Source organism: Streptopelia decaocto, assembly GCF_964273445.1.
Source record: "Streptopelia decaocto genome assembly, chromosome: 18".
Classification (NCBI taxonomy): domain Eukaryota; kingdom Metazoa; phylum Chordata; class Aves; order Columbiformes; family Columbidae; genus Streptopelia; species Streptopelia decaocto.
In genome coordinates this window covers 10,874,186-11,001,574 of record NC_138673.1, presented here as the reverse complement: position 1 = coordinate 11,001,574, position 127,389 = coordinate 10,874,186, and the positions used below count along the sequence as shown (strand labels likewise).

Genomic DNA, 127,389 nt, shown 5'->3' with positions numbered 1-127,389 from the left:
TGTGTTAGCCGCCTGGAATGTGACCGTCCTGTATCTTCATTGCCCTCCTGAACACCTTTATGTGTGTTCTCAGCAACAGACGCAGTTCTGCTGGGACCGTAATTGCACTTTGATGTGTTATTCTGCCCCGTTCTCCTTTGCCGTTTTTCCCTCTCTCCTCACTTTTAACCCTGAATATTACATTATTCTAGGGGTTTGTTTTTCTTAGAAGTCCTCCAGTTTGTTTCAGTTGATGAATCAAGGACTCAAGCTTCGTTTTAAGCACTAATTGAGAACGTGCTTTATCCTTAAAAGGAAAAACGCACCGGGGCTGAGGGTGTTTACGTGACTTACGGTTCCGCTCCGTTGTGCAGCTACCGCACAGGTTTCGACCCTGTTCTTGGGAGAGAAAGCAACAGCTATTGCACAGCCCAGTGTGATTTTAAATTAACCAGGTGACGTTCAGTGTCTGTTGTAGTTTGTCTGTTGATGGCAACAAGCGCCGCCCCGTTCCCTGGCTGGGGATTCGCGTGTCCCGTCCGCCGTCCCGCGCTGCGCTCGCTGCCTCCAGCACACAAACAGCCTTTGGACAAACACAGTGCTGTGCTTTCCAAACATTACTGATGTACCAAAACTGGGCTGTTTTGGTCTTGAGCTCAAACGCCCGATCCGCGCTGGTTCTGCTGGTGAAGCTGGGGTGCCGATGGGCTTTGCTGTGCGGTGGGAGCTGCAGCTCTTGGGGTCGGGGTCCCCCCAGCAGGCTGTGCCGCTGTGCAGTGGGAACTGCAGCTCTTGGGGTCGGGGTCCCCCAGCAGGCTGTGCCGCTGTGCAGTGGGAACTGCAGCTCTTGGGGTCGGGGTCCCCCCAGCAGGCTGTGCCGCTCTGCGGTGGGAACTGCAGCTCTTGGGGTCGGGGTCCCCCCAGCAGACGGTGCCGCTGTGCGGTGGGAACTGCAGCTCTTGGGGTCGGGGTCCCCCCAGCAGACGGTGCCGCTGTGCGGTGGGAACTGCAGCTCTTGGGGTCGGGGTCCCCCCAGCAGACGGTGCCGCTGTGCGGTGGGAACTGCAGCTCTTGGGGTCGGGGTCCCCCCAACAGACGGTGCCGCTGTGCCGGGACGCGTTCGTACCAGCGTTGTGCCGCGGTGGCCGCTCCTGCCTGGTGCTCGGGCGGGAGGACTGAGATACGCCATCATTGGGTTCTGTATTTATGAAACGTCATGAGAAGAAGGTTGAGCTGAATATGTACAGTACATTGAAGTGTAATAAAGCCAACTTGAATGGGTGTGTTATTGCAAAGCAGACCGTTTAAATGCATAACATTTTCACATTGCCTGACCGTGCAGTCCTGCGAGAAATACAAGAGTCCTGGTCAAGTGTGACTGGCAGGCAGCGCGTCTGAGCTCCGGGCGCGCAGCGCGGAGCCCGTGGTGGCGCACGGGCCCATGGGCGCAGCGCGGCTCCGCTCCGCACTGCACAGGACGTGCCCTCGGCTCTGCTGTTCGGTACAGTGATGATTTTCTTTAGCAAGTGGCTGGAAGTGTGAGTTTAGTCTACTTATTTTTGATGTCCAGTGAAGCTTTAGACAGCAATTTAATAATTATTATTGCAATTGTACAGCTGCTCTCTGGAGGAGCTTAAACCATGTCAAAAAGGGAGCCAACATAATGAGTCTGATGGAATTTCAGAGAGAGCGATTAAATTTGGGATAACGAGTTCTGCTGAATTTTTAATGTTATTGTAACAATTCACACTACTGCAGCCTGTTCATCTCGGGACTCAAACCGAAATGTGCCATTGGGAATTGGGCCGTGCAGACATTTCCTTCTCCGAGTCTATTCCTCTTAACGAAAGAAGAAAAAATAAGACAAAAGGAACCTGCAAGTTCTGTTGCTCTCGCTCCCCTGTCCCCTCTCCCCTCCAGGGTTCTCGGGTCTCCAGGCCGTGCTGCTGCTGGGCGTCCCTCCCAGACTCCGTGTGTGCCCCTGCAGACCCGGCCCGGGGAGGGTCCTGGTGTCTCCGTTCCGCTCCCTTCCCGTGGCTGCAGAGAAGGTCCCGGCAGCCTCCGAACAAGCCCTTCATGTAATGATAATGATCCGTGCTGCCCGCGCACGGGCTGGAGCCGCTGTTCTGGTTTTCCCGAGTCAGCCAGCAGCGCACAGACGGGCTCCGGCGCTGTGGCGCCTGTCCGAGCGCCGAGGCGGGAGCGGCGCCGCGGGCCCGGCGGGAGCCCCGGCGGGAGCCCCGGCAGCTCCTGCCGCTGGGAACGTGCTGGCTCGTTGCTGGAGCAGAGCGCAGAGCCCACGAGTGCTGAGAAACGGCACCTTTCAGTGGGGAAGCGTCACTGCTGGACGGTTCCTGTTCCTCCCGCCTCTCTCTCGACAGGAACAGCGTCTCTGTTTCGTATAGAGAACGGGAATTCTCTTATCTTGCGTGTTGAACAATGTGATATAATTAATAGAAGTAATGACAATTTATTCACTGAATACCAATTAGTGTTCAGCTTTCTAAGGGAACAGAGATGGGGAATGGAAAGCAGATAGGATGATACCACATAAAGAAATTACTTACTTGATGTAAAAGACATTAAACAAGTGTTTCATCCACGAGAGGATGAAAAACGAAGCAAGCTTTATGGAAACCGTAACTATTTTCATCTGTCTGTGGCTCATTCTTTAATGGAGACACGAGGGACCGTAGTTGAACACAGACACCCCGGTGCTCACGTCACCACTGCACGCGCGAGGTGACTGTCCTGGGGATGCGGTCCTGCAGGGGCTTCTTCACTCGAAAAGATGCGCTGGTGACAGAGAGGAGAGTCACAGCCCAACCCAGGCCTATGGCAGTGCAACAGGAGGGGCAGCCCCAACGCGCCGTGTTACTCTGGCTTAGTCAGCCCACCCTGCTGCTCCTGCCTGCACAGAACAGCAGTCGCTGGGCCCATCTGTGAAATGCAGCAGTTGAGTTGCATTGGCGGAGAACAAACAATATATCTAATGGTTGCTTAATCCGCTGTGTATTTTTTAATGGTGTGCTGAAATGCCAGGGTGAAATCCGAACTGCCTCATTTATTAGCTCAGTATTCAGAAGAATGAGGATGCAATTAGGATTTGGAAAAATGAGGTTAAATCCCCATTTCCTGATCCAGAGCTGCTGAGGCTCCTCCTGTCCCACGGTGTCCCCGCAGCAGAGGGCAGGCTGGGCGGCCGCGCTGCCGTTGTGCAGGTGATGCGGGACGCACCTGGAGCGCCGGGGGAGCTGGCGTCAGCCGACGTGACTCAGAGCGGCAGCGCCGCGTCCCGTTTGCTGAGGCCGGGCAGCGCGTGTCCTTGCTGCGCCTCGTCCGGCCACGTCCCGTTTCAGCTCATCTCTCACCAGCCGCGTGACAACCGGATGGTCTTCACTGCCGTGCTGCCCCCACTCCGCTGGTTCTTCTGCAGCCCTTTCTCACTCTCGCTTTTCCCTCGGAACTGTTCCTATTAGTCCTCTGATGCTCTGGCACGTGAGAAGGACTCGGCGCGGTTAGAGAGGTGCCAAACTGCCGAGGCTCCTGCTCAGCCCAAGCGCGCGCTCGGCCCGCGCCGCGCCGGTCAAACCCGCTTCTTTCTGGGCGCTCTGAGCAGAGAGCTGCGTGAACGCGCTCCGAGTGCTTGAGCCGGCTTGGAAATGCGTATTCCTGGGATAAGCAGAAATGTACAGAGGAGAAGTTCTTAAGCTGGTCCTGCTAGCGGTACGTTGGTTATTTCCCAAGCGCTGGGCTGAACCGAAGCCAACTCTCCGAACCCAGACACACCTGTATTCCTGCCCCCTGCGGAACCGGGACGTGACTCCAGTGTGGAGTCGGGGGCATTGGTTTGCAGCGAAGTACCGCGCTCCGTTAATACATCCGTGGCATTTCCTTCGAAATAGCGGTGAATTGGCACAGTGTTGTCTTGCTGATGAAACTCAGCAGCTAATTGCTCCCCAGAGAAAAGCCCTTCCCACCAAGGCAAAGCCTTTGCCCCTGAGAGCACTCCTAGAAAAGTATTTTTTCCTGAAAAATATTATTTTAGAAATATACTTACTTTCCACGGTGTCCCCCTGGTAAATGGAGCACGATGTTGTTCAAATGCTCTTTGAAAAGCATTCTTGAGATAAGGTCATTAGTATATAAAAATGGTTTCTTAGCAGAGGCAGCTTCTGTTGGAAAACCTTCATTCGTGGTAGATTGGGAGTAATTAAGTGCAATGTAATTTAATGACTCAAAACAACAAACAAGCTTTGGCGTAGCTATTTATGAACACGCAGCTCTCCTGGGGAAAGCTCCTGATTTAGCAGGATCGCAGAACGAAGCAGCGAGCAGGGGCCGCAGTGCCGGAGCTGCGGCAGCGAGCAGGGGCCACGGTGCTGGAGCTGCAGCAGCGAGCAGGGGCCATGGTGCCGGAGCTGCAGCAGCGAGCAGGGGCCACGGTGCCGGAGCTGCAGCAGCGAGCAGGGGCCACGGTGCCGGAGCTGCGGCAGCGAGCAGGGGCCGCGGTGCCGGAGCTGCGGCAGCGAGCAGGGGCCGCGGTGCCGGAGCTGCAGCAGCGAGCAGCGGAGCCGGTGCCGGAGCTGCGGCAGCGAGCAGTGGAGCCGGTGCCCCGTGTGCAAACCGTGGTGTGCAAACCCCGGAGTGCAAACCGTGGCGTGCAAACCGTGGTGTGTGCAAACCGTGGTGTGCAAACCATGGTGTGTGCAAACCGTGGTGTGTGCAAACCGTGGTGTGCAAACCATGGTGTGTGCAAACCGTGGTGTGTGCAAACCGTGGTGTGCAAACCATGGTGTGTGCAAACCGTGGTGTGTGCAAACCATGGTGTGTGCAAACCGTGGCGTGCAAACCGTGGTGTGTGCAAACCGTGGTGTGTGCAAACCGTGGTGTGCAAACCATGGTGTGTGCAAACCGTGGTGTGCAAACCATGGCGTGCAAACCCCAGAGTGCAAACCATGGTGTGTGCAAACCGTGGTGTGCAAACCGTGGTGTGTGCAAACCGTGGTGTGTGCAAACCGTGGTGTGCAAACCATGGTGTGTGCAAACCGTGGTGTGCAAACCATGGCGTGCAAACCCCAGAGTGCAAACCATGGTGTGTGCAAACCGTGGTGTGCAAACCGTGGTGTGCAAACCCCGGAGTGCAAACCCTGGTGCTGTGTGTGGGGCTGGTTGGGGTTCGCGTGTCCCACCCTGGGGGCTCATCCTGAGCCCGCGGTTCCCCTTGGTCTCTCCTGCTCTGTGCGATCCTGGGGACAGTCACCTGCTGGCCCCTCTGGTCTCGCTTATGGCTGCTGGTCTTGGTCGTTAATCTGAGTTCCTGGTGCCACTAAAATTAATACCTGTCCTGTCTGCGCTGCTCCTAATCCCGCGTGTGCCGCTCGGTGCGAGCGGTGGGGCTCCTGCCCCACAGCAGAAAACCAAGTGCCGATGAGAAGCAGCCTTGACAAGGGCTGCCGGAGAACGTGGGGCTCCAGCGCTGCGTTCCTCAGCGAGGACGGGCGGTCAGTCCTCTGGTGCTTTCCAGCACCTCTTAGAGACCCGTGAAGATCAGAAGTTAATTTTCACGCCTCTTCTATAGCTGCTTTATAGTTAATTTCTCTGAACCAGTTTGTTTTTCTGCTGCCAAACACTTCAAGGTGTGTATGTAAATGATCAACATCTGAAGCCTTCTTTCTTCAGAGAATACAGGGCAATCATCAGATAAAAGTCATTACATATTCAGAGCTATTCTGCTCCACTGATAATAAAGCATTCTTAAGGGAAAATGACCTTTTTACAATAGGCTTATTAATGTCAGGACTTCAGAATTGTCTTTTCTCATTACAAGTCTTACCAAAAACATTACAAAGAATGAAGTTTATGATCTTAGAGATGGTCAAAGCACAACTGTTAAAGACATTTTCGCAGAATGTTATTTATGTAACCCATTTTTTGTGTTTTATGTGGCAAGTATTGCGAGTCAACAGAACTCTGCGTTCATGGCTCCTTTCTGTGTCTGACCTTATCCTGGGAACCCCAGGGAGGTTTCCAGCCCATGTCCCTGCCCGTGTCCCTGCCCCATGTCCCAGCCCCGTGTCCCTGCCCCGTGTCCCAGCCCCGTGTCCCAGCCCCGTGTCCCAGCCCCGTGTCCCAGCCCCGTGTCCCTGCCCGTGTCCCTGCCCCGTGTCCCTGCCCCGTGTCCCAGCCCCGTGTCCCAGCCCCGTGTCCCTGCCCGTGTCCCTGCCCCGTGCTGCCCCATGTCCCTGCCCCGTGTCCCTGCCCGTGTCCCTGCCCCGTGTCCCAGCCCCGTGTCCCAGCCCCGTGTCCCTGCCCCGTGTCCCTGCCCTGTGTCCCTGCCCCATGTCCCAGCCCCGTGTCCCTGCCCGTGTCCCTGCCCCGTGTCCCAGCCCCGTGTCCCTGCCCCGTGTCCCTGCCCCGTGTCCCAGCCCCGTGTCCCAGCCCCGTGTCCCTGCCCCGTGTCCCAGCCCCGTGTCCCTGCCCGTGTCCCTGCCCTGTGTCCCTGCCCTGTGTCCCTGCCCGTGTCCCTGCCCGTGTCCCTGCCCCGTGTCCCAGCCCCGTGTCCCTGCCCCGTGTCCCTGCCCCGTGTCCCAGCCCCGTGTCCCAGCCCCGTGTCCCTGCCCGTGTCCCTGCCCCGTGCTGCCCCGTGTCCCAGCCAGGGCCCGTGGTACCGCTGCTGCGGTCAGTGTTCAGGAAGGGTGTTGACATTGAGTACACACCCCGCTACAGGCGTCTGAGCTTTGAAATCGTGTGCAGCTCCATCAGAGCTCCATCGCCTGACGCGCGCTGGGAGCTTCTGGCCCCAGGACTGGTCTCAGCGGAGCCCAGGAAGCTCCAGGAAAGGTCGAGCATGTGACAAGCTGATACAAAATGAGTTTGGTTGGTGGAGTTTTATTTATTTATGTATTATTTTTTAGTTAAATGAACTAATTTGTGAAACCATTATTAAAGTGGAGAAGACGATCTGAAACATTTTAACTGAAATGTGTGACAGGCTTTAGCAAAGGAAAAAAAAAGGTGGAAAAAGATAAAACTGTGACTTAATTTCCTAAGTTTGTCTTTGAAAACATTGATAAGATTGAAGGTGAGCACGTTTATCCAGTGAGTTACAGTGATATGTACCAGTGACGACTTGTCGTCAAATGCTCCTGTGCACGAGGGGAACGTGAAGACGCTGTGTTGTGTTGGGGTTTGGGCTCCGAGCTGCGGGCGGCTCTGCCGCGGCGCCGGGCACAACCTCGCTCTGCGGTTCCGTCCATCCTGCCTGGCGCGAGCGGTGCCGCAGTTCAGCCCCATGTGCCCGCACTTGGGCATCTTTCCAAAATCAATATTTTAAAGAAACTGAAATTATTCCTCCTACTGGAATCATGATTCATGCAATGATAGCATCAATATTAATACAATAATCTAACTTTAATTTTGGTTGCTAAGTAACCTATCATCCCCCACAGAGCAAACTGAACTCAAACCAGAACAACCGAAAATGGAGAAAACTTACTGTGAAAAAGCAAATATTGATGGGGGGAGCATGAGCCGAGCAGCAGTTTGTGCAGAACCACCGCAGCTTCCCCGCGGTCCGCGCTGTCCGCGCTGCAGCCGCGGTGCCGAGCGCCGGAGGAACGCGGCAGCTCAGAGTCAGCAAGAAGTTGTTCGAGAGAAGATCGGGGGGTTGAGCTGGTTTGGTTTCTTTCCTGCACACTCTTGGAAGACCAATTCAGTGTTTTTCTTCTGGTGAGCTGCTTTATGAGAGAAATCCCAGAGAGCCCCATTTCTGCTGTTTGAAGGTCATCTAATGGATTTCAGTATGGCCAGTTTAGAAAGATATGTCTTGATGTGGAGAGAGCTGGGAATAACAGAAGGGAGGAAAATTGCTTATTTCAATAGCTCTTGAAACAAAAAAGTAAATGCATTTAAAAGAGTGAAGCCCGTGCAAAGTATTTCCATTATACTGTTTTTTCATGAAGCATTATCTTGAGAAGCCCGAGGAAGTCTGTTTATGGAGGAAATGAGTCTGTTTTGGTAGATGCTGCAGGGGGAGGTTGGGACAGGCTGCTGGAGCCAGCCGGTGCACAGGGATGTCGGGACGGGCTGCTGGAGCCAGCCGGTGCACAGGGATGTCGGGACGGGCTGCTGGAGCCAGCCGGTGCACAGGGATGTCGGGACGGGCTGCTGGAGCCAGCCGGTGCACAGGGATGTCGGGACGGGCTGCTGGAGCCAGCCGGTGCACAGGGATGTCGGGACGGGCTGCTGGAGCCAGCCGGTGCACAGGGATGTCGGGACGGGCTGCTGGAGCCAGCCGGTGCACAGGGATGTCGGGACGGGCTGCTGGAGCCAGCCGGTGCACAGGGATGTCGGGACGGGCTGCTGCAGCCAGCCAGTGCACAGGGAAAGGAGAACAGAGAAGAGAGGTCATTTGTGATGATTTTTCCTCGTGGTTGCCAGCAAAACAGCGGAAGGGACGGGTCCTCGGGGTTTCCCAGCTGGCAGGAACATCCTCGCAGGCCGGGGAAAAAGTAAAAGGAATCACTAGAGACCTGCATCTCTGTGGATCACACCGGCCTGTTGGCTCCTGCCTGGGAGTTCCAATGTGGAGAGTTGCATCGTGATGCGAAGTAGGAAAAAACCTGAGATCCCCAATTCTAGGAACATACCCAAATTGCCCTTACATTTTGTTTTTCAGGGCTCCCCGGTGCTTCTCCGCCTTTCCTGTCTCTGCTCTGCGGTTCTCCCCTCCTCCCCAACGCCGGTTCTGCGCGCCGGCCCCGCGCGGTCGTGGTGCGGAGCACGGCGCTGCCGCAGAGACGCCCGGCAGGGCCGGCACGGTGGTTGATCCTTTGCAGACATCAGCTGCCTCGTTTTCCGCTGACCTTGTTTCCTCCTTGTCTCTGTAATGAGCCCACCCAGCGCACTGGCTGCAAACAGGACCCGCTCTCCTGCCCCGCGCTGCTGCGTCACCCGTGTCTGCAGCCTGGCGGGTCCTGCAGCCGGCGGGTCCTGCCGCCCGGCGGGTCCTGCAGCCGGCGGGTCCTGCAGCCCGCGGGTCTGCGGCCGCGGCCCCGCTCCCGCAGAACCCCCGCGTTGAGCCGCCCCTGCCCTGTGCAGGCGCAGCTCTGCACCCAGAGCTGCCGAAGGGCAGGAGCTGTCCCTGTGCCATTTATTTGCACAACTGCAAACAAATTCTACGTGTTCTTTCCCTTCCCGCAGGTCTCAGTCGTCCTGCCGAGGTGATTTCTGGAGGCTGGCTTCTGCTTCTTTCCTTCCTCCAAACCATCTATTTCTCATGGTTCCGAATTTCTGCAGCTATTTATTTCTCCCTTGAAGGAATGTAGAAATCAGACCTAAATAATCTGCTTGATTTTTATCTGAGACAGCTGTGTTGGAACAGAACCCATCGTTCAGATCTGTTACCTTTTACACAACAGAGATAAATTAATTACAGGGCTTTCCCCTGACATCCAGACTGTTGCCTGCAAATGTTCACATAAAAGATGAATTGCAATGAGATTCTCATTACAGCTTGATGAATTAGCCTTTTCACTTCAGGTACAGCACAGTCTGCTTCATGGTCAACAGGTTTGTTTGGGCCCAGCCATTTTTACTTCTCTCTTTGAATTCAAATCAAACATCTGCTGTCAAGCTACTTCTCTTGGTTAATCCATTATTTTTCACTGCCCACTAGAATTTTTCACTTTTGCAGGGAACTGACGCCACTGGTTTGTCAGGAAAACTGTTACTCAGCAGCAGCACCTTCTCATTTTCTGTAGCGCCGCGTTGCGAACCTGCGGCTGCCTGGAGCGGCGCCGGCACAGGAGGGGACAGGGCTGGAAGAGCTGTTGTCTGCAAAGAAACAGTCAACATAACGGTCCTCGCCAGGTGCTGTTTCACAAAGAGAGAACATTGTGTTCCTTGCTCGCAGCTCCTGGCAGTTTATCATGTTCATTTGCCTGTATCTTTGAGTGTCAACATCTTGATCAATTTTATTGCACCTGCCTGTGGTCAGAACATTACTAATGGTAGCTCTGACTGGTGTTTAGGGACAGGAATAAGTCATTTGTGATGACCGTAAGTGAAAACATCAAAATATCGGTAGGAAAATAGTAGCCATAGTGTCAAGCTGTCATTATTTATGTGGCAATATTAACTTTTACATCTTTTCTATGTGTCCTAATGCTTCCCAGGCCAAACTTACTTTGCTGGGTTCCCCTGGTTTTAAGAGGTCTGTGTGCCCTTGTGGTGCCGATGGTCACCGGTGGTGCTGCGTCAGGCGGCAGCGCCTGTTGGACCGTGCGGTTCCCTCCCGGGGTAGCGGCCGGCAGAGCCGCCCCCACACCCCCACACATTTTTGGGGACATAAGGCTTTCCAGAGTTCGCCAGCCCCCTTGTCTGTCTGCTCGGCCTCTCCTTTTCGCTGAGGACAGGGCACACATCTGAAAAACGTGTTCTTCTGTGTAACCCGTGTGTGCAGAAGTGTGTGCAGATGTGTGTGCAGATGTGTGTGCAGATGTGTGTGCAGATGTGTGTGCAGAAGTGTCCGAGGCTCGTACAGCCAATGATGTGTGCTGTAGTCGCCTGTGCCGGAGGCCTGGTGGCTCTTCCCTGCTGGCACTCGAGGGGCCTCGTCCCTCCTGGCTGCGGGCGCTGCTGCGGGTGCCGTTGTGCAGGGAGGAACAGCCGGACAGACAGCCGGCCGCCGGGACGGCTCACCCTGCTCCTGCTGGCCGGGCCGGCTGTCCGGCCGTTCCCTCCCGCCGCTCCGGCGCTTCTCTGCGGTTTGTCCCCAGGCTCCCGCGCGGTGGCTCCGTGTCCTGGCACGGTGCCGCTGCTCCAGACGGCTCTGGTCCCCGGCAGGGACGGCTCTCGCGGAGCTGCCAGAACAGAAAAACCCCTTGGGAGTTCTGACTGCTCCGCCTGCCAGCCCTGCAAGGAAAACTCCAATCGTAAAATAGAACCGAGCAAACCATCACTCAGCCATATGGCCACAGAGCAGCGCGACCCCCCGCTGGGCCGCGCTCCCCGCTGTCTGGTGCCGGTTATCAGCGCAGCTTAGAGCAAAGCTGAGGCCTCCATGCCCAGAGCACAACACGCTCCTTTGACCTTGTGAAGTATTTTCATTGCCACTTTGGCTGGCCGTCTCCTTCGCAGGTTGCTGAGCTATAAGCAGATGCAACAGAAATGGTGGAGACGGCTGATTTCAAGATACACAGCGTTTTTCCACAGAACGTGGGAAACCTGAAGGTTTTGAAATCACAGAATCACAGGATGGTCCTGCAAGAAACACCTTATCCTGCGTGAAAGCCTTTCCTGCATGGAGAGGGAGGACGTCGGAGCAGCGGAGCCGCTGCCCGCGCGGGCTGTGTCCCCGGCCCGGATGCCCCAGGAATGCCCCGGGGTGCCCTGGGATGCCCAGGATGCCCCAAGAATGCCCCGGGATGCCCCGGGATGCCCCGGGATGCCCAGAGGCTTCTCCTTTGGGGCCTTCACTGCAACATTTTCTGAAACCTATTACATGGTTAATATCTGCAAAGCTTGTGATTTCATTGTTTGATATAATTTTATTCAGTAAAGCTGCCGCGTTGCATAAAGGTCTTGGTATTTAATATTTAATAGCATAAATCCCACGTGAGCACTAGGCAGAGGATGAAAATTACATTTTAAATTAATGTGCACTCCAAGCCAGCTCTTGTTTCTTTCTGCATTTTAAGGCCAACAGCCATTTCCAGCGTAGTCGCAGCTTCCAGAGGTGATGTCCGTATCCTCCTCTCCAGAGCGCCTGGTTATCGGAAGACAGGCGCAGTACCTCCTCACATGCCGGAGCAGAGGGCCCGTGGAAGCCCGTTTCTGGTGGCGCTGGCCGCATGGAGACGCTGGTCCCGTGGCCGGGTCTCCTCCCAGCGCTGCAGCTCATCCCAGAGCTGCCTCGAGACTCGGGACACAAGGAGCGGATCAGTGGACGCGGGCGCGACTGCGGCCCCCGGGGGGGAAGGAGCTTTCCCCCGCGCCAGCTCTGCCTCCCACCTCGCTGAGCAGACCCGTCTCATCGTGGGGTGAAGCAAACACATTCCAGCAGGCTTGGAGCTTTGTCACTGAGGGCCGGGGAGCTCCTGGGGCTGCGGCTTTTGAGCAGCGTGGTCCAGCTCTTCCGCAAATCTCCAGGTGTTATAAGCATTACAATGCATACAGCGTTGGTGGAGATACTCGGCTTGCTGTGTTTTGGGAGATGGGTCAGACATCAGCATTGAATGATGCCATTTTTTCTGAAAACATTGGTCAATGTTTCTCTCTCCCGTGCAGGTGCAGACAGTAACTCCAGCTGGGTGCCTGCGAGCCGTGGCGCGGAGCGCGGATGCCGGGATGCACGGAGCGCGTCGCTCCCTCGTGCCGCAGCGTGCGACGGGGACGTGGCCGCGTCCTCGGCGGAGCCTCCCGCGTGGCGCCCCGTCCCTCCCCAGCGCGCACGGCCAGGGACGCAGCGGCAGGTTAGAAACCGCGTCTGGCGTTGGGGAGCAGGCGACAGGTCCTGGGCACCCACAGAGTGCTGCAGCGGCGCCTCTCCGGGCTGGGTTGTCAGGGAACCATCAGCGTCCATCAGACCGAGCCGGATCTCTGAAGGATTTCAGCATGCAGCACGTACCTGCTATTTCACATTCTGTTACAGATTGGGCTATTTATATCGCCGCTTTCACAGGAGCTGAATTCGGCAGTGACTCCTTATGTCTGGCCCCAGACATTTACTCAGCAAAGCACACTTAGAAATGAAACAAATGCTATTTTACAGCCCAGTCTGGCGAACACTCAGCAGCCAGTTTGGTACTCATCGCTAGGATTATCCTAAGTGCCTTCAAGATCACTTCTGAGTGAGCTTTGTTCATATATTGTGAATAACTGTGCGTCCAGGCCAGGCGCAGCCCCTCGGTCTCGCTGCAGAGAGGAGACGCAGGAGCAACCGCGCTGTCTCTGAGCTGCTTTGAAAGCCTCAAGTGCTCCACAAGGAAGGTCACACAAAGCATTTCTGTACATTAATCCTTTGAATGGCATTTAGAATTAACCAGCTGCCTTACAGACTTTTATTACAACAGCAGAGTCGGTGCTGGAAGTTTTGCTCCCACGTGGTTTGTAGCTCTAGCGCTGTGGAGACGTTTAGGAGCTCAGGAGCTGCGGCAGAGAATTACGGTGATGTTCTCTGAGGCCTCTCTGCTGTGATTGTGCCGCCTCCCGTGGCGGGAGCGACCCGCTGCCGTTCTGCTCCCGGCGCCGCCGTGCGCCGCCGCCCGTGCCGCGGCCCAGCACCCGTGAGCCCATCCGAGACCAAATCTGCACCCGAATATTTTGTTCTTGAGACGTAGCAGCCAAAAACATATAAGTTGTCACACAGTTTATAGGCCCCCACCAAAGCTGGCAACAGGCATTGTCCCTTAGGTGTAGTTTCCTGTTACCTCAGTGAAGTGGATATATAAATATATGTATACATATAACATTTCAAATTATGTAATTCCACCATCTGCTGCTTTACGTAAACAGCCTCACATTCCACCTCTGCTTTCCATAGTGGTGTCCCGGCACAAATCCTGACTCAGGTGCAGCGCGGGGCAGCTGGGAGGGACGCGCTCTGTGTTCTGCGGCCGCCCCCCCTCGAGGAGCGAGACCTGCCCACCCGCGAGGCTCCAACGCCGGGTGTTGTAACGGTGCCGTTTGTTTGCACTTACCGTCCTGTTCTCACACATGCAAACAGGCAGATTGCGTTGACTTTGATAAGCAACGTTACTGCGGGGCCATGTAGAAAGAGAAGGTTGGCAGGAAAGGAGCAAATCTCCCTTAAACAAAAATGTCTGCAATAATTAGCAGATATGGTAGGAAAGAGCTGATAAGCAAAAGGTGAGAAGTGAAAGGTGAGGTCAGGGCGATTCGTTAAATGGTAAATGAAGAGCAACCCAGCATTTCTGGGAGCATTCAGCAGCTGGGAGGGCGTTCTGGGCGCACGGCATGTGCTCAAGCAGTGAGTAAAAGCTGGAAAGTCTTGGATTTTGAAGGGAATCTTTGGTTTATTTCTTGGAAACAAGCCATGAGGAAGGCAAGGCAGCGTGTACGTTTTCTTTGCCTGCATTCGTATTTCTGCTGCTTAGGGAGCCTAAACCAGTGAAAGTCTGCTTTTCGAAATGGGAGACCCCACAGCCCACTCTGCTTTTCGGTTACAGGAGCCAATAGAGCGATTTAAGGGACCCGCGGTGCTTCGGGATCTGAGCGGGAGCTGCGGGAGGTGAGTCCCGGCCCGGCCCGGCCCATCCTGCCCCAGCAGAGCTGGGCTGAGCTCCGGGCCAGGCTGAGCCCAGCTGGGCCCAGTCACCCCCACACCTGTCACTGGGCAGTTGGCTCTAACGACTCGCTCCAGGAGGTGGATAAAGAGCAGGGGGTGACTCCCTCCGTCCTCATGTCCTGGGTTCCTGTGGCTGTCTGAACCCCTGCAGAGATTCGGGTAACTGTGACCAGAATCCGGCACTGTGCTGGGGGGTCTGTGGCTGCACCGTTTAAAGCTCTTCTGGAGACTCCGCAAAGGCGCAGCCAGGGCTGTCTCCAGAGCTTTCTTGCTCCGAGCTCTAGGAGAAGACTTGCTTAAATTATTATGTTGTCACCCCAATTTATTTTCCTTTACGGACTGAAACATACTTGATTCCTTGGGCTGGGATGTTTTGTGATTGTTATTGTTGGGGTTTTTCAGGGGAAGGGCTTGGAAAGGCTCCATGGAGACAGGACTGGCTTCTGCACCTTCAGCTCTGGGTGGTTTTGGTTCTGATGAGGAGCAGGGGACCGGTACCTGTTATGAGAAGTGAAAAGCGACCTGATGTGTCTGGAGCACTGGGGTTTTCTCACATCAGGGTGATGGTGATTGGTTTTTTGTCTGTTTTTCAGATCTGCAGAGAGGAGTTTCTCGATGCCACGGCAGCCGGCAGGTAAGCGGGGCAGCTGGCTCGTGGGGGTGTGACGGGGCTCCCTGCCTCCTGCCCGCTGAAGGTCAGGCTGTAGTGGCTTTGCTGAAGACACGCTGTCGGGGTGATGGAGACAGTGAGATTGTTAAAGGAGGACACTTTCTACTTGTGCGGTTGCTTTGGTCTCAAGGAGGCTGTATGAGCTCACGCGGGCCACCCCTCTGCAGGGCGGCGGAGGCAGCGCGTGAACCGTGGGGTGGGCGGCAGAGCCCGCGGCGCGTGTGGGGGAGGCGGGAGCGCGGCGCGGTGAGCGGTCCCCGCGCGCTGGCTCCGGAGGGCCCTTCCGAGCTCCGGGTGTGCAGCGCAGCACCGTGGCGCCTTCCCCTCGTTGGTCACGAAGCGGTGAAGTTGCTCTGTTTGGCTGCTTCTTCCTGTGCTCTGTTACGGGGGCTCGTATCCCCTGCCGAGGGAGGAGACGCCTGCAGCGCGGGGCTGCAGTGTGAGTCCTGAACGCGAGTGTCTGTTCCTCGTGAAACCAGATTGCAGGTGCAGTTTATATAACATCACTCGTTTCAAAAAGAACCGGAGGGGTCACAACCTTCCTTTCCCGTGCTCTCCACTTTCACCCTTGGGAGCGCAGCGGCGTTCGAGCCGGCGCGGCCGCTGCCCGCGGGCGGGGGGTGGTTCCTCCTCCTCCCAGTGGCTCTGCAATTAAAATCAATCTCTACAGCGTAACATAACCCTCTCTAACTAGGCTGAGTTAATCAAGCTGAATTTATTAAGAAGATCTTTGCAACCAAATGAGCTCATTACCAGAAGGAAGAAACTTAGTTTAATATCTGATTTTTAGAAGCTTGAATAATTTTAGCCACTGACTTTATTGTCAGGCCAAAGAACTATTTCAATTATTACCTCTGATAACTTTGGAGGACATCTGTAAAGTTCCTTTCCGTGACTCCGACTTCAAATGCTGCTGCAGAGATGAAAGGAACAAGCTTAACCCAGTGAATAACTGATAACCCAGAAATATCATTGCCTTGCCTCGGAACATCAGACGAGAGCTCGTCCCTGAATATAATCGCAGTGTATGCTGTCTCCGGCCTTCATTGGAGGCGAAGCTCTTTTATGATATTCTGTCATTTATGACAGTTCCTCCAGAGAGTTCATTAGGAGGAACATTAATGTGGCTGAATCGAGGAAACTGCTTTTCCTGACATAATGCCAACATACATTACGACGCGGTGCCGCCGAGGTGGGGGAGCTGTATGGTTGTTTAATGCGTGTGTGTGTGTTGCAAATTGCATCACTTTTTAACTCTCTCTGTGAAGCGGTATCTTTCCGAGCTGCCGCCACTATAAATATATGTAATGGGGTGCTCGAGCAGCTGTTTTGTTCAGCAGTTATCTGTGATGATTATGTATTCATAGGTTAGAGTTTCCAGCACTGGAGAGCTGCGATTAATCTCCACTGTGCTTCAAACCATCAGAGTGAGCACTTGGGTTTTCCCCCTACTTTATTGCTCCTTCTTTGAGCTCCTTATACATACAAATCTGTATTAGGAATTGAGGTAAAGCAGCAATGGCAGAGCAATAGCTGATGGCTTCCCCATCGTCCATTGTTCCCGCCGCTGTGCTGCGCAGGATCAGCTGCCGGGGTGCAGGGGCAGGACCAGGCTCAGGCCCGTCCTGCCGGGTGGGAGGATCGGTCCCGACGGGCAGCGGCGCCCGCGCGGACTCGTCTGTGTGCGCTCCGGAGGAAACCGGCAAATCCCCCCCAGAATCCACAACAGCAGCAGGAGGTGTGAGAACCGCCCCCCCGCTGCTGCCAGAGGTTCACACCTCGCTGCCAGTGGATCCTGGTGGGGGGACCCCGCTGCTGGCGGCCGCGGCGTCGCCGGGGCCGCCCCGTCCCGTCCCGCCTGCTGGCGCGGGGACCAGCGCCGGCAGCTCCGGCTCCAGCGCCCTGTGCGGCGCTCACCAGCACAGCGAAGCGTTCGTTTGCCCTCGAGTGTAACGGTGTCAGGAAGAGGCAGCCAGGTTGTGACTCTGTTCTTAGGAAGGTTGCTGTAGCTCTGTGGAGAGGTTTCCAAGTGATTTCCAACAGCTGGTTATTTCCTTGGGCAGCCTGGATCAGCATCCCGTGTAGCTGATGATGTGCTGGAGAGGGTGGATTGACTGATGGTGATTTCAGGATGTGACTGGGAATTCACTTAACTTTTAAAAGTGTTTAAGCAAACAGCTTAAACAGAGTTGGTGTTGTGGGGACGTGGCAGCCATGAAGTTTGGTTCCAGTTTGGAACAAAACAACAAAAAACCCCCATATTTACTGGGCTCTTAATGTGTTTACATGATTTTGCTTTGCTGCAGTAAAGTTATTCTGTTCAACTAAATCAGTGCTTTGTTCTGTATTTTACATGAATAGTGGTATCTGTACAGCATGTGGTACTGTTTTGTACCATCTCGTGTTTTCTGGTGATTTGGATGATAAGGCAGGAAAGAGGGAGAAAGAGGAGAAAGAAGAGGGTAAAGAACCATTATCAGTGACGGGGTGCGATGCCCCCTCCTTGGCTGTGCGTGTCAGCAGGACCCCCCGCGTCCCCGCAGCGCTCCGGCAAGCGCAGGATCCGCTGAGCGCGCAGCCGTGCGTAGTTCAGTGATGCGGGAGCCCCCGCGTCCCCGCAGCGCTCCGGCAAGCGAAGCTCTTGCCAGTAAAGCGCAGGATCCACTGAACGCGCAGCCACGCATAGTTCAGTGACGCGGGAGCCCCCGTGTCCCCGCAGCACTCCGGCAAGCGCAGGATCCGCTGAGCGCGCAGCCGTGCGTAGTTCAGTGATGCGGGAGCCCCCGCGTCCCCGCAGCGCTCCGGCAAGCGAAGCTCTTGCCCATAAAGCGCAGGATCCGCTGCGCGCGCAGCCACACGTAGTTCAGTGACGCGGGAGCCCTGCACGTGTCTCATCACGAACTTGCGCTCAGTAACCGCGAACACAGCTCCTGCGTGGGTGGGCGTTTCTGTGCCTTTCTGTTCTTTGGTTTGTAAGATTTGGACATCAGGCCCTACCAGGAACTAAAAACTGACCGTCAGGAAGCTTGTTAGCGAGGCTGATGCTTCACAGGCCTGTCCGTTCGTACACACTCGCATTTAAAGTGAAGAAGTGTTTGTGAATGCTTGAGTGGCTTGGCCTTGAAGGGTGATATGAATAAATAATGGCAAACTAGGCTTCCCTCTGACTCGCACGGCTCAGCCGAACCTGGTGCCAGAGCAAACAGCTCCGAGGGCGGGGGGGAGCGGACGGCGCTGTCCGTGCTGGGACAGGGAAATCAACGGGTGTCTCTGGGCTCGGTGTTGGAGAGGAAACACACGTACCCTTCTAACCTACCTGTGTCTGTCCCAGCAGGCGGATGTTTCCTGCAGGGAGGAGGACAAAAAATGATTAAAACTCTGCTAATATTTACTTGGACTAAGAGAATGTTGTGCAACAGCACCCAAATTAAATCAAGATTGTAATTAGTAGGTGGTTCATTCTGTTCTAACAATGCAGAATAATTAATCCTTCTTTTTCATGCCACAAACAGTAATTAAAGAGAAATACTACATAGCTGCACCTGTTTTTCATTATGTGGTTGCCACAGTGAATAAACCAAATCTTTTATTGATGAGAACAGCCACAAGTTTGAAAACTGCGTGAAGAGCGTGAAAACCCGTCCGAGGTTCCCAGAGACACGCGGGAATCTGCAGTTACTCAAACTGGCACGTACTGGTTACCAGCAGCTCCGGCTCTGGTTGTGAGCCCTGATTTCCCTTTGGCCCTGAGCTTTTCTCCATATCCTCGGCTTGGTGGGTTATTTCCCCCGTGCAGTAAATCTCTGGTGACAGGGATCCCTGCCCCATCCGAGCAGTGGTTTCAGATCCCTCTGCCTGAACACCTGGATCACTAGGCTTTGTTTTACTGTGGTTTATAAACAAGTCATGGAGCTGATTTAACACTGAGCGTTTACACTCGCTCCCATATTCAAGTCCCAGAGTGTATTTGTATGTCTGGCTGGTGCGTCGATAGTTTGCCAAGTTCCCCGCTCGCAGGGACACACGCTGCCCCTCGTTGGCCATTACCTGTTGCTGTTCTCCTTTCTTGCAAGTGTAAATAGATATTGATAGTGATTAATATGTATGTCCCATAAATAACACATCGCTTTGATTGCGTAGGCTCCGTTGAGACCCGTGCGGAACTGCGCGCGAGTACCGGAGGCGGCGGCAGCGCCGGCTCCTCGGCTCGCGCTCCTGGGCGGGGCGGGAGCCAACGCCGCGGGGGGCGACCCGGCTGCTCCGCGGGAAGCAGCAGCGACGGAGCTCCTGGAGCATCGGGCAGAACGAGTGCTTATCCAGCGAGGAACACTGCAAGGAGGTTTCTTTGTAGGGTCTAAGAATGGATAACTTGCAAAATGAAGATTAGAATTAGAAAATTCATTGTAGTTTGTTATAGTAGTTCTTCCTTGATTTCATGATATTGCCCTTGGCAGCTCGTCAGCCCGTGCTGAGCTCCAGCCATTCCTCCTCCCTCACGAGTTTTTAAAGCCTAGAAAGGTATAAATCCATACAAAAATCTCATAACTAACGGTAAAAGATGTGGAGAAAATGTGACCTGTTAATAGGGGATATAGTCAAACATTTATGTACGTATTTATACTGCACTGTGCCATTAGCTTTTCCAGTTAATCTGCTTTCTCTGCTAATGACTCTGAGCAAAATATGTTCCCAGAGTAGTTTACAATAAAAATTAGTGCTGTATCTTGGCCTATAACTCTTCCTCCACACATGGCTCAGAAGGAGTAGGTGCACAGATCCATTTCTGAGGCTTTTTTCCCCAACCACTGATCATTTGTTCTCTGATGGAAAATAAACCCATTAAAACTCAACAGAAGTTGCGGGTTTCTGGGCCAGCCTGCTTGGCTCGCTGGTCATTTCGCAAGGCAACTTTCATCTGCAAATGGAGAGATCGTAAGAATCTTACGGTGTCACGTAGAGCATCTGCAGTTGCCCTTAGGGCGGTTTGTTCACCTGTCAGCCTTTATAAGCGTGTGAACATGCATTTCTTTAACTGCGGGAAATCGGTCTAATTCGAACCCTTTTCGGTGGGCTGGCGAAGGGGAGCCCAGGTTAAACACAGGAGCGCGTTATTGCATTGACGTGTCTCGCAGGTGTTGCGCTTGGTGTGTTTTGAATATCGAACACCAAAGGTCCCCGCCCGCTGAGGCCGGTTCGTGCGGGCGCCCGGTGAGCGGGCTCTGCCCGACCAGCTCCGGGCTCCTGCGCTTGAGCAGCCGATGCTGCTTCGCTTGGCGTGTGAAGAGGAGCTGCAGCGCGGGACGTTTGGCTCTGTGCTGTGCTCAGATCCCTTATGAAGCAAATGTAGCAGCCCTTGTGCTTTGCGAGCAGCTGCCTCCGGCAGCAGCGCGGAGGATTAAACCCGCCGCGGGCCGTAAAACCCTTTCGTTTTCAGATTCTACGCAGTCAGCTGCAATTACTGCTTGAGTGGGGGTGAATATTTTTAGAAATGTGTGCGTCACAAAGCAGCCGGGGGTGCCGTGTGGTGGGTGCCCGGCTGGGGTTTGCCGGGCAGGGGCGTTTGTCGCCAGGGGGTCACGGCCGCTCCAGAGGAGATCTGGGGACCCAGAACAAGAACTGAGGACGTTTCGTCCCCTCCCTGTCAGCTGAAGGGACCGGGCTGTAAATGCCACAGCGCAGCGGGGGGGTTGCTGGGTCTGCCTGGAGCTGGAGCGTCTGGGGAGGGGGACAAGCGGAGAAGGGTAAAGACAGGCAGTGTGTGGACCCTCAGGTTGTGTTCTGATTTGGAACACCCGATCTTGAAATCTCAAAATATTCTCAGAAATATTGCCCTTCCCTCAGCTGTATCCGTGTCCCCTGCATACCGCAGACTCAGCACCAGTCGTGCCATTGCGACTGAGCCTGGATTTTCCCTACAAACCCCCAGTGCAGACAAAGTGGCTTCCAGTTAGGCATGTCTGTCCTGCCAGGGTCAGCCCACCGGTGTTCACGGCAAGAACACAACCTAACAACAAATGCTCGGCTGGAGAAGTGGCCAAAAGTGAATGCCAGAGTCTATCGAGCTGCAAAAGATGCCCGTCCATGCGGTGCTGGAGGCATCGGCTCAGGAGCCAGCGGAACACGTAACTTAGCAACACAGAGCAAATGGGAGGGTTTGCAGTGGAACGGCAGAGCGCGAGCCCCGGGTCAGCGGGGCCGTGCGGGCAAACGCCGGTCGTGCCGCGCGGCGGCTCCTGCGCCGGCTCCTGCGCTCGCCGCTGCTTTCCGGGGCTCCTGCGATCCATGCGCTTTTCCGTGGGCCTGATAAAAAGCGATCATGTCCATCTCCTGCCGGAGGGACCCTGTGGAGAGCAAAGCCCTCCGTGTTGTGTCCGCCTTTCTCAAAGGGACAGCGGCGTGGGGAGCCTGCAGCGTCGTGCCGCGTGTCTGCATGAAGTCTTGTAACAGATGTGCTGAGGCTTGGAAAAACTTATTTTAGATAAGCCAAATAATCTTTTCAATTATCTTTTGCTGAAAATATTGTATTTTTGTGGGCATTCAAGAGTGTTATGGCATAAAATACTATCCTAATTATCATTATCTTCTCTATTATGTTTGCTGAAATATTTTTTGGAGTTGTCAAATATGTGTCTATTTTGTTATTGGGAAGGAGTCAGCTGTGTATTTTGTTTCTGGATCGTGTAATTTGATCTGCACATTTGATCGCCAGATGCTGGATCCGAACGGGCCGCAGAGCAGCCCGCGCTGGTTTGCGAGGATCCGTGTGTTCACGGGAGCGGCTTCCTGGGGCCGCTCCTGCCCGCCCGCGCCTCCCGGTGCCTGCGGGGCCGGGCGCGTGTCCCCGCTCTGCGGGGCCGGGTGCGTGTCCCCCGCTCCGCGGGGCCGGGTGCGTGTCCCCCGCTCCGCGGGGCCGGGCGGGCGCGTGTCCCCCGCTCCGCGGGGCCGGGCGGGCGCGTGTCCCCCGCTCCGCGGGGCCGGGCGGGCGCGTGTCCCCCGCTCCGCGGGGCCGGGCGGGCGCGTGTCCCCCGCTCCGCGGGGCCGGGCGGGCGCGTGTCCCCCGCTCTGCGGGGCCGGGCGCGTGTCCCCCGCTCTGCGGGGCCGGGCGGGTGTGTGTCCCCCGCTCTGCAGGGCCGGGCGGGTGTCCCCCGCTCTGCAGGGCCGGGTGTGTGTCCCCCGCTCTGTGGGGCCGTGTCGTCGTCCCGCGCTCGAGCCGCTGCTCGGCTCCTGGCAGCACCCACTCAATGTGCTGAAATGCAACGTTTGGCCACAAGGTCGGTGATGAGGTAGGAGGCTGATGGAAGATCCCTCCAGCTGCTCATGTTGCAGAACACTGTTCGTTTGAAATGAAGAGCAGTTTTACTGCAACAGGGAGCCAGCAGAGGGGATGCTTTACAATTCATCCCAGTTCCATATAGAAAACAGGGTTTGGATCTGGCTGCTGAGTTATCACGAGAGGTGCCGCGAGCGCCGGTGTTCGTCGTCGGGGTGGGGCGAAGCGCTGTGCTTCCAGCACCCGTACATCTATTTACTGAAATTATCGCTAAGCCTAATGTCACCCGTCTGCTCCATCGCGTGTTATTGAGTGCCCCAGCTCAGTAATCTCATTAGGATTTGTCTCGTTTCCACCTCCGGCAGCAGCCATGTACACAGCTTCTGGAGAGGTTGTTCACGCAATATTGCGTGACCTTGATGAAAGGCTAATTTGATAAGAATTCAATTTAAAATTCCATTTGTACTGACAAACCAGGATTTTATTGATGTCACAAATTTTCAGCAGTGGCAGTGACACCAGGAGTGAGGCTGCGTTGTTTGTAGGCCTGAAGGTGAGGAAGGCAGAGGATTTATAGGAGCTGCTTTAGCAAAGGGTCAACATACCTTGCAGCAGTTTAGTCTAAATGCTTCTGTAAACGGGTCTTAAGCCTTCTTCCCTTTATTATATTATTTTTCTTTCTAGTTTACTTAAAGAGCTCTTTGCATGGCAAGGACGAAACAGTGGCTGATAAGTAGGCTGGTTTCCCAGCACATTTCGAAGTGCATTTTCTACTTGGCCTTTCCTCCTTCGGTCTCCAGGAGGCTGAGATGGGCAACTGGACGAACCACCGCCGGGACGTGCTCCGAGCGCCCGGCAGGGGGCGGGGGCCGGCGGGGCGGGGCCGGCGGGGCGGGGGCCGGCGGGGCGGGGCCGGCGGGGCGGGGCCGGGCGGGGCGGGGCCGGCGGGGCGGGGCCGGCGGGGCGGGGCGGGGCCGGCGGGGCGGGGCCGGCGGGGCGGGGCCGGCGGGGCGGGGCCGGCGGGGCGGGGCGGGGCCGGCGGGGCGGGGCCGGCGGGGCGGGGCCGGCGGGGCGGGGCCGGCGGGGCGGGGCCGGCGGGGCGGGGCGGGGCCGGCGGGGCGGGGCGGGGCCGGCGGGGCGGGGCCGGCGGGGGCTGCGCCCGCAGCGTCGTCCGGGCCGGGCAGCGGGCACCGGGCAGCCCGGGGCAGCGGGAGGAGGGCGGCGGAGCCTCCGTGCTCACTTACAGCTTTGGTTTAACTCGGATCCCCCTCCCGGCCCCTGAGCTGCTCACAGCGCCGCGTCCCGCACCCCGGGAACCACAGCTCTGAACCGCGCCCGGTATTACAGTTACTCCGAGTTGGTACCTTGGGAAAATCTGATGTGCTCCGAAAGTAATGATATCCTCTGCAAAAAACCTGCAAAATAAAAAGCCAGCCTTATCTGCCTTAATTTCCTTTTGCTTTGATAGGTCTTGCAATAAATTACTTATTTAATGGATAGCATGAAACATCACACAGTGATATTTCAAACATTCAAAAGCCTTGATCATTTAATACTATTTCCCCTTCTTTATTACGCCATAGGCAGAATTTTAATTATAATATTTATGCAAATGATGTTTGTATAATCATATTTGAAAGACTGTGTGGATCAAATTTTCCAGCCAATTTATCTAAATACAAGCCTTAAACTTTCCCTTTATCACTGTCACAAACACTCCTCCTCTTAATTTGTCATTTCAGGCACTTCCTATTACAGCATCTTATGAGTCTCAGTATCATTTGTGGCCTCCAACAAAAACAAGGCCTCTGGAGCCGTGGTAGGAAAACCCAGGCCCATGATTGTGTATGGGATGCAGAAAACCCGAGCGCTGTATTTAGGATGATTTATTTTTGAGCTGCTTTTTCTCTGTTTCCCGCCGCTGTGCAGATCTGGGCTCTGCCCGCTGGGTTCGCCCAGAAGGTGCGATCTGGGCGCCCGAGGGCGCGGGGCGTCCTGGGGCGGCGCTCGGGCGGCTCCTCCCTCGGTCGCCTCTGTGGGGCGGTGGGGACACCGGAGCAGTTCGTTAGAGTCTCAGTTATTTGTTGCATCTCCCCAGTTCCTCGTGTCCCTTCTTGAGGTGGGTCTGAGTGACCCCGGCTTGGAGCCCACGGGGTTTTCTCAGCTGAGGGTCCCCGAGCTCGGCTCGAGCGAGTGCCCCGCTCGGAGTCCGAGCGTTTCAGTGTCCAACAGAAGTGCTGGCTTTGGTCTGAAATCCTTTATACTGCATATTTCTTACCAAATATTAGCAGAAGTTGACGTGTGTTGCAGCGATCTCAGAGGGACCTGCTGGTGTGAAGGGAAGATGTGGAATATTTGCAACTTCTTGAGGATTGGCAGAGTTCTAAATGTGCTGTGACAATATGAGAGCAAAACCCCAGAGTGGAGAGAGATGAAATATTCTCAGCTTTCATCTTCTCTCAGAGCGGCTGGTGCGGGAGCAGAGTGTTGTCCCGCCGGCCTGCCCGTGCGGGATGGAGGACGGAGAGGACGGAGAACTCGCGACGTGACGGACAGACCTCGGCCCCTGGGGCAGGACCTGCTGGCGGTTCGGCGTGGGGGTGCGCGGGTGGCTCCTTGTCTCGTCGTCTTGTGAGAGCGGCCCTGTGGCAGGACAGGCGCTGTGTCCTCCCCGGACAAGCCTGCTGTCCCGCGGTGGAGGTGACGCTGTCCGCGGTGGAGGTGACGCTGTCCCGCCGTGCAGGTGACACTGTCCCGCCGTGCAGGTGACACTGTCCCGCCGTGCAGGTGACGCTGTCCCGCCGTGCAGGTGACACTGTCCCGCCGTGCAGGTGACGCTGTCCCGCGGTGCAGGTGACGCTGTCCCGCCGTGCAGGTGACGCTGTCCCGCGGTGGAGGTGACGCTGTCCATGGTGCAGGTGACGCTGTCCCGCGGTGGAGGTGACGCTGTCCCGCGGTGCAGGTGACGCTGTCCCGCGGTGGAGGTGACGCTGTCCATGGTGCAGGTGACGCTGTCCCGCGGTGGAGGTGACGCTGTCCCGCGGTGCAGGTGACGCTGTCCAGCGGTGGAGGTGACGCTGTCCATGGTGCAGGTGACGCTGTCCCGCGGTGGAGGTGACGCTGTCCCGCGGTGCAGGTGACGCTGTCCCGCGGTGGAGGTGACGCTGTCCCGCGGTGGAGGTGACGCTGTCCGCGGTGCAGGTGACGCTGTCCCGCGGTGGAGGTGACGCTGTCCCGCGGTGCAGGTGACGCTGTCCGCGGTGCAGGTGACGCTGTCCCGGGTGGAGGTGACGCTGTCCCGGGTGGAGGTGACGCTGTCCGCGGTGCAGGTGACGCTGTTCGCGGTGCAGGTGACGCTGTCCCAGGTGGAGGTCCCGGCGCCCCCTGTTGGTGTGGGCAGAGCCCCGCGCGCTGGCGGCGGGGGCCCCGTCCGTGGTTTCCAGGCTGCAGTACGACCGTGCGCCAGGGGCTCGGGACGGCTCCTGCACCCGCAGTGACGAGCTTGGTGGCTTTCCCCTTCTAAATCTGCTTAGAGTGCCACACGTAAATCCTCCATGCCATATTAGTGTGTGACGATGTTCATTAGCAAATGACTTCGGGGTTGTCTGAACGAGAAAAGCAATTAGGCAGATTTGTGGAAGACAAAACATATTGATTAATGTAACGATGATGCAGAATCATTTCGGACTCAGAAAGTAAAAATCAAAAGGGAAAAAGAAAAAGCAGGTGGCTTCCAATTAAGGTGTAAATCAACAATTAGGACCTTTCTCTGACTACCTTCTGAAACTCTCAGCGTTAATCATTGCTGCTCTGTACATAATGCTCTAAAGAAAGGAAGCAACCAATATTTTCACATAATTAAAGGAAATTATATATCCAATACCTTTTAATGTGATTAACAACTATAGCAGCAAACTGTTGAAGAGCAGCAGTTAAGAGCAATACTGGAATGCCATTTAGACTGAGTTAAGTAACCAAAGTTACACCTGCCCAGCCGAATTCGAAAGGTCTGCCTGGTGGGTGGGATAAAACTGTTCACTCAGGTAACGAAGCAAGAGGTACCTGGAAAAGATCACAACTGTGCCTGTGAAACAAGGCTGTGTTCGTATTTATTTGGCTTTCCCTGTGATGAATAGCGAGTTTGCACTGAATCTCAGGACATCAAAAAGATGCCAGTATATAAACCAGGCATATTATTCTGCAATAAAAAATAGATACACTCCTAAATGCATTATGCAAAAGAGTAAAATTAACTAGGACTGAGCTTTTTACTTGGTCACAGCTCAGCGGTCTGCACGGACTTTTGAAAGGGGGTGGGATGGAGAAGATTCAAACCGGCGTGGGAGTGGTGCAGCACGGGGCTGCTCTGCGGAGGGGCCGCTGCCCGGGGTGCCCAGCGCGGCCCTGCAGACACGGCCGGGCGGTGCGGACAGAGGGCTGGCGGCTGGACGGACGGACGGACGTCTCAGTGACCAGGAGCAGGGACCCACCAGCAGAACCCGGGCGCTGCAGCGCGAGCGGTGGCCGTGCGGCTGGCAGAGCCCTGCGCTGCGGGCCGCAGGACAGCCCGATGGGCTCATCCCGTGCCCGGAGCATCGTGTCTGCGTCCTGCTCAGTCACCCACCAGCGATGTGACACATGGGCTGGCTGGGACCTGCCACAGGGCACCCGGGGCCGCAGACACTGGCACTGCAGGGACACCGGCACTGCAGGGACAGCGGGGCCGCAGGGACAGCGGGGCCGCAGGGACAGCGGGGCCGCAGACGCCGGCACTGCAGGGACAGCGGGGCCGCAGGGACAGCGGGGCCGCAGGGACAGCGGGGCCGCAGACGCCGGCACTGCAGGGACAGCGGGGCCGCAGGGACAGCGGGGCCGCAGGGACAGCGGGGCCGCAGACGCCGGCACTGCAGGGACACCGGCACTGCAGGGACAGCGGGGCCGCAGGGACAGCGGGGCCGCAGACGCCGGCACTGCAGGAACAGCGGGGCCGCAGGGACAGCGGAGCCGCAGACACCGGCACTGCAGGGACAGCGGGGCCGCAGGGACAGCGGGGCCGCAGACGCCAGCACTGCAGGAACAGCGGGGCCGCAGGGACAGCGGGGCCGCAGACGCCGGCACTGCAGGGACAGCGGGGCCGCAGACGCCGGCGCTGCCGCGGCCAGGCTGCGTGCTGGGCGCCAGCGCCGCACGGCTGCTCCTCCGGCTGACCCCGTGCTAAATCTGATCACTCCTATTACTCTTGGCAGACAGGGAAGAAAGCGTCTCACCAGCTCAAAGTGCACTTCTTGAGGCTACATTTGTATTTTCTTCTCAACTGTCTGCCTGAAATGACACATTACTTAGAGGAAACAGAGCACTAATATGCATAAGAATTTCTGTTAATGTAAGGTACAAGACAGCACATGTAAAGAGATATGCTTTCATTACACAGCGGGTATATTAAATGAAACAGTTATGTCCTGGCACTGGCTCAGTTTTCTGGAGGGATAATTTGTTGTATGAATGTAGGGACCTGTTAAATTAACTGAGACCCAGTAGATGAAGTATAAATTAAGAACTCTTCTCTGCCCTCCTGGTCTTTGTCTGCAGAAGATACCGACGGTCTGGACGAGGAGGGTGCTCCTTTAAACTCGTGCTTCAGAGTCAGGCGAGAGCGCAAAGGTCCCGGGGGGTGATCGGGTGGTTCGTGCCTCTGGGGCCCAGTTTTTCTAATGTGTTTTAAAGCACCGTGTCAGCTTAACAGATGTTTTGATATGTCCCACTTAATTACCTGAGCAAACCCTCCGCTAAAACATGGCCTAAAAACATGGAAGTCAGTCCCTGGATGGCGATCCACCTGGATAGTGGAATCTTCCCGGTCCTCTTATTTCAAGCAGATAAACGACTGAGTAATAGATCAATAATGAACATCTTATTAGCCTAATCCTGAATGGAAGAATACACAAATCAGCCATTTGTTCAGTGGGTATCGTTTAGGCTTGCCATCCATCTTAGTCAGAGGACGTGCCTGCTTCAATTTGTCAACGCCCAGACGAGAACTCCCGGAGAGGGAGGAGGGGGAACAGTCTGTAACTGGCGCTTTCCTGCTTTCGATGAGCGATGCTGTTGTCTAATTGCAAACGCAGCTAAGTGAAGCAGTTTGTGCAGCTGTGGGCTGTCCTGCTTGACCGTGGAGAAGCGGTGTGGTGAGCAGGAGCATCCCGCTGAAAAGGGATCAGGCACAAACGTGAGCTGCAGGAGGGCGCCCGGGGAGGGGGGGGGCCCTGCGAGCGGGGGGGTCTGGGCGGCAGCGCTGGACCCTGCGCCGTCCTCCTCGTCCTGCCCGGGCCTGGGCTCTGGAGGGGACGCACGGGGACCAGACTCGCCTGGCTTTGCGGTGTCCTTGAAGGCGCCTGAAGCTGGGCGGGAGGCTCGTGCTCTCTTTAAAACTGACTGATTGAGACATAATCTGGATGCAAAACTTGTCATCGGTATTCATAGCCTTTGTCTCAGATGGCTTTTATTGAGCCAGATTCGAAATGATCGGAAACAGTAGTGGCAGATTTCTAGCAAAGGCTGAGCGGGTTAGGCTGTGGTTTGCAGAGATCTCTGAAGACGACGAGTCTCTACGTACAGGTCTTTTGGGTTTCTTATTGCTGGGTCTTTATTGAGCTGTGCACTGTAAAGGAACCGTAGTACAGGAAAGACGGGAAAATCACCTTCAGTCGCTGTTAGTGGCTCAGAGTAAATCAGCATGCCGTTGTTCTCCAGAATTAATATTTCATCAGACATGATTTAAATACTGCTGATTGAATTAACCCCAGAACTATTGCCCTTACAGACCGCGCCGTCCGTGAATACGAGAGGCATCACTTACCGCAGTAAATGTGACTCTGCTGCTCTCAATGGCGAGAGCCGGTAATCAGTGGTTCCGTAAAATACAATACTTATGATAAATTATTGATTGAAAATACAGCCCTGAGCACCAGCGCCCGGCCCGCAGAGCCCCGGGCAGAGCTTTGTCGTGCTGGTTTGTACCACTAGGGGGGATTTTCCTGCCTGAAACAGCAGCAAACCCGGACTGAACAGTTGTGTGAGGGCAGCCCGAGGTGGGGCGAGAAGGGACGGGGAGCGGAAGGAGAGGGAAGGAGAGCTGATGGGGAAGAGAGGTGCTGGGCGCTGGGAAGGGGAGGTGACGGGTGCTGGGAACGGGAGGTGACGGGCGCTGGGAAGGGGAGGTGACGGGTGCTGGGCGCTGGGAAGGAAAGGTGCTGGGCGCTGGGAAGGAAAGGTGCTGGGTGCTGGGAAGGAAAGGTGCTGGGAAGGAAAGGTGCTGGGTGCTGGGAAGGAAAGGTGCTGGGAAGGAAAGGTGCTGGGTGCTGGGAAGGAAAGGTGCTGGGAAGGAAAGGTGCTGGGTGCTGGGAAGGAAAGGTGCTGGGGCTCCCAGCCCCGCACAGCCCGGCAGCAGCACCAGCGCTTCCCTTGATTCTCGTGTGGGGTTTTATCCAGATATAACTCAAATCATAATATAGCTCCTTAATGTCACTAACTCTGTGATTTAGGCTTTTGATCAGTAGAATATAGTGATCCAGAACACTTTTAATGAACTATATATTTATCCAGGGAGTCATACCACTTTCATCCTCAACACAGCTAATAACCATAGCTCAAAAGAGGCCGCTGGCTCTGCATCTCATTTTCAATTTGTGCCTTTTCAAAGGAGATAATAATGAAAAGTGCAGTGGTTGGGGAAGCGGGTTTGCTCTGCCGCGGTTTGTACAAGAGGCAGCAGGACCGCCCGGCCCGAGGGAAACCCCGTGCACGCCCACGCGTGTCCGTGCGGCGAAACGAGGAGCCTGCGGGTGATGCTGTTTGATACCCAAGTTCTTCATCTGCAATAGCTGTCAGTGCAAAAAGTAACAGGGAACCAAGAACAATTGATTTCCAAGAACAAATACTGCACAGAAGCTGCTCAAGCAGGAGATTCATCCTTCCCCCTTCTTTCAGGACCACAGCCTTGCTCAGCTTTCCAGTTTCTTTTTCTTTTCTCCTTCCTCTCTGGAAGATTCTGTCAGTGCAAGTCAGAACTTGTACCGGGCCAGACAGATCCATTTTAACTGCGGTATCAGAGCTACAAAGAGGAATGGGATTGCACAGGGACATTAGTGGTGCAGATGGGCAGATGCAAGTGACAGTGGCGCAGATGTGCAGGTGACAGTGGCGCAGATGTGCAGGTGACAGTGGCGCAGATGTGCAAGTGACAGTGGTGCAGATGTGCAGGTGACGGTGGCGCAGATGTGCAGGTGACGGTGGCGCAGATGTGCAGGTGACAGTGGCGCAGATGTGCAGGTGACAGTGGCGCAGATGTGCAGGTGACGGTGGCGCAGATGTGCAGGTGACGGTGGTGCAGATGGTGGCGCAGATGTGCAGGTGACAGTGGCGCAGATGTGCAGGTGCCAGTGGCGCAGATGTGCAGGTGCCAGTGGCGCAGATGTGCAGGTGACAGTGGCGCAGATGTGCAGGTGCCGGTGGCGCAGGTGGTAGCGCAGATGTGCAGGTGACAGTGGCGCAGATGATGGTGCAGATGTGCAGGTGACAGTGGCGCAGATGTGCAGGTGACAGTGACGCAGATGGTGGTGCAGATGTGCAGGTGACAGTGGCGCAGATGTGCAGGTGACAGTGGTGCAGATGGTGGTGCAGATGTGCAGGTGTCGGTGGCGCAGCTGTGCAGGTGACAGTGGCGCAGCTGTGCAGGTGCCGGTGGCGCGGCTGTGCAGGTGACAGTGGCGCAGATGTGCAGGTGCCGGTGGTGCAGCTGTGCAGGTGCCGGTGGTGCAGCTGTGCAGGTGACAGTGGCACAGCTGTGCAGGTGCCGGTGGTGCAGCTGTGCAGGTGCCGGTGGCGCGGAGCAGATGCACCGTGACCTGCGCAGTTCCTGCTCTCGGAGCGGGGCTCAGACGGAGCTGGGGGAGCCAGCTGCTGCGCCTTCTCTCCAGTTCAGGTGACAGGCGGTTTCAGTTCTCTGTATATGAAGCTCATGTGAACAGTTTACTGGATTCATAAATCCCTTGTGACAGGGCGTTTACAACAGCGTGTGTCACATCCCCGCAGGGTGGTGAACGGGAGCTCTGAGGAGACGCGTTTCCTCGAGCCGGCCGGTCGGTATTTGGGCCATTTTAAAAGTGGTTCTTTGCCAGTAAGAGCTGCAAAGAAACGACCATCAATCTGAAGTGTTCAGGGCCCGGGATCAGGCTGGTTTAGTGGCTCTTTTGCATTATATTGATATGGTAAAATGCCAGTTGGTTTTTCTGAAATAAAACCAGCAACAGCCAATAATTTATGTCCCCACGGTTAATTAAATTGGTCTGGCTGGATATGTGAAGCCACACGCTCTGCCCTCAGAGGTCCCTGTGCTGGGTTCACATCCACCTGGGCGCTTTTTGGGGCGCGTGGCTCGGAGCTGTGGGCACCGTGCCGGCTCAGCCTGGTGCGGCAGCTCCGGTGGCACCAGTGACACCCTCAGATCCGTTCTGGAGCAAACTGAGGTGGCGAGTGCTGCCTGACCTCTCTTGGGCAGAGTCGTTATCCGGTTGAGGTTTTACTGGCGGTGCACGAGCAGGCTCTGGTGTCCCGGGTGGCTGCAGCTGCATGCAGCCGTGCAGCCGTGCAGCCGTGCAGCTCGCCGTGGCTCGCGGGGCGCGGGCCGCGTGCGCATCCTGGGTCGCGCTCTCTCTCCAGCTTGGGAGCTCGAACGCGACGCCAGCGACGGATCTTGTCGAACGCTCCAACAGCACCGCGCGACTCGTTAGCCTTTGCCAGCGAGTTAATTGAGGTGGGCGGGTTAGAGAGAGCGGAGGAAAGGTCTCTGAAAACAGGGTGGAGCAGGAGGATGAAGCTGGAGTTGGGAGTTTCATCCCATTACTTCTGCCTCAGCCAAAGGAATTTGTGCCTGAACAAATGGCACCTTCCTGGAGGTTGTGCTGGCTTGGCCTCGAGATGTTAGGAGGTGGTTAAATAGCGGGAAGTGTAATGGGCTGTTGTCAGTTGTACGCAGGCAGCCAAGGAGCCGCCTCCGTGTCTCTTTACGAACCGTTCGAGCACAACGGGGCGGTTTCTGCTCTGCTGATGCTCTGGTGCCACTGGGTTACAGTTTGGCCCATTTTTCTGTGAATTTTAGTTTTAAATCTCTTGTGTTTCTTTTCTCCTTCTTGCTTATCAGCGCTGTAAGAATAGGACTTCACAGAGCCACTGCAAGGCTTTCGGTTCATCAGTTTTTAATTAAATTTGAATTGAAGATTCTCTTTCCTCTGGGCTAATTTTCAAGTGACAAACAAAATCTCCTTAAGTGCCTTTTCTGCCATAAACTAGTAAAGCTGCTGTCAAATTCCCTCGGAAATCCAACTTCTCCAACCCCGTAAGAGTGCGGATTATTGTTCCATCAGCAGCAAAGCAGAGCAGTTCTTGGGAGAACAGCCGCGGTGAGAGCACGTTTCCCTTCGCAGAGCCTGGCGCTGGCTGCGCCGTGCGGGCCGTCCCCTGCGCGGCTCCGGCAGCCCTTGTCCCGTCGTCCCTTCTGCTCCGCGTGTCCCTCGGTCCCTCGGTCCCCAGCTGCGCGCCGGCGCCTGTCCGCGCGCCGGCGCCTGTCCGCGCGCCGGCAGTGTCACAGTTCAGCCCCCGCCTCCTTCCCCCGGAGAGCCGAGCCGGGGACCCGTGACCCGCCGGCCGGGTTGGAGCAGCAGGTTGTTGATTTGACGGCAGAGCTCGCCCGGCGCGCTGGGTCGCTGTGCCCCGGTTTGCTCCCCAGGCTTCAGGGTGCGGGAGCTGCAGCTGCGGTTGCATTCAGAGCCCTTCACGTGCTGAGCAGTAATCGCAGGACCAACCCCGTATTAATTGACCACTCCAGCACAGCATCAGTCACTGAGACCATCTTTCTCTGACCGGTTTCCTGTGATTAACTTCAATTAGGGAGAACAGGTTTGATTAGACTGTGAGATCGACTTCTGGGGAAGCTGCTCGCTATTCTTAATGGGGCAAGGGAAGAGTACAGGGCTTATTGAAGCAATTAGCTGTGCAAAATGAACTTACTGTTCTATTCAAATGAATTTTGAGGCCTTTTAAACCCCGGCTACAAGTGTTCATCTGCACCACGTAACCGCTCTGAACGGGTTCTGGAGCCCAGCTCTCCCTTTAAAAGAACAAACCAACCAAAAAAGCCCTTTCACAGACTTGCCTTGAACGGCGCGTGCTTAGGGGAGCCAGAGCCAATGACCAGAGCCAGGTTTCAGCCTTAAAGTCACTTATTTCTAAGCTATACCCGTGGCTGTTATGAAAATGGCAGTCAGGCGGGAGGCGCTCGTGTGTCCCGCGCTGCTCCCGTGTGCCCCGTTCGTGCGCCAGAGCCCGGTGCAGCCCTGGCCCGGTGGGTCCGTGTGCGCCCCGACACCGCGCAGACGCGTCCGCGCTGGCGCCGGCCGAGCATCAAGGCAGCGGCTGCTCGTAGTGTCGCTGTCCCCCCCCGGTCTGTCCCCCCGGGCTGTCCCCCCCCGGTTGTCCCCCCGGTTGTCCCCTCGGGCTGTCCCCCCGGTTGTCCCCCCGGGCTGTCCCCCGCTGTCACGGGCTCTGCTGGCGGGGGCGTCAGGTGCTCCCAGTCCCTACAGAAAGGCCCTGGAGGAGGCTCAGGCCGCCCGGAGCGCTCCGGTGCTGTTCGGCTCAGCTCTTGCAGCAAACCGTGACGGGCCGAATTGTTTCCTGATTAATGTTGTGAATTAATCCAGGATACCAAATGCAAAAGGAGAGGAGAGAGCGGGAAGGTATTAGTTGCTTTTCAGAGGGATTTGATAATAATAATGCTTCTGTAGACAGTCTATGACAAGCAAGAAAATGAATTTTAGCTTATTTGTGCCAGTTGCTTTTATTAATATGCCACTCTTGTAGGCTTAGAGTTAATTTTTCAAAGTCTCTTTTCCGTTCCCCGTGGTAGCTGCATGGGAGCCGCTGTTGTCCCGCTCAAAAGCAGAGGTAGTTTTTGCTTTTTTCCCTGAAAGGCTTCAGTTTTTTTGTCCTTAACTTCTGTAGCTCTATGAATAACCAGCAGCCGGGCGCGGGCGGCGGGAGCGGCGGGAGCGCAGGCGCAGCGGGCCAGGCCCTGCGCGCACGTCCAGCGCGGTTTGCACGGCCCGCGCGTTCGCTGGCCCCGCGGAGCCCGCTGAGGAGTCTCTGTTCGATGCCGCCGGGGACGCTGGGCCTGGAAATGCAGTTACTGGTTCGGGGGCACTTCTCCAGTAACACCGAGTAGGTTCTGCCTTTCCCTTGAGGCTGTTGGAGAGGTGCAGGTCCCTTACCCAAACATCTCTAATCCTGTTCAGACACCTTCCAGGCGGCTCTCGGGGACCCGGCGGGGGGCGAGGGGCTCGCTCGGCGCTGTGGCCACTGTCTGCGCCCCATAAACTGGAAACCTGCGTCTGTCAGAGCTGCCGAGCCCAACCGCCAACCTGGGGCTTGGTCTAAATGTGGTGCTGGTAGGAGGATGCACTTATAGTATCATTCTGGTGGGAATTAATCAGTGTTCTGTGTCCTTAAAGAGGAGTTCATGCCGTGGTCACATCCGTCCTCGGGAGGTTTGATTTTTCCACATCAAACTCAATTTCCCTGCACAAAACAAGGCAGAATGTAAGTGCCATCTTCATGGAATTACAGTCATCTTGCAAAAAGAGGCAGAGAAGGAGCCATCTACTCTCATTAATCCCACAAAAAATGTGTCAGGGAGAGGTATTGTGTCACTGGAACTCCATTCCACCGCTTGCCCCGCAAATAACTTCTTTTCCTATAATTTATTAAATGACCTAGAAAATGAATCTGCAGCCAGAAGATGGAGATCGTTTGTCACGGGCTGTCACACAGCTCCCGATCCATCAGGCAGACAGCGTTGCTGTGCATCACGTTCTGGTGCCGTTCTGTCTTACAGTCCATCTCAATGTCAAAAAAAGGATTTACAAAATATTTTGGGATGCATTTCATGTGCGGACTCGGACCCTGTGTCCCCTCTCACATTGATCCACGTAGGCAGGGAGTTTCAGCCAAGGAAACTTAGATTTTTGCGCTGCATGAGTCCACTCCGTGCTTTCTAAAATCCCCCTGGTCCAGTACTCGTCCTTTGGGGTCCTTTTGTTTTTTCCCCAGAATTACGGCTAAACACCCCGCGCCGTGTTCTGCGCCCAGCTCCGCGGGGGCATCACCCCGTTCCCTGCCCTCCCGTTTCCCGTCGCTGCCCGTACCCGCTGTCCCGGCCGCTTTGCCGCTGTCCCCGTCCGACCGTCACCCGCCCGTGCTGGGGAGCTGCCAGACGCCCGTTTCTGCAGATCGTCGGCCTCCGAGTGCCTGTGTGCGGATCCGAATGAGAGAAAAGGCGTTTACTTTGGGCTGATAAACATTTGGTACCGCATGTATCTCCTACCTGCTGGTATGGGATGGTACAGCATTGATGCATCTGGTACAGCAATGTTCAAATTGCTCATAATTAAGTTAATTTAATTGTGTTTCAGTTCTCGATAATAATGAGCAACTGTTTCGTGTCATTTCCTTTCTTCTCTACGCATGACAATCTGCTAGATTCATCTTTCCAGGAATACAAGTTAAAGCTGATAAGTATAATTTATGATTCCCTTCTGGACTGGGGTTTGTTATTAATGGCCGTGTTCACTTAGTCTGTCATCTGATCGTTCCTGTAAGGGGCTTATCCTGCTGGCGCGCAGAGCACGCGGCTTGCTGCGCGCATGCTGGTCATCGGGCGTCAGCGCTGAAACGGATGCTGACACGGTGCTGACACGGGCACTGCCGGTGCTGCTGGTGCTGACATGGGCACTGCCGGTGCTGCTGGTGCTGACACGGGCACTGCCAGTGCTGCCGGTGCTGCCAGTGCTGACACGGGCGCTGCTGGGCGCAGGCGCGTTCACCGCGGCACTGCACGGGTGCAGCTGTCGCCACGCAGCAGTGCGGGTCTGCGGTGCGGGTCTGCAGTGTGGGTCTGCAGGGCAGGTCTGCGGTGCGGGTCTGCGGTGCGGGTCTGCGGTGCGGGTCTGCAGCGCGGGTCTGCAGCGCGGGTCTGCGGTGCGGGTCTGCGGTGCGGGTCTGCGGTGCGGGTCTGCGGTGCGGGTCTGCAGCGTAAGGATTGTGCTGCAAGTGCTGGTTACTGTCTGTGCGTTGGGTTCTGGGAGGCGCCGGGTCCGGGGGCTGCGGGGCAGCGCCGACACCGGCCGGGGGCTCTGGGCGGGAGGCAGCGCTTTGCGGTGGGAAAGCTGGGGATGGGAATGGAAAAGGCAGTTGCCCTTGGAACACCAGCTGGTCGGTACTTGCGGAAGGGCCGTCTTTCCCCACAACGTCCGTTCTTGGGCTTCTGTTCCAATTGATCTGGTTAAGATTTTATTTGATTTTAATCTGAGCCGTCAAAGGAGGATTCTGCTGATCGGGGAGGCGATAAAACGAGAAATGTTTTCCATGGAGAATATTGATATTGTTGTCACAGCTCTTCAGCGTCTGTCAGAAGAACGGATCCCCGAGCCCCGCGCGGGGCCGAGCCGAACCCGGCGCGGCTCTGGCGAGTGGGACCCGCACCGGCCGGGCAGAACCCCGGGGACATTCCTCTGTGTTTGTAGCCGAGGGGCAGCCGTTCGCTGGCCTTTCCCAGCACCCGCCGTAATAAACCTCCTCCTCTCCCTCCCCTTGCACCTGCAGGAGCTTGTTCTTTTTATTTGCAAAGTGCAAAAGTGATTTTTAAAAGGTGAAGGAGTATTTCGGACTGTGATAGCGTGATTAGCTTGGCTCAGAGTATTGTTACAGCTTATCTCGCTCCTCTGTGATAACTCAGAAAAACAATAAATGTCTTCTTACAGCAGACTGACATTCAGTATTGAAATTGCTCTCCTAATCTTTATGTGATTGCTTTCTCTGTGATAGAAATATTGCCTCTTGTAGAGTATTTATTGTCTGGTTCTTTCCAAAGTATTGACTTTATGTAACAGTTTGATATACATCAAATCCTTTAAAGATTTAATAAACTCTTCTGGTCAGTCTGCTGTTGTAAACACAATGAGATTTATGGTCATCTTAGTGTAAAGCCCTTTTCCGCTGAAATTCTCTGCTTGCAGATGTCAGAAGATCAGAGTGGGAGCACCGATGGCCGCGGAAGCCTCTGCCCGCTGGGCAGCGCTGGCAGCAGCTGTGGGGGGAACCCCCGCCCGCTGGGCAGCGCTGGCAGCAGCTGTGGGTGGAACCCCCGCCCGCTGGGCAGCGCTGGCAGCAGCTGTGGGGGGAACCCCCGCCCGCTGGGCAGCGCTGGCAGCAGCTGGTGGTGGTCGGGGGGAACCCCCGCCCGCTGGGGAGCGCTGGCAGCAGCTGTCGGAGGGAACCCCCGCCCGCTGGGCAGCGCTGGCAGCAGCTGGTGGTGGTCAGAGGGAACCCCCGCCCGCTGGGCAGCGCTGGCAGCAGCTGTCGGAGGGAACCCCCGCCCGCTGGGCAGCGCTGGCAGCAGCTGGTGGTGGTCAGAGGGAACCCCCGCCCGCTGGGCAGCGCTGGCAGCAGCTGGTGGTGGTCGGGTGGAACCCCTGCCCGCTGGGCAGCGCTGGCAGCAGCTGTGGGGGGAACCCCCGCCCGCTGGGCAGCGCTGGCAGCAGCTGTCGGGGGGGGGCTCCGGGACCCCGGGTCCTCATCGCGCGGGTCCGTCCCAGGAGAACAGGGTGCCGCGCGGCAGCCTCCAGAAATCCCAGCAGAGCTTTGAGCGTTCACTCATCAGAGTTCACTCTTCTTCATAACACATTCACCTTCCTTTAATAGCATGGAAGCATCTTTTCATTTTACAGCTGAGGTATTAAAAAACTGTACGGTGAGAGATTTTTGGAGTGACATAAATCAATAGCAGCCACGGAACAGGGCAGATCCTTGCGTTGTTTGTATTGGGGCGGGATTGCCATTTCTCACGTTCTCTGTGTTTTGTGAAGCACGAGCAGTCTCAGGCTGCCGGGTGCGCGGACCCTGCTCCCGTGGCTCCAGGACGAGGCTGGACTGAGGCTTTGCTCTTGTTCTGGGGCGAGCCTGTGACTGCTCTCTAACGGCCGCGTCGCTCGGGGTGGTGATCAGAAAGCATCTTGGGGTGGTGATGGAGCGACGAGTAAACTGGTGTGCGTCCATCGCTTGGGACGGGACCACTGAGCGGGAAGCTTACTGGGAGTGATAAAGCGACGTGTTTAGGGAAGGGGGAAGGAAAGCGTGGGTCGCGTTTGGGGCAGGATGGCGGCTGGCAGCACTCGGCAGCTGGCTGCGTCCCCTCCGCAGACCCGCTCCCTGGATAACGGCCGGTGTGAGCGAAGGAACGGGCTCACGGCTCGTTAACGGAGGGAAGATCTTCCCACATGTGTTATTTATTACAGCCTATGTTGTATTTAAGATTCCGTTTAAGAGCTGTGGTTTCTGTGCTGGGCTCCAGGGTCCCCGGGCGGGGGTCTCGGTGGCTGTTGGCAGGTGGTGACGTGGTGGCACTGACGTGACGCGGCGGGGCCGCGGTGTCACCGCGAGGGACCATCCTGTCCCGCTGTGCGCGGGTCGCTCCAAAGAGCCCCCGGTAAGCGCCGGTTCCGCGGTGTCACCGCGAGGGACCGTCCTGTCCTGCTGTGCGCGGGTCGCTCCACACAGCCCCCGGTAAGCGCCGGTTCCGCGCGTCCCCTCGTCCTGTCCCGCTGTGCGCGGGTCGCTCCACGCAGCCCCCGGTAAGCGCCGGTTCCGTGTGTCCCCTCGTCCTGTCCCGCTGTGTGTGGGGTCGCTCCACGCAGCCCCCGGTAAGCGCCGGTTCCGCGCGTCCCTGGTCCGCAGGGCGTTCTGCCCAGCAGACGGGTCAGAGCTCGGGTGCTGCCCAGCGCAGTACATGAGAAGTAATGGCTTGCGAGTTGCCCTGTTCTTGTAGGCGATACTGCACCAGGCCAGAACCTCCCCCAAAACACATTTCAGGAGCAGCTTCCAGGCTAATTAGTGCTGTCAGCCACCAAGTTCGCTCCTTTTGCAGCACCAGCGTCAGCTTTGTTATTTTTCCCCCCGATCTATCAAGAAATAACCGCTTTCAAAGGCAGGGACATATTATGGTCGTGGAGATGGCTTAGCTGGGATGCAGCTAGTCATTTTTCCCTGCTGATATTTTATTAATATATGTTATTAACCTTGATTCTCCTTCCCTGTGGTGCTTTATTATCTGAGCTAATTAATTCTTCTTGCCAGGTTCACAGGGAAGGGACGGGCACGTCTGCGTTGGTACACCAGCCCTGTCTCCGGGCGGCGTTACCTGCGCCAGCACGGCTGGGGGTGCCAGCGCAGAGCAGCCCGGGCACGGTGGGGGTTCCAGGCACAGGGTGGGGGTCCGGGCACGGCACGGGGGTCTGGGCACAGTGTGGGGGTCCGGGCACAGCACGGGGGTCCGGGCACGGTGTGGGGGTCTGGGCACAGCACGGGGGTCCGGGCACGGCGGGGGGTCCGGGCACGGCGGGGGGTCCGGGCACGGTGTGGGGGTCCGGGCACAGCACGGGGGTCCGGGCACGGCGGGGGGTCCGGGCACGGTGTGGGGGTCTGGGCACAGCACGGGGGTCCGGGCACGGCGGGGGGTCCGGGCACAGCACGCTGGGTCCGTCCCGTCCCTGTCCCTGGCACTGACAGCGCTGGGGGTGACACCGCTGGGTTTGTACCCCAGCCCAGGGATTCACCGACTGCTCTGGGCCTTTCAACAGCTGCTGTTAACACTCTTCTTCTCCCGCGCCCCCCCCCCCCCCTTCTTTTTGCCCCTTTCTTGTTTTATTTTGTCCTTTCCGCACCTTCCTGCTGCAGCGCTGACATCTGCTAATAGCAGCGGGTCTGCGAGAGAAGCAGTGGAAATCTGGAATGAAATTCTGTGACTGGTAGAGCCTGGCAGGGTAAATGTAATCCTGTTAGCAAGATGAAAATACCATATGCCAGGGAGAGATGGAGTGAGATAAGAAAGGATGATGGTGCTTGCAGAGGACAAAAAAATATGTACACAAGTTAATTCAAAACTAAATGAAAATTGCCTGGATTTGTAAACAATCTTAATGTCCAGAGAATTGCTGATCTGACTGATGTCACCAGATACCTCATTACACGTGGTGACCTCTGCTTTCGCAGCGGGGTTCTGCTGCTGTTCATCTACATGGACCCTGGTGCTGGTTGGAAATGGCATTCCAAGAAAAGATGCATCTAGTTCTCAGCCAGAGCTGGGCTGTGGAGCAGGCAGCTGAGCGAGCCGCTGCCCGAGGGTCCGTCTGTCCGTCCCGCGCTGCCGGCGCAGCCGCGCTCAGCCCCGCAGCCGCGCTCAGCTCCGCAGCCGCGCTCAGCTCTGCAGCCACGCTCTGTTCCGCAGCCGCGCTCAGCCCCGCAGCCGCGCTCAGCTCCGCAGCCGCGCTCAGCTCCGCAGCCGCGCTCAGCTCCACAGCCGCGCTCAGCTCCGCAGCCGCGCTCAGCTCCACAGCCGCGCTCAGCTCCACAGCCGCGCTCAGCTCCGCAGCCGCGCTCAGCTCCACAGCCGCGCTCAGCTCCGCAGCCGCGCCCCCGCTGGGACATCCCGGAGATCCGAAACCCCGCGCTGCTCCAGGGACACCGTCCGACAGCCGCCTGCAGCGCACGGCTGGCGTGCGAGTGTTCTTCTGTGAACCGGGCTGCCATTTGTCTTTGTAGATGTCTCTAATACATTAATACAAATGGTGTAGTAGTAGAAATGCATTATAATACTGCGCGGTGTTGCTCTTAGTAATTCTCCTCTTTCAGCGGGCGAACACTTCCTTGCTCATTTGTATTCATTGTTTTGATGCTTAACTTGAAAAATGTGTATTATACAACAGGCTGAAATCCATGAGGAATAAAAGAAAAGAACCCAAGGGGATAATAAGCACCTCGGCGCTGCTGTAATGTCTGGTGCTGCTCACATCAAAGCAGCCGGAGGCATCACCGCTGTGCCGGGAGGGAGGGGCTGCGCCGGAGCGTCCCCGGGGATGGGGGACAGGGGGACAGGGGACAGGGGGACGGGGGACAGGGGGATGGGGGGACAGGAGGACAGGGTTCAGGGGACAAGGGGACGGGGGGCGCCGCAGGGCTGGTCCCTCCTCCCGCCGTCCCCGTGACCCGTCTGGGCGCTGAGCCCGCGCACAGTCCTGGGGCAGCACCGGCTGCCGGGACACGGCGATGAGGGTTGTGGGTGTATATCTGTGTGTCTGTCTGTAGCACCCGCCGTGCGTTTCATGCGGCACACATGCTCTGTACCAGAGCTCAGGCCGTGAGCTGCTGCTGGGAACAACCAGACCTGTCGAGCGGTGGTGAAATTCTCAACAGTTTTGTTCACAAAAGGCGGGTTTTGTGTGAGACAGGCAGCGTTCCTCCACCTCGAGCGGTGAGAGCGGAGGACGTGTAATCTGTCGTCTGCTTGGAAGCAGAAATCAAGGTGGTTTTGAGTAGCAAATGCAAGTTTTGCCCTTTTGTGTTTCCAGACTATCGTGTCTTGTTACGGCAGTTTGACAAGTCATTTCATACGCTGTAGCACCGGTGAAACCCGGTTTCCTACAGAATTGTCTCCAGGCTGAGCTGACACATCTTCAGTGTTTAAAAAGAGTGGAGTCTGTTCTGGCGATATTAATAAAGGATTTCTGAACTATCCAGCCACTCACTGTCATGAAACTCGCGGGAACGTCACGTCCTTGCAGCCCCAGCCCCTTGGCTGAAATCGGCCTGGGGGCCGCGATACGGATACGAGCAGGAGGTGCACGTGTACGCAGAATCTCCTGAGCGCTGGTTCTGTGCCAAACCGGACTGAAAATAAACCCCGAAGTGGGTCGGGCTGCAGCGGAACAGTCTTGGGCAGGTTCCTCTGCCTAATTCAGCTGGTCCGGGTGTCTGTGGTGGCCGCCCCGTCACCCTCTGCTCCGAGCGCCTCCCGGCGGCACCGGCGGCTCGAGCGTCCCCGCCACGGGCGTTCGGTGCCCCCGGCGAGCAGCTCTCGTTGAGTCTCTGGTGTTCAAGGGAAGGTTTTGGTTATTTCAGATATAGTTGTCTTTAGTAACCTCATCCACATTCTGCCTCGTCATCCATACTGTGCAATCCTGTATTTCATTTTGAGATATTACCACCGCAAGTTTTTACCATGAGGGCGTATCTGTAAAAACCATTAATATTCAAATAACTTTTCTAAATAAGCAACTATGCCAGAGTAGTTATTTGTTGCTCTTTATGATGACAGATGACTTATCTTCGTGGTTTCTCCAACACATTTCTCCAGAGGAAATTAGATCCAGTACTCAGTTTAAGCTGTGCCAGGGAGAAAACGTTTCTATAAATACTTAATAACTCATCTGGAGAGATGACAAATATTGGTGTGTCCTCCACAATGTCATGTTGGTCATTGAGTCTGGTTAAAATTCCGTGGTTTATAATATCCAGAAGGGTGTCCCGGTGGTTTTGAAGTGGGAACGAGAACAGACGGACCAGCCTGGGGCTCCGGACCCCAGGGCTCCCGCATCCTGCTCTGGGAGGCGGCGGGAGCCCGAGCGGCCCGCGGACGGTGGGTTCCACTCATTGGTTGATTCGTAAAGACTCAAACATGACCGTTGTTTTGCTGCTGACTCTGAGGTAATGGGTTTTTTTGGCAGTTAACTTGTTATAGAACCTCAGATGTCAGGAAATATGGTACCAGCCCGTCTGTGTGAATAACGGCATTACCAGCTCCAGCCACTTTCAGAATAAGCTCTAAAATTGTGGCTAAACCAGTAAATAGTGTCCAGCTGCAGAAGTCAATGAGCCAGTCCCTCCCTGCGCTTGGGAAAATGTGCTTTCTGTACCTCTTCTGACATGTCAGGTTATTTTTAGCCATAATTAAAATCCTAACATACAATGTCATAGAATCCATTCTGTTAACTGATGTGCCAGCACTTTTTTTTATTAAATAGACTATAAAAAGTTTTTAATTTTGGTATTTGGAGCCTTGAAGGAGAAAGCCCCCTGTGGTTGGTGCTCGGTGACAGCCAGTCAATGGATTCAAACAGCCTGGTGGTGGCTCTGCCTGTCTCCCAGCACTAAATTACAGAATTAATGGGCTTTTAGAAGAGACCGACACAGAGTTACTGTGGAAAAGACAATTAAATGTGGAAAGCCACTTTTCTCACCGCATTTAATTTTAACTGGAGGCTTTGAGACTCAATAAATCTTTTTCTTGTTTCATTCTCACATTTTCCGCAGGTATTCAAGTCTTTAAGGAAAGTACCTGGTATAAGTGACTTAATTTTTCCTTCCCTTGTATCCTTTGCTTTTGTCAAGTCTTTTCTTTTTCCTCTCCTCCTCCTCAATGTAAAGACGAGATGCTTTCTGATCACCAACGTTCCGCTTTCCTTGGGACTGCTGGCACTAAGGTAGCGCAGGTGTTGTGAAGATGCGGCGGGACGGGAGTCCCGGTCCCTTCGGGGTGTCTCTGGCACATCCAGCCCGGGCAGAGCGCGCGGGGCCGTTTGCCCGGGACGGCCGGGGCGCTGGGACCGGCGAGGGGCCGCGGCCGCGCAGCCCTCGCGGCTCTGCCGTCTCTCCCAGGGCCTTCGCCTCCGCGTTCCGCGGCGACGGGGAGCGGAGGATGCTCAGAACACGCGGGTCTCTGTGCCCTTTCCCTGCAGCTCCCGTGTCTGCCTCGCCTGGCAGCGGTTGGGTGTCTGTCCCGGCTGATGGAGCAGTTCGCCCTTTAGAAGGACCCACGTCTCTGTGGGCACAGGGTTGGCCGATGGCAGCTGACACTCGCGATGGCAGCGGGACGAGCCCTGGCCACGCGCCGTCCTGTTCCCCGGCCCCGAGCAGCGCCGGGCTGGGCTGCCGGAGCGGCCACGGACATGGCGTCTGTTCGGGTGACGGGGCGGTGACGGACACGGTGTCTGTTCGGGTGACGGGGCGGTGACGGACACAGTGTCTGTTCAGGTGACAGAGAGGATGGACACGGTGTCTGGGTGTCTGTCTGGGTGACAGACACGGTGTCTGTTCGGGTGACAGAGCAGTGACAGTCACGGTGTCTGTTTGGCTGTTGAGGCGGTGTTGGACACGATGTCTGTCCCTCCGGCTCCGGCGCAGCCAGGGCCAGGGCAGCGAGTCCTGCCTGGCGCTGCGGCCTGTCCTCGGATGGCTGTGTGGGGCCACCAATGTCCCCGAACCTTGTCACGAGGTGCCGAGGGCTCAAGGAGGCTGCGCAGCCACGGCCCGCAGCAGCATTACTTATGCTTGCTGCTGTATTGTAATAAATTCCGTTGTGATATTGTTGACGAGGGTGAAATGAACTTGCAATAGCTTAAAGCAAGATAGGTTAATTAAAAAACCTTGATCAAAGCATCATAAACCACATAAAAGGTTCCATCTTTTAATTATTTTCAAATGGTCTCTCAGGCAATAAGGCCAAAAAAAGTCCCTGTTCCCAGGGCCCGTGAGCTGTGAAAATTCTTGTGTCGTCACATCAGATGCAGTTATCACTTGCTGTGCAAATGAGAGGAGCCGAGTTCAGGATGGACGCCCTGGTTAAGGGTGAGGAGGAGGCGCTGCTGACGGCCGTCGGGCTCGTGTGCCGAGCAGGTGCGGGTCCGGTGCCGGCGCTGTCTGACGCCAGGAGGGCTCTGGAGAGCGCGGAGCTTGCTCGGTCCCCAGCGGCCCTGGCAGTGACACTGGGGAGCTGCGGCAGCGATGGGGCTCGAGCTCCTGCCGCGGCGGGCGCTGCGCAGTTCGCTGTGGGGGGACGGGGACGCCCGGGGCAGGGGGCAGCGCGCGGAGCTGCCGCAGCTGCCCGGTCCTGTGTCTGCGTGTGAGGACCAGGGCTGTTCATCGCATCCCGCCGTGTGCTGCCTTCAGGTGGACCTCTGGGCTTGCTCTGTTAATTAATTGGCTTGATGAAGTCAGATTAGGCACAGGCATGCGTGCGTCCACAGCCCAATGGCAGAGGAGGCTGCGAGTGTGTCTGGGTGCGGGGCCGGCGCCAAGCCTCATCTCCCGCATCCTCCAGCACCTGCTCCTGCCCTTTCCCTTGTTCTTCCTTCCTGTCAAACCTCGTTTCCCGGGCCGCGCTCTCCCACCTCCAGCGCTGGAGAGGACAGCTCTTTCCTCTCAAATACCAGCCTGCAGCCCACTCACCCATCGCTTTCAGTGCAGTCTTTGTTACAGAGACATCAAAACGCGGCATCCTCTGGGAAAAGGAGGAGAAAATGAAACAGCAGTGGCGAGCAGAAGCGGCGGTTGGCCCTTCCTGGAAAAATCATCTGCCCAAATGTGCGCTCAGCGCTTAAACACGGTACCGCACAGCAGAAGCAGCTCGGGCTCTGTGCACAACAACGTTATCATGGGCTGCCTGAATAAGGAGCGCAGCTTCGCGCTTTCCCCTTCTATAGAAGAGATTTATTATGAAAATCAGGTCACAGCTTCAGAGCACATATGAAAACAGTTGGCTTCATAACCTTGGGAAAAAAGATAAATAAAGAAATCTCATGAGACACACGTGAGAACCTAGGAAGTACTAAAACATATGTTGGAACATATTGATCCCTGAAAGCCTCCTGCAGCAGATATGAATCTCTTTCATTTCCAGCCACCCTGATGGTTTAATGAGGACAGCGTGTGCCTCTCACCTGTGTAAATCACTTATGCAGATTTTTGGAGCTGTGTCTGGGCCACTCAGAGAAGCGGGTGGCAAACGTCTCAGCTTCGTGGGTCGTGGGGAGGCGGGCGGCTCTGCGCCGAGGGGCTGGCAGCTCCGCGGGCGCGTCGGCGCTGCCGTCGGTCACGTCGGGGACAGCGGGGCCCGCGTGCGTGGGGTCGAGCCGCGCGCCCCGCTCCGCGCGGGCCGGCGCCCGTCCTGGCGCTGCTCCGGCTGTCAGCCCATGGGCCCAGCCACGCACCCCGCTCCGCGCGGGCCGGCGCCCCGTCCTGGCGCTGCTCCGGCTGTCAGCCCATGGGCCCAGCCACGCACCCCGCTCCGCGCGGGCCGGCGCCCGTCCTGGCGCTGCTCCGGCTGTCAGCCCATGGGAGAACAGGCGCTGCCGGGCGTCGGGAGGCGAGGGACGGACCTGGAGGTCACCATGAGCTGCTTCGGTATTTGCATCACGAGCAAAGCAAATCAGTCCTGAAAATGACACCGGGATGGTTGTACAGCTCTGTACCAGCGTTTAGCGCAGATCGGAGGCGGGAGAACAGGAGGGAGAGATGACGCTCAGAGAGAATTTCATTCCAGCAATTAAAGAATCGCTCCACTCCTATGATTAACTTCACGTTCACGGGCTGAATGCGAAAGCTGTTAGTAGGGGCATTGCTATTCCATACCTGCCATGAACAATGGAATATTTGTTCTGCCCGGGAGGATTACACCTTCCATTAATCTGAGTTTTATTGAAAGTTTAAATAACAGACAGACAAAATTTGATCAATTAGCAGGGTAATTCCAAGGAGATGTCACCGCGAAATTAAATCTCAGGCATTTCTAATGCAAAGAAGCCTGGGAGCTCCCTCCAGTTTTCTTTCAAAGTAACAGTGTTTATATTTGAATTGAAAGTTTATTCTGCTTTGTGCATCTTCTACTAATTTTAATTTAACACTGTAATGAGAACGGTTTTCTATTACAGTGTCCACAGCGCTTTGCAGGAAAGCCAAAGACTGTCTCACAAATGGAGGAAACACACAGTTTTTGGTAGGATTCAGTAGCCGTGTTAATCTCCCGAAGGAGAGATGCTGCTCAGGCGCGGGGTCAGGCCCGTGCTGCGGCGGAGCGGGGGCTCCTCGCCCCTCACACCGTTTCCTTCGTGCCACAATCCTGCCCATGGAGCGAGGGCGTTGGGGCTCAGCGAGGCTGTTTCACAAGTTCTTTTCCTCAGTAAAGCGGCAATATGACTAACCCGCATTAAAAAAAGGCAGCCGAAAGCTGCTGGTGGCTTGGCTGCAGCAGCCTCTGCTCCATATGGTGTGTTAAATGCCAGCACAAGAAATTAACTCTCATAAATAAGTAATAAGGGATGACTTGCCCTGATCTGGCCGGGCTGGCTTCCCACATAACACAGCGATTAACTCCGGCTGTGCCGCAGCCGCCACACGGGTGGTGCTGGGGCTGCGGGACCCCGCGGGGCTGCTCCGGGCGGGTTTGTCACCGTGCTGGGCACCGCGGGGACGGCAGAGCCGGGGATCGGGCACCGCACTCGCTGCCTGTTCCCGGCAGCTCCGCCGTGCCCAGCCGGGCAGGGGCAGCGCTGGCTGCGGCGCTGGCTGCGGTTCAGGAGCTGGTTCGGGAACTGCTGGGAGGCACCGGCCTCGGGCAGCACGTCTGGAGGAAAATGTGCTGTCCCTTGTCCCTTCCACCCGCTGTGCCGTCCCTTGTCCCTTCCACCCGCTGTGCCGTCCCTTGTCCCACCCGCTGTGCTGTCCCTGTCCCTTCCACCCGCTGTGCCGTCCCTTGTCCATTCCACCCACTGTGCTGTCCCTGTCCCTTCCACCCGCTGTGCCGTCCCTTGTCCATTCCACCCACTGTGCTGTCCCTGTCCCTTCCACCCGCTGTGCCGTCCCTTGTCCATTCCACCCGCTGTGCTGTCCCTGTCTCTTCCACCCGCTGTGCTGTCCCTTGTCCCACCCGCTGTGCTGTCCCTTGTCCCTTCCACCCGCTGTGCTGTCCCTTGTCCCACCCGCTGTGCTGTCCCTTGTCCCTTCCACCCGCTGTGCCGTCCCTTGTCCCACCTGCTGTGCTGTCCCTGTCCCTTCCACCCGCTGTGCTGTCCCTGTCCCTTCCACCCGCTGTGCTGTCCCTGTCCCTTCCACCCGCTGTGCCGTCCCTTGTCCCACCCGCTGTGCCGTCCCTTGTCCCACCCGCTGTGCTGTCCCTGTCCCTTCCACCCGCTGTGCTGTCCCTGTCCCTTCCACCGCAGCCCCGAGCTGCCGGCCAGCCGCCCATGGTGACTTGGCTCGTGCCTGCCTGAATACTTACAGCCAACAAATTTTCCACTGGAAAATGACTTTGTCGTAACTCCAGGTGTTTGAGGCAACATATTTCCAACAAAATGTGTATTCTGGGGGAACCTGAAAGAAAGCAGAACCCCTTTGGGGAGGCTGCGGCGTTCAGACCCGCTCCCAGCAGAAACAATTGAGGTTGAGTGGCGTCGCTGTGAGTCGGGCGGATCGGCGGGTGGTGTCTGAAGTGCGGCAGTACAGCTCCTCATAACCAGCGTAATGACGGATAATGTTAAATAGCCTGTGACTATATATCTGACATAATCTGCTAAATTAACTGAAGATCTGCTAGCATTGTGTTCCTCACCTTAGTGTCACCATCACCGGGAGGCTGCGGCTCTTCCCACTGCCCTGTAAGGTAATTTCTAAAAACTTTTTGTTCTTGTCCTGGAGGTAAAATACAACATGGAAATTGCCAGGGGCAGTTTTCTCGGTCTGAGGTTCCAGCGTGGCCTTTCCTGACCGTTGGACATTTGCCACAAACACTATAATCCCAGCAATGCTTTTCTCTTAAGCAGATGTGCTCAAGGAGCTGTGAAGTAGGTCAGGAAACATTAAAGAGTGTATTTGATTCATTGTGAACTGTGGGCGCAGCGCTGGGTTTAAGGCTGAGATGTCATTACTCAGATGCAATGGGAGCTGCTGCTTTCAGTTTTGCTTTAGAAAATAGCCAAGGTAAGGAAGGGAGAGAGGAGGGACCCACGGTCCCCCCCACGGCGGCCCCGCGCGGCACTGTCCGCTCGCCAGGACCCACGGCGGCCCCGCGCGGCACCGTCCGCTCGCCGGGATCCACGGCGGCCCCGCGCGGCACCGTCCGCTCGCCGGGATCCACGGCGGCCCCGCGCGGCACCGTCCGCTCACCGGGATCCGCGTGGCACCGTCCGCTCGCCGGGATCCACGGCGGCCCCGCGCGGCACCGTCCGCTCGCCGGGACCCACGGCGGCCCCGCGCGGCACCATCCGCTCACCGGGATCCGCGCGGCACCGTCCGCTCGCCGGGATCCACGCGGTTGGGCTGAGGGCGGCAGAGGGTGTTGGAAACGCGGGAGCCGCAGCTGCCTCCTGAGCGAGCCGCCTCTCGGGGGACGCTCCTCGTGTACTTTCTGAAGTGTTGACAGCTTTTCCTCCTCACGGTGCTTTACCGGCCTGTGTGTCCAGGGTGCAAAGTTTTCATTTCCTTTAATGATTCTCAAGAAATTATTGAGAAATCAAAATATGTCTCAGAGTTATCTTCAAGGCTTACTGTAGTTCAAGTGGTTTCCATAAATCCACAGTGCAAATGCTATTTTTTAAAGCTTTACTGTTCCCCAAACGACTGTAATGGCGCATTGACTGACTCTACTAGGGTCCTGGGAGTTTGGAAAAGAAAAAAATAGCTTAGCAAGCAAGAACTCTTGAAATATATGTGAAAGTTCTCAGATTTCATCTAATCTCTCTGCTTTGGGTATGTAAGCCAGGCGTTGTCTCTACGGTTAACGGCGCCCTCCGTTCCGGGCGCGCGCTCGGCGCCGGTGCCGCGGGGGAGCGGGGGCGCAGCCCTGGGGCTGCTGGGCTCCCACGGATCTTCACGTAGCAAATCCTCTTCCAGCCTGGGGTCCCCGCGGTGAACCCCCTGCGGTCACACTGCATCGCTTGGATGGGGTTTTGCCTTTTGCGCCTGTGCCCGCTCTTTGGGGGATGAAGCTCCAGAATTCCCTCCGGAATTTAGCAAGGACACATGAGCCTCATGTAAGTGATTGCCTCGGTTTGCCAGACTTGCAGAGAAGTGCTGTCAACCCACCTTTTGTTACAACCGTTCTTCGCGTTGATAACCCAGTAGAACTGTTCTTGATGAAGACGGGAGGCTGCAGGCAGCGGGGGCGGAGGATGTCACCGCTGGGGCAGCAGATCGCTCGTGCTGTTCAGAAAGCTGGTTACATTGAAATGCTCTTTATATTTCTACAAAGAACTGAAAAACAGAACATAAACTGAACTTCTGTCTTTGGACAGAAAACAGAAGGCTTCGGTGGTGCTGGTCCCTTTTGGCACATTCTCATCCTACATTATAGCAGACCCTGCCATAGACAGATCAATAGATTTGCAGATGTACATACACAGGTACCTCTCCAGCTCTGCACGTGCAAGTCTGAATGCTCCTGGTACGTTACTCTGGTAAATGCATTGGTTTGATTTGCAATGAGCCCTGGCACTGCCTGGGAGGAGGAGGAGGAGGAGGGGGAAGGCAGCAGAGTGGATGTCACTGGCCAGGGAGCCCCAGCCCGGTGCCCATGGGGAGGCCAGAGTGGAGGCCAAGGTTCTGTTCATCGCGCACCCTGGGGCCCGCGGGCGCTGGGGGGACGCGGCGGCTGTGCCGGGGGGATGAGGTGAATATGCCGGAGGCGGCTGTGCCGGGGGGACGGGGCGGCTGTGCCGGGGGGGATGAGGTGGATATGCCGGGGGGGATGAGGTGGATATGCCGAGGCGGCTGTGCCGGGGGGACGAGGCGGCTGTGCCGGGGGGACGAGGCGGCTGTGCCGGGGGGATGAGGTGGATATGCCGAGGCGGCTGTGCCGGGGGGACGCGGCGGCTGTGCCGGGCAGGACGGCTGCTCCCGGGGGGTGCCGGCGATGCCGCGTCCCGTGTCCCTCGGCCCGCACGCTGAGAGCGGCCGAGCGACGCTCCCTCCTGCCCTGCGATCCTCACGTGTCCGCGCAACAGCATCAACACGCGGTGGACAGAACTCCATACCCTGGATCTGTTTAACCTAATAAATAGTTTCAGTTAATGGACAGCAGAAGGAATGATGCTCGGTAAATTTGATTTTATGAGCCTTTCACTTATTTGCTGTGCCCATTAGGTCGGAAGTTAGGTAATGGTAAGTGTCCATTAGTGCATTAGCTCAGCGATGAGGGAGCTGAATTAAAAAAGAAAAAGAAATGTGGAAGAAGCCCCGAAGCCATGTGCATTTATTAAGCCCTCAGCTCATTAGCGATGACTCTAACGGGCACCGAGCTGGAGGGACGGGGCGGTTTGGTCTCCGGGGGGAGGTGCAGGACCCAGAACAGCATGGCAGGAGGGTCCCCATGTGGGGTCCGTCCCGGCTCGTCCGCGAGGAGCGGGGCTGCGGCTCTAATTACAGACACAGGGCCCGCTCATAACAACCAGAGTAACCATGTCATTGGTCATCCCTTCTTTTGCTCATTTCCTTTAAAATTTTTACTCTGCCCAGGCAAATTAGTTTTCAAAATCTCTTCTTCCAATTTCCTAGGTACCCTGGGATTATTTACACACCCCACAAAGAGCTATTTACTATTCCGGGTAATTCAATGAACAATTACTTGCTCTGAATTAATATGCAACGCTATTCTAAGTGCTAGCAATTTAGTGGTAATTGGAACATTGGCTTACCCTGGAAAAACACGCAGCTTTACAAGTTAGTTTTCACAAGCCGCATTAATGCAGCAGGAGAGGCAGATTGCCTTGTTTACACGCCAGGAAGGAGCCGTCGCTCGTTAGCCACCGGGGGTACGTTTTCCCCCCGCGCTCTGCCCGGCCCTGCCCGCAGCGCCGGGTGCGCGAGCAGCCCGCACCGGGAGCGGCTCTGCGGGTGTGTGAGCAGCGGCCGCGGGGCTGTCCCGCCGGCACCGGGAGCGGCTCTGCGGGTGCGTGAGCAGCGGCCGCGGGGCTGTCCCGCCGGCACCGGGAGCGGCTCTGCGGGTGCGTGAGCAGCGGCCGCGGGGCTGTCCCGCCCGCACCGGGAGCGGCTCTGCGGGTGCGCGAGCAGCGGCCGCGGGGCTGTCCCGCCGGCACCGGGAGCGGCTCTGCGGGTGTGTGAGCAGCGGCCGCGGGGCTGTCCCGCCGGCACCGGGAGCGGCTCTGCGGGTGTGTGAGCAGCGGCCGCGGGGCTGTCCCGCCGGCACCGGGAGCGGCTCTGCGGGTGTGTGAGCAGCGGCCGCGGGGCTGTCCCGCCCGCACCGGGAGCGGCTCTGCGGGCTCCCTGCGGCGCTGCAGCAGAGACGCAGCATCGGGGACGCAGGGGGAGACCCGGGCACCCGTCCAGCGCCCCGAGCCGGGAGCCGGGCTGGGGGAGCTGCTCCAGGGCTCTTCAGACTTCTGAGCCGGTTACCCAGAGATGCGTTGCAGATGCTGAAGGAGAGTCGGGTGGGTGCAGGTGTGTGGAGAAGCAGCAGTTCTGAAAAATGGAACACGACCTGCATGCACACTGGAGTTACCGCCCGTGAGCTGTTGGTGAACCCGTTGCCATGGCAGGGAGCTTTGCTTCGGGTTCGCTCACAGCGTTCGGCTGCGCTGGCTGTAGGGCTGGTACCTAATGAATTGCATTGTGCTCGCTCAGCTGGTGAGCGATAGTTAAATCCAATAACAGCGTCAGTCCCATCAGCAGACACGTTTCAATTTCAATTTGTTGGATGCACTCTGACCGAGGACAAACAGTGGGTGGAACAGAGACCTATCTTTGAAACTAATGGAAACTGATATACAGAAAATGAGATCTGTTTGCTCTGCCTGTGTTGTCTGCTCGCTTTCCTGATTTGGTTCCACTTACAAGGGTTACTTAAGATGCTAACGCTTCACCAGGGCTTCCCAGATAATGAAAACAACTTTGTTAGGACTGCAGGACAGGGAAAGAGACAATAAGTTGCATTTGTTTGACACAATTTGAGTCCCCAGTGGGAGCACTTGAAACCTGTGCAATCCAAGCGTGTTACTGTGCCCTTCGGGAGCTTCTCCTGCATCTTCCTGCCCCATGTACAACCTCCCCTGTCCTCCCGTCCCGTGTACAACCTCCCATCCCCTGTACAACTTCCCATCCCCTGTACAACCTCCCATCCCCTGTACAACTTCCCATCCCCTGTACAACCTCCCATCCCCTGTACAACCTCCCGTCCCCTGTACAACCTCCTGTCCCCTGTACAACCTCCCATCCCCTGTACAACCTCCCATCCCCTGTACAACCTCCTGTCCCCTGTACAACTTCCCATCCCCTGTACAACCTCCCATCCCCTGTACAACCTCCCATCCCCTGTACAACCTCCCATCCCATGTACAACCTCCTGTCCTGTGTACAACCTCCCGCCCCGTGTACAACCTCCCGCCCCGTGTACAACCCCCCGCCCCGTGTACAACCTCCCGTCCCATGTACAACCTCCCGCCCCGTGTACAACCTCCCGCCCCATGTACAACCTCCCGCCCCGTGTACAACCTCCCGCCCCATGTACAACCCCCCGCCCCGTGTACAACCTCCCGTCCCATGTACAACCTCCCGATGGGTCACTGTCACACGCCTGACCCCGTGCCAGATGGGTCATTGTCACACACCTGACCCTGTGTGCCCAGGGGCTCCATGGAAGGTCCCATCTGTCCCCTCCTGCTCTTTACAGTGGCTCATGGTCCTTGTCTGGACTCGGGTCCAGCTCTGCAGTGCCACCGGCGCTCCTGCGCGCCTGGTGCCGGCCCTCCCGGGCGCATCTCCAGGGACATCCGTGGGGTGCACGGCCTGAGCCTCAGCCCTGGGCACACGGGCTTGTGGAACGCCACTGCAGAGCCAAAATTGGGAGCGATGTCTTCCTCGCACTCGCTGCAGTCCCTGTTCCCCAAGACCATGCATTCTTAAAGGGTGATTAATATGATGTTTGGGAGAGGGCATTACGCGAGACATCCTATTTACAAAAAGCTTCCTAGTGGAGTATTTGAGAGAACAGGGATCCGGAGAGAGCGTAGTGTGTGTTGTTGGTAATGTAAAGGGACACCGTTATTTGTATTGCATCGCTGAACTCCATTAAGTCTTTTATTCACCTTGTTCTCTGGACAAACGCTGTTTCATGTGAAGCCATCTACCGATCGGAACCCATCAGCAAATCGCTCTGTCATTTTTTATGCCTGAAAGGAAGCAGACTGCGCTGAATCCTGACGGCACGGGCTCGCGGTGCTGCCGGCTCGGTGCGGAGTGGCCAGCGGCGCCCGGCAGCACCCCGGTTCGACATGCAGCACCCCGGTTCGACATGCAGCACCTCGGTTCGACATGCAGCACCCCGGTTCGACATACAGCACCTCGGTTCGACATGCAGCACCCCGGTTTGACATGCAGCAGCCTGGTTTGACATGCAGCAGCCTGGTTTGCCCGGCAACACCCCGGTTTGCCGGGCAGAATGCTGGTTTGACATGCAGCACCCCGGTTTGCCCGGCAGCACCCTGGTTTGACATGCAGCACCCCAGTTTGACATGCAGCAGCCCGGTTTGCCCGGCAGCATGCCGGTTTGACATGCAGCACCCTGGTTTGCCCGGCAGCACCCCGGTTTGCCCGGCAGAGTGCCGGTTTGCCCGGCAGAGTGCCGGTTTGCCCGGCAGCACCCCGGTTTGCCCGGCAGAGTGCCGGTTTGCCCGGCAGCACCCCGGTTTGCCCGGCAGAGTGCCGGTTTGCCCGGCAGCACCCCGGTTTGCCCGGCAGAGTGCCGGTTTGCCGGGCAGCACCCCAGTTTGCCCGGCAGAGTGCCGGTTTGCCGGGCAGCACCCCGGTTTGCCCGGCAGAGTGCCGGTTTGCCGGGCAGCACCCCGGTTTGCCCGGCAGAGTGCCGGTTTGCCGGCAGCAGGGCTGTCCCTCGCCGGTGACCCGGCCCAGCCGCTGCAGCCCGAGTTGGCTGTGACGGGAACAGCCGGAGACGGGCCCGTTTGCAGGAGCGGCTCCTCGCTGTGCCGAGGCCTCTCCGGGGCCGGCTCTGCTGGAGCTTGCCCAGCACGTCCCTCTGTCCCGCCGGTGTCCCCGTGGGCGCTGCCCCCGCCCGCTCGGTCCCGCCGGCTCTGGCCGTGGAGTGTCGCGGGTGGCGCGTCCCCCCTCGGGTCTCGGGTCCCTCGGCTCCGCGCGCCGCCCGCTTCCCTCTTCTCTGCATTGAGATGAATGTTTAAACAGCACTTGTCCTATAAATCTCCCTGGGCGGCTTTCCTCAGAACAAATAGTTAGTGGGAGAACAAGGCATCTATTTGAGAATGACAGCGTTTCCAATCCATCTATTAGGCAGGTAACGGCTCTCTCCCGAAATGTCAGATCGACTCTTCATCTTCCGCCGGTGTCGTTAGCACGTTATGGCAGAATACGGTGCTGCCTATATTTATTTACAAGGAGAAAGAGTCATGGAGATTAATTGCATGGTTGAATATGCAATATGGTAAACAGTTATTTGGAAATGATTGTTTGTGTTTAATTATGACGTGCAGGATAAGTTTAACAGTCATAAATTTTTCATTGGATTGTAAATGCAAATACAAGCATTGCAATATATCAGGGAAACACATAAATCAGAGCCTCCCTTTGCAGCAGCCCCTACAGCATAACACTCCCATAGCATAACACTCCTATAGCGTAACACTCCTATAGCGTAACACTCCCATAGCGTAACACTCCCATAGCATAATGCTGCCATAGCATAACACTCCCATAGCATAACGCTGCCATAGCATAACACTCCCATAGCATAACGCTGCCGCAGCGTAGCGCTGCCGTCCCTGGGAGCTGCGGGCCCCGCGCCTGCTCCCCTGCTCCCCCATTCCCCTGTTGGGCACAATGAGAGGCTGATAGCGGCTGGTGAAAGGCAGCCTGCTTTAAAAGGCTTTCAGCAATCCTGGGAAATGTTGTGCATTGTTCTGGTTTTTCCCTTTGATAATTAACTAGCCTGGGCCGTGTAATTTTACATATAATTTCTCTTTTCGCCGCATGCGCGGGAGGCGTTCGGAAGCGCTCGTCCTGCCGGTCGGGACAGACCCCACGCTGCTCCTCGGCCTCCAGAGCCTCGCTGCATCTTAGGAGCAAACATTGTCTTTATGTCTGTCTTGGGCTCTGTTTTCGGGGTGATTGCTCTGCAGCAGGCATCTCTTTGGTGCAGAAAACCATTCTCTAACCAAGGTGAGACACGCTTGTCAGTAAGTGGTGGTGGTGCCGGGCAGGGTGGACAGGGTCAGGGTGCCCACGAGCCCCCCGTGGCAGCAGAAATCCACTGTACCAGCCGTGTCACCCGTGGCACTGGCAGGTGGGACACGAAACGGGTCCCCCGGCATTTCAGGGGTGCGAGCGGGTCCCAAGGCCGGCGTTAGGCGGGTCTTGAGCCTGGATGTGCCGACAGGGCCGAGCTCGAGCTGGAGGACACCTCAGGTGCTCCCGACCTTGTCATCAAACCTGAAGATGAAATATCTCCCCAGATGAGCTCTGTTTAACATGTTTTCTGCCTATTTTAGTAGCGCTATCGTAGCACACTGTGGCTGTGGTTTACGTGGCGATGGCGGAGGGACCTTCCCTGCATTTTACTGCCACTTTGGTTCCGGTGCCTGAACGGTGAACGATAATGGACTCACTCGCCCTTCAGAGACCTCCAGAGACAGTCACCAGTCACCCGACACGGCGGACGGGAGGGACGGGACGGGACAAAGCGCATAAACTGCACGTGGATGTTTTTACTGCTGCATATTGTCGCTCCATTTAGCTGTCAAGTGCCCCATTGTTATTCTCTAAGACATACGCATTCACTCCTTTATTCTTTGATTAATAAGATGTAAGAGGGAATTTATGGCCATTGGGATGCAATGACTCAGTTCTGGGGAAAGCTAATCCACTAAAGAAGAGATCACGGGTGGGCAGAGGCAATGTGGGGCTGGGAGCGCTGATTGGGGGAGCCCAGCAGCACCCCGATGTGGGGCTGGGAGCGCTGATTTGGGGGAGCCCAGCAGCACCCCGATGTGGGGCTGGGAGCGGCACCCCGATGTGGGGCTGGGAGCGGCACCCCGATGTGGGGCTGGGAGCGCTGATTGGGGGAGCCCAGCAGCACCCCGCTGTGGGTCCGGGAGCGCTGAGCCGCAGGTGCTGCTGTCTGAACCGCTTTCCCCGCGCCCACCTTGCGATTATTCCGTGCTGGTTTTCATTTCCCGACCCTGTCCCAGTGTCCTGTTGAAGGACACCTTTGAAATGAGGGATGAGCTATAATGAGAAGAGAGATGCAAATTAATCAAAGATGACACTAGAAATGATGTGAAACATAATTTCTTTGGCATAGTGTTCAGCTGTAAGGGGGTGTATATATATATATATGTATATGTGTGTGTATACACAAGCTGTCATTGCTCATCACTTGCAACTCTCCTGCAGGACGATACAAAGATGAGTGAATGGAGGTGCGGGGCGACCTCTGGAGTCACTTCAGAAGTTGTGGGTCCACGTGTCTCTCTTGGTTTCCTCTGTGATTCCAGGTGGAACCTCGGCCATCGCGGGTGGAGCAGCAGGTGCCACCAGCACCTTGTCCCCGAGGAGCAGGTGAGTGACAGTGACACACGCAGAGATGGGCTGGATACTATGTGTGTGTATGTATAATCTATATCTGTAAATCATATATGTTATATATGCTGTGTATTGTATATTTATAGTGTATATATACATGGGTGTATGTATATATAAATATATAGGTAGAAAAAGAGCATGAGAATATGCAACTGTATATATATATATATATATAGTAGTATATATACATATATATATATGTATTGTGTGTACTTCTGTATTTATAGTGTATACATAGTATGTGTTTTTATCTACATACATACTGCATGAAAGCCAGCCAGAGTACATGCACATGTATATACAAACATACAGATACACAGGGTGTGCATACAGAGTGTATAGTGTGCACATATCACCACCCTCAGCATGTGACTGCATGCATTTGTCTCTCTGTGTGCATCCCCTCTATATAATACATATTATATAACACATATTATATAACATATAATATGTAATTAGATATTGTATCTCACTATATCCATAGAAACGTACCCACAACTATACGACGTGTTATGTTCCTAGAACGTGTCTGCATATGTACACGTATGTTTTCATACAGACACATCCGTGTTCCACACATCGGGGTCAGTGAGGTCCCTCGCACGTGGCGTCACATGCCGCTCGCTGGCAGCCGCGGCACTGGCCCCGTGTCCCCACGGCCCTTCCCGTGTCCCCACAACCGTCCCCGTGTCCCCACAGCCCCACGTGTCCCCATGGCTGGCCCCGTGTCCCCACGGCCCTCCCCGTGTCCCCACGACTGTCCCCATGTCCCCGCGGCCCCCGTGTCGCGCGGTGACAGCGCCGGGCTCGTCTCGGCGGCTCCGGGACGCCGGGGCTGCCAGAACCCGTGTGGCCTGTGCGGCGTGGGGCTCGTTAGCGCAGGATGGTTCGTGTGGGATCGTTAGCGCGGCCTGTGTGCTGAGTCGCCCCTTTCTGTGCAAATACCACGGTAAAGAGACGTGACATTTTCTGGGCCGTTCTGCTGTATTAATAAGATCCCAAGTACAGGGCGACCTTTTCACAAAGGATTTGTAAATGCCAGAAACTGCATAAAAATCTCTTTCTCCAGCAGACAGAGGCGTCATTACTTTGCACTTCTTTCTTAAATGGTGTTTGCCTGCCTTTCCCCTTTGGTTTTTATCATCTCTTTCCCCTAAATGAAAGTAATGAAATCTGTACCGACAGGAACAGGCACAAGAGAGAGTGGGAAGAGTCCGGCGCTGGAGCCCCTGGTCTGGCGCAGCGGGCGCTCCCGACGGCCCAGCTCAGCGCACCCCGGCGCTGTGATCACCCGCATTTCCACAGCAGAGCTGCATCGGTCTGCTTTACAAATTATTTAAAAACAGAACACAACAAAAAGGCAAAATGCTTTTCATAAGCTACAGCTTAAAAAGGAAAAATGGAGGCTGACCGACCCCTTCCCGGCAGCGCAGTTACCGTTCCGACATTTCCATCAGCATCTACGTTTCACTCGTGCAGCGGGAGGCACTACCTCTTGTTCAGCTCACGCTGACTAAAGAGAGTAATTGGTCCCTGTCCTCTTTATTATGTCCCTCTAAGTATTTGCAAAGAGTTATCATGGCTCCCTCCAGTCCTCTTTTCTCATCGCTTAAAGATTCCCAATTCATTTTACTCTGTCCTCCCTGACCCTCCCTCCCACTCCCGCTTTATACATCAAATAACTAAGCCTAATTACTTTGCAGACATATCATATTAGGATGAGAATATTAAGGGGGGAGACGACAAAGTGCGCTGAAAAAGCAATCGCTCGAATTCCCGACTGACCACAGGCTCTCCCCGTGGGCCTGGGCGGCTCAGACCTGGGTGTGGGAGCTCTGCGGACCCCGCGTCTCCATCAGCTGCCACCACGCCAGCAGCTGAAGGCACGCGAGACATCACCGGGCATCACTGACCACCACGGGGTATCACCGGGCATTGCTGGGTATCACTGACCACCACCGGGTATCACTGACCATCGCCGGGTATCACCGGGCATTGCTGGGTATCACCGGGCATTGCTGGTTATCACTGACCATCACCGGGTATCACTGACCATCGCCGGGTATCACCGGGCATTGCTGGGTATCACTGACCATCGCGGGGTATCACCGGGCATTGCTGGTTATCACTGACCATCACCGGGCATCACTGACCACCACCGGGTATCACCGGGCATTGCTGGGTATCACTGACCATCACCGGGCATCACCGGGCATTGCTGGGTATCACTGACCATCGCCGGGTACCACTGGGCGTCGCCGCGCTGCACCGGGACACGCAGCACCGCGGAGACGCGGGCAGAGGCGCAGCATCCCCTCCTGCACCCTGTAACATTAAGACGGGTTAATTTGGCTTTACAAAGTGAAAATGTCAAGCTTCATTTATATGCTGGCACCCAGCGTTAATTACCTTTCCCTTTTTTAGCAGCCATTCTTGTGTTCTGTTTCTTCACTTAAGGCTGATAATAAGCTGTCCGTCTATATAACCATTCTGCCGACACAAATCATGATGAATATGAAAAGCAATAAAAAGCAAATCTAATGAGACATTGCTCAGAATGAGACAAAAAAATTGCACCACGTTCTTTAATCATCAATGTGCAAAGCCAACCGGAATAAATTTGTTTCAAGGAGACCTCATTTCTATTTAAATGTAAAGTACACTGTGATGTTTTAAGAACCACAGAAAACTATGGAGTTCTGATAAAGTATTAGCTTTGTAATCCCAGCCAAAGGAAGAAACCATGAGCAAAGAGCTCCCCCGACACTGCGCAGAGGCCGATGGCTTGTTTAGAGCTTCCAGAGTGAAATGCAGAAAGCAGTAGATCCAACAAGGTCTCTGGAAACTTCAGTCACTGCTCCGGAACTCAAGGACTCACAAAACTGCAGCAGCACCACCAGCTCTGGTAGAAAAGCCTCATTCTGACCTGGTGCTGTTGCAAATAAGAACATCGTTCCATAAAATCAGTGAGAGGTCGGGAGCAGCGTGAGCTGCAGCTCCAGCACCTCCCGGAGCCACTGCAGCGAACGGGCACGGAAATCGCTGCCGCAATGTTCCTCCTTTCCCCCCGCAGCCGTTCTCCCGCGCTGCACTGGGGAGCTCTATCTCTGCACCCATTGCAGAGTGAAATGTAAGACCCAGCTCCACTGAGATGACCCAGGTGGTTCAGAGCAATACACCAAACGCTGTGATTCTGAAGTGGGCTTTATACTGGGAAAACTATGAGATTTAGAGCAACAATGCCGTTCTTCGGGAACGAGAGTCAATTACAGAGCTCGAGGGTACCTGGAAATAAACAAAGGTGCCAAACTGTGTGCTGGTTGCTCTCCCCCTTCCTCCCCGCAGCCACTTCTGCTTCTCATGTGCTCCTCATGCGCCGTTCACACCCAAATACAGACAAACCGGGCGCGTTGGGGACAGCCCTTTGCCAGCGGAGGGGCGCCCGGAGCCGTGCCCGGAGCCGCGCCTGGAGCCGGGCACCAGAACGGCCCCGGCTGTGGCGCCGGGAGCTGCGCAGCCCACCCATCGCCTGCCCCGGCTCCGCGGCAGCTTCACTGAACACCACGTCCCGTGAACCGGCTCCTCCCCTGCCAAAAATCAGCTTACAGATCCTGAGAGTTCACAGGAGAAACCCGCCTGGGGCGCCTGTTCACCCTCTGGTAGAGATTGCAGGACGCACTCAGCTCCCAGTCCTTCCTCCGTTATGCACCGATAACATCATTAAGAAAACGAACTCCCAGCCCAGTGGCCTCGGAAAGTGGGGCATTAATAGGCATTTTGGAAAAGCGGCGTGAAGAAGGTGAGACTATGAATGTTTGCCTTGTGTTCAGGACAACGGGGAAGGGGCACCAGATAAATCACCAGCCACTGAGTAATTAAACAGTGAGAGTGTGACGGCCAGGAGGATAAATGGGTTCAAAAGGGATTCAATTAATTCAAAGGAGAAACCTATCTGTGGCTATTGAGCTCCTTGGTCCCAAAGCAAATTCGGGCTCAGGAAGTCTCTAATCTGCTAATTACTATCAACTGGGAGGCTTATTTGTAAGCACAGGTCACTTGGTAGTTGCCCAGTTCCTGCTGCAGACAGTACTGGGAACAGGTCTGGATGCTCTGATGTGGCCGCCCTTTAGGCTTGTGAGGGCTCGTCTTCCTTTATTTCTTAAATTATTTAGATGATATTTTATTATTGTAATAAAGTAATTGCACTGGCACAAGCTGAACATTAACGTTCGCAGTGTGGGTTGAGAAAAAACATTAAGCCTCCACACTGAAAATGATCCTCAGCAACAACTCAGAGTGTCACCGCAGAAGTTCCCTCTGCTCCTCCTCCGGCTCTTTTGAACCCGCGTGTCCCCACTGCAAACACCGACAGACACAAATCCGCATTCCCTCCCCAGCAGACCCCGGTCCTTGCAATTTCAGATGTGGTTTTGTTCCCTTGTTTTATCTGCATGAACAGTTTGAATGGTTTTATAATTTGCCTGTGCTTCCATTTTATTACGTCTGCCTTCCATCTGTTATGTTTATGGTTTATGTTCCCGTTCTCCTCTCACTAACGCCAGCGGCTCTACTGCAAAACCGATATTGCATCCTAGGAACTTATCACCCCACTCGAAAGATATATCTTGTGCGTGATGGCATAAGAACCGCCCGGGGAAGAACGAATGGATCTTTTGTTAATGATGTTCCCGTAGAAGAGCCCACGCAATAGTTGTACCTGCTGCAAATACGGTCTCGCTGCACTTTGCCCAAGTCGCGCTGAACGGCACAGAGCCCATTCAGCAAATGTAAAGAAGAACGTGGATACCCGTGAGTGTTCATCCTTTAGAGGAGGGACGACACCACCTCCTGTGTTTCTGGAGGGTAAAGGGCTCCCGCGCAGGGAAACCCTCACCCGAGTACCAGCTCCCACACAGGGGAACCCTCACCCGAGTACCAGCTCCCACACAGGGAAACCCTCACCCGAGTACCAGCTCCCGCGCAGGGGAACCCTCACCCGAGTACCAGCTCCCGCACAGGGAAACCCTTACCCGAGTACCAGCTCCCACACAGGGGAACCCTCACCTGAGTACCAGCTCCCGCGCAGGGAAACCCTCACCCGAGTACCAGCTCCCACACAGGGGAACCCTTACCCGAGTACCAGCTCCCACACAGGGGAACCCTTACCCGAGTACCAGCTCCTGCGCAGGAAAACCCTCACCCGAGTACCAGCTCCCGCGCAGGGAAACCCTCACCCGAGTACCAGCTCCCGCGCAGGGAAACCCTCACCCGAGTACCAGCTCCCACACAGGGGAACCCTTACCCGAGTACCAGCTCCCGCGCAGGGGAACCCTCACCCGAGTACCAGCTCCCGCGCAGGGGAACCCTCACCCGAGTACCAGCTCCTGCGCAGGGGAACCCTTACCCGAGTACCAGCTCCCACACAGGGAAACCCTTACCCGAGTACCAGCTCCTGCGCAGGAAAACCCTCACCCGAGTACCAGCTCCTGCGCAGGAAAACCCTCACCCGAGTACCAGCTCCCGCACAGGGGAACCCTTACCCGAGTACCAGCTCCCGCACAGGGGAACCCTTACCCGAGTACCAGCTCCCGCGCAGGGAAACCCTCACCCGAGTACCAGCTCCCGCGCAGGGGAACCCTCACCCGAGTACCAGCTCCCGCACAGGGGAACCCTCACCCGAGTACCAGCTCCCGCACAGGGGAACCCTCACCCGAGTACCAGCTCCCGGGCCTTGGCGGCAGCTGCCACAGCTCACAGGCCCTTGAGCGCAGCGCCCGCTGCAGGAATCCATGCAGCCGAAGATGCAGATTCCCTTAGCATCGTCTCCAGGGCTAAACCAGCACCTCAGACGACAGCAGCTGAGCCCCGCGCCTGCCGCAGTCTTAGGCCAGTTAAAATTTTCACTGATTCGTGGTAACACACAGTTTTTCTCCTGCTTTTGTAATTTTCCAAGCACAAGTATAATTGGCCCTGGCCTGCTACCAAGAGGTGTATTAAAACGGCGAGGAATGAAACTAATGATTGTTAAGAAGATCTAATTGCAAGGATCCCGAGTTGTTCATTACACGTTTATGGCTGCCAACCAGCAGCGCTCAGATAAGGGCCCGTGGGCTGGTTTAGCTCGCCAGGGCACCCAGATGTGTCTGGGCACAAGAATGGGAGGACTGAGGCAAAAATGAATACGGGGCTGCTGAACACCCCGCTGCGCAGCGGGAGAGACTAATTTGATGATGAACCTGTGAGTCCAATAAAAATGGCCATAATTTAAAATGTATTAAAAATATAAGCTGCCAAAGCATCAATATTTAAACACCATCCCCTACAGTGTCACCACAGATTTTGCAGAGAGCAGATATTGTTGAACATGAAGGTGACAAAAGATGCAAGAATAGCCTGAAATGCTGCTTTGGGAAAGTTGAATAAACTGTCTTGGGGCTAAATTTGCACTCGCATGTTCCCCCTCTCCCTGTTAAGACTGTTGTGAAACGGGCCTCCGGTCTCCCCGCAGGTCAAGTGACAACAGAGGAACACGGAGCTCACGTGCAGCCACGCTCAGCCGGGGACCCGCTGCGTGCGCTGGGACAGCCGTCCCGGGCAGGTCCCCAGAGCCCGGGCTGAGCGCTGTTTCAGCGCGGTCAGCGCTGGAACGACCTTTCTCCAGGGACACCGCACACCGAACTGCGCTGCACGGGCTAATTAGCACTTTAACTAGCTTCCTGCTACAGACATCCTTGCAGTAGTTAATCCAGAGGCCATCTGCTGAGGATAGTGCATTTATCACTAAGAATCTACCTATCTGCATCGTACTAGGCGTGCACATGCTGAATCTCAATCATCTTCACTTAGACACTCTATTATGTATACCATGAAATTTAACAAGGTATGTCCTATATGGGACTGTAACATTGCAGCTGTGTGGACTAATTAGATAAGACTCATTATTGTTCATTCAATTTGCATTTGCAGAGGCAGGGAGCTGAGTGCTGCCTGCTCTCGGGCTGATTGATTGCTCCCACTTTGCATTCATTAGGAAGGTGGCCTCAGCACAGTAGTTTTACAACATGTGTTTGCTACCACTTAACTGGATGTGCCAGTCAAACGCCTTGAACTGTGTCTCTTGATTAACAATATTTTGCAAATACGGCGCGGTCTGTTTGAGCGGCACGGCGGGCGGACGGCGGAGCCGGCGTGCCGGGCGAGCGCCGCTCCTGCCAAACCATCCCCGTCCCGCACGTCGAGGGTCAGAACCCAGCTGTGGCAGCGCTGGTGGGGTCCAGGATCAGCCTCCAGACCTGCTCTGAGCAAACACTCTCATCTTGCTTCAATTTCCCCTGTGTTTTAGTTTCTCAGATGGTGACACTTTGAGGAGGGAACTTTCTGAGCCTTCCGGTTGTGCTTCCCGGCTGGAGGAGCGTCAGAGGACACTGGCCCCGCAGACCCGCTGCACCACCAGCTCCAGTGTTTAATCTGAATGCAATCCTTCCTCCAACCCAAGCACTGACGGGCTGCTCAGTCAGTCAGGCCTCCCAGCCCCCAGCCCTCGTGTTTTATTTTTCACAACACTGCAAAACAAAACCTGGGAAATAGCTTTTCCTCGCAATAACCAGGTCTCCAGCAAACAGGAGAGCCGAGCATCCCGCCCAGCACCGCTGTCACCGCGTGTCTGCCATCCCCGTGACCCCTCACCAAGGGTGACCCCTCACCAAGGGCGCCACCTCACCAAGGGTGACCGCTCACCAAGGGTGACCCCTCACCAAGGGTGACCCCTCACCAAGGGCGCCACCTCACCAAGGGTGACCCCTCACCAAGGGTGACCCCTCACCAAGGGCACCACCTCACCAAGGGTGACACCTCACCAAGGGCGCCACCTCACCAAGGGTGACCCCTCACCAAGGGCGCCACCTCACCAAGGGTGACCCCTCACCAAGGGTGACCCCTCACCAAGGGTGCCACCTCACCAAGGGCGCCACCTCACCAAGGGTGACCCCTCACCAAGGGTGACCCCTCACCAAGGGCGCCACCTCACCAAGGGTGACCCCTCACCAAGGGCGCCACCTCACCAAGGGCGCCACCTCACCAAGGGTGACCCCTCACCAAGGGTGACCCCTCACCAAGGGCGCCACCTCACCAAGGGTGACCCCTCACCAAGGGCGCCACCTCACCAAGGGCGCCACCTCACCAAGGGTGACCCCTCACCAAGGGTGACCCCTCACCAAGGGCGCCACCTCACCAAGGGTGACCCCTCACCAAGGGCGCCACCTCACCAAGGGCGCCACCTCACCAAGGGTGACCCCTCACCAAGGGTGACCCCTCACCAAGGGTGCCACCTCACCAAGGGTGACCCCTCACCAAGGGTGCCACCTCACCAAGGGTGACCCCTCACCAAGGGCGCCACCTCACCAAGGGTGACCCCTCACCAAGGGTGACCCCTCACCAAGGGTGCCACCTCACCAAGGGCGCCACCTCACCAAGGGTGACCCCTCACCAAGGGTGACCCCTCACCAAGGGTGCCACCTCACCAAGGGTGACCCCTCACCAAGGGTGACCCCTCACCAAGGGCGCCACCTCACCAAGGGTGACCCCTCACCAAGGGTGACCCCTCACCAAGGGTGACCCCTCACCAAGGGCACCACCTCACCAAGGGCGCCACCTCACCAAGGGTGACCCCTCACCAAGGGTGACCCCTCACCAAGGGTGCCACCTCACCAAGGGTGACCCCTCACCAAGGGTGACCCCTCACCAAGGGCGCCACCTCACCAAGGGTGACCCCTCACCAAGGGTGCCACCTCACAGGGGGTTTCGTCTGGGTGATTCCAAACCGAGCTGACAGAGCAGCTGCAAGCCGGAGCCTGATGGACACCAAGCTCGGCCAAAGCAGAGGGAACGCCTTTGCTGGTGGCCCGGTGGGGCGGTCAAGAAGCTTCAGCCCTCTGAAGGGAACTGGGAGGTCACCAACAGAGGTGATGGACCAGGCTTGCGTTTTGGGGCCATTTCTGGGAGAAAGGCACGTTAACAATAAATCAATCTGCGCAGGTGTCTCCTGTGCCGGAGCCGCGGCCCTGCAGGGCAGCGGGGGCGCCCCCAAAGCGCCCGCGCAGCGGGTGACGCCGCCGCGGAGGAGCAGGGGACACGGGCTCCGGGGGACGCCTGGCACGGGGTCCGGCACCGCGCTCCTGCACGGGGTCCGGCACCGCGCTCCCGCCCGGCGCTGCGGCCACGGCGCAGCCCATTCCAGGGCCTTTCTCACCCAACGCAGCGCGGCCCGGCTGCTCACACGGGGCAGCTCTGCTGCCATCGCGCTGGCACATGAACTGTCGCTTCGGCTCATTCCAGTGTGAAACACTGACACTTTCTTCCTTTTTGCATATGCAATACTCACTGGGTAGTTCAGGTCTGTGCATAACATATTTATTCAACAGTAATCATTTCATTTCTGCAAAGAAAATATGCTGCACTACTCCTGCGGCTGACAGGCCCTGGCAGAAGTTGGAAGCCGAAGCTCCAAAAGGAGGGAGAATATGTTTACGGGCTGAGCCCCAGCTGTTGCAGCATCCTCTGCCCTGGCAATTATTCTGATAGGAAGAACCCCTGGAGGGTTATTTGGCTTGTGCAGGCGTGCGCTGTGTTCACAGCACCAGTCAGGGAGCAGACACGTGAACCTCCTAAGACATTTCTGCTTTTGTAAAGCGTTTTTTAAAAGGAAGAGGGTTCAGTTCTGCTCACACACCAGAGAGTGCTTGCTCCCATGGTAGCGTGGAAACAGGATAATGTAACAGTTCTTCTAACATTGTTTATTAGCATTGAACTGCCCCAAACCTCCCCTCACGGTACAAGAGGAGATCGCTACCCAACTTGAAGATGCAGAGCAGGGTAAGACACATTCCTACGGGAAAGGTGAATTATCTGGCTCCATACGTTTTTACCTAAGGAAAAAAAGGTCAGACCTCTTGAACCCGTTCACAGGGCTCCGTGGTTTGTGCCCGTGTCTGTTGTGCACCCAGTGGTAGAACAGTCTGCGGAGGCCGAGTCTGGGGTCCGGTTTGCTGCGGTGGCAGAACAGGGAGCGTTCGCTCCACTGCTGCTTTCAACGGTAAACGAGAATCCACGTGAAATTCAGCAGCACCTTGTGTCTTGCTGCTTTGCCTCAGCAATAATCACCGTCAGGACCGTCCTCAGACAGCACCGCTTGCTAAGTACACACAAATCCCTCGCTGAAGGGGAAAGCTCCCCGGGGACCAGCAATAATTTAGCCTGCTTGTCATCCAAGGGCTTCAAAGTACTTTAGAAGCATTAATTAAGCCTCCCGGCGTGTCCGTAAGATGGAGGTTTATCGTTTGCTTGGCGTGGGCAGCAGCAGGTCCGGGGCTCGGGAGGCGAGGACGGCGACGCTTCGGCTCGGGCGCTGTGGACCTGAGCGCCGCTGCGCCGGCACGGGAGGGAGGAACGTCCCCAGCGCCCCAGCAGGAGGAGGAGGGCGGCGGTGCGGAGGAAGGCTCCGGTCCCCAGCGCTGCTCCGGTCCCCAGCGCTGCTCCGGTCCCCAGCGCTGCTCTGTGTCCCCAGCGCTGCTCCGGTCCCCAGCCCGTGCCGCTCGGAGCAGGGCTGGCATCCAGCCCCGTCCTGCACCGAGACATCCTGCGCAGCCAGCGGGATTTGTTTCAGGTGGCTTCATGAGAAAATGAGTAAATCCCTGCCTGGGTTTTCACTTTTGAATCAGCTGTCCAAAATATTAAATATTTCAATTCCTTATTGCTTTAAAATGTTATAGTCATTTTTATATCTAGAAATGCACATGCTTTTTGTGCACAGGAAAGCTGCCAGCAGTTCGTCCCACCAATGGGGCTTTATTCACAAACTCATGAGTATGTAAGGCTGAATATTCATTTGGAGGGATTAATTTAACAGAGCTGATTAGAGATGAAATCAGAGAGCAGCTGAATGCCATTTGCACAATGCGGCGTTTGGCACAACTCGGGGCACTGCAGAAACGAACACCTGGACAACACCCGGCAGAACAGCCCGACCAGCAGCTGCGCTGGGGATGGACGGACAGACTGACGGGTGGAAATCACCCTCCCCGGAGATTGGCTCCGGGCTGCCTGTGGTAAACCACGAGCCTAAACCAGCAGCTGCCAGATGCCCCCTGTGAGCTTTATTACTGTTGACATTTCAGTTGAGGATGGTCTGTTTTGAAGAGGCTGTCTCCATCATTTCTACGCATTAATATGCTTGAGAAGTCCACCACTATGGGCAGAAATCAAATGACTCATCCAAAAATGGCCCCTCCACCCTGCCGTAACACGGCTGAGGCAGACAGACCGAATCCTGTTGCCATGGGCTTTGCTGGGCAGCGCCCGGTTTAACCACCAGCAGGGTGCTCATCCGCAGAGTCGTCCGCTCTGCCACGTGGGCAGAATCCGGTTTGCAAGTCACGTGCACTATGTGGAGAAAATCATCCACTCCTGCCCCTCAGACCGCAAACCGTCCCAGCCCCGTGCGTGCAGGAGAGCCGCCCCCTCCGGGCACGACGGGCCCATCGCCCGCAGGAGAGCCGCCCCCTCCAGGCACGACGGGTCCATCGCCCGCAGGAGAGCCGCCCCCTCCGGGCACGACGGGCCCATCGCCCGCAGGAGAGCCGCCCCCCCGGGCACGACGGACCCATCACCCGCAGGAGAGCCGCCCCTCCGGGCACGACGGGTCCATCACCCGCAGGAGAGCCGCCCCCTCCGGGCACGACGGGCCCATCGCCCGCAGGAGAGCCGCCCCCTCCGGGCACGACGGGCCCATCGCCCGCAGGAGAGCCGCCCCCTCCGGGCACGACGGGCCCATCGCCCGCAGGAGAGCCGCCCCCTCCGGGCACGACGGGCCCATCGCCCGCAGGAGAGCCGCCCCCTCCGGGCACGACGGGCCCATCGCCCGCAGGAGAGCCGCCCCCCCGGGCACGACGGACCCATCACCCGCAGGAGAGCCACCCCCTCCGGGCACGACGGGCCCATCGCCCGCAGGAGAGCCGCCCCTCCGGGCACGACGGGCCCATCGCCCGCAGGAGAGCCGCCCCCTCCGGGCACGACGGGCCCATCGCCCGCAGGGAGAGGCGAGGAGGCCTCCAGAAACCTTACCCAGAACGTGACCTTCAGCTCACTGTGTGATGGAAGAACAGAGCTGCAAACACAGCCAGGTTATGATCGCGTTTAACGTAATATAGAGTCTCACCTCAAGGCCAAACCCATTTTTGGATAACAGCTGCATCTGGCTCTTGACTGTGCTTCATCGTCCTGGGGGGACTGCAGCTCGTTCCAGACGAGGGGCTGGAGGGCGCCCCTGCGGCTCCGCAGCCCGGCATGGGCCCTGGCCCTCCCGGAGCAGACACCGCCTTTTGGGTTGAAAGTAACGGGAATCGGTGGCCTAAATGAAAGTTAAATGCTTTAATGCTTCTGTGGAAAAAATGCAAGAGAGCAAAGCACGTGTAAACAGCATCTGCCAAATCACGATTCGGAAAGAAAAACCTAACAAATACCCTGTAACTCACAAAGGGGAACACAGATAACAGTTTGCTGGCACTAAATAATGCTTCCACCATGCAGAATGTTGTCTTTTATCTAGATGTTTAGATTAGAACAGAAGTCCAGTGATTTTTGTCAGTGCCATTTGTTTCTCTGGAGAGAATATTAGAGCGCTGCTATGACAGAACATCAATAACGGGGGAGATAAATCCTCCTGAAGCGTTAATTTTCTAAGCACTGTGAGATCTAACATGCATCATCACTATACATCGGCGAGGGATAATGTGAGCAGGCACTGTAAACATCATCTACGAGTGAAACAACAGAATTCAAGTGGAATCTGTTTCTGAAAGAGATTTACATTTGGTAACAGGGACGTGGGTTCCGCTGTTTCCAATAACAACGCGCAGCCGACACGGCTCCCTGCGGCGGCCTCTCAAACAGCCTCCAGCAACCACCGAAAACAAGGGCCAGGGCTTCTCGGTGTGAACCAGCCCAGCCCGTGGTCCAGCGGCCACGGGAAGGGACAGGCAGGAGCACATGGGCAAAGCAAGTGCAGTTTAGTTCTTGTGGGTGGTTACACGCAAACTCCCCCTTAGTGTGAACGCAGTTCCCGGTGAAGAGGTGACTTGCTCTGCCGGCTCGACCCTGACCTGCAGCCTGGATGCCCCAGTCATTCAGACCTTGTGAATATTCCATTCCCGCCTGATTCAGGGCGAGCAGTTCTCTGGGTGCGCTTTCCTCACGCTGTGCTGAGGTTAAGGAGGGAAAAGGGCTCAGCCCGTGGAGCAGTGACCTGGGTACGGGCTCCCGACCAGAGCAGCGCGAGACACGAGCAGCTCTCGACGCGAGCAGCTCTCCTCCGTCTGTGTTCTGCGAGCTGCACCATCCACCGTCCCTGGAGCGGGGTGAGCGCTGCAGCCAGCCCTGCACTAACATTCCTTAAATTAATCAGTCTTGACCATCTTCTCACTCCTCCTACATGGGGTTTTCACTCCTGTGACTTTATCCTAGCAGCCCTGTTTATTATCAGTGTATTCACTGAAGCAGCAAATTGTACATGATTATTGGCTATTATTCACTGAGAGTGAAGTGATAAATGAATTATTAATTCTCATTATTAGCACTGTTGTCCTGTTGCCTGGAGACCTCACTGAAATCAGGACCCCGTTGCTTTAGGTGCTGCAGGAGCAGACAGGGAGAGACAGTTCTTGCTCCCCAAGGGCTCCCAGCCCCCGACGGCGCCGCCGCCCCGCTGCAGCCCCCGACGGCGCTGCCGCCACCCTCCTGCAGCCCCCGACGGCGCCGCCGCCGCCCTCCCGTCTCTTCCAGAGACAGTTCCCTCAAATCCACCACCTCATGACCAACACAGCTGAAGTTCTAGAGCCAGAGCTCTGCACTTGTGCTAAGGACATTCAGAGGTTTATCCCCGCTCGGTGACCGGCTCCAGCGCAGCACGGTTTCTGCTGTCCTGTTGTACACCAGTGTGTTTCGGGAGCAGTCAGGCTCAGAGAAATTCAAGGGCTCAGTGCAGGTGACATTAAAGAGGGTCCCTCTGGGTGCCAGCGGTACCGGGGGGGAGCAGCATTGCCACGCGGTCCCCGTCCCCAGACAAGGCACAGGCGAGTGCTGACAGGATGAAACACCCTCAGTCACACCCTCTTCCTTCTTGGGGAGCGCTGCACTAGCCATTAATTTTATTTAAGTTCTTTCTTGTATGGTGTTGTTGAACTAAATTGAATTTGTCCACTGGCAAATTCCCTAGAAACAAAGCTACAAGCGCACGGAGCCTGTGGGATCATCATCAATTCAATCCATACTCCTCTAGTGCAGCTGTGTTGTGAGACAGGGCTAGATACATCACTTAGACTGACGGGAGGAGACCTGATAAAGGCAGAGTGGAGGAGCACAGTCTCCAAACAACGGTCTGTTTCTCTGGGGAGGGATGTTACTAGCCCCCAGAAAACTATTTTAATTCACAGACGTCCACAAACGCCCCAGCAGGAGCCCCCTCTGCCGCGGGTGCGCGAGCCTCCGCCAGCGCGCTCCTCCCTCCAAACCCACACCCAGCTCCCTGGGCACTTCTGTTCACGCCCATTGTAAACGCCCTGGAAGCCGAGCAACTCACACACAAATCCCATTTAAAAATGTCTTTTAGCCTAGAGCCACACCTGGGGCACAAATCGGGCAGAGGGAACGCTGCTGGTGACGTTCCCGGTCACCGGTGCCGCAGACCCGCAGGTACCGAGCGCGCAGCTGCCGTAGCCGCGATACACGGCGAGCACGCCCGAGGGGCGACGGAGCCGGCGGTGCGGACGGGCACCGCGCACCCACCGCACGCTCTCATCATCGCATACACTGCCGATTGATAGTGGTAATGATACTTTAATCAATATTAATAACACTTAATATGAGCACTAAAAGGCCCCATTATTTTTGCAGTGCAAAGAGCTATGAGAAATAAATATCCCGTTCCACATAGTTTGCTGTTCTACACTCTAAGCAAAAGGTAGATAAAATAAGTGGCCAGAAAAACCCAATCAAAGAATAAGACAATATAATGAAAGAAGTTTTAGTCCAAACCAGCATCAATTCGGTGTTTCGCTGTTCCCCTGCCCCCCCTGCCCCAGGCACCTATTTCCAGCTCAGCCGCGATCTTGCTGAACAGACGAGACGTTTTTAACCTTTCTAGGCAAAGGCTTTGTGCAATCTGTGCAGTTCCTGCTGAGACAGACATAAATTCCACACAGGACACGTTTGCATATGCTAGGAGGCCTGGGTTTTAATATCACTATCTGCAATCATAAACAAACCACACTTCTCCACTCCCCGGGGTAAAGTGCAGAAATGAGCGTATCTGTGCAATGTGCAGGTGCCCTCCAGCAGCACCGCCGCCCGGCCGCACGCCCTCTGCTGCGGGTCAGCTGGGCTTTCCTAACGCGAGTCTCCAAACAAAACCAAGGCTGAGTATCTTCTGCACTGCGGCCCTCGCTGCCTGGCTCCTGTGCCACAGCCAGCGCTGGTTTGCAGCAAGACGCAGCGTCTCGAGGCACGTACCGCAGTGAGATGTTGATGTTCGGCTAGGACAGCACTGCAGAGCCTGCTGGACTCTGCACCCAAAAGATGCCCCGAGGTTCCTCACCTATCGAGTCTGGTCACGAGAACACTTCACACCCCCCTGAGAGCACATCAGTCCTTACCCGACACCCCCACCGTGACCAAACACCAACCACCGCTCCGCTGTTTCTGTCACCAACAACCACCTCTTGCAGCTGAATAGATTTATCCATGGTCATTTAATTTCTTTGGCATTTGCTGGTCTGTGGCTCAGAGGTTTGTTTGAACCTCACGTCCAGTACCCGAGCCAGGAACCTGAAACGCTGCAGCTGCGGGGAGAGGGGAGGAACCCCCGGCGGAACCGGCCCGGCGGAACCGACCCTGCGCCCCCGGCGGAACCGGCCCGGTGGAACCGGCCCGGTGCCGACCGCGGTTCACGAGCCGAGCAGCGTGATGGATAACTCTGGAAACCCACACACACAAATAAAATGAGAAAGGCGCCTTGAAATACGTTGTGGCAGGAAAATGAATGATCTCTCTGTCAACCATTTCAAAGCAATCCAGTAATGTGAACAATCAGAAGTGAAGAAAAATCAATATACTTCTCATGGTGCAGAAATGGAAAACAAGCCGGATTTTACTCCTGCAAAATCCATGCAAACAAACCCCAACAGATTAATCCCGCCTGTCAGTGAACGCGGCCATTTCTTCGGAAACGGAACCACCTCCAGAAGAGCGGCCTCGGACAGTTCTGTGTTCGGTGACATCTGGTGTCAAACCCCCCCGGTGTCAGTGGCACACAACTGAGTCTTTACACAGTAGTTATGAACAATTGTGCGTTATTTCCAATAAATTTAATTTGTTAAATAAAAAATGCACCAGGAAGACATCAAGCAGGCAAACAGAGGGAGAACATGCCAAATTCTGCCCAATCTCTGCTTCTCTGCCTCATCTCCAGAAGGTGCAGTGGAGAAAACCATCCCCGTTAAAAGCAAAGCAATGCTGCTCTGCTCAACAGACAATGAGAGGCGTGGTTGGAGCGTCCCAAAGCGGCCATTTCTATACCCAAATCACAACCGAGTTCTGGCGGCAGGTGTCAGAGGTGAGGTGGCATCAGGAGGTCCAAGTACGACATTTCTGCGGTGACTCGGGTGTGGGTCCTTCCCAGACCGGGCGCGATGGAAACTGCGTGGGGGGGTCACAGGGGACGGGTGGGGACAGAGGGTACGGCAGCAGCGCAGTTTGTCACGCTGCCCAGCGCTCACAGGGCAACACAATCTGTCTCACCGGTCTCCGCTCCACGCGTGCACAGAAAGACAGATCTATGAGTTTTCCTTTCCAAACTTTCCTCTCCTATTGGGCATGTGAAACACAGCCAGGAACGCCATGGAAAGTAAAGACCATGGCCCTGGCTGTGAGACGATGGGAACTGCCAGACCTTTAGTCAGCTCTTGACACTCAGCCAGACCTTTGTTTGTCATTTTCGAAGTACACAATCGTTCTGTGACGTCCTCCCCGCATCTTTCAGTGGCAAACACGACAGGCAGCTCCGCCGGGCACGGCGCCGTCCCGCGCCGGCTCCTTGAGCATCGGCACAGCCGGTCACCCCGGTCAGGAAACCGGGACCTTCCACAGCCCGGGCTGTATCAACATGGACACCCAGCCCAGAGGGCGCACGCGTCGAGGGCTCTGACCTGAGCAGCGGCCTCCACCGGCATTGGGGACGGTGACCACAGGGACACTCACGGCAGCCTCCACCGGCATTGGGGACGGTGACCACAGGGACACTCACGGCAGCCACCACCGGCATTGGGGACGGTGACCAGAGGGACACTCACGGCAGCCACCACCGGCATTGGGGACGGTGACCACAGGGACACTCACGGCAGCCACCACCGGCATTGGGGACGGTGACCACAGGGACACTCACGGCAGCCACCACCGGCATTGGGGACGGTGACCACAGGGACACTCACGGCAGCCACCACCGGCATTGGGGACGGTGACCACAGGGACACCCGTCCCCCGCAGCTCTCGCAGGGCAGTGGTCCTGTGTGCAGTGTGGAAAGTGAGGGGACGCTGGAAGAATTGCAAACAAGCCTCATTTGTTCCTTCTAGTTGGGAAAAAAAAAATCTTTGAAATTGTAGCATTTGGTAAAGATGCAAAGGAAACTGTATTAACACCGTGAAAACAAACCTGCCTTTTTCAGCTTGCCGCACGCTGTTGGTGCTGAACTTTGCCTGATAGCAGCTGTTCTGTTTTGGAGAAGCAGTTTTTGAGGTCTCTTGCAGCACCTCCAACATTGCAAAAAAAAGGGAAAATCTTCCCATTTTAGTCAAGCACGTGAGTTCCAAGCTCCTACAACTACAGGGATTTATATTTGTTTTACCTCCGCAATCTACATTCCGTGGTGCGCTGGGGTTTCATTTTCCGAGGCAGAGCGATGGCGGGTGGCCGGCAGAGCCCGGCTCTGCCGAGGCGATGCTGCCGCTCCGTGGCCCCCGCGCCGGCGTCCTGAGCCGGCCCCAGCACCACCGAGCCCCGGGGCCTGTGTCCGCTCACTGGTCCTGAGCCGGCCCCAGCACCACCGAGCCCCGGGGCCCGTGTCCGCTCACTGGTCCTGAGCCGGCCCCAGCACCACCGAGCCCCGTGTGTCCGCTCGCTGGTCCTGAGCCGGCCCCAGCACCACCGAGCCCCGTGTGTCCGCTCACTGGTCCTGAGCCGGCCCCAGCACCACCGAGCCCCGTGTGTCCGCTCGCTGGTCCTGAGCCGGCCCCAGCACCACCGAGCCCCGGGGCCTGTGTCCGCTCGCTGGTCCTGAGCCGGTCCCAGCACCACCGAGCCCCGTGTGTCCGCTGCCGGAGCGCCACGCTGCGCGCCCACGGGCTGTAGATCAGCCAGACAGCCCCCAGCCCCAGGAGCGACAGCGGCCGCCCCGGCGCAGACAGCAACAATCGGGCAAAGCGCTGCCGAGCACCAGAAAATCTGAGACGATGGATACACGTTTCAGAGCCTTTTCCAAGTGTTTTTTATTTCCTTTCCTCAGTCCTCCCCTTTTCTTTTTACAGCCCCTCCTCTTCACTGTCTCCTATCCTCAAGCAGCAAACTGAGATTACAGAGAAGACATCTGAACAAACAGCCTCTCCTGCCTTCCAAAATAAACTCTAAAGCTCGTCAAAGTAGCTGTAAACATATCGTTTTCATATAGTGCATACTAAGGGATGAGCTACAGCAGGGCCACATAAAGCACTTCTGGTGACACAGATGGAGCCATGGAAGCGCTTCTGCAAACCCCGCGGGGCGCGTCCCGCTGCGGGCAGGACGGCAGGAACGGCTCCGCCGCCCCGCCGGGAACAGAGGAACCGCTCCGGAGCATCATCTCCATGGCGACCGCAGGAGCTTTCCCGGAAAACACGCGGTTTGGGCACAAGTGATGCAGGAAATGAAGCAGCTGCGGAAAAACCTTTTTAATTATTCAGCTGGAACAAACAGTCAAAAGCGATGTTTCTAAACCAATGGGCAGCAATAGGATCCTCCCTACGCGCTGAGCGCCGGCTGTGCCACCCGCAGCCGAGACCTGATCCTGTTTTAAGGTAAAGGGCGTTTGTCCTCGGGCTGACACCACCAGCAGAAAGTACCCTGACGTCCCCAAGGGCGTGATTTCCAAACCCCCCTGCTGACCAACGTCACACCTCGATCCTAACAGCATTCTGAGGCAGAAAAAATGGCAACACCATTTCCAGGAATACAGCCAAACTCATTAAACTAATAAAGTAATGTAAATAGCACAATGACTGCTTTTGCTGTATACAGCACCAAAGTCCGTAAAGCTCATCTGAAAACTGTCTGGTTGCTACCTGTAAGGATGCCGTGTTACAGCGGTGCAAACCTCGCTGCAATTATTAAAGGTGAAAAATTCTACAGCTAAGTATAGTTGCCATTGTACTCATTGTCCAGCAATATCGCAACAAGAAAGCCATTCTCTCTTTCCCTTGCATTGCTTACACTACTCATTGCTTTGTCATTCCTGATTTTGCAGGAGCTTTCTGCAGAAGGAGCCCTGGCTCACACCTGGAAAGCATAATGCACATGAAAAGCACTGCTTAAATAAGGCAACTGATGCATGGCAAGAGAAACACCAAATTACCACCGAAATGCTGACAGTGCAAGCAGGTCGGCAGGCAGCGGTGAACTGCGCCCCTGCACGCGTCGGCCGTCCCCACCTCGGGGGCTCTGACAGCTTCCATGAGCTGATAACTCAGCTGCGCAGCCTGGACACACTCATCGTGTTTTCTGTGGTAACTTCCATCGGCCGCTGTGGTTTGTGCGAGAGCTCTGTGGGCAACGGGCTGGAAAACCTCAGCGCGCAGACCCGGCCGCGGTGCCGGGACGGCCCGGAGCGCCCACCGGGCACCCCCACCCCCAGGCAGCACAAGCACCCGGGGAGTCCATCCCGAGAGCAGCTCAGCGGGAACCTCAGTAACCGGGAAAGAGGAACCATCGCTTTGCCAAGGTGGAACGGCCGCCGCCCAGCGTTACCCAGCGCCAGCCTGGGCTGGGGAAGCAAGCGGAGGATTTGCTTTCATTCCTGCATTCCCAGTGCCACCTTCTGTTCAGAAGAGGAAACCTCCGTTTCGGGAGCTGCAAGGAATGAGGCTGGAAGGTTCTTGCCCACCCCCGCGGGAACACAGTACCTACCGAAATTAAATACTGAAAGATTTACATTTGCAGTAGCTCAACAGCATACTGAGCTGTGCGCCTCAGACACCCACATGTGCCAAAAACTTCTAATTTTACAAGGAAAGTACATCAGCTTCACATTTTTCATAAATCCATACGGCTTCTGGGATGACAGGCAATGGATGAGAGAAATAAACATCAATTATTATTATTAAAAAAAAAAAAAACCAAAACCTTGAGACCTTTTCAGCAGGCCGATGTAGATTAAACCTGCCTTTTCCTCCGCACCTGCACTGGGGCGTTACAAATTCATATGCTGGTTTTATGCATTGAAACAGTTGTCACCTCCATGTCACGTCCCAACACTTGGCTTCTGGACTTCATGATTATGCACCTCAGTCTGCGTGTAAAGGCCTCCCGAGCTTGCAAATAGTTTAAGCCAACCTTTTAACACACTGCAAGACAAACGCGTTTGTTACAAAGCACGTGTTCTCCCTCCGTTGAGGATTACGCATACATCGCAGGAGCTAACGACTTCAACACAGCTTCCCAAAACCATGGGGTTTTTTATATGTACTTCCATACCATCATTGCTGAACGCCCTCACAGCACACAGGTGTCAGCGAAGCTCTAGCACGGCCGTGCCCGTTGAGCCTCACGGCAGCTTTGGGCAGCCAGGGCCCCCCCCGCGTTCGCACGGAGCGCGGGCGCCGCGCCGTGAGCCGCCTCCTGCCGCCGGGAAGCTCCGGGTTAAGAAAACAAGAGGCTGGTTCATGTGCGAAAGGGCGCAAGTCAGGGTGAGAACACGAGAGCGGGGCTCCAGGTGCGTGTCCAGACCACAAACCCGCATTGCTTAACGCGCCGCCCGCAGGGCCTGGCGCTGCCTGATGGAGACACGCGGCTGCCGCGCTCCGGAACAGCGGGAAGGGGACCCGGGACAGGCGGCCCCGCCGCGGGAACGGCGGCTGCAGGGGGATCCCGGCCCCGCCCCGCGCGGCGCCCCCCGCCCGGTGACACGGGACGCGGCCAGCAGCGCTAAACCCAGCGCCGCCGCCCACCAACCCCCGCGCCGCCGCCGCCCACCAACCCCCCGCCGCCCACAGCAGCCTCTCCACATCCCTTCGTAAAGAAAATGGGTTTAAACGGATTACTTACTGCTTCAGGTGCACTTCACTGAGACCGTAGAGCCAGACTACATCCAAGCAGATAAAATACGGCAGAAACTCAGCCTAGAAACCAGGAAAGGCTTTTTTAAAGTTCAATACCTTCCCTGAGCCCCAGTGCAGCAGCACTGCCTGACCTCGCTGCTGCCCTCCAGCTGCCCTTTATCACCTCGTTAGCGGGTTAATTGGGCCACTCAGCTGAGTGCAATTTGCCACCCGAGGCTTTTGGCCTGTGCACGTTCCCTCGCAGCTTTCCGGTTTGCAATGACTTGCAAAGCAACACTCGGTGTGCTGGGAAGGAAAAGCTGTTTCATTAAACCTTCTATTGCAATAAGAGTTATTAAGAAGTTATTACATGTGTTATAGATTCACAGGCTGGTTTGGGTTAGAAGCACCTTCAAGATCATTCCGTTTCCCCCACCATGGGCAGGGACACCTCCCAGCAGCCCAGGTTGCTCGGAGCCCCGTCCATCCCCAGCTGCTCCGGGCAGCCTGTGCCAGGGCCTCCCCTCCCGGGGAACAATCCCTTACATCTCACCTAAATCTCCCCTCTTTCAGTTTAATTACCCTTTTTCCTGTCACTTCAGGCCCTGGTAACAAGTCTCTCTCCAGCTTTCTCATAAGCTCCCTTTATATATTGAAAGGCCACGATAAGGTGTCCCGGAGCGTCCTCTTGTCCGGCCGAACACCAGCTGTCCCAGGAGGGCGGGGAGCGGGCGTCGCAGGCGGCTGCGGGGACCCGGCGGGGCGGGGGGAGCGGGGGCGCTCGGGCCTGCAGTTCAGCCTGGGGGCACTAGAGGGCAGCTGGTCCCCGGTGTCCCCGCTGGTCCCCGGTGTCCCCCCTCACCGCTGGTGTCCCCGGTGCGCCCCCCGTCCCCCGTGTCCCCGCTGTCCCCGGTGTCCCCCCTGTCCCCGGTGTCCCCCCTCAGCGCTGCCCCCAGCGCGGCTGCTGCTCCGCTCCGAGCGCCCGTGCGGTGTCACAGAGACCCCCCATGAAAACAGCTTTGAAATGTGAGAGGGTTTTTGTCTTGGGCAGCACAGCAGATACTTTGCAGAGAGGATTGGATGAGGACATCATTTCCGACCCAGTGTAGCGGAAACCTCATGCCAGGGCGTTTGGGGCAAAGCTAAATTTGCCCCTTAGCTCAGTGGACTCCAGCGAAACGTCCCGCAGCCCCCCGGCGCTTGCGGGGTCACTCCTGCCAGCCGGGCCTGGTCTCACACGTCCCTTCAGCAGCCTGGCCAGCAGCGGCTCCGGCTCCGTGCCCGTCCCTGTGCGGTGGCAGCAGCGCTGGGTCCCGTGTCTCTGCCGCTGGTCTGTTCACGGGCAGAAGCTCCTCCAGCCCCTGGCTGCTGCTGCTCCTCATCCTCGCCAGCGCCCTGTGGTACCATCACCAGGCAAAACAATGGCGGGTGCCGCCCCCAGCTGTGGGGACGGAAGGGCTGGGCTGGGGCGGCTGTGCCGTGCCAGCCGTCCCCATGGCGGTGGCCTCTCCCCAGGACCCGTGTCACCCCGGTGGGTAACGGGAGGTGGCAGCTGTGCTTTGCCTTCCTTTAGCCACGGGCTCTGTTTGTTCCCTTTTTCCCCACCCCGGTGAGGAGCACCGCAAGTTAGGTGTGGGGTTCATCTTCCATTACCTGAGGCACATTTGGCGCTTTCCATTCTACTCTTTGCTAATTCTTTGGTGCTTTACCCTCCAGCCCAAACCTCACTAGAGACGGGACGGCGGTGCCAGCCAGGCAAGGAGCAGAGCTCCGCCAAAGAGTACGCCAAAAACGTTGGGTGCCAAGTCTGGGAAGGAGACTTTCCAGAGGCTGTTTGTTCATTTTAATGTTTTGTTCCATTCTACCCTCCTTTGGGTATAAAAGGGGTCACAGATGGTTTTTCTAACCAACAAAGAAGAAACAAAGCCACACAAAGACAAATGTATTTATTCTGCTTCATTGTGACAACAACAACAGCAAAGTATGAATGAAAAACCCAAGAGAGGAGCAGTATCCCAGCAGACTGCCAGAGCCCCACAGGTTAATCCCTGTGCGGCAGGACGGCTGAGCCGGCGGTGCCAGCGCCTGCGCCGCGCTCGCCGCTGCTCCCGGCGGGTTCTGCCGTGCTCAGGGACCGGCGCCCGACCGCGGCCGGAGGACGGATGCGGCTTCAGCTTGGGCTGACTCACTTCGCTTTAGCCAGAGATGGGACTTGGTGACACAAATTCAGTGCTGACTCATCACCTTCTGGACAAGGGGAGAATCTGGGCTTGGTAATCAAGAAGAATTTTTACACCAATGAAGATTCATTAGGAGAAATGGAACGTTGCCAGTTTTGTTTTGTTCTTCATCTGCCATTCCTGTGGGTGACGGTGGATCCGATGAACGCGTCCCCGCGGCTCAGGCTCTGGGGGGCAGGACGGTGCAGCCAGAGCACAGTCCTGGCTCTCCGGGGGGCACGGGCAGCAGCGCGGGCGCCGCAAAGCGCCTTCCCGGGGCAGGGGGCACTCGGCTTTGCTGCACATGGGGAACAGCAGCTGCCCGGGACCCATCGCAGCCCCCCGGCGCCCCCAGCCCGGGCGGTGACCGGTCCTGCCAGAGCTTCCCCGCAGTGCCGATCGGAGTCACGCCGGGACTGCCGGAACCAGGCGCCTGAGCCGGGCTGCTGTGTTACAGAGGGCGAAAATGTTCCTTGTGCTGGAATATTTTTGCTGGCAAAGGCAAGTATTTTATTCTCACAGGTATAAATTAGTGGGTTCCTTCTCCTTGTCACAAAATGTTAAAAAAAATAACACTAATAGCTTTGTGCTTCATTCAGCCTGAGCTGTGGGGAAAATGTACCAGACACGCTGCCTCCAAACAATAACAGCTTTTTCCTTAGTGTCCTGGGAGGAAGAGATCTGGGAAATTAGGGGGATTTGAAAGGAGCCTGAGGAGCCGGAGAGAGAAAATCCAATTTCATAGTTAGCGCACGGAGGACGCCCGAAGGCAGCCGAGACGCCAGAGGCTCCGACCCAAGGTAAGCTGAGCTGGTTTAGACAAATTGACTTGCTGCCTGTTTACTTACCGCATGTGGGCTGGCTGCTCACAGGGACCGGTTTACATTGAGCTTTGTGTGATGCTAATTCTAGTTCAAACCGAGCAGTTCGCTTGATTAAAATCGCTGTGCTGTGTAACAGAGAGGCCGGGTGCCCGCCGCCCCGTCCCAGCGCTGGGAACAGCAGCAGAGGGGTCCCCACCTGCCCCTCCTCGTGCTCGAATCCCTGCGACTCGGGTCTGTGACTCCGGGGACATTGCCCAGAGTGACACAGGGACAGCTCCGCCCCGGCTGTGCCGCTGCGCAGCTTCCACAGGGATGCCGGAGCCTTCACCGCCTGTTCCAGAGCTCAGCCACATCACGGACATACACGGCATAGTACACATATGGACACAAAATATGTTATTTATTGTGAATTTTGCAAAGACACATTTAAGCAACAAAATATACATTTGTGAACCTTTAGTTTTATACATAACAAATACAATCTGCTACCATAGCAATAAATTAAATGTACATTATTTACAACAGACATAGGCCACCAGGAACTACAAAGCACCACTTCTCTACATAAAAAATAAACTTTGTCAGATACATTTCTTCAATATTTATTTTCACTCTATAAACTCTCTTCACATTCTAATGATATAAATTCAGCGTTTCCCTTTGGAGGATATATGCAGTGCTACATTCATTAAAACATAACGAAAGCATGCTCGAGGACTGGGGAACGACGGACTCTGGCAGCTCGAGTGAACAGGAGTCGGGACGTCAGCAAAGCCACAGGAGCGCCAGGCGGGAGGCGCGGAGGCCTCGGCCCTGCCCGGAGCCGGACTCAAGCGCAGCTGTCAGCGCGGAGCACCAAGAGCAGCCGAGGAACCTCCGCCCCGGTCAGCGAGCCCATCCGCGCCAGCGGCACAGCCTGGCCCCTTGCCCTGCCCTTCCTAAGACCCTCAAAACGGGAAAGAAACGGAGTTTGTGCTTGGGATTCCCCCTTTCACTCAGAAATAAAAGCACTTTCGCGTTGTGCTTCAGTGTAACCCTGTGCTTGACTCTGTGGGATTTCAAGAGGGTGCAAGTACGTGCCAAGTAAGATGCACTGCCCAGCAATTTTAGTGTCAGTTAAGGAGCTTCTCTTTTCTACCTATACAAATCCCTTGTATATATATGTATATGTGTGTGTGTTGCTTACAAGCATGAAACATTTTGCGGTATGTATACAGGAACACCTTCGCCCACTGCTGGAAGTGCAAATGCCTCTGAGGTTTAACACAACCGCGGGCAAGTCCTCAGCACGGCTGAGGGACAGCTGGGGCAGCTCCGGGGCGCGCGGAGGGACCCAGCGCCCGCGGCCGCCGCGCGGCGGGCAGAGCCCGCGCTGAGCCCGGCTCTGGAGGCAGGAGCTTCGCAGGCCCCGTTGCTATTCGGGATGTTGCAGCAGGTTTTACAGCCCAGCTGCTGGAAACGTCCCAGAGCACACGGGAGCCCCCGCAAACCTCGCGCCGGCGCCTGGCTCCGGCCCCGCTGCCGTCCAGGGGAACGAGCCCAGCACAGCGCAGCTCTGCCCGCGAACCTGCACACTGTCCTGCCTCTAGTCCCACCCAATAATTACACAAATCAATCCAGGTCAAAAAGGAAAGTCACAGATTCAAGTTAAAAAAAAGAAACAAAATGATCAACCCAGCTGACAGTAGCCACTGCATCTTCTGCTGCAAGATCTCATGGAGATCAACACCCATGCGATTGATGACGTCTATAGAATCAAGCGATTTCTCGGGGGAAAGAAGCAAAACCAAGACCAGACCCTCCAAGCACGTGGTTGCACCAGTCGGTGTTTCACCGTGCGGCATAAGAAAATAGACCAAAAGCTTCTACAAAGAACTGGGGGGTTGAAAGTGCTACCAAAGCATCGTCAGACAGAAGAGATGAACAGCAAAGTACGTGGTACCTGAGACATCTAGAGCCAGCTAAGGAGCAGGATGAGCACACCGTGCTTCTCCTCTCTCAAATAAAACCTGCAGATTTATAACTATTTAAATGCAACTCACTGCAAGCAGGAGGGAGTGTCCCCACTGGTGGTTACTGGGTTTACTGGTCCTACAGTGTGCTCAGCGCCTGCGAAACTGCTCTCGGCCTTTTCCACAATGTTTCCTCTCCCGTCAGGGCCGCAGCCTTTTCCGCTCAAGCGGGTGAATCACACGCACAGGGGTCAGCGCCGCGCGACCCGAGCAGCGCGGGCGCCGACGGGTTTGGCGCTGGGTTTGGCGCTGGGTTTGGTGCTCTGCTCCGGGGAGGGACGGGGCGACGGCTCGTGCTGCGAGCGCCGGTCCCCAGAGCTGCATCCCGGGAGTCCCCGCGGCCGCTGGGCGGGCGGTTCTGCTCCCCAAACCGCCCCCGGGTACTTCTGTGCCCCTCGCAGCGCCAGCTGCGGACAGTTAACTTTGGCACTCAAAGTTCTGTTCTCATAGGAATCATGAACTCAAGGAATTGCTTTCACGGGAGAGCGAGAACCTCATTTCAGGGGTTTGCAAAGGTCACAGCGTGTGGTGACGGGGAGGGAGCATCTCTGCAGCACTGCAGCCTATCTTGCAAAAAACTCGTAAGGGAAATCTGTGAGCAGTGCGAAACCCATGGACAGCCTTGAGTAAACCGCAGACAAAGTTCCAGAAAAGAGCAAAAGGATTTCTTGGCATTGTGAGAGAGGTATTTTTTGGAAAAGGGCGCTACAGGGAAGTCACCTTGCAGAATTCATAATCCTCATCCATCAAAACAACCAAGGGCACGTTCCAAAGCAGAGGGACAGATTCTGCAAGGGGAGGAGCAGCCTCGTGCCAACCACATCACTGGAGTTTGATGCATTTGCTTGCCTGGCAATCCAACCCATCGGGTAAAGCTGAGCCTACAGGGGAAACTCAGTCCAAGCACCAGCTCTGGTAGGTAGACAGACTACAGCTTCAGCTTTGGTTAATCTTTGCCAGGCCTGCGCTCAGAGTTTCAGGCAGGGAAACAGCAGGGAGGCTCTATAAACCATTTCTGACGCTGCTGACAAGGATGGGTCGGCCCCAGTCGCTGCTTCTGCTCCCCCGGCACCGGTTCGCACACCCTCCTCTGGTGCCAGAACCCGAGTATGGAGCACGAGGCTGCACCCGTCCTACAAATTTGGTGATGTGGTGGCGGGTGGGGGAGGCGCAGGGGCGGCTGCTGAGCTGGGCACCCCCCGCGGGGTAAGTTTTGCCCCATTGTCTCCAAACAGAGCAGAGCGACGGCAAACGAGGGCAGGGGAGCTGCCCTGGGCCAGGCAAACGCCTCGGTTTGCACCGACCACCTGCTCTGCCAAAAATCAGACACGAAAACCCTGTTTTCCCAAATAAAGCATGGAGGCACCCAAACTGCACAAGGGTCCTGTCCTGCTGTCCCTCTGCCCCCCGCCCCGACACCCACAGCCCATGGGTGACACAGCCTGCAGAGGGGCCATGGCACCACGGAGGGGCCGTGGCACCACGAGGGGACGTGGCACCACGGAGGGGACGTGGCACCCCGGAGGGGACGTGGCACCACGGAGGGGACGTGGCACCCCGGAGGGGACGTGGCACCACGGAGGGGACGTGGCCACGGCCACACGCGTGCCTGGGGACATTCTGCTCCCGCGGTGCAGGGGGAGGGGCGCGGGGTGCGGGCTGGCGAGGGGTCACCGGGGGAAGGCGGCTGGGTCCCTGCCAGGCCAGCGATGGTGACAAGGTGACAGCTGCTCCTGGCGCAGCGGTGCTGCCGGGAGGGGAGGGCGCCCTGCTGCCCGCGGCCGGGACCCGCGTTTTCCCACAGCGTGTTGAAGAGTTTTCCCTTTGCTGAAATAAAAATTCTCTGCAACAAAAGAAAAGGACAGAAGTGTCAGGGAGCGGCAGGAGAACGTCCCCGCTCCCGCAGCGGTGGCTGGACAGGCCGGTCCCAGGGAGGAGCGCAGGAGAACGTCCCCGCTCCCGCAGCGGTGGCTGGACAGGCCGGTCCCAGGGCGGCGGCCGCAGCTGCGCCCCTGCTCCAGACACAAACCACCCGCCCTCCCTGCGCCCGGCGAGGGGGAAACTCAGTGAGGGGCTGCAAATCACAGCTTTTGAGATCCAGCTTTCGGAAATGGCAATTCCTCTCATTTCCCGTTCTCCAGAACAGAACACGTGAAGCTACAGAGGCGCCGATGGGCACAGACCCAACACTGACCTCCGCAGCTGTTCTCATTCAGTGCTGCTTCATCTCACAAAAGCGTTTGAGATGCTTTAAGATACATTATTGAGCACATATTTAATAATAAACAGCACAATTAGCCAATGTTAGCTACACACACTCAACCACAGATGAGACAAGTCATTTTGCACACCGCCACATTACCAACACTCACCGTGTGCAAGTTCATGTCCCCTGCTCCCCGCTAGTGGCTCTAAAGGAAAAACAGAACATGGGTTGGGTTGCAAATAAAGGGCGAGAAGTCGTGAAACCCCGTCCCCTCCCTCAGTGCTGCCCCCGGCTCTGCCCCCGCTCCGCCCCCACACAGCATCTCTGCCGGCAGAGCCGCCGGCACCCCCGGCACCCCCCGGTACCCCCAGCACCCCCCGGCACCCACCGGCACCCCCAGCACCCCCCGGCACCCCTTGGCACCCACCGGCACCCCCCAGTACCCCAGCACCCCCTGGCACCCACCGGCACACCCGGCACCCCCCGGTACCCACCGTGCTGCAGCTGCCGTGGCTGAGCTTGTCGAAGCGAAACTTCAGGTTCGACCTTGGAGAGTTTCTGTTCTTTACATCTGCTGGAGGGAGGGGAAAAGAACGGAGAGAACAATAATGTGTGAGCAACAATATCTGCTGAAGCTGCGGTGCTGAGTGCTGCCCGACCAGCCTGACGGGCACCGCTTCAATAGACTGCCACAAGTGCTACCAATATTTAGTCTATCTTGGCTAAATGTTTGGCAAAATCTGTGCATTAAATGTTTTTGATGGAACAAATTGAGGCTTAATTACATTTCACAGTCTTTCTACTGGAAATGCCACTGAAAAGGCTACAGGGAATGACTGATCCGTATAATGTATGGGTGGATTTCCATGTTCTTGGCAGGAAAACTACAAAATAAACACTTTAAACGTTAAAAGGGGCTGGTTTAATAGTTCATAAAATCACTAATGAGATAAGGAGGGCCTGCGCGGTGCCGAGGCGCCACACGCCGGCCAGCCCGCGCCCCGCAGCCCGGCCCCGCTGCTCCCGCTCCGGAGCCCTCCGGGCATGTGGCCCCAGATCGTAATGTGCATTTGCATCGGGATGGAGCTGCTGCATGAGGGGTCACGGCTGCAGGGTCTGCGGGCGAGACACCCCGGCCCAGCACCCCCAGCGCCCTCACTGGTGCCGTCACCTTGGATGGACCACAGAGCAATTTCTGCCCATTTTCCCCTGTTCAATTGCATCTCACTTTGCAGATTGTCTGACTGCAACGGACGGGGTCGGTGGCAGAGTGAGTTAGCAGCCGGGTAATGGAGCCAAGGCCAAGGGAAGCTGCTGGTTTATTAAATGATTTGTGAGTCACGGCTGGTCCGTGGAGACAGCGAGTTTCCCCGGCTGCTGCCCATGTCTGCCAGGCCCGCGCGCAGGGGACAAAGCCACAGCAAAAGCCACCTCTGAGGCGGCAGGGAAATAAACTCCCATGGAAATACAGAAATAAAACAAATGAGGCCACGTCTCCAGAGCGGCCCCGTCGGGACGGGGGTTTCGGGAGCGCGGGAGCTCGTCCCGCACCCCGCGGGCACTTCTCCATCCCAAAGCCACAGACCCCATCCCGACCCACCGCTGAGGGACCCTGGGGGCTTCCAGGGGCGAAGGCAGAGCTGGGGCCCCCCCAGCCCCCTGCTCCCACCTGTGGGGCTTCTGCTCATGATGACGGGGGTGGCCGCGGCCGCCACACTTGGGCTCTCGCTGCCGGGCGAGGCTCCGTAGACAAACACGTCCTGCTTGAACGGCGAGGCGGTGGACGGCTGGCTGCCCTGCGGGGACAGACGGGACACGCTGTCTCTGGTGCCACCAGCTCTCCTCCACCCCGCTGACGTCCTGCTCGTCACAGCCCACAGTGCACCTGCCGCCGAGAGCGCGTCCCCACGGAGCCGCCTTCCGCCGGAGCGCCCCGCGCTGTCCCCAGACGCCACGCACCCCCTCCCTCCTCACACCCAGGGATGGGATTAAGCCCCCAGTGTCAGCGGGAGGGGGCACCTGGGGGCTGCAGGACATGTCCCCCCGTGTAGAGACCACCCCGGGGCTGGGAGAGCAGGACATTGCTGCCCCACGGAGCCAGGGGTCCCAGCCCAAGGACTCACCACACTGTCATATTCCTCCAGCGTCTCGCTCTCCCCCGCCGTGCTGCTGAAGCTGCTGGTGCTGGAGGAGGAGCGGGAGATGTTCGACCTCCCGTTTTCTTTCAGCTTAATGAACGGCCTGGGAAGGAGACAGAACAGAGCAGGCGGTGTCACTCGGAAAGCCGTGTTCTTGGGGCTGTGACAGCGGGGACAGACCCTCCCGCAGCTGCCGCAAGAAGAGTCCCAGCAGGGTGTTTCTCTAAATAAGTGACCAATGCAAGAACAGGGGACAAAGCAGCTGGCGGGGCCACCAGCAGAAACCCCCGGGTCAGGCTGAGCGCCCAGTGGCGGAGGGAAGACGGACACCATGGGCCTCCCCAGCTCCCGCCACGAGGGTTCGGGCAACTTCTGTCAAGTACTGCTCTTTGCTCTTCTTTTTAAAGACAGCTATTTGCAGACCATAGAGGAGCTGTGCTCATGAATCACCAAAATCTTTTTTTTCCTCCCTTAATACCAAACTTATTTATAGTAAAACCTGGAGACGGTTTTGTTTGGCGAAGTCCCTGATGGTCTGTCAGCTACAGGGCGACTTGAGCTCCGGTCGGGGGCGGGTGGACAGAGCTCCTCCCGGCTCACCTGTCTTTGTTGGGGCATATTTCGGGGGAGCTGGGGTTGGACGAGGTTTCAGATTTCATCTCCTGAGACGAATGTCCCAAATCCGGTGTCTTCTGGGCCCCAGAAACACTGTCACTGAGGGCATAAAGAGACAGGTTGCACGAATTACACAAGAGCCTTAAAAAGGATGGTCAAATTATACTCCCTAACAGCAAATGCTAAACTAAGAGTAGCAGATGCTCTCTGCATACTACCACTTCGATTTAAATCAGGGGGAAGGCATCCAAGGCACCGTTCCCTCGAACGCGGCAGAGCAGCTCGTTGCTGGCTTGTGTAGAAAGGGGGCTGCTCCGCGGGCAGGGTCTCCAGCACCCACCGACCGCTTCTCTAACATGTAATGCACAATAGGGGCTTTTAACCACAGCAACCAGAGCAACGTCCAACTCACCACCTCGTCCTGCTGTCCGCCTGGCTCTCCGAGCCCGTGTGCAGGCGGGGGAACAGCCCCGAGCGGCGCTTGATGGGGCTCCGGGACTGGTTCTTGGCGGCAGCTGCTGGTACCGGGGGCTGAGGGCACAGAACAGCCCAGGTTGGAGAACAAAGCTCCTTCCTAGAGGCTCAAAACACTAAACATCCTACGAGGAATTATGCTGCCTGCAATTCTCAGCCTGCGCATCTAGAAAATACATTATGCCAGAATTTCTTTTATATCTCCTTTGTTCTTTGGGGCTGAAAATCCCCAGGAAGATAATCTTTGGTTCCTCCACAAAACACCCAGCTGGAACACAATAGCACTCACAAAGTCACACTCTCCCCAAACCTCCTCCTCACGCTGCCAGTCCCTGCCTGCACAGAACAGCCAGACCGCGCCAGTGCAGCGCCTGCCAGGCCGGGGGGAGGGACGGACAGAGGGACAGCTGGACAGAGGGACACGCGGCCATGCTCACCGAGAAGGTGGTCTTGGTCACCTCGCCGCTGTTGTGTGCGATGCCGCCGCTGAGGCTGCCCGGGATGCCACCGCCGTGGTGCTTCTTCTGGCTGCCCACCATCGTCTCCATGGAGTGGCTGCGCACCCGGATGGCTCTCTGCGGCCAGAGGGGACAGGGACAGCGGGTCACCACCGCCCTGCGGGGCACTGACCCCAAACCCCTCCCAGCTCCAGGCACACCAAAGCGTGACCTGTCTGGCTACCTCTCCACCTTTGAATCCCAGCTGGAGAGAAAGAGATTTTGGAGGCAACAAGCCCGGAGATGTCCAGCACCGTACCGATGGTGCACGGGCACTACTTTGCTGCTGGCTCCAGGGCTCACAGAGCTGCAGGCAGAGTTGCACTGGGGTGCACGGGAGCCACAGCCGTACGGAGCCCCAGCCCACGCTGGGACCATGGCTGCCCCAGCAGCCCCGCACTGCCCATCCAGTAAAAAACAGCAAGCAAGAGTCCATCAGACCTGATTTATTTGGGTCAGTAATTTATGCAAAATGTGACAGTGTTTGCAAACAGAAGTAACCGCCTGCTTGCTTCGCTGCCCACAGCGCCGGCGGGCGCTGGAGCTGTGCAGGCAGGAGGGCTCCTGCCGGGGGGCTCTGCAGCCCTGCCAGGGGCCGCCCAGCAGCTCCTCTCCCCGCAGAGGAGGCACGACCGGCTTGCGCAGAGCCCAGCAGAGCCGAGCTCCGCTTCCCTCCGAGCAGCCGGGCCCCATCACACGGCCAGGGAGGAGGGGGCTGCGGGCTGGGGCTGGGAGAGGGGCGCTGGGCAGAGAGACCGCGGGGACCAGGTCTCGCCCCCCCAGCCCTCGTTCATCGTCTCTCCTGTCGCGCTCACTGTGACAGCGCGTGGTGCAGGACGTACGCCAGGACGCAGCCCAGCAGCGCGGTCGCCAGCCGGCCGGGCACACGCAGCGCGGAGCTCCCCGCCTGCCCCGGCACCCCCTGCAACGCCAGACAGCACAGTCCGCTCCCCCGCGCACAGAACACACGCAGACATTGATCATTCAACATCAGCGTCTCACACCCTGAATTGAACACTGTGATATGACTGCCCAGCATCTCCATTTCTACAACGTATCTTGTACCCAACCAGGGCATACCTGAGCCTCCAGCCCCCACCGTGGGGCCGGGGAGCTGCTCCCCCCACCACTGCGGGACGAGGTGACTCGCCCTCCAGCGCCTGTTTCTCTGCCCCACAGAGGAAACTCTGCCCACAGGGTCACTGCAACAGTTTTCTCCCCACAGCCACCCCCGCCTGCTCAGCTGCAGCTGCACTGGCCTTTGCCGGGCAGAGCTGATGCGCCGGAGCAGGACGGGACGCGGGGGGAGCTGCACGGGCCAAGGCACGGACACGGTGCCCTGGCTCGGGGGCTCCATTGAACACCCACTCGCGGGTGCAGCCCCGATTGACACGTGCCAGCCTTTGCAGCCGCCCCCGCTGCTGTCGCAGGGGAGACACCAGCGACTGTGCACCGCTCATCCCCCCAGACGCAAGGGCTGCGTCTCCATCCTGAGGGACGTCCCCCACTGCACAGCTGGTCATTGTCCCTACCCCACTGGCTGCTCAGTTTCGTCCACATCATTTTATTTCATTTCTTTCCTGCCAACCCACTCTCCCTTTTCTCTCCCATGCCCCAGCACCGTCTCCCTTCTCCACACCCAGCAGCTCTTGTTGTGTCTCCCATTTAACACAACCCTCTGGGGACACGGTGGATGCCAGAGCAGGCAGGAGGGACAGGAGGTGCCCAGGGGATCTGGAGAAGTCACCCCCATGGTGGCACTTGCCAACACCACAACCACATCAGGCTGCTCCTGCTGGGACCAGCTCAGGTGTCCACCAGCTGAGTGGATGCTGGTTCTGGGGAGCCCCCACTTGCTCCCACCACCCTGCTCTCGGGGGACACCTCTCAGGAATGGGGTTTACCTTGAAGGACTCCAGAAAGCCTCCATGACCCCCGTTTTCCAGCTTGTCCTCCTCAGGCCCCAGCCCCAGCATGGTTTGTGTGTGCCCGTGGAGCTCGTCGTGGAGGTTGTCCAGCAAGGCGGCCCGTGTCCGGTCCTGTGGGAGCGAGGAGCTCAGCCGGGGCCTCGAGGGAGGGGACAGCAGTGCTGGCCCAGGGGACCACTGGCTCGTCCCCCCGCTGAGGGCACCAGTGGCTCCAGGGGACCCCATGGCCACCAAGCTGGGCTGGGGACACGCAGCTCTGAGCAGGAAGCCGAGCTCCCCCGCGCCCGCTGCGGTGCCGGGCAGGGCCGCGTTACCTCCAGCTTCGCAAACTTGTCCGACTTGCAGCAGGCGTTCTCGGCGTTGATGAGTTTGGTGAGCAGGAACTCCCGGAACTCGGGGCTCTGCGGGGAGAGGCCGGGTGGCAAACGCCAGCCAAAGACTCTGCCTGTTGCTGGCACCGGGGCTGCACCCACCCAACCCAAGCTCCTGGTAACCTGCAGCCCCTCCAGAGGTGGGAGCGCTGGTGGAAAACTCCAGTGGGGCTCAGGGTCCCTCCTGCGCCAGCCGCCCCCGCAGTGACGCGGGCGCGCAGCAGCAGGGCCGCAGCGGCTGCCCTGCAGGGTGACACTGTGCAGTGCTGCACACCGCCTGCTCCACCAGCAGCCCCGGGCGGCACCACAAATCAAAATAAGTGCACAGAAATTCCAGAAGTCAGGCGTGCTTAGAAACATCTCAGACATACACATAGATATATGGTTTTTATGTCTGGGAAGGTGGTTCCCATCTCAGGCCCTACCTTCTGGAACACGGGCGGGCTGGGCAGGGGGGGGCCGAAGGAGGGAACATCTTCTCGGGCTGTGACCGACACCTGTGGAGCCAGGAGAACGTTACTGCTGCGGGTGCCGCGGGGCAGCCCGGCGCAGCCATCCCTCTCCTGCAGGGCAGCGGCACGGAGCAGGCGAGGCTCTCCCCAGCCCGGCCCAGCAGAGCCCAGCCCAGCAAAGCCCAGCCCAGTGCCTGGGCCCAGGTGCATCGCCCCAAGCCCCGTCCTGCCGCACAGCCCCTCCTCCCCAGCCCTCAAGGTCCACTCTCCTGCTCTCGGGAGAGGGTTAACCACACGCAGCTTTGTACGCTGTTTCCTATGAATTCTGTGTTCCTCTGTGGCTCTAAGCAGCTTTTCGTTTGAAAATTATGTCTTACTGGATCTCTTCATAGAAAACAGACAGATAAGATGCTTTATGCCACCTGCACTTGAGCGATGTGTTAGACGGGTATGAGCTGTTCTGAGGTTTATGCAAATACTGAGTAGCATAAAAAATCGTTAGCAAATGAGCATGCTATTACATATGCACATATTTTATACACATATGTATGTATATACACACGCTATGTAATAGCGCATACATAAATATACATGTGCGTATATCCATATGTATGTTTAGCATACACACACACATTCCAGTGGGCTGTAGCTCTGGCTGTACCGCGGGGCGGACGGGCAGCGTCCGTCCCTCACCTTGTACGTGGTGTTCTCTGCCCCGGGGTTCTCCACCTGCACCACGATGTAGGCGTGCAGGAAGTTGGAGGCGATCATGTCCGGGACAAACGGCGTGTTCTCTTCTTGGAAGATAATCGCCACGATGTCGTTGCCAATGTGCCGCTTCCTCTGGAGCTGAGCGGGAAGGGAAACGTTTGGTAGATAAAGCCGGGTGGCTCTGCTCCCTGGGAGCAAACCCGGCTCTGGGCACCGAGCCTGCGTTGCCGGGGAGCCTGGGAGCCACCGCCCGTGTCAGTGCCAGCTGGGCCGGCGGCGCGGGGCAGGGCAGCGCGTCCCGCCCGTGTCAGTGCCAGCTGGGCCGGCGGCGCGGGGCAGGGCAGCGCATCCCGCCCGTGTCAGTGCCAGCTGGGCCGGCGGCGCGGGGCAGGGCAGCGCATCCCGCCCGTGTCAGTGCCAGCTGGGCCGGCGGCGCGGGGCAGGGCAGCGCATCCCGCCCGTGTCAGTGCCAGCTGGGCCGGCGGCGCGGGGCAGGGCAGCGCATCCCGCCCGTGTCAGTGCCAGCTGGGCCGGCGGCGCGGGGCAGGGCAGCGCGTCCCGCCCGTGTCACCGCCCGTGTCAGTGCCAGCTGGGCCGGCGGCGTGGGGCAGGGCAGCGCGTCCCGCCCGTGTCACCGCCAGCTGGGCCGGCGGCGCGGGGCAGGGCAGCGCATCCCGCCCGTGTCACCGCCAGCTGGGCCGGCGGCGTGGGGCAGGGCAGCGCATCCCGCCCGTGTCACCGCCAGCTGGGCCGGCGGCGCGGGGCAGGGCAGCGCATCCCGCCCGTGTCACCGCCGGCTGGGCCGGCGGCGCGGGGCAGGGCAGCGCGTCCCGCCGCGGACACGTCTGTGCAGGGGAGCTCATCGCTTACTTGCTGCGTGTCTCCTTCAGTAAACGGCAGCTTTGTAGAGACGTGAAACATTATCTCCCTGTCCCTGAACACCGTGTACACAGACTCCGTCCCCGTCTGCCCGTGGCTGACATCCAGACCTCCTCGAAAACTGGAGAAGAAGGGAAAGGCAGGCAGAAACGAAGAAATATTAATTGAAAGCTTAGCAGAGACTGCCGGCGGCTGTCAGGGGATGGTGACAGAGCAAACCGGCTCATTTATCTTTATCTAGCAGCAAGCAAATTGGAAAGAACAAACTGTGCGTCATGTATGGTAACCAAGCATCGCCGTCACCGCTCCGAAACCCCGCGTGTGCGGCGGAACGGTGCCGGACGCTGGGGCTGATGCAGCTGTGGCACCAGCCGTGGCACCACCATGGCACCACCATGGCACCACCATGGCACCGGCGGCACCGCTGCCCGCGCCTGCCAGCCCCCTGCAGCCTGGTCCCGGCTTGTGCCATGGCTGAGCCAGCAACAGCGGGCAGGACACGTTTCCTTATGAAATTCTTCGTCTGTGGTTGAATATAACCGGATCTTCTCACAGCCTCCCAGCTCCAGGAAAGGAACCTTTTCTCTCTTGGCAGCTCCATTTTTTTTTTAACTCCCCCAGCTTTGAGAAACAAGCCAAAGCTATATTTGCTTCTGGTCTGTACATCCCGCTCATGAGCGAGATGACTTCTGTTCTCACACGGGAGATATTTTTACATATGACACAGTCTCTTGTTAAATGTATTTGTAAAAACATTCTATTTATTTAGCTTACCCTTTGAAGTCCTGGAGTGTTATGGTGTCTCCCAGAAAACTTAAGAAGTTCTTGAAGGCAGCGCTCTCTTCATTATTGCCGAACAACTCCTCCTCTTGGGTCTACAAAACACGGGGCGCGTCTTTGGAGAGCCCAGCCCTGCCTGTCCCCAGAGCCAGCCCAGCGCCCGGGACACCAGCCCTGGGGACGGCCGTGGCCCTGCCACCACAGCACTGGGCTGACGGAGCCACAGAGACCCCGCGCTGCCTGAGCCAAGCGTCACCAAAGCCACCGTCCCCGGCAGCCACCACGCGCCAAGGCAGCCCCGCACCGGCGGCGCCCAGCGCGGGCCAGCGCGGCCACTCGGCCACCAAGGCACCCAAAGGTGACGGTGCTGAGACCAACCTCTGACTGACAGCGAGGGACCTTCGGATAGCGTATGGGAAATACACAAACACAAACGAATCCTCCTTGGAAAATCCAACTCTTAATCATCCCATTTCAAAACAATGAGACCTTAATTATGGTCTTGCATGAGTTACTCAATCCAAAATAAAATGCAATATGTGAAGATAATTAGAGCGCCTGTCAGAATAATCTTTGGTGAGTTATGGACTCGGCTGCCTCCGCGCTCCCCATCCGGAGTCCCTTGGCTGACGACAGCATCTGCAGCACACGTGTGTCTCCATAGCCCGCAGTCCTACCAGACAAATCTAACTGCTTCCCTGTCTAAACATATATCTGATTAAAATACCATGCCTGCTAAAATCTATTTTCACATCCGCTTTTCCCCACAGCGGCTTGTGGGCTGATTTCCATACTGAATTTTTTCAGTCACATCATTTTTTAATGAGTCGGGGAAACATTCGAGCAATAAGAAACGCATTATTAGTGAGGACACCCATTAACACGGCATCTTGTACGTGACAGCACGAACTGCAGGGCCGAATTTGTGATCACTCACCTGCCTGAACTTCTGGTAGATCACACCAAACTTGAACGTGTTGTTGACCTCATGTTCATCGTAAGACACTATCATCTGGGACGCCTGCAGTAAAAAAACATAGGAATTATTTCATTTGGTAGTTCAAAACACAACGAACTCTCTGCTGAATATGCGACCGACTTGGGGTAAGTCACCTCACCTTGGGGTACAGAACTGGGTTGAACTTCAGGCCGGAGGCGTCATCGCAGAAGGCCTGTGGGCAAGGGCAAAGAGCCGTCAGTGCCGGGTCCCTGGGCACGCGGACAGACACCCTGTCCTGCCGAAACCCCACGGTGAGGCCGCGAACGTCCCGTAAAGAAGCCGACTCCAGAGACTGCAGGAGTCCCCTCTTTGCATCCTCTTGTTGGGACGCCCCATGGCCTGGCAGGTACCCAGCAAGACAAGTCCCAGGTCCCTCTCTGGGCCAAAGGTTTTGCCACGTCCCCACCTGTCGCCCAACACCAACCAGTGACCTGCCCAGGATCAGCAGGAAACCTACAGCAGGGCCAACACGTATCTCTGCCACCCAACGCCGCCCAACAGCACCCCACGCCGCCCAACAGCACCCCACGCCGCCCAACAGCACCCCACGCCGCCCGAGACCAGCAGCACGGGCTTTGCTGCCACTGTCACAGCCCAGCCGGCATTTTACCTTTGCGATCTGGGGGATGCTGGGGAGCTTGCTGAACCCTGCCAGGGGGATCCTTTCATGCAGCGTCTTCACTTTGGACCTGCCAGAGGAGCAGAAAGGAGCGGACGCTGGGGAGCGTCGGGCAGAGCCGCCGCTGCAGCCGCGCTCACAGCCACCGCTGCGCCGGCTGCGGGGAAACCGCGCTCTGCTGAGCTTGTTGGGCCTGCCGGGTAACCACAGGCTCTGTTTGCCTTCTCATCTCTGCAGCTCTTAAAATATTCATAGTTTGGAGGGAAATGACACAAGGGTTCAGATGCGCTGGGCTTGTCAGCTCACAGAGGGAGGTGACGATGCGCCTGGTGTTACCCGCCGCACGCAGAGGCTCACGCTCCTCTCCGCAGGTTTAGCGGCAGAACAGTCTCGTGTTCATGGGGAGGTCAGGCAGTCCCGGGCACAGCCGGTGAGCGGCCGATGCCGCTGGTTCCCCCCCCGAGCCCCGCTGTGCCGGCCCGCGCTGCCCGCCCGGCGCCCGCACCCGCAGCAGGAGCGAGAGGAGACCCCCAAAGAGAAAACACTGTTAAACAAAGCTTTTTCTTTCCATACCTGAGTATAATCCTCAAATATTCAGTGCCATCTGTCTCCTCACACTTAATAGAAAGGATCAGATTTCCAAGGCTACTGGCTGTACAATAAAAATTTAAATGATCCTAAAAATAGAAAACAGTGTGTCAGCGGTGGGGGATGCAGCTTGCCGATGGCGAGGACGATGGCAAGAGTCACCTGCCACCGCGGCACCCCCCGCCCCTCAGGGACACCCACCCGCGCCCCCCCTCGCAGGGACCGGCTTTAATCCCTCTGCCCGTGGACTTTCCCACCCTGCTCCCGGGTCTGGCAGAGGGAGGAGAGGGTTACGGGCTGTGAGCGACGGGCGGGCGGCTGCCACAGCCGGTCCCCAGACAGGCCGGCTCAGCACCCCTGTGCCCACCGGCCCGGGGGGCCCTGCGGCCGTGGGGCGCAGCCCGTGTGCGTGGCCATTGCTGCCACGGCTGCTCACCCGCCGGCCCCCTCCCCACTCTGCAAAGAGAGGAGCTGTAAAATTTGCCCATCTTGCCCACAATTTTAGAATTTCTCTCTTTCTTGAGGGGGTGTGCAATTCACAGCTGACCAGCTACACGCACAGGGGGCACCCACCTTGCCCAGAAAATGCTTCCTGTAGGCCCGCGCCTCCCCCTTGCACTCCAGCCGGTAGCCGTAGGCGCTGGGGCTGAGGTTCTCCTCCTCCTCCTCGCAGATGCTGCTGTCGGACGAGGTGGGTGTGCCGAGGTTCTCGGGGTCCTCAATCCAGTACCCGCCGAACTGGGGCAGGATGATCAGCGGGTACGGGCTGCCCTTCTCCAGGATCTGCAGGGACACGGGAGGGCTCGGGCAGGGCTGGGGGCAGGCGTGGGGGCGGGGGTTCACCACCCCACGTGCTGCCCCACACCATGGAGGCAAATCCAGCCCCGCTCCGAAACCTCCCCTGGAAGGACACGTCCTGCGAGCAGCACGGCCGCGGGGGGGGAGGGGAAGGTGTCTGAGCAGCTCCTCCGGGAACAGGGTCCCCACCAGCTGCCCTTTATCAGCACTTTCGGCTCAGGGCACCCACCTCATCGATGCTGGGGTACGGGATGTAGTCTTCCTGGAAAAAGGAACCAAAACACCACGCGTGACCGTGTGTTCCCCGCCAGCCACCCCTTACGACTGCAGCTGCGCACCCCCAGCCCGGGCACCGTCCTTCCCATCCCCACACCCTGCACGAGCGCCAAGCGGTGACAGGGACCGGTGCTCCTGTTGGATGAGGCCACTGTGTGCGGTGACCGGCACAATGCCCAGGAGCGGTGCCACCGCACTGCGGGGACACGGCGCGCGGACCGTCCCGCCGGGGCTGCAGGGAGGCGCTGCAGCACAGCACCGCGGGTCCTGTCCCAGCGGGCCCCGCCAGCAGCGCGGGCTCCGCTCTGCGCAGGACCGTCCCGCCGGGGCTGCAGGGAGGCGCTGCAGCACAGCACCGCGGGTCCTGTCCCAGCGGGCCCCGCCAGCAGCGCGGGCTCCGCTCTGCGCAGGACCGGCCGCGCCACCCGGCCCCGCTGACACACACGGGCTCGGACGTAAAGCTGGATTAGGGATTTACAGGCACCACTCTCTCCATCTTTGCAATTCAATCAGTGCCTTGTTTTTAGATAACATTTAAATCCTTTGCAGTCCTTTGAGTGACTGCCTTTGACAAGACACATTAAAGCCCTGAGGTAAGGGGGGGACACTTGAAGAGATCCACGCAAGAAACAAAATTCAACCAACCTTATGTTTTTGGCTTCCAGTTCTCTGTTCTTCAAGCTTTGGTGCCTGTTTAGAAAAAAACAAATAGACTGAAAAATTAAGATGTTTTCACAACGGAGATGAAACCACAGGGGTATTTTGCTACTTGGAAATCACTCCGACACGAGTGGCGTGAGCGGGGGGGGTTTGTGCCCAGGACGAGCCAGGCAGAGCTGCTGGCTCCACCGTAACAGCAAAAATGGGTGATGGGGATGTGGTGGGACAAGGCCTGGGACACAGCGTCACCGCACTGCACAAGTCTAAATGAGAGGCAGGGTCTGTCACTTCCCAGGTGCCGGCACAGCACCAAACAAAGCGTCCCATATCCCCATCCAGCTTCATCTCAGTTTCCCCAGGATGGGCTCCCAAAGGAAGCCCCCGTGCTGCCTTCCTGTGGAGCGGGGACAGCCCTGCGTGTGGCCGGGTGACACCGGCTGTCTCACAGCATCTGGCCCAGCGGAGTTCGGAGATGGCGAACCCTGCTGGCACCGGGCGCGGGAGCACCCGGCACGCCAAACGCAGACGGTGCTGCGGGGTCTCGCAGCCGCTGCTGGGCAGGAACATCCAGCGCTACCGGCACATGCTCTGCTGCTGCTCACCTGCATTTTCTCCAGCATTTCGAAGAATTCTGCAGACTGGAAAAGAAAAGAAGGAGATCTGTTCAGTTAGAGCAGAGATGGGGTGAGCCAGCCCAGGGCACACGCAGGCAGGGCACGGGACCCAGCTGCCCCGGGCGCGCTGCTCGGGCCCGCAGCGCGAGCGCGAAGCACGGACCCTCTCTCCCTGCAAATTAATACTGTGGCAAACGAGACACCCGCAGCAGCCTCCCCATGTCCCTTACCCTGCCAGGTGCGAGCCCTGGGCTCTGCGTGTCACCTGCTGTGGGGACAGCGGCAATGCCGCTGCTGGCAGCACTGGGCTGCCGGTGCAGGGTTAACAGCCGACTCGCCAAATGAACTAAAGAGATTAGTGGAGCCTGGGCGCTGATTAAACCCCGCGCGGCTCCTCTGGAGAGCAGCCCAGCCCTGCAGCCAGGGAGCGCGTCCGCTCCCGCGTGCTGCCCGCTCGGAACCTGCCCTGGCCACGTTTCCAGCTTTAGACTATGCCCCATTTTTATCTGCTGCACGTACGGGAGGAAACGTGAACCCCAGGCTCAGAAGAGCTCTGTGCCCTAAGCTGGGAGCACTTTCAGAAAACTTCTTTAATTTGAGCTTGGCTTAGATTCCAGTTTATCTTCAGGTGTCTGAGAAAGACAAATGCTCCTTGAGTCAGCTAAAACGATTTCCAGGTCCCACTCCAGCTGCCGCCAGAACCAGAGAAGCAAACAGCACAGCAGCACCGGCTCCAGCTGCCGGAGCGCGTGTGCGCTGAGCCCAGCAGACCGCCTGCGCCCCTCGGGGCCGATGCGCACGGGAAGCCGAGCTTTACTGGGCCACAGATATTTTGGTTGTTATAGAGGAGACTATGACAGCGTTGTGCTGCCCGACAGGAAGCGATGTCACCTGCCTGACGGGTGACACTCACACACCTGGGTCACCAAGACTGTCTGCTCCAAACTAAACCTGCATCTGCTTCTCAAATGCAACAACAAAGCGGGCAGCTGCTTCCCAGCCACCTTTGGCAGGACAAACTGCCCCCAGCCCGGCCTGAAGACCTCTGAAATGCAAAATATCCTGAAATGGTGCAGTTGCTGCTCCTTTCCTGCTTAGCCATCCCAGCACCCTGGGTGAGTTTAGCGAGCAGGTGCTGAGGATGAGGAGTGCCCAGAGCACGGGCTGCGGCGCAGCCGGTAAGTGCCGGCTTTGGAGCTTTCCAAAGAAAATGACACCCCGAGAGAACACGCTGCAGCGGGCGGGAGCCGCCTGGGCAGCACAGGGGGGCAGGGAGCTGCCCAGCACCCCTCCCGGCACCCCGCGGGTCACCGAGCACTCACCAGGCCCCAGCAGAAATCCACCATCCTCCTGGCGTCACCCCAGTGTCGCCCCCACATCAGCCACCACCACCAGACTGTGCCACGGGCGCCAGCCCCGCCGGCCCTCCCAGCCCCACACCCGGCGTTAATGTTTCTCCAGGCAGGGGCACAGCAGGGCTGCTGCTTTGTTAGCGCACAGGGTGGCTCCCGGGAGGCAAAGTGCCTGGAACAGGTTGGGCAGGAACCAGTGACAGTGTGCAGGGCATGGGCAGGCTCCTGCCGGGGTGCACGGAGCCTCGGTGGGATGCACGGAGCCTCGGTGGGATGCACGGTGCCTTGGTGGGATGCACAGCCCCATGGTGGGATGCACGGTGCCTCGGTGGGATGCACGGTGCCTTGGTGGGATGCACGGTGCCTTGGTGGGATGCACGGAGCCTCGGTGGGATGCACGGTGCCTCGGTGGGATGCACAGCCCCATGGTGGGATGCACGGTGCCTCGGTGGGATGCATGGTGCCATGGCGGGATGCACAAACCCCCCTAGGACCTGCTCCTCTGCAGCCTGACGAGGTGCTACAGCTCGTGTCACCAGTGTCAGCTCCTTCCCGTGCCCAGGTCATACACAAAACACATCAGAAGCTCCACTAATAAACTCCTCCGACTTAATACTCTATCTCCAAGCCACCTTGCTCTTAACAACCATTTAACCAGGTTCTTGGCCACCTCATAATCCTCACATCCATCTCATCTCCAGCTGAATGAGTCATTTCCCAGGTGGCAGCATATTGAGCGCTCTGCAGCAGCCTGGCCAGAAGAGCCACAACTGCCTCTGCCTGGAAGCTGGTAGTGTAGAAATTTCTCAGGTTACTCTGACAGAAGTTACTTTTCGTGAACCTGAGTAGCAATTTGTCCTGTTTAGTTGAACTTGCTCTGAAGCTTTGCCGCGGTCACCACCTCGGCTCTCTGCACCGCCCTGCGGGGCACAGGGCTGCACGCTCCCCACTTGCTGGAGGCTGAGGGAGGTAAAAATGACCTGGCAGCTGCAGAGGGGCCAGTCGGCCCTGGCTCAGGCAGGACCAGCTTCCAGGTCTCACCAGGTCACCCTCTCCCGCTGGGTTTGGGAAAACCCCGAGAGGGGCAGAGCCCTGCAGAGGCGGCTGGCGCGGGCAGAGCGGGGCAGAAGTCGCGTCCTGCGACCCGCTGGCACCTGTGCAGCCAAAGGCAGCAAAGAGTGGTCCTGGGGTATGAGCGGTGGGTCAGACCCCTCCAGCAGCGCCAGCCCGTGGGGACACGCTGTCTGCCCTGTGCTGGCCAGCAGCCGCCCGCCGCGGTGCCCGGGGGTTCGTTAGCGGGAGAGCAGCGCTGGGACTCCGCACCCTGACGGCATCGCGCGGCAGGAGCGGCGGCGCGGGACGGGCTCTGAGCGCGCCGCGGGCTGAGCTCCAGAAACCGCCCACGGCTGCTGCCGGGAACAGCCCGCAGCCGCAGCCGCTGCGTTGGCAGCGCCGCTCCTCGCCAGCTTCGGCTCCCAAAACCGGCCCCTGGGCCGGAGCGCGCGCCCACGGCCGGCGCAGCGTCCCCGCGCACTCACCTTCATGGTTGGCGGGGCGGTGAGCGGGGGGGACAGCGGCCGCTCCGCGACGGGCACATCCGCGCCGCTCAGCAGCTCCTGCTTCCTGAAAAACCAAAGGCGGGCACGTCAGCTTCCCGCGCCCCGAGCGGAGCGCCGGGCGCAGATAAGGGCTTATCTCCTTTTGCAAAGCCGCGGGTGTGTGGGGCTGCCTGTAAAATAATGTCTCTTGAATCTGAGAATAAAACAGGCAGCCAGCATGAAAAGATGGTACAAGTCAGCCGAGGAGCTCCGTGCGCCGGGCAGGCTGGGACCCGCGGAGCGCCCAGGCTCCCGGCTGCGGGGCCGGGCACCAGCGGCGCTGGCGGTGCCGGGCAGCGGAGCGGGGCAGCAGGGCTCATTTCCGTGACAACCCGTCCCCATGCTTTCCCTCCATCTGGCACAGTCCCTGTCTGGGCAGGATTTGTGGCCAATCGCCCTCCCGGCAGCCACAGATGGTGAAGGAGGCTTCTGGCTTGGTGACACCACTGTAGGGCACAGAGACACCCCTGCACAGTTTGGCTGGGTGCAGCCAAGGCCCCTCCACCACAGGGTGCTGGGCACGGGAGCTGAATTTGGAGGCAGCAAAAGGCGTCGTGACAACATGAGACCCTGGGGAAGCTAGGAGCGGCCCCCGCGCCACGGCCCGGCCACGAGAGCATCACACAAGAGCCCCACAGGCTCGCAAAGGTGCAACCTCAGCCCCCGCGACCACCCGATAAAAATACCCCGTCCCTGCTGCACCAACGGCTCCCCGGGCAGACGACCAAGCGCCGCTCGCAGCCGCGCTGCCAGATGCTACTCTGGGAATCAGAAAATCTGAGATTTAATTTCGTTTCCTCCCGTCCCTGCCAGGTTAGTCCTGCAGAAACCGGGCCAAAACGCCCAACTGTTTATCTGGCAGTAACGAGGTTTGGTTCCCATGGCAGCCGCCCTGGGACGGCACGGCGCGGCGCAACCGCGGCCGCGCTCACCGGGAAACACCCAGCGGTTTGTGTCCAGACGCGAATCTGGACCAAGGACTGACATCCTACATGACTTTAAACCAATATACATCTTTTTTTTCTTTCTATTTTTTAAATCAGAGCACGTCAAATTTGCCTTTCGTTATTACGGCTCATTTAAGCTCTTAGTATCTTCCAGTTTCCCAGTGAAAGAAATGAATTAAAATGATGTGAGGCTGTGTATGTGCGGTAGCAGAACTCACGTCCTGCCCACCCGTTCCGTGTGCTCTCCACAAACTCACCCCGACTCCCCTGATGAAAAACTGCCGAGGATGACAGATTTCCACGGTTTGCTCTTTGACGGTCCAGGATCCTGCAGCACAGCCTGATGTGCAGCAAACCACTCACCCTCTGCTCTGCCCGCTCTGAACCTGAGCGCTGCCTGATTGCACCGGTCTGCACAGGGGCCTCGAAGGCACAAAATGTATCAGACTGAACTTACAGGGATGCGCACAAATAATCTGATTTGATCTGGGATTTGTAACAGGTTGCCATAGCATCATATTCTAAGTATTATAAAATCACTCACACAACTTAACAACGTGTTCCTCTGTCACATGCTGATTGCTTCTTTGGGGCCAAACTGATGGAACTGCTCCTGCAATTCCGGGAGAGCAAAACAAACCCATTCACCAGCCGCCGCTTGTAATCAGCCTCCGTGCACTGGAAATCTGTTATGTTGAACTGCAACAACCGACTGGGATGATTCAGTCTGCCGTCAGCTCCAGGGGTCAAGGGCCATCAGCCTAATTTCCAAACAGATTACCCTCATGGGATGCTAAATGAATCATGAGGAAGATCAGCACGTTGTTCTCTGTGCACCGCGTGCTCGCACGGAGAGGCAGCCCCGGGGATCTCCCTGAGGACCACACCGGAGCAGCAGATGCTCTCGGCAGCCCCGCGCCGAGACCCCGTCCCTGGCGGCACCGGTGGCACAAGCGTCTGCAGAGCCTGAACCACAGCAAAGGTCCCAGGTGGTCACGCCAGCAAGGACAAGGGGCGGGGGATGCACCCTGAGGTGCCGGGACCCAGCACCCACCCATAGTAGAGACCCCGAGAAGCAGCCCCGGGACATTCAGCCCCCCGAGGGTTTCCTGGTTATGCTGGTGCCCGCAGGGTGCGAGTGTCACCGCGCAGCGGCAGGACGGCGTCCCGTGGCACGGCCCTGCTGCTCCACGGCCTCCCGTGGCACGGCCCCGCTGCTCCACAGTCGCTTCCACAGAGGCTCTTCCACCCCGTCCTGCACCGGACGGTGCGAGAGAAAACACGGCTCCTGCCCAAGGAGCCTGACCACAGCCACGGTGCAGGATGGCAATTGGAAGTGCAGGAGGGCAACTGGGAAGCAGGGGAGAGGACGGGGTGGGGAGGGACAGCAGGAAGAGGGTGATGAGCTTCAGCCTGGCCCTGGCACGGCACAGCTCCAATGAACGGCCTCCGCGGTCCGTCCCCACTCGCCTCTCCCTGGCACCGCAGGACACAGGAGCAGGAGCATCCCTGGGCTGGACACCAGCCTTCCCGGAAGGCAACGCGAGCATCGCTTTCGGAATTCTATTTCTTTGTTTTTCTCATTAGGCAAATTAAGAGAGAAGGAAAAGAAAGAATTAGAATCCTACACACTTAGCAAATCTAATTAAGGAAATACCTTAATGCAGTTATGCAGCCCAACTGCAGGGTTTCCTAACAAAGACAGTGAGATCAGCCCTCGGGACCCTGTTCCGCGCTGGGAAGGCTCAGCCCGTGCGGCCGCTCCCCTGCCTCTCCCAAAGCAGGAGCACACGGGGACTTTACCCCATTTGGGTGTGTGTGCACCAGGTTTGTAATGCTGGCAAGTTCCCAACACAACCAGGGCAGGTGGAGTCATTCTGCTGCCTTTAGAGCATCCCTGATTGCATCCCCAAAGCGCCTACAAATTCATATCCTGAATTTGGCAAACCCCACGGTCACACTGAGACTGTGATTCAGCACAGAGCCAGGGCTCCCGAGACCCCTGCAGCCCCGAGCTTGCCAGCCAAACCTCTGGGCACACACCCCCCTCCCGCTTCCTCAGTCGAGAGCCTAATGAAAAACTTGTAATGCATCCCACCTTCTTGTTTTATTCGTCTGATTTACCAGACAGACTCTAAATTGACACGGTACATTCATATAAATTACGCGTGGGAAGGGGAGATGTCAACATATTATCTGACACGGCAAAGTGTTTCGCAGCAAGCGGTGAGCTCTACCTTTTGTTCCACTGTGTAAATTAAACACAGAGCATCGCAGGTTACCTTTATGCCTACACCTAATTCTGCAGATGCAAGCTGGCCTGAGGAGGTGCAAAACTGCAGCAACAAGTTCAGCCTGTCTAGATGCAGTAACCTTGAGAAGGACAGCAAAGACTATCCTGTAAATTAACAGCCTCTATTTTTGGAGCCATCATTCTTTTTGTCCTTGATGGGCATCACCTTGCCAGCTGCTCCCTTTTTAGTTTATTTAATATTAAGTGGCCAGCATCTGAAGTTTTCACGGGGGGCTGTGTATTGCTGCTCCTCCCCACAGCGCCCGGGTGAAGCCCCAGTCCCAGGGCGGAGGGAGCGGATCCTGGGCGCTCGCCTGCCCCCGGGGTCCCTCATCCCCGCTCCCCACAGGCAGGTCCCACATCACGGCTGCAGCTCAGGGCTGGGACCGAGCCCCTGGACACCAGACCTGCTGACACTCCACACCGAGGCCACCGGGAGCCCCGCTGACACTCTGCACCGAGGCCACCGGGAGCCCTGCTGACACCCCGCACCGAGGCCACCGGGAGCCCCGCTGACACCCCGCACCGAGGCCACCGGGAGCCCTGCTGACACCCCGCACCGAGGCCACCGGGAGCCCCGCTGACACTCTGCACCGAGGCCACCGGGAGCCCCGCTGACACCCCGCACCGAGGCCACCGGGAGCCCTGCTGACACCCCGCACCGAGGCTACCGGGAGCCCCGCTGACACCCCGCACCGAGGCCACCGGGAGCCCTGCTGACACTCCGCACCGAGGCCACCGGGAGCCCCGCTGACACTCTGCACCGAGGCCACCGGGAGCCCCGCTGACACCCCGCACCGAGGCCACCGGGAGCCCCGCTGACACCCCGCACCGAGGCCACCGGGAGCCCCGCTGACACCCCGCACCGAGGCCACCGGGAGCCCTGCTGACACCCCGCACCGAGGCCACCGGGAGCCCTGCTGACACCCCGCACCGAGGCCACTGTGAGCCCCCAGCCGGCTGCTCTTAAGTTGCAAAAAAAAAAAACCATCCCAAAAATGTTTTGGTTGTTTTTTTTTTTTTCAACAGAGACAAGGGCACCGCGCTGAGAATTTACACCTGGAAATCTGCAGCGAGCGCCTGAACGAGGCACCTTACCCTGACTTTGCACAGCTCTGCATCCAATCCGGGGCCTCAGGCAGGCGAGATCTCGCTGCATCATCGCCCGTCCCGGAGAGGCTGCAGAGGACGCGCTGCCGCAGGGCTCCGCTGCCTCCGCACAGCCCTGCGCCCCGCAGACCCCACACCGACCGGCGCCACCCTCCTGGCCACGCACACCCAGCGCTGCCGCTGCTCCGGCTTAACCAGGCGCAGGGCAGAGCTGCCGAGCAGCAGCTTCCCTGACAAACTGACTGACCGGCAGGTCCCGGGTCAGGCCGGCCCGGCCCGAAGCGCCACATTCCTGCACTGAACCCCGAGAGTCAGCGAAGAACAAGCGCAGCATTTTCCGGTCTAGATTCCTTGCAATAACTTGTGTGTTTGCAAACTGCCAGCCTGCATCTGCGCGCACGCAGCCTCCGCGCAGCGCGGCTCCCACAGCGGGAACCAGACCCTGCGCAGAGCAAGGTGACATTTAACTGCCAAGGAGTTTGGCTTTAATTACTCCTCTGCACAGAGAGCACTGTTGAGAACGGTTTGAAGCACCTGGGCCGTGCGGGCAGCGGCGCCTGCGCTGGCTGGGGGATCGTTGCCCATCCTGCTCCGGGATGGCAAGGAGCAGCTCCTGCTTTGCCTGCACCTCCACAGACACTGGGCTCTTACCCACTGGCCAAGGACCTCCCGCTTGCTCTGCTGGGAAAGTGAGCTCAATATGAAAATAGCGGCGTAAAGAGATTTTTGTCATTTACAGATTTTGTTGTCTGATGTCCCTTGCAGGAGCAGAGAGGACACACTGATTTCCCGCAGCATTTGGGTAACACAGCCAGGGCACTCACAAACCTTTTAAAACCAAAAGCTTGTCTGATCCGAGTCCTGACGCCCACAAGCCCGCGAGCCTTGGGCAGCCCCTTCTGAGCTGATTCAGTAACGTGTGAATTGCAGAGAACCAGAAACCAGCAGCTCCAGCCACAGGCAGAACTGACTCCGAACGACCAGGGGCCATTGTCCCCACCTGAGCATCCGCGCGGGGCGCAGGTGGGGAGAGGGGAGAGGCCCAAAACGCACAGGATGCTGCTCTGGTGAACTGGAACCAACGGGGGTTAAAACTTGAACAGCACAGAGATTTCACTGGTGGCTCAGGGAGACGTCCATGGGAACCCCTCACTGAACCCAGCAGCGAATGAACCGCGGTGACAACAGACATTGGCCGTATTCCCGACTGCCCAGAGCACAGCTGGGACCAAGCGAAGGGAGGGGTGTACCTACATCACAGCACCGACCGGATTGACCCCCAAGACAACGGCCACCGTCACACCACTTGGCTTGTGTGCAGGACATTCAGGAAAATGGATTTAGGTGCAAACACCCAGTTCCAAATCCAAGGTTTCTGGAGCGGGACCAGAGGCAGGAAGAGCCTGAGCCCCCCCAGGCCCCAGCTGCTGCCCCTCCAGCCCCAGCGCACAGGACCGGCACGGACAGACGGGCACGGACAGACCGACTGCGGGCAGGGGAGCGCGTGGCGCCCGGCCCTGCGAGGGGGGCGCGGGAGGTTGGCTTCTTGTGCTGCACTTCGCTGGGTTGCTAACAAGGAGGGGACATGGGCCACCAGGGACTCCGCAGCTGCCACCAATCCTGCCAGGCTTGCATATGGCTCATGTAAAGCAAAATTCAACTGCAAATGCAGAACAAAGACCAAATGTAGGAGGAAAAAAAGAAAATAGGAGCAGGTGGAAGAACAGAGTCCCTTTTGACGCCGCCGCTAGCAGTCCCTTCCTTTTCCTGCAGATTATGTCACTTTGATGGCCCTGGCAGCTTGCGTAAGGAGAAGCAGCCATCGTAAAGCACTGCTTGAATTCTTGCAATCACTCCCATGAAGGCTTCTCAGTCCAGAACAGACAGGAAAAACCCTCCTCAGGGCCTTGTTCTCCCTTTGAGATGGCTGTGTGGGTCTCGTTGTCCTCAGCAAACCCTGCAGCAAGAGCCACACTGAGCGGTTTGTGCTCAGCACATGACGGTGGGGAAAAAATAAACCCACCCAGACTCACACATCACCGGGCAGACTCGACTTCTGCGAGAGTTCAAAGCCAGACGTTCTTCTCAGCCCTTAAGTGTCACGCAGAGCTCATTCATAGAAATGTGGCACCCAGGGGCAAGACAACACTTTGGGACACATCCTGCTCAGTGTGCTGTGAAGCACTTCTCTCCCTGGCAGGCGGACGCGGGATGGCCAAGGAGTTTCTGCAGGGACGATGTTCGGAGGGGGTTCGCGCCCCTGCCCGTGGCGCAGACCCCCAGCACTCGGACACAGCTCCATACACACAGCACACGAGAGCTGGAGAAGAGGCTCCGGATCACAGAGTGCTGGGGCAACATGGGGGACCCAGCCACCCCCAAAACAGCCAGCCCCTCCAAAACCTGCTGGAGCCCGGGCCCACGGGCAGAGCCACGGCAGGGATGGGCCTGGGCTCAACAAGCCAAAAGCCAGAGGGGTAACAGCAGGGATGGGAATGGCAGAGCCTGCTGGGGTACCCCAGCACAGCCCCTGCCCCCCACAGCCCAGCCCGCGCGAACAATTCATGACCATCAGGACCTGAGGGCTGATTTTACCAGCTGTCCGGCTTTGACGATCTACCTAAAACCCCACGCAGGAGAAGAAAATGTCACAAAACAACACCAGAAACACATGAACTGTACAGGAAGGCCACCACTAAGTCACAAAAGCATCACTAAATCCTGCTCTCAAGGCAAAGCATGTAAGGCGGCAGCACCAAAAGAGAGGATATGGACCTCTGATCTTACTCTGATTTTTCAGGCTCACAGACTGGGGGATACTTTACAATAAAGATTGAAAACAACCAGTTCTTCATTCATATGGTTTTGGTACAAATCCACAAATTAAACAAACAAACAAGAAACCCCAAACCCTCAATCCACAGCAGTGCTCATGTCGCTTTCACCTCGAACCAGAAGTGTGCACACCACTGAGGTTTGGATGCATATTTCTTACTATTTTTAACAGCAAAGTTGCCAGAGCAGCACAGTTCTGGAGAGAGAACTCCCTGACCGAGGACACGCAGCATAAATCAGAGCAGGGTAAATCTTTGAAGCCAACAGCAACTCCTGTTAATGATGGGGGAGAAGCGGAGCCGAGCAGATGCCAGCTAACACAATATTGCAAACACACTATTTCCTCAAAACACAAAGTTGAACATAAAGTACAATCCGTGGCTTAGTCAATGAAAGATGAAACCATTTGTCAGCTGTTCCCGAGCGAAGAGACAAAGCTGTTGAGCTGAGTTAAAGCAGTCCTGTGAGCGAGACGATCCCTGGCAGAGAACGGTCCTTCTCGCCCCCCTGCAGCAGCAGGAACGGGGGTCGGGGCTGACCGGCCGGGGGAGCGGAGGAGCAGCCCCTGCCCGCACCCCCGCACCCCGTGCGGGTCGCGGTGACCCCGCGCTCCGGCCCCGGGGCAGCTGCCGGCTCGGACCATCCCGGGTCCGCCCGGGTAAGAGCCGCCGCGAACCCGCTCCCGCCGCCCCCGCGAGCCCCCAGCCCCGCTCCCGCCCCCCTCCCCGCGCCCCCAGCCCCGCTCCCGCCGGCTCTCCCCAGCCCCGGCCCCGCGGCTGCCGAGCGGCAGGAGGGCTCTGCCCGCCCGTCCGGCGCAGGGACCGGCGCCGCCTCACCTCTGCTCCCGGCTCTGCCGGCGGGAGCGGTGCAGCAGCCCGATGAGCACCACGGCCGCGCGGATCCCCGCCCGCCGGGACCGCATCCTGCCGCCCGCCCGGGACATCGCCGCCGCCGCTCCGGCCCGAGCCGCGCACCTGCGGCCGCGCCGCGCCCGCCCCCGCGCCCCCTGCGCGCTCCCGCCGCCGCGCGGGGATGCGCGGGGATGCGCGAGGCGGGGAGCAGCGCGTGGCCGCCAGCCCCCAGAAGTGGCCGCGGGAACGGGGACGCCCCCCTGGCCCCTTGTGCCCAAAGCCCGTCACCCAGGGAGCTGCGGCGTGGGCACGGTGGGTGACCGGGGACCCATGCGCTGTGCCGGAGCTCCGGTGTCCCCACTGATGCTGCGTTACCCCGGTCACAGAATCAGTTAGGTTGGAAAAGAGCCCAACCACTGACCCAGCACAGCCAAGTGCCACCAAACCATGTCCCCAAGTGCCGTATCTACATGTCTTTTTAATACCTGCAGGGATGGTGACTACGCCGACGTCTTAATGAAAACAGCCTGTGCCCTCACCCATACACCAGCTCTTTAAACGGGGGAAGTTACATTACAGCCCCTTTAAAATCTGCACAGAGGGAAGGGTTTCCTTCCTGTCCTGCAAATGTTTTGTTCTGTCTTTTCCAAGACACCTGCAAATCTTCCCTGTACAGGACAGCTCTGAGCTGGGCCGAGCGCGGCGCCCGCTGTGCCGGTGCCAGAGATGAGCTCTCTCCCTCTCTCCCTGCTCTCCCTTCCTCCCGCTGCAGAGCTGCAGGAGCCAGGACTGGGAGCAGCACGACAGCACCAGCCCTGCAGCTTGCTCTTCCACAGGGGAGCTGGCACACAGCTTGTTCCAGGAAATATATACATATAAAATTAAGTAAACTGTAAATGATCTACTTCACAACCTCAGCACCTTTCCCTGGAAGTCTTTGTTGCCATGGTGATAAAACACCCGGGTGTCTCTGCCCCCCCACCCCTCCCATCTCACCTTCCTCCTCTGCGAGTTTAGTTTTCACGGGAATTAGACACAGGACTAGCTAGAGCATTCTGAGCATGTTCCCGGTTAGAGGGATGCAAGCAGTCCGTGCTTCAGGCACGTATGAGAACACGCAGGCGAAACTCCAGCATGCGCAGGGCTGAAACGTCAGCGTCTGCCCAGACCCCACTGGTGCTCTGCATCTTCACAGCCAGCCCCAGAGAAATCAAAATCTATGGCATTGCCTGGCCGAGCCCACGGAACCGTTCCCCGGTGTGCTTCAGCCAGCCTGGCCGAGCCCACGGAACCGTTCCCCGGTGTGCTTCAGCCAGCCTGGCCGAGCCCACGGAACCGTTCCCCGGTGTGCTTCAGCCAGCCTGGCCGAGCCCACGGAACCGTTCCCCGGTGTGCTTCAGCCAGCCTGGCCTGGCAGCGGGGAGCGTGGCCTCCCGGCGCGCAGCACCGCACAGCGGCCCCGCGGCAACTGCCACTGCAAGGGGCAGGTTCTGCGGGGCCCCTGCTGCAAACAGGCGGCTGGCTGGGGGCACGCGTGGGCTGCGGGGCCGCCCACGGCCTCCCCACCACGAGCATCCCACCCAAGTGGGACACGGGGCAGCAGCAACGCCCATGGGCTTGCATGCAGCAGAGCGCGAGCGGCCTGGAAACCCCGGGCCAGGGCGGTCAATCATTAACTGTGCGCGGGGCTCTCCCGGCACAGTCTGTAATAAATGTGTTTGCTCGGGAGCGAACAGCTCGCGCGGGCCGCAGATCACATCTGGCGCGGAGCAGCTGCTCTCGCCGCCTCCGTGCCATGCTTACCGTGATCGACACGACCTTAGCTCTGCCGTTTCCATCAAAATGTTTCAGCACAATCTCTAATCGGATCTATTCTTGAAATCCAACCAAAAAACCCATCATCACTGTAATCTCTTTATGCATCCTACTGTAAGTCAGATGAAAAAATGTGCAATGTTATTTTTTGTGAACATGCCACATTATTCACCCCAGAAGAACCCGATGGCAGTTCAGCCGTCATCGCACCATCCGTATTGACCTGCACAGCACGTGTGGCTCTTCAGAGTCAAGACCTGAACTTACACCCAAGATTAGTATTGTTGTATTTCAGCAGATCCCGGCAGGTCCCTGGGAAGGCGGCAGCAGCAGCGGGTCTTTCCAGCACAGTAATTCCAGCCGATGAGGGTCGAGGGCCCCGCTTCCCCACACAGAAAATACCAACCCATCCTCAAAACACCCCAAAATGCATTCCTGCCTCTTCAGGACGACGTCGGTCAATTGCAAACTGCATGTGGTGGTGAGAGAACGCGGGCAGGTAAGAGGCAAGAGTTGTGTTAAACCGGGTGCTGCCTTCATCGCGGGCGCTCAACTCCCACCGCGGAGCCTCTCACCTCAGCTTCTGTTGGACCAACAACCCTCTCTGTTCTTGCAGAAAACACCTGGCTGCTTCCTTTCAAACAGAAATCGTCAGTCTGACAAACTTCTCAGGCACAGGAAAAAGAGAAAACAGAAATAAATTCGAGCCTATTTCCATGCCAAGTGATACCAATTCTCCAGCACCTCATTAGCTTCCAGCTAACGGAGGGGGAGGGGTTTTTAATTTTAAACCTTTTACCTCTCACATTAAACAGGCAGCTTCAAATTTCATTGAGTCTCTCTCTGGAGACGTTTTCCACTGTCTCTCTTCCCCTCTTCCAGACAAGTTAAGTATTAATCTCCTCTTGTTTTATGCTGAAGTGGCTTTGTATTGATCTTTAAAGATGTTCAATTCTCTCATATTTGGAAATAGAGAATCACTTTAAGCAGACACACTCAGCCATATTTGCTTCTCCACCCAAATACGGCAAATGAGGCTGCGCTGTAATCAATTGCTTCTGGACTCTGTAGCAGCTGATGTGTAATTTATAGGACAAGGGCAAGACAATAAATGGTGAGCGGCTGCAGGAGGCCGGTGCTGGGAAGGGCAGGATTGGGAGCTGGGCTCCGGGGCCGCAGCCGTGCCAGGACCCGCGTCCCTCCTGCGCAGAGCACAGGCTGCGGGGACACACCGGAGCCCCCCGCCCCAGCACACGGCAGCTCCATCAGGTGGCGGGGACACACCGGAGCCCCCTGCCCCCAGCACACGGCAGCTCCATCGGGCGGCGGGGACACACCGGAGCCCCCTGCCCCCAGCACACGGCAGCTCCATCGGGCGGCGGGGACGCCTTCCCGGGCTCTCCTGGGGGTCTGGGTGCTCGGGTGCTGGCCATAGGGACTCTGCTCCCGAGGGCATCGCTGGCGGCTGCCACGGGGCACTGGGAAAGCTGCTCTGTATTTCTGTGTTCTGCCGTCTCAGGAGGCTCCATGCAGGCTGGGGCGGGATGCTGGGGATGCCAGGGGGAGCAGAGGAGTGAAGCAGCTGCCCCTGTTTTATGAAGAAATAAATGTCTCTTTAAAAGTGCCCTGATGTTTTTGCTTCAGAGAGAAGAGTTTTGCAGCTAATGAGGAAGCTGGCTCCCGAGGGGCTGGGCAGAGCTCACGGCAGGTTAGGACAATTACACGCCGTGATTAATAAATCACTTGGGTGGCTGGCTCATTTATGCCAAACTTGGCATTTTCTTCTGGACACTCTGCTAAGGAAGAAGGATCTGAAAATACCAGATTGTGACAAGATCAAGCCTTCATCTCTGATATTACTGAATCTCCTGTGAGTGAATGACACTTAATATTATTAAGAAGCCATATATTTATGGAATAACTTTGGCTTTTATGCTAATGCTGCAGTGAGATCAAATGACCCCCAGGCTCGGAGCAGCCCACCGCCCTTCCCGAGCCGCTCGGGGGCACGTTCCTACCGCGAAGGTCCCGCGGCTCACACCGGAGCACGGGGTGCGGCTGAGCCCGGCTCTGGTGACTCAGGGATTCTCGAGCCACAGCCTCGTCAGATGGCGCAGGATAAATCCCCGACACCCCCCGCGCCTCCCGTTCTGGGAGATATTTCTGGTTCCCCGGCTCACGAGGGACAGAGCCAGAAATACACCAGCTATGCCGGGCACCTGCCGTGGCCGGGCTGGGCACGGGCAGCGTGTCCCCGCCACGCCGGTGCGGAGCCGAGAGCTCTGCCCGGGACCCCTCCCCACCGCCCCAGGTCCCTTCCCCACGCCCCCAGCGCTCGCCCAGAGACCCCCAGGCATTTCCCCGCCCGTGCTGCCCGGCGCGAGCGCTGGGACGGGCAGCTGCACCAGCGCCAGGGACCAGGAGCCAGAGGGGAACAAAAGGAGCCGAAGCAGCACGACCGAAAGACAAAAATAGTAACGAGTTCTCTGCAAAGGAGCGGTCACATTCCGATTCTCCTGGCATACAAAGAAAAGGATTTAGGAGCTGGGAAACCAGGGAGAAAGCGATTACAGCGTTTCAAATGGTGCTGCAGGAAGAGGATAAGAGTGCACACAGTTTTATATGAAGCATCATGAGAAATAGAGTTTTAGATTGTTACATCCAGCATCCAGCTCTAAGTAGTCTGATTAGAGATTTATTTGATGACTTCAGTTAGAAAGACGTAGACGAAACACCAAGAAAGCACGAAGCCGGCTCCTCCACCCCGGCGCTTCAATTTTGTCTCTTGAAACAGTGCGAGACAAGTGCAATACGGCACCAGCAGCCCCAGCACCCGTGAATTTGGGCTGATGGGAAGGGGGCTGGTGCGTGCGAGGCACGGGGCACCCCCAGCTCCCCGGCACAGCTTCCCCACCGCGGGGCTCCTCCGCAGAGCTCCAGGAGCGATGTGCACAGAGTCCACCTGCCCGGCTCCACAGGGAGCCAGTGCTCCCGTCCAGAGCCCGTCACAAGAGCACACAAGCATCGACCTTTTCCCTGACTCGGCCGAGCACAGCTTCATCTCCCCAGCACAATTATCAGCCTTCCCAGGAAATGAGCGGGGAAAGCAATCAAAGCTGCACTGAAAGAACAAAACCTCATTAGGAGCGAACGACCTCTGGCTGCAGAAGGCAGCCCAGGCTCGGCCGCACCAGAGCAGCCCCGGCTCCGGCGCCGGGGATCGGCACCCGCAAGGCTGGGAGGTGGCGGGTGAGCACGTGGGCACCCCGTCTGTGGTCAGAGGCTTTGAGAGAAGAGACTTCAGTAGGTCAAGTGATCAGAAAAGACAACCTAAAAATAACTGGGGGCCAAAGCTGCTCATCCAGGGCTGCTGCTGCAACCCTTTCCCCATCAAACACGCTGGGCCAGACAAGAACATCCAGTTCCCTGCTCTGTGTTTGTATAAAAGCCTTAGCCCAGGGGGCTCAGAGAGCTGGATCTGCTTCATGTGAGAAGATACACAGATACCTATCGACATTCATCTATACATCTATCTACAGGTTCTCCTGATTTTATTTTTGGAACCATTCCTCCTTCAGCATCCTCTAGAGAGACAGCTTTGCCAAGCAGCTCTCAGCGAGTACCTTCCCGTCACACACGTCCCAGGACTGCACAGAGGGCGGCGTTTTGGTGCCCAGCGCTCGGCCCCGCCAGCAGAGCGGCTCCAGCGCCCCGGCGCGTGATGGGGCCCCGGCAGCGGAGCAGCCGAACGGGGCTGCGGCGGGAGGGGGGCACGACCCCGGCTGCGGCGTCAGCCCCTGCTTGTTTGCCCCCCCGGGGGACTGTGTCACTTCTGATGGTTAAACACAGTGCAAGGGAGTCGTGCCTGTGACAGCAGCACAATTATATGGAAATTGTATTCTTGATAATTTGGGGCATTTTTCCCTGTGAACGCAGGCTTTCTGAAGAGATGAGCTCCAAAATTTCAGTATTCAATTAAATTAGATCAAATCAGCAGAGGAAATAAGTCTTCACAGCATGAGCAGATCCTTTGAATTTTACTAGCAAATCAGTGAACTAAATGCCATCATTTATCATTAACATCACTAATAAAGTCAGATTCAGGATGCAGAGCAAAGTAACATCAGCCACGCTCCTGACGCTCCAGCGCCACCCTCCTTAGTCCTCGGCCCTTCCCCAGCTCCTCGTGCAGAACAAACACCATCCCTGGACCTGTTATTCTAATCAAATGCCCCCAATATCCAGCTGGGTGGCTCAGGAATTGGCCAAACCTCAACCTCAGCCAAGCGCTGCCCCTGCCCGAGGACGCTGAGGAGGACGCAGGAGCACGTGGGTCAGGGAGGAGGATCGGGCTGCTGGGGACAGCTCAGGAGCCCTTAGAGACAGCCGCCCGTCACAGGCTTTATGAGGGCAGGGGACACCGGAGGGACACGGGGCCGGTGCTGCTCCTGCAGCAGCAGGCGCTGCTGGCGTGTCCCAAAGCCAGTGGCTGCGGGAAGCCAGCGCTCCAGCGCCGTCCCTGCGAGCGCCAGCCCTGCCCGGCTGTCCCAGCGCACCCAGTGACATCCTGCGCCGGACGGCGGGGACCCGGGGGGCAGCTCACGCAGGAACCGTCCGGTGCGGGGGGCACAGCCCGACCCGGCAGCGCCCCAGGACCTGCCGCCATCTCCATCACCCGTCTCCCTCAGACACCGTGTTTGATGTGAGAGGGGTAAAGACATGTAATTTGTGGAGCTAAAACACAGGTATTATCTCAGTGACACATCCCTACAACAGGGAATGTGCCGAAGTCAATCACGTGCAGAAATGGGTTTCTATTACTCTACAGCTTTTTCCTTGCCTCTTCCAGATCAAAAAGATGGAAAATGATGCAGTCGTTAGCTTGAAAGCTGCCATCTTCCTCATTAAATCACCTCACACTGTGCACCCTCATCAACAGCGGGGAACAAGAGACGAAAGGACACGACTCACACCCTGTTTCTCAGTCTTTCCCTGAGCGCTGGTGCTCGGGGAGCACACACGGACCCCCGCTCTGGTCCCGTCCTCCTGCCACCCCCTTCTCAGCCTCCTGCCTGGCAGAAACCTGCCCTGGAGCTCCACATGCCAGCATGGGCGAACCGCTGGGCTGACACAGCTGTGCAGGTGAACCGCTGGGCTGACACAGCTGTGCGGGTGAACCGCTGGGCTGACACAGCTGTGCAGGTGAACCGCTGGGCTGACACAGCTGTGCAGGGTGAACCGCTGGGCTGACACAGCTGTGTGGGTGAACCGCTGGGCTGACACAGCTGTGCAGGTGAACCGCTGGGCTGACACAGCTGTGCAGGGTGAACCGCTGGGCTGACACAGCTGCGCGGGTGAACCACTGGGCTGACACAGCTGTGCGGGGCAAACCGCTGGGCTGACACAGCTGTGCGGGTGAACCGCTGGGCTGACACAGCTGTGCAGGGTGAACCGCTGGGCTGACACAGCTGCGCGGGGTGACCCGCTGGGCTGACACAGCTGCGCGGGGTGAACCGCTGGGCTGACACAGCTGCACGGGGTGAACTGCTGGGCTGACACAGCTGTGCGGGGCAAACCGCTGGGCTGACACAGCTGTGCAGGTGAACCGCTGGGCTGACACAGCTGTGCGGGGTGAACCGCTGGGCTGACACAGCTGTGCAGGTGAACCGCTGGGCTGACACAGCTGTGCGGGCGAACCGCTGGGGTGACACAGCTGTGCGGGTGAACCGCTGGGCTGACACAGCTGCGCGGGGTGAACCGCTGGGCTGACACAGCTGTGCGGGTGACCCGCTGGGTTGACACAGCCCCGCTGCGTGGGGCTCTCAGGTACCCCTTGGGTTCAGGGCTGATGCCTTTTGCCAACCAAGCACAAAAACAGCCCCTCCGAACCCCCAGCATAGCCCCAGCTCCAGCTCACAACCCATCCTCCCGCGCACCCCGGTATTCGGGAGCAGGCACCCGCTGGCAGGTGGTGCCTCCATCACACCAGGCATTAGGGCTCCCTCCCCCTGTCACGACAATATTTGCTCTTAGAAGGCTGTTATTCTTCCGAGCAGCTGCCTTCTGATTGTCTGCAAACAGCTCCTATTTCGACAAGCTATAAATATGGGAGGAGAAAAGAGATATATAAACCAGCCCAGTTTGTTAGTTCTGAAACAGAGCTAAAAATAGACCCACGTGGGGTTGCTAAGTCCTCTGGGCAGATGTAATTGTGGATAATCTAGCTTTAAATATGTGAAGGCTGTTCTGACAGCAACAACAACATTTTAACATATGGGACCGGGCAGCACGGGAGCAGAACGCGCTGCTGCAGCTCCTGCAGTGTCAGCGGGAAGCACCATTTGCACTGCGGATCCCAGCCCACGGCCTCGCTCTGTAGCTGGGGCTTCTGCCATAATAAACCCCCAAATAACCCCAAAGATCCACAGCAAGCCGTGGAGAGGAAAGCGCCCAGGCAAACAGTGCGGGGCAGGAGCATCGGCGGAGCTGTGCGTGTTCCCACCCCGAAACGTGGTGCAGAGAAGCTCACCGGGTGGAATGGCTGAACACCCCGTCCTCACCGCACAGCACCTTGTCCTCCCGGGAGCCCCGTCCCGCGGCTGCGGAACGTGCCGCAGGGCACCGCGCGGGGCCGGGCGTCTGCGGGCGGTGACCGCCCTTCCACGAAGAGGGACGCGCTCCCGCCTGCGCGCCCGAGATACGGGGCAGCCGTTGGGACCGGCGGGGTTGGGTGAACCCCCCGGCAGCCCCGGGGCAGCCGTTGGGACCGGCTGGGTTGGGTGAATCCCCCGGCAGCCCCGGGGCAGCCGTTGGGACCGGCGGGGTTGGGTGAACCCCCCGGCAGCCCCAGGCCAGCCGAGGCAGGGCTGGCTGTGCCCCCTGCCGGGTGAGCACCCTGCTTGGGCTGCACCCCCATCCCTGCCACCACCCTCTGCTCCCGGCGTGTCCCCGTTTGTCACCTCCCGGCCGCAGCAGTGCCGCCTGCAGGGTGTTCTGTCACACAACCCACAGCGAGCAGCCGCGCGATGCTGCTCACGGGTCCCTCGGTCCAGTACCCGCCCTGGCACCCTGGGAGCTGGGGAGCAGAGACCGACCCCCCGGCCCGGCCCGCTCCCCCGCTGTGTGCCGGCAGCTGCCGGGGCCGGTGCTGCCCGTCCCAGCTGGCACAGCGGGTACCAAGCAGCAGCAACAGCCCCGGGGCTTTGCCTTCCTCCCCGTCAGTGTCCTGCCAGGCCGAGCTGTCACCTCGGCTCTGCGTTAAGCCGGCGCTGATATCCATCTGTGCAGCCGCGGTTCCCCGGTGCTGTCACCAACCGCAGGAGGTGGCGCTCGGGCAGCAGATGGCGAGCGGGGACGGCGGCAGCCAGTGCCCGCGGCAGCAACAGGGACTGTCACCGTCCCTGGCCACTCGCCTGCAGCCTCCCCGGCACCTGAGGGGTTTGTCACTCCAGCCAGTGGCCAAGCCACCGCAGGGACACGGGCACAAGAGCTGCCACTGTCACAGGACTGGTTCTGCCTGGGATGTCACGTCAAGCCACGGCTGTCACCTCCCCACACGGTGTGACATGGATCTCCAGGAGAGGGAGCAGAGCAGCGGCTTCGCAGGGGAGATGTTAAACCAGGTGAATTGTGGTTTTACAGGGATGGTAACACTTCAAGGTTCCCTTCGCTCCCCACTGCCACGGGGACACGGGAAACCCTGCGGGAACCCACCGACACCTGCGAGGGGACAGCTGGGTCATGGCCCGTCGTGGACAGGCTAAATTCCCATTGGAACTTTACAAAAAAATACGGGTGATATTAGAGCCAGGAGACAGAAAGACGGCACAGGAAAAGGTCAGAAGAATTTGCTGTGCTTAGGTGAACCACACGGACACCAATAAAGCCCCAGTGGGACGGGGACCCCGGCCCGGGGCAGGCGGGTGCTGGCACCAGGCGGGGGACGGCGGCAGCGCCAGGAGCAGCGAGCGCTGGCACCTTTGGGCTTTGCTCCAAGCCCCGGGGGTCCCTTGCAGCCCAGCCCCACGCTCGGTTTTTCTCTTCCATCGTGACACCGGCGCCGGGATAAGGGCACGGGCTGGGCGCTGCGGGGCACCGGCAGCCCCGAGACAAGCGGTTCCGAATCAAACCCATGGGAAGGCTGCCCGGCTGCCCCACGCGCTGCCGGCGGCTGCTCCGCCGCGCTTCTGATAGCGTTTTCTTTGTAGTGCAACGCATATGCTACTACAGCTGAAGTATAGCTGCAAAATACGCATTTGCATGTAATTACCCATTTTTAAAGGTGGTAATAAAGTCAAAGGAATTTACTTAGACACAATCTGCTCTCCAGACCTTGTCTTCACAGGACCTCGGCACAAACCTCCGAGATTACTGCAACAGTCCCTGCAGCTGCCGCCAAGAAGCTCAATCATTCCCACGTCTTCCCATTAACTTAGCTCTGGCCCATCAAATATTAAAGAGTCTCAAACTGGATGCAGCTCATTTTATGAAGGTCAAGTAAATCTTTCCTCTCTTCTCTTCCCACCTTTGTCTTCCACCACCGTTCCCACCATCAGATGAGCATCACGTGCTCTTTCACGCGAGTTTTAGCTGTACACACACTGACTCGCAGTGTACAAGGCTCCTCTGTTTCACAGAGACGTGACCATTCCATCGCTGGTTTTGCTTTCTAAGGCTAAAGCGAGAGGTGACTCTCTGCCTGTCACAGCCCCAGCCCCTCTCCCGGCACCTGAGCCCCCAGCACCAGCTCCTGCCACCCCCCTGGGGACATGCACCCCCAAAAACAGCCAGCAGAGTATTCCCAAGCCCTCTCGCAAACTTCCCATCCCTATGTGCTGCCTCTGGGCACTTTGCGAGGCCCCAGGCGCAGCCCCGGCACCCCAAGCAGCCCACAGCCACCCCCACGGCCCCAAACTCGGCCTCCCCGGCCAGGCAGGGCACAGGCAGAGCCCGACCCAACTCACCGCAGCTTCCGGGGCACGTTGGGGCTGAGCAGAGAACGCGGCCGTGCAGCCGCCGCCCAGGGATGCTCAGTCCTCTGCAGCGCTCCCGGTACCTCCCGGCACCTCTCGCTAACGGGGCGCGCTGACCCCGGCCGCGGTGCCAGGGCTCCCGTCCATCGCCTCCCTGCCGCTCTCCCACTCTGCAACATCTACTCCATCTCCCTGGTTCCCAGTCCCTCAGACACACTCATGGTTACCATAGGAACTAATGAAACCCAAACTAAAAAAGAAAAGGGAAAAGTGCTTTGATCCTCTGGTGCCACCTGTGTGTGTGAGATTATCACAAAGGCTGACAAGAGCAGCAGCCGCAGGGGAGCATCCCGCAGCCTCGGGGCTGCCGCGCTCGGTCCCACCGAACACCGGCTTTGTGCAAGATCCCAGCATTTGCTCTCACCCCCCCAGAGCCCACCGGGACACACAGCCCGCTGGGACACACAGCCGCCGGGACAGACTGCCACTGGGACAGACAGCCCGCCGGGACAGACAGCCCGCCGGGACAGACAGCCCGCCGGGACACACAGCCGCCGGGACACACAGCCGCCGGGACACACAGCCGCCGGGACACACAGCCGCCGGGACACACAGCCACCAGGACAGACAGCCGCCAGGACACACAGCTGCCGGGACACACAGCCGCCGGGACACACAGCCACCAGGACAGACAGCCGCCGGGACACACAGCCGCCGGGACACACAGCCCGCCACTCCCGCCTCCCCGGGACAGGGCACTTGCTGCCACCGCAGCAAACAGCCCTTGCCCGGGCGCGAAGGGTCACCCCAGTGGGGGCTATTGCAGCCTCCCCGTGCCTGGGACTCCCTGTGCAGCCAAAAGCTCGGGGCCACATCCACCACCACGCACTGTTCCTCCCCTGCCATGTTTCTGCAAGTCAATATTGATGTTTGCAGCGTGCACAAGGCTCACGAAGGGCTCTTTGGCTTGAGGAAAGCAGCTTGTCTTTTTGTTAACAAGTTAGACAGGCAAAGAAAATTGCCTACGCCTGATGTCTTAGCCAGAAGGCTAATAATAAGCAATAATAAGAGGGTGTTAGAAAACCAAAACTTTTTTTTTTTTTTAAAGCTTTTACAAATATCTAATGTGGCTCTGGCTGGGCCCCAATTACAGAACCATTTAACAGAGCAATCTGTCCACAAAACAGAAGCGTTATGAGACTGCGGAAAGCATCAGCTGCTAATAGAGGGGATGGAGCTGCTCCAGTGGATGTTCATTGACCTCCCCGAGCCAAACCCTCCTCTGGCCAGGCAGGAGGGAGAGCGAGAAACGCGGCCCCAGACCCTCAGCCTGGCCCCAGCGCACCCACAGCAGTGGGTCCCATGGCAGCGGGTCCCATGGCAGCGGGTCCCGCGGCAGCGGCACTAACTGCCCCGTACAGCGGGGAAAGGAGGTTAGATGGTGTTTCTGCCACAGAATTGCTGCGTGGGACCTGAGACAAAATCAGGGCACAGCGTACAGCAGCGTACAAGGAGCAGTTAAATCCTTCTCAGCTCCACAGGAAAAGGAAAGTCTATGGAGATTTCCCTCCCCTCCCAAAAGTGGTAAATGTTGATTTAAACTTCTCATTAGTTCAGCAAAACCCTGAGCAAGGAGCTCAGCAGCAGCGTCTCTGTTGTGCTGTTTCCAGCAGGCACTTGCAGGTTCATTCAGGTGCCCCTGAGGCTCTCTATATACTTTTCCATTAATGAATAATTTGCACAAGTGATGATTATAGAGGGAGAGCGCATGAGCCGTTACCCACGCACATTACCTGAGCGCAGGGGTGGCTTGGCCAGAATATTTCTATATTAGCTCACGGTTACACTGGTATTGCCGGAGCCGCACATGTGCTTGCCCTGGAAAAGCTCTGACCTGGGGAGCTGATCTGGGTGCCGGAGGATCCACCACGGCGGGAGGGAAGGGATCAGTTTCCTGGTTGTGCAGCATGGGAGCAGGAGCTCAGTAACAGCACAGGCACCCTTATCCCACCGACACCACCCCCTTTCCAGACTGCAAGATTCAAAACCAAAATGAAAATCCCCAGGCTCCACAGAATTTACAGGCAGCAGCTCGGGGCAGCCCAGCACCGCTGCCGGAGCTGGGACCGGGACAGCCCAGCTAACTCCAACACACACAGAGCCCCCGCTCACACTCGCGTCTCACGGGGAAACCGCTCTGAACGGGAGAAGAGTGCGGGTACTCACTTGATCTTCAGGCTGGCGAGCATCGTCTTGTCGATCCTGGGGAGGAAGCAGAGGAGCGAGTTACTCGGGCGCAGACGGGAGGGCTGGCCCCCCGACACAGGTACCGGGGCTGCTGGCACTGCCCCAGCATCTTCTTCGGAGGTGCCGTCGCTCCAGCTGACACAGCGATTGCTACAGAAAGGTTCGACCAGAAAACAAAACCAACCAAAATCTAACCCAAACTTAAGCCTGGAAGCAAGTAAAACTGTCCCCGCGCAGCAGCAGCCAGGGATTTACCCTGTTACGTACCCCGTACCCACCGCGCGCACCCACGCGCGTGCCGAGAGCCCTGGACAGGGAGCACGGAGCTGCCCATCGCCCCCAGCCGGCCAGATGCCGTGGGGCCAGGAGCCCCAGTCGCTTCACTTGTTTATTTGGCACCATTAATAAATGCCAACCTCCACAGAATCATTATGGTTAGAGTCATATCAATATAATTAATGCAAATCATAGCAATGTCTCAAAATACAAAATTATGTCTTTTGGCAGTCATTGCAAATGCTCTGTTATCTGCCACATAGAATAAATGCTACATCTCTCAAAAAATAAACCAAATACCAAAAAAACCCCAAACCACACACAGAGTTGTTTCTCACTGTGATCACACAGGCCACGGCGAGGCTGCAGAAATGCGGTTTCCCTTCTACTCGCAGCTTTACGCTGCCAGGCTGAACTTCTCCATCGGGAGCAGGCTGTACCCACGGTGACGCGGCGGGGACGATCCCTGGCACGCCGTGCCACCAGCAGAGCCAGCACCGGGCGGACACGGCAGGAACCCCATGGGGTGTCCCTGCTCCCCATGGCTGGGGTGTCCCCAGCTCGACCTGCTGCCCTCGCCATCACCCGCCCCTGGTCCCTCAGACCGACATGGGCTCACAAAGCCCCGGCAGCCCCGCCCCAGGCATTGCCCCAAACACCAGCTCCGTGCTGCGCCCCTGGAGCGCCCGCTCGCTGCTGCTCCTAAAATAGTCCCTGGGCGCCTGCTATTGTCACTTAATGCTTAACAAGCCTGTCCACAGGCCCTGTTGATCATTAAATCAAGCTGAACATTAAAGCGTGCTGGTGTAAATAGCTGTTGCCAGGCTCGGTGGCAGATGCCAGTGAGCCAAAGGGACAGCGGGTGGTGTGGCAACTCCTGCCCGTGCGGAGCGGCACCGAAGTGGCTTCATCTGGAACCGCAGGGAATAAAAATCCGTTGATGTTATTTGGCCTCTTGGAGGGAAAATTTAAAAAAGAGGCAATTGAATAAAAAACAAAACAAAACAAAAAAAAAACAACAAAAAACCAAACAAACGAAACACAAGAAAGAAAACCCTGTGCAAGGGAAACCGCAGCTGCGATATGACTAAGTTTAGAGCCGCTTCGTCAGGCCCTCCCTGCAGCCGCTGCCGAGGTGGGGTGAAGTGAAACACCCCACGCCCATCGGCCTCCCCTGTGCAGCCCCGGGGCTCCCGAGCCCTGTCCCACAGCACTGGGGGCACCCGCCCCGCCACCAGCTCCCGGGTGCCCGTGGCCCGGCAGGGGGCTCAGCACCACAGCTGGCGCCCGGACAAGCAGGCGCTGCCGGGACCGCGCTGGCAGCGGGTGCAGCGGGCAGACAGAACCAAACCCCATGTCCAGCCCAGCGCGGGGCTGGGAACGGCGGCTGCAGGCGCGGGCGGTGCCGGGGTGTGCCTGGCACCCCACGCGCGGTCCCCACCGGAAGGGTGTGTGTCACCGCGGCCGGGTGGCTGTGACAAGATGCAGATGCAGGTACGGGGCTGCAGCAGGACCCTCCCTTTCCCGTAAACACCCAGGGAAGGGTTTCCCGGCTGTGTGCGCTGCTCCCTGGGTGACACAAACTGCGAGGGGTGACTTGCCCAGCCAGCAGCAGCCCCGCCGGGGAGCTCCCCCGCAGAACGGAGAACAGGGCTCCCCACACCCCGTCTCTCTCCCTGTGCAGCCCCCGTGTTGACAGATCTACAGGGAAGCCCGCAGCCCCCGCCCGGACCGCGACGGCAGCACAGCCTCCCAACAGGCAGCAGACCACACTTTTCCTGCGCAACGCTCTGGCTCGCGGTTATCTTTACCCTGCAACCGCCGAAGCGCAGAAGGAAAACAACTGAGCAAAGCCCAGGTGGCCCCAAATGCCCCTGGCAGGCGGGTGACAGCCCTGCCCCACGCTCCCGTCCCCACCCGCAGCTCCCGGATGTGCCCGACAGTTTGGACCCGGAGCCACCGCTCCCGCCAGCAGCTGCCCCAGAGCCGCCATCTCTCTCTGCCACAAAACGAGCCCATATTTCACAAAGCTTATTTGTACAGAAGTTTATCAGAGTGCTTCCTTCCCATTTTCACAAAAAGAACGAAGATCCAGCTCAGACAAACCGTGGCATCAGTGAGGCGCTTCTGCTCCCAGGAGACTTCGCTGAAGCTCTCGGTGAGTTCGCTGCCCTCCCACACCTGTCCCGGTTACTCAGCACTTCCCCAGCAGGTTTCAAGCAGCTCCGAGCCCACGGGCACAAGCCCTTCCCAAAGGCCAGCGCCCCTGGCTGCCCAGCCCCCGCCACACAGCGAGGGGACAGCACAGGGACCCTCCGCCCCCGTGCCAAACAGCCAAAATCAGTACAGAATTGCCGATTTGGCCATCAGTTCCCACGGGCTGATCACAATCACACAGCACAGACTCAGAATGGGCATAAAATACCTTAGAGTGAGGGAAAGCGGAGGAAGGGCAGAGGGAGAACAGTGCCACTTGCTTAAACCATTTCCCTACAGACGGACACGTCTGGGAGGGCAGGGACAGCAGCAGCGAACAGTCCCGCGGAGCCCAGGGTGCCGGCGGCACCGCGGCGCTCTGCCCAGGACAGACGGGGCAGCGCTGACTCAGGGAGGCACCGATGGGCACGGGAACCTGCCGTGAACCAGGCGGGACCTCCCCGCACATGCCACAAGGTGCCGAAGGCGGCCGTGAGCATCACTGCCTGGCAGAGGGAGAGCGGGTGGCGGGTCCTCAGCAACGAAAGGAGCTGGGGCAGAGCCACAAGATGCTCTCACAGGGGACGTGCCCATGGGAGCCCACCACGAGCCCCAGGAGGTTCCTCAGAGCTCAGCACCCACGGGGCTCACGAGGGGTCACCAGGGCTCAGCATTGCGGTGGTTCCTCCTTTGAGCCGTGGGGGGCAGAAAAGCTCCTGGCACAGCACCGCGCTGCCGCAGCGAGGGGGACAGGGAGGAGAGGAAGGGCACCCACCAGCCATAGCCGCCGAAGGAGACGCTGCGCTTCCTCTGGAACATGGTGCTGGCTCGGTGCTGCCGGGGCGCTCCGGCCATGGGGGCCGCGGTGACGGAGCCGGCAGCACCGCGTGCCAGCCGTGCCGAGGACAGCCCGGCGGGTGCTTCCTGCCCGGCTGTGCTGGGGGACCCGGCCCCTCCTGCTCAGCGCCCGGCGCATGCACACGCACATACAACACCAGAAAAGTCATTTCCTTTTTTTTGTGGCCTGAGGCTTTTCACAACCTCGCGCTGCAGATATCGCATTTCTGCGAGTGGCAGGAGCCGCAGGCCGGGCTGCGCGGGCAGCGCGCTGAGCCATGGGCACAGCGCCGCCCACCAGCACCATGCCATGGGGCTGCGTCCACCCATCTGCCCAGCCGCCGCGACCGGTGCAGATGTCACCGGTGGCAATGCTGAGGCGTCCCTCCTGGGGTGGCTCTGCCCCGGGCTGTCCCCAAGTGACCGGGCTGGTTCTGTGGCAGGGGATCCTCCG

At 57.6% G+C, this 127,389-nt stretch overlaps 2 protein-coding genes and 1 long non-coding RNA gene across 9 annotated transcripts; 1 reads left to right on the top strand and 2 right to left on the bottom strand.

The window, feature by feature from the left end:
- Nucleotides 1-76,117: 76,117 nt before the first annotated feature.
- Nucleotides 76,118-79,655, bottom strand: LOC309447558. Its single transcript, XR_014185632.1, has 4 exons — nucleotides 79,528-79,655; nucleotides 79,130-79,251; nucleotides 78,953-79,026; nucleotides 76,118-77,758 (listed from the first exon to the last, which is right to left on the bottom strand). It is a non-coding gene; the product is annotated as an uncharacterized lncRNA (long non-coding RNA).
- Nucleotides 79,656-82,369: 2,714 nt separating this feature from the next.
- On the bottom strand, nucleotides 82,370-127,140 carry RAP1GAP2 (RAP1 GTPase activating protein 2). 6 transcript variants are annotated; one of them, XM_082068182.1, is made up of 25 exons: nucleotides 126,874-127,033; nucleotides 123,606-123,641; nucleotides 102,497-102,581; nucleotides 99,595-99,630; nucleotides 98,978-99,022; nucleotides 98,286-98,318; nucleotides 97,832-98,041; nucleotides 97,244-97,347; nucleotides 96,662-96,740; nucleotides 96,170-96,223; nucleotides 95,989-96,072; nucleotides 95,046-95,146; nucleotides 94,263-94,392; nucleotides 93,375-93,530; nucleotides 92,655-92,726; nucleotides 92,173-92,259; nucleotides 91,835-91,969; nucleotides 89,871-90,008; nucleotides 89,372-89,490; nucleotides 88,945-89,058; nucleotides 88,330-88,447; nucleotides 87,876-88,030; nucleotides 86,701-86,780; nucleotides 86,373-86,411; nucleotides 82,370-85,843 (listed from the first exon to the last, which is right to left on the bottom strand). In XM_082068182.1, exons 1-25 carry the CDS (start codon nucleotides 126,951-126,953, stop codon nucleotides 85,671-85,673), a joined length of 2,463 nt encoding a protein of 820 aa, XP_081924308.1. In that variant the 5' UTR covers nucleotides 126,954-127,033; the 3' UTR covers nucleotides 82,370-85,670. The 6 variants fall into 6 exon arrangements, with proteins under 6 accessions (XP_081924308.1, XP_081924309.1, XP_081924310.1 ...); XM_082068183.1 differs by having other exon boundaries at nucleotides 86,701-86,777; XM_082068184.1 differs by having other exon boundaries at nucleotides 85,747-85,843; nucleotides 86,701-86,777; nucleotides 87,876-88,002; nucleotides 126,874-127,140.
- On the top strand, nucleotides 119,380-124,194 carry LOC309447499 (uncharacterized protein). Of its 2 annotated transcripts, none has more exons than XR_014185620.1 (2): nucleotides 119,380-120,029; nucleotides 120,737-124,194. XR_014185620.1 is itself a non-coding variant. In XM_082068186.1 (2 exons), the coding sequence occupies exons 1-2, from the start codon at nucleotides 119,433-119,435 to the stop codon at nucleotides 120,595-120,597; spliced, it is 927 nt and encodes a 308-aa protein (XP_081924312.1). In that variant the 5' UTR covers nucleotides 119,380-119,432; the 3' UTR covers nucleotides 120,598-120,723. The 2 variants fall into 2 exon arrangements, 1 of the variants encoding a protein (XP_081924312.1); XM_082068186.1 differs by lacking the exon at nucleotides 120,737-124,194 and adding an exon at nucleotides 120,268-120,723.
- Nucleotides 127,141-127,389: the final 249 nt, after the last annotated feature.

Excerpts from the sequence above, each read along its gene's own strand:
- RAP1GAP2 (XM_082068180.1), bottom strand. The coding sequence starts at position 126,953 with ATGGCCGGAGCGCCCCGGCAGCACCGAGCCAGCACCATGTTCCAGAGG. Across the intron at positions 96,224-96,661 it reads GCATCCCCCAGATCGCAAAG|GCCTTCTGCGATGACGCCTC; the intron begins GTAAAATGCCGG and ends CCTTGCCCACAG. Across the intron at positions 96,073-96,169 it reads ACCCAGTTCTGTACCCCAAG|GCGTCCCAGATGATAGTGTC; the intron begins GTGAGGTGACTT and ends TTTTTACTGCAG.
- LOC309447499 (XM_082068186.1), top strand. The coding sequence starts at position 119,433 with ATGCTGCTCACGGGTCCCTCGGTCCAGTACCCGCCCTGGCACCCTGGG. Across the intron at positions 120,030-120,267 it reads CAGGGGAGATGTTAAACCAG|GTGAACCACACGGACACCAA; the intron begins GTGAATTGTGGT and ends TGCTGTGCTTAG.